This window comes from Jatropha curcas, chromosome 11, assembly GCF_041381405.1.
Source record: "Jatropha curcas cultivar XTBG-Jc1 chromosome 11, XTBG_Jcur_1.0, whole genome shotgun sequence".
Lineage (NCBI taxonomy): Eukaryota > Viridiplantae > Streptophyta > Magnoliopsida > Malpighiales > Euphorbiaceae > Jatropha > Jatropha curcas.
Window position 1 is genome coordinate 8,721,503 of NC_143161.1, and position 144,179 is coordinate 8,865,681.

General features: G+C 32.4%; 11 protein-coding genes, 2 long non-coding RNA genes and 2 pseudogenes across 16 annotated transcripts; 7 read left to right on the forward strand and 8 right to left on the reverse strand.

Moving 5' to 3' along the window:
- The first annotated feature begins 7,185 nt into the window (after positions 1 to 7,185).
- LOC105642335 (nucleolar-like protein) lies at positions 7,186 to 15,386 on the forward strand. 2 transcript variants are annotated; one of them, XM_012227147.4, is made up of 14 exons: positions 7,186 to 7,545; positions 7,635 to 7,769; positions 8,223 to 8,376; positions 9,212 to 9,285; positions 9,476 to 9,535; positions 9,638 to 9,850; positions 10,192 to 10,320; positions 10,504 to 11,214; positions 11,970 to 12,162; positions 12,276 to 12,469; positions 12,796 to 12,900; positions 13,577 to 13,716; positions 14,480 to 14,758; positions 14,866 to 15,386. In XM_012227147.4, the coding sequence occupies exons 1-14, from the start codon at positions 7,318 to 7,320 to the stop codon at positions 15,128 to 15,130; spliced, it is 2,880 nt and encodes a 959-aa protein (XP_012082537.1). In that variant the 5' UTR covers positions 7,186 to 7,317; the 3' UTR covers positions 15,131 to 15,386. The 2 variants fall into 2 exon arrangements, with proteins under 2 accessions (XP_012082537.1, XP_012082545.1); XM_012227155.4 differs by having other exon boundaries at positions 8,223 to 8,367.
- Positions 15,387 to 23,918: 8,532 nt separating this feature from the next.
- On the forward strand, positions 23,919 to 26,384 carry LOC105642349 (Leucine-rich repeat protein kinase family protein). The gene has a single exon (XM_012227168.4). The coding sequence runs from the start codon at positions 24,332 to 24,334 to the stop codon at positions 26,126 to 26,128; it is 1,797 nt and encodes a 598-aa protein (XP_012082558.1). The 5' UTR covers positions 23,919 to 24,331; the 3' UTR covers positions 26,129 to 26,384.
- A 3,830-nt stretch (positions 26,385 to 30,214) lies between these two features.
- On the reverse strand, positions 30,215 to 32,807 carry LOC149492503 (uncharacterized). The gene is made up of 3 exons (XR_016318726.1): positions 32,169 to 32,807; positions 31,302 to 31,367; positions 30,215 to 30,498 (listed from the first exon to the last, which is right to left on the reverse strand). It is a non-coding gene; the product is annotated as an uncharacterized LOC149492503 (long non-coding RNA).
- Positions 32,808 to 35,232: 2,425 nt separating this feature from the next.
- PDS1 (4-hydroxyphenylpyruvate dioxygenase) lies at positions 35,233 to 37,952 on the forward strand. The gene is made up of 2 exons (XM_012227180.4): positions 35,233 to 36,527; positions 37,436 to 37,952. Exons 1-2 carry the CDS (start codon positions 35,380 to 35,382, stop codon positions 37,614 to 37,616), a joined length of 1,329 nt encoding a protein of 442 aa, XP_012082570.1. The 5' UTR covers positions 35,233 to 35,379; the 3' UTR covers positions 37,617 to 37,952.
- A 5,280-nt stretch (positions 37,953 to 43,232) lies between these two features.
- Positions 43,233 to 49,452, reverse strand: CLE25 (CLAVATA3/ESR-RELATED 25). The gene is made up of 2 exons (XM_037641910.2): positions 44,812 to 49,452; positions 43,233 to 43,874 (listed from the first exon to the last, which is right to left on the reverse strand). The coding sequence occupies exons 1-2, from the start codon at positions 45,060 to 45,062 to the stop codon at positions 43,835 to 43,837; spliced, it is 291 nt and encodes a 96-aa protein (XP_037497838.1). The 5' UTR covers positions 45,063 to 49,452; the 3' UTR covers positions 43,233 to 43,834.
- Positions 49,453 to 49,597: 145 nt separating this feature from the next.
- On the reverse strand, positions 49,598 to 55,154 carry LOC105642381 (methyltransferase). 2 transcript variants are annotated; one of them, XM_012227202.4, is made up of 9 exons: positions 54,882 to 55,153; positions 54,691 to 54,785; positions 54,320 to 54,415; positions 53,587 to 53,691; positions 53,342 to 53,446; positions 53,034 to 53,172; positions 50,618 to 50,733; positions 50,483 to 50,539; positions 49,598 to 50,095 (listed from the first exon to the last, which is right to left on the reverse strand). In XM_012227202.4, exons 1-9 carry the CDS (start codon positions 55,024 to 55,026, stop codon positions 49,958 to 49,960), a joined length of 996 nt encoding a protein of 331 aa, XP_012082592.1. In that variant the 5' UTR covers positions 55,027 to 55,153; the 3' UTR covers positions 49,598 to 49,957. The 2 variants fall into 2 exon arrangements, 1 of the variants encoding a protein (XP_012082592.1); XR_016318824.1 differs by having other exon boundaries at positions 50,038 to 50,095; positions 50,483 to 50,551; positions 54,882 to 55,154.
- An 8,831-nt stretch (positions 55,155 to 63,985) lies between these two features.
- Positions 63,986 to 66,516, forward strand: LOC149492504 (uncharacterized). Its single transcript, XR_016318727.1, has 2 exons — positions 63,986 to 64,545; positions 66,237 to 66,516. It is a non-coding gene; the product is annotated as an uncharacterized LOC149492504 (long non-coding RNA).
- A 3,772-nt stretch (positions 66,517 to 70,288) lies between these two features.
- Positions 70,289 to 74,829, forward strand: LOC149492505 (uncharacterized). Its single transcript, XM_089716308.1, has 9 exons — positions 70,289 to 70,644; positions 70,727 to 70,807; positions 70,901 to 71,260; positions 71,734 to 71,869; positions 72,351 to 72,513; positions 72,809 to 72,937; positions 73,032 to 73,226; positions 74,150 to 74,272; positions 74,373 to 74,829. Exons 1-9 carry the CDS (start codon positions 70,455 to 70,457, stop codon positions 74,463 to 74,465), a joined length of 1,470 nt encoding a protein of 489 aa, XP_089572434.1. The 5' UTR covers positions 70,289 to 70,454; the 3' UTR covers positions 74,466 to 74,829.
- A 2,276-nt stretch (positions 74,830 to 77,105) lies between these two features.
- Positions 77,106 to 79,103, reverse strand: TDF1 (Duplicated homeodomain-like superfamily protein). The gene is made up of 3 exons (XM_089716309.1): positions 78,875 to 79,103; positions 78,484 to 78,613; positions 77,106 to 77,989 (listed from the first exon to the last, which is right to left on the reverse strand). Exons 1-3 carry the CDS (start codon positions 79,005 to 79,007, stop codon positions 77,275 to 77,277), a joined length of 978 nt encoding a protein of 325 aa, XP_089572435.1. The 5' UTR covers positions 79,008 to 79,103; the 3' UTR covers positions 77,106 to 77,274.
- A 1,438-nt stretch (positions 79,104 to 80,541) lies between these two features.
- Positions 80,542 to 85,359, reverse strand: LOC149492507 (putative prolyl 4-hydroxylase 7). The gene is made up of 8 exons (XM_089716624.1): positions 84,971 to 85,359; positions 84,791 to 84,877; positions 84,638 to 84,695; positions 84,370 to 84,474; positions 82,104 to 82,161; positions 81,850 to 82,025; positions 81,694 to 81,754; positions 80,542 to 81,004 (listed from the first exon to the last, which is right to left on the reverse strand). The coding sequence occupies exons 1-8, from the start codon at positions 85,066 to 85,068 to the stop codon at positions 80,700 to 80,702; spliced, it is 948 nt and encodes a 315-aa protein (XP_089572750.1). The 5' UTR covers positions 85,069 to 85,359; the 3' UTR covers positions 80,542 to 80,699.
- Positions 85,360 to 98,310: 12,951 nt separating this feature from the next.
- Positions 98,311 to 102,995, reverse strand: LOC149492508 (putative prolyl 4-hydroxylase 7; annotated as a pseudogene). Its single transcript, XR_016318983.1, has 8 exons — positions 102,721 to 102,995; positions 102,169 to 102,255; positions 102,022 to 102,079; positions 101,751 to 101,855; positions 101,408 to 101,465; positions 101,150 to 101,324; positions 98,862 to 98,922; positions 98,311 to 98,689 (listed from the first exon to the last, which is right to left on the reverse strand). The product of XR_016318983.1 is annotated as a putative prolyl 4-hydroxylase 7 (transcript).
- LOC149492509 (uncharacterized) lies at positions 100,279 to 100,974 on the forward strand (annotated as a pseudogene).
- A 2,700-nt stretch (positions 102,996 to 105,695) lies between the features above and the next one.
- LOC149492510 (glycerol-3-phosphate acyltransferase RAM2-like) lies at positions 105,696 to 107,286 on the reverse strand. The gene is made up of 2 exons (XM_089716744.1): positions 106,645 to 107,286; positions 105,696 to 106,568 (listed from the first exon to the last, which is right to left on the reverse strand). Exons 1-2 carry the CDS (start codon positions 107,284 to 107,286, stop codon positions 105,696 to 105,698), a joined length of 1,515 nt encoding a protein of 504 aa, XP_089572870.1.
- Positions 107,287 to 123,831: 16,545 nt separating this feature from the next.
- Positions 123,832 to 126,389, reverse strand: LOC149492511 (Protein kinase superfamily protein). The gene is made up of 2 exons (XM_089716668.1): positions 125,413 to 126,389; positions 123,832 to 124,816 (listed from the first exon to the last, which is right to left on the reverse strand). Exons 1-2 carry the CDS (start codon positions 126,045 to 126,047, stop codon positions 123,940 to 123,942), a joined length of 1,512 nt encoding a protein of 503 aa, XP_089572794.1. The 5' UTR covers positions 126,048 to 126,389; the 3' UTR covers positions 123,832 to 123,939.
- A 14,705-nt stretch (positions 126,390 to 141,094) lies between these two features.
- On the forward strand, positions 141,095 to 143,110 carry LOC105642437 (Pathogenesis-related thaumatin superfamily protein). Its single transcript, XM_012227265.4, has 2 exons — positions 141,095 to 141,253; positions 142,298 to 143,110. Exons 1-2 carry the CDS (start codon positions 141,109 to 141,111, stop codon positions 143,014 to 143,016), a joined length of 864 nt encoding a protein of 287 aa, XP_012082655.2. The 5' UTR covers positions 141,095 to 141,108; the 3' UTR covers positions 143,017 to 143,110.
- The last annotated feature ends 1,069 nt before the right edge of the window (positions 143,111 to 144,179 follow it).

Below are 144,179 nucleotides of genomic sequence, written 5' to 3' on the forward strand. Positions count from 1 at the left end.
TTAGCGCTCTTATGGAAGTCTGTTTTATCAGTTCGTCAGCTTAATATTTCTTTACGATGCATTGATGTTGAGGTAGTGGTTGATCAGGTGGGTGAGTGGAGCCTTACTGGCTTTTATGGGCAACCTGATCGTAATCGTCATTCTGAATCATGGAATTTGCTTAGGAATTTGGCTGAATGTAGTGAGCTGCCATGGGTTTGTTTGGGTGACTTTAATGATATTCTTCACCAACATGAAAAGAAAGGGGGGCGTCGGCAGCCTCAGAGTTTGATTAATGGTTTTCGTGATTCTATCTTAGATGCTGGTCTTACTGATTTTCCTATGGGTGGTTACCCATTTACTTGGGAACATGGTCGAGAGTCTAATGTTCTTATTGAGGAGAAACTTGATCGCGTTCTTGCTTCGGCTAATTGGGTTGGTTTGTTTCCTTTGGCACGTGCTCATGTTCTTGATACCTCTTCGTCTGATCATCTACCGTTATTTTTGGAAGTTCGAACTTTTATGACCCGTCAAGTGGCTAGACGTTTTAAGTTTGAAAATTCATGGGTTAGGCATCCAGCTTGTCGTCAATTGGTTCATGATAGCTGGGTTGCTTCGCAAGATATGGACTTGTTAGACAGATTGGCTTTTTGTAGTTCAGCATTGGACCGGTGGGGTGTGGAGCAACGTAATTTTGATAGAAATTTGTTGGCAGATTATAGACGGATTATGAATGTGCTTCGGGGTTCTAGAGTTCCTGCAGATATTCAAAGTTTTATTGCGGCTAAAAAAAATTTTCATGATTTATTGAATGATCGTGAAATTCGTTGGAAGCAGAGGTCTAAGACGTTTTGGCTTAAGGAGGGAGACAAGAATACCCCTTTTTTCCATATGGCTGCATCTATACGTTTTAAAAAGAATCAATTTTCTAAATTAAAGAATGCTGAGGGTGTTTGGGTGGAGGATGATTCGGGTTTGGATAAGCTAATCACGGGGTATTTTTCTGATATATTTACTGCTAATGTAGGTGATGTTGGTCCGGTTGTGGATCATGTTCCTGTATGTGTGACGCCGGATATGAATGCTGATCTTTTGGCTCCGTATACTGCGGATGAGATTAAAGTGGCGGTATTTAGTACGAAGCCTGATAAAGCTCCTGGAATGGATGGCTTTAATCCAGCGTTTTATCAAAATTATTGGGATATTGTTGGTCCTTCAATTTCACAGGTTTGCATCCAGTATTTGAGTCAGGGTGTTTTTCCTAGTGAACTAAATAATACTCTCCTTGTGCTTATTCCAAAGAAGGATATCCCTGAAAGTATGGGTGACTTACGGCCAATAGCTTTATGCAATGTTGTGTATAAGATTATGAGCAAAGTTATTGCTAATAGGCTTCGGCGGATTTTGTCTAACATTATTTCTCCATCGCAATGTGCTTTTATTCCTAACCGTTCTATACAGGATAATAGCATTATTGCTTTTGAGTTGATGCATTTTTTTCTTAATAAGAGGAGTGGTAAGGATGGGTATGCGGCATTGAAGATGGATATTTCAAAAGCCTATGATAGGTTAGAGTGGAGTTATATTACTGCCGTTTTGGATAAGATGGGGTTTAACCATCAGTGGATTAGCCATGGTAGGTAAGCAAGCTTGGCGGATTTTCATGAATCCGACTTCTGTCATGGCTTCTTTGTTGAAAGCTAAGTATTTTCCTCTCACTAATTTTCTTGAGTCGAGTTTGGGTAACAGACCTAGTTTTTTATGGCGCAGTCTTTGGGAAAGCCAGCGAGTTGTTTGTGCAGGTGCTTGTTTGCGGGTAGGTTCCGGTTCTACTATTTCCATTTGGCAGGATGCTTGGTTGCCGTCAGTATCTTCAATGAAAATTGTGACGCCTAGGCCAATTGCTACTGGTTTACTGTGGGTTTCAGATCTTATTGAGAATCACCGCTGGAATATGGAGGTTATTTCTAATAATTTTGTGCCTCAAGATGCTGCTGAAATTATTTCTATTCCTTTGAGTAGGCATGGTGGTGATGATGTGTGGTTTTGGAGGTTTGATAAAAAAGGTGTGTATTCAGTTAAAAGTGCTTATCGTCATCTTACTTTTATTGAGCCAACAGAACAGCAGTTATTGCAGGTGGGTCTTTGGAAGAGAATTTGGGGTTTGCATATTCCTCCTAAGTGTATTAATTTTATTTGGAGGCTATTGAATAATGCTGTTCCTTGTATTAAAGTGTTGCAGGGACGAAATCTGCATGTTGATGGTCTTTGTGCATTTTGTCAGTATTGTGAGGAAGATGTGTTTCATGTGTTTGTGCAATGTGATTTTGCCAGAGAATGTTGGCAGTCTTCCTCAATTGGATTTCGATTTGGTCATTGTTTGTCCTTTTGGGATTGGTTTAAGAGCATGGCTACTGCCCTTGGTGAGTTTGAGTTTGAAGTGCAGATAATGATTTTGTGGGCTATATGGGAGGCAAGAAATGATTTATTATGGAGGGATAAGAGGTTGTCATCATTTTAGGTTGTGAGGAGAGCAAATAATTTATTAAGTTGTTGGACCCAAGCTAATGGTGTTGATGGTGATGTGGGTAGGATGGTAGCGTGTGCTTCTTGGTCTAAACCAAGTCAAGGAATTCTTAAATTGAATGTTGATGGTGCTTTGTTTAATGGCGATTATGCTGGTATAGGTGAAGTTATTAGAGATTCGAATGGGGCCTTTGTCCGAGCTTTGCAAATGTCCATCCCTGGTAATTTTGAATCATGTACTGTTGAGGCAATGGCTATTAGAGAGGTTTTGAGTTGGGTTAAGGAAGTGGGGTGGTCTTCTGTGGTTGTGGAGTCAGATGCTCAAACTTGTGTACGGGCTATTACTGATCCCAACTATAGTGATGGCTCTGCTTTTGGATTAGTTATTTCAGACTGTAGATCTCTTCTCGATGAGTTGAGGGATGTGAGATTAGTCTTTGTTCGTAGGTCTGCGAATGGTGCTGCTCATATGCTTGCTAGAGCCGTTACCATCTCGACAGGCAAGGTGGTTTGGTCTGATCGACCACCTGTTTGTATTTTTGATATTTTAAGGCTTGAAGGTTAATAATATCCTACATTATTTTCGTCAAAAAAAAAAAAGGGTGGGAAAGAATAAATTTTAGAAAATCAAGCTTACGGGCTACAAAAACAGCACAAGCATCAGAGATATGAGGCTCCACAATAATCAAAATATCAAGTCTATGCAATTTATGAAACTCCTTAACCTGAATTCTAAAACCTCTCTTAGCTGCACCACCAAAATTCACATAATAACTTTTAAATCCATAAAAAAATGAATTAAAAAAAGAACACAAGAAAAGCACCTTGTAATAGGCATGATAGAATTGATGTAATCAAAATTATTTTTAATATAGACACTAAATTAGAAATGTTTTAATTACATTATATCAAATTGTATTACATAAGACTGCATAAAACTTGTTATAATCCAACTTAACCAAACAAGTTTAAAAATATAACATGTTCAAATTGGGTTAGTTGTATTTATAGCTCAGTGCTCGGATTGAATCACAAACAATATTTGATATAAAAATCTATATATATTCGACTCAATTAGTAAATAATACTCTTTTCATTCCAAAATTATAATCTCAATTTTCTTTTTAGGCTCTAAAATAATACTAGTTCCATTTATAATTTTAGAAATATCATTTCATAATACCCTTTTATAATAATCCGTGTGAATAATTAGTATTGGTTGAAATTGCTAAATAATGAAAATAGTCTTAAATTGATTTTAAAATTATAATACTAACTATTCATCATATTTTGAGTCTCAAAGAATCATTAATGTATCATGTTTAAAATCTTTTAAGGATATATATGTAAGAAAAAAATAGTCAAACTAATTTAACTAATTATTCTCGTAAACTATGTAAAAAAGAAATAGAACTATAATTTTGAGACGGATGGAGTAATGAAGCATGTACAATATTTATATTACTAATTCTATGTGATTATAAAATTTATAAATTAATTTATCTATTTTGTAATTTTGAAATGAATTCTTAGTTTTTTATAGAGATTTCAAGTGTGTGTGTGTATATATTTATTTATTTATTTATTTATTTGGTGGCAAAAGAAGAGCAGAATAAAAAGCAGAAATCTATCTCAAAAAGACAATGCTACAAGCAGCAGCCCAAATAATCAAAGACAAGGAACTAGGACTAGCTTTCTAAATGAATAAAGAAGAAGGAATGACATGCCCTAACTTGGCCAAATGATCAGCCACAGAATTAGTTTCACGAAACACATGATGGATAGAACACTTCCAATCACAAGTCATCGAGCTCTAAATATCCAAAATAAGAACAACCAAAGGATGAGCAATAGATAACCCTAAGCTCACCAGCGTAACAGCCTCTAAACAATCAGACTCAATAATAATCTTATGAAAACCACGGTCCCAAGCAAGAATAACTCCTGTCTGAATAGAGGACAACTCACCAACTAAAATAATAGAGTGACCAATATTAAGAGAATAGCCTCCAAGCCACCTCCCCCAGCAATCACGGAACACACTACCACCACTAGTCAACTTCGGATTAGTAAGACTACTACCATCACAATTTAACTTCACTTAACCCCCTTGAGGCTTAACCGAAGCCACAGAAAACTGCCTACTAACTCTAGCCGAAGCAACATCAGGAGTAGAAGAATTCACAATATCCAAAACTACTTTAAAAACACAATGATTTAAAGCAGAAACAATAACAAGTTCATTCTGAAAAACATACAAGTTCCTCGCTTTCCAAACCCACCAAATAGTAGCTAAAAACCAATGATGCTAGGAGATACCAAAGGGACCAGACATGTGCAAGGATAAATTTAAACACAACCACAACACCACATCATCCAACCAAAAAAAAATTAGGAGGCAAACTCCACTGCTGCCACCATGCCCGCACCACAACATAATCACGAAAAAGATGCAACACAGCCTCTTCCTCCATAGAATATAAACTACATAGACTAGAACGAGTCATGCCCCTCTGAAACCGAAAAGAATTAGTCGGCAAAGGGCTATGCAGAGCCAACCAAAGGAAATGTCTCAATTTAGGCAAACCATCAACAGACCAAATCTATGAGAAAGAAATAAAATCAATACCGACATGCACTTCCTCCAATAATGAAGATAAATAGGCTACTTTAACAAAAAAACTCACTATTAGAAGAAAAATTTCACAAAAATGAAATCCTGAACATGTTTTATTTGTTAATGAAAATAAAGAGCTTTAATTTATTTTTAGTTTAATTTTTTATCTTTTTTTAGAAAAATTATTTTATATTTGCATATTTTATATTTTTAATTATATTTTAAAATATCATAAATAAAAATTTGATTGAACAATATTTGATCCGGTTGAACTTTCCGATTCAGTGAACCCTGTCTTCACCGGTTCAACGACTGGTCCGGTTATCAAAATATTGAGTTTTACAGACTAAGTCATCCATTAACAAGTATTAGTAGTATAAAATATTCAATGAGACTAGGGTAACTAATAGAAATATTATTTATTATTAGGGCGGATTCAAAAAATCTAATTAGTGGGGGCAACACATGAAAATAATATTTCAGTGAGGGCAAAAGGTAAGAATTTAGTGGAGTAAATATAAATTAACATAATTATATATATTAAAATGCAAAAAATCATAAATTAAACTGTAAAAACTCAGCGGGGCAAGTGCCCCCATTGTAGATTTTGCCCCTGTTTGTTATGGGAATGGGGTAGTTCAGTGGTACAGAGCATTAGCGGGATCGATCATCATGGTTTAGATTATGGGTTCGATTCTCCGCAATGCAAACTTTCTTGGCTAGCCCCTTTGTCTTTAAGGGCGATTATAAATTAATCAGCTTTACTGTAGACCATTAAAACAAACATGTGCATGGATTCATTACCATGAAAACGATGTGGGTTTAAATTCCTTCGATTTATAGGTGACACCGTTTATGTTTGTGTGGAGTTTGGATGTGACGTAGATTCATTAAGATTATTTGAGAGTCTATTTTTTTTATTTTAAGAAAAAAAATGACATTCTCTTAATATTTTTTAAAGTTTTTTTTTTTTGACATTTTGGCTTCTTCGTTTCTGAAAAATAATTTACTTAAAAAAAAAATTTCAAATGGTTTATTTTCCGTTGTTTGGTTGCAATGTTGAAAATTAGTTCAAACTATTAAAATTTTTAACTCATAAGACCATAATAATAATATAAATTTCATTTTTTTAAAATTTTATTGTTAAATATGAGAATAATGCAAAAAAATAGTAAATTATGAAAGTCGTCGGTGATCGATGGTGGTAAACGGTAAGTGGTAGCAGTGGCTATTAATGATTAATAAATTAAAAAATATGGATTTATAAGGTTATAATAAGTTGGTCAAAATCTGGAAAATATTTTATGTTCTTGAAAATAGAAAGTCATTTTCCTTAAAATGACTTAATTTTCTTTTGACTAGAAAAATATTTTCCATTGACTTATTTTTCTAAACACCCCCAAATATATTTTCCTAAAGGTTATTTTATGGAAACCAACCAAGCTTGGAGTAATATTAAAATTTAAATTTAGGCTCTGTTTATTTTCGTAAAATAACTTGCTGAATAATATTTTCATAGAAAACATTTTCCTTGAAAAATATTTTTCAAATAACTTATTTTCTATTGTTTGGTTGAAATAATGAAAATTAGTTAAAAATATTAAAGTCTTTATCTTATACAACCATAAAAAATATTAATAATAATAAAAATTTTATAATTTAAAAATTTTATTGTTAAATATGAAAAGAATGCAAAAAAAATATAAATTATGAAAGCCGCCGAGTGGTCGGTGGTAAATGGTAACTGGTGGTAGTAATTATGATGATTACTAAATTAAAAAATATGAATTTATAAAATTTACCAATATTCAGAAAATATTTTAGTCACTCAAAAATGAAAAGTTATTTTTTTAAACAAATGACTTAATTTTTCTTTAACCTGAAAAATATTTTCTATTAATTTATTTTTCTAAATATTTTAAATAATAAAAAATTATGAAAAATATTTTATTATAAATCATTTTACGGAAAAGAAGGGAGGCTTTGCGACGTTTATTCAGTTCCCCAAAACATTAAAACCATGATAGCAAAAGCAGTCCATAGGTTCCTACGGCCCATATTACATTTAGCTCATAGACCACATTGCCTTCATAGTCATTCATCAACAACTTATCTGAGCAAAAACGGAAAAAACTACTCAAAACCCTAAACCCTCAGCAAAACACTCTCCGTCGCGCTCTATCGGCATAGTCCCAATGGCGAAGACAACGAAAAGTACCGGCGGTGACACCAAAACGAAGAAGAAGAACAAGAAAAACAAAAAGTCAGGTCCAAACGCCGTGGCCATGAAGGTCAAGACCACTCCAAAAGATAATCCTTTTGAGACCATCTGGTCGCGCCGCAAATTCGATATTCTTGGCAAGAAAAAAGGCAAAGGTGAAGAGCGTCGCATAGGTCTTGCCCGCTCTCTCGCCATAGACAAGGCACCTCTTTCCCTCTATCTGTAAATTCCTAAAAAATTCTATATATGAAGTAAATGTGAATGTAAAATGTTAATGTTTGGTAACCGCAGAGAAAGAAAACGCTGCTGAAAGAGTACGAGCAAAGTGGGAAGGCTTCAGTGTTTATCGATAAACGAATTGGGGAGAAGAATGATGAGCTCGGAGAGTTTGATAAGGCTATTATGCGGTCACAGCGCGAGCATCAGGTTTGCTTTGTGTTTCCATGTTTAATTCAAGAATTGTTTAATTTATTTTCAATCATCTTAAATTATTATTACAATTTTGCGCTCAAACGACTTGGAGAGAGGACATAATAAGAGAAACCATTTCTATGGTAAAAAGTAAATTTCATTGTATGAACGGTTTTGGTGCTTTTAACAAAATGCATAAATTTTTGTAGTTTACAACTTTTTTCGATCTCCTTATTTCTTGGATTATTCAGAATACATAGTATTGCATTTATTGTTGTATCCTTTTTCTTCTCTGGGCTTGATGACAGTAGAAGTTTAATTTTAGAAAACATTGTAGTTTTTGTCTTTCTGATCAATCATCAATAGGAGTGAAAACAATTCAATAGAAAAGGGTGAGATTTTTGTTACTGATTTAACTGTAGAACTAGAATTTCAATTTTTTTGTTGATTTGTTCCATTCGTACATAGCTGAAAATAGGCAAGAAGAGCAAGTATAACTTATCAGATGGAGAAGAAGAAGATTTTGATATTCAGGGTCTTGGTCCACTTTCTGGGCGGGATGATTTTGAGGATGAAATGCTATCTGATGATGATAAAGATGATGCTGAAGCAGGTAAAATGAGTATGTATCCACTTGATGTTTTTTATGCCAATTTGGGCTTTGTTTATCTAATAATGCCAATGGAAATCCAACTTTAGTTTAGCTTTTGCTTGTAATTGCTGCAAATCCGTATTTTCTAAAAAGTATGCTGGTTTGCTGTCAAATTCATATAAATTGCAACTTCAGTTAGTTTTTCTTTTTTCGTTCTTCATATCTTCCTTACTGGTCTTGAGCTAATTCAGCACCTTGTTTAAGGTTGCATCCTAAAATTTTGTGTGCTGTCACAGTGTTGTAAATTATTTTATTTTCATATTTTTGCACCTCTATAGATGCAAAGTTCAACATTCATCTTCTGTTCTTCACCTCTAGACATCCAAAGGCCACAGCAGAATGTTCCGAAACTGTTGTAACAATTGAAAAGCAATTGAAATATGTTGGCTGACTCTAGTTTTCTCTCTGTAAATGCCCTTTTTTACAATATATTTAAATTGAATATATCTTGGCAAAAGTAGTCTCTCTAAGTTAAGTCTGTCTCTTATTGTTTCACTGCATTCTATACAAATCTTAATTTCTTAATTTTTTGTTTGTTAAAATATAGTTTCCTGGGCACTAATTTTGTCCAGTTGACATTCAATTTTCAATAGACATGGTACAGGTGCTGCAATTTGTTTATGTGATGGAATAGATGCTTATCGGTCTAGTTGCTCTTGACATGTGGTTTAGACTTCATCCTGCATTCCCAATTTCTATAACTCATTGTTATGTTGTAATCGAAATGTGTTATTATTTCATTCTTGTTTCTTTAGGATTTATTGACTTCAAACTTTTTCTTTCTTTTTATTTACGGGGATGTCAGACACCTTAAAACAACTTAATTCTTATGAGGTGCATAACCAAGAGGAGCAGGGTATGGTGGAAGGAGGAGAAAAGGTGAGAAAATATGAGAGACTGCTGATTATTCTCATTACTAATTTTTTGACTTCAGAATTGAACAAGTGAGATATTTTTTGCAAATTTGTTAAATCTAGTCTACAATTCTGCTTTGTTCAATTAAAGTTTTGATGGATGCCAAATGATGTCTTTGCCTGTTGTAATTTAAAGTATGACTTTCTAATTGCAGATACACAAAACAAAGAAGGAAGTAATGGAGGAGGTTATCTTGAAAAGCAAGTTTTTCAAGGTGCTTAGCTGAACCCTGTCTGATTGAAGCTGCTCCGCAGATGAAGCTATATCTTTGTTCTGATTATTGTACTTTTTTTTTTTTTTTTGGCTTATTGATCAGGCTCAAAAGGCAAAAGATAAGGAAGAAAATGAACAGTTAATGGAAGAATTAGATAAAAGCTTCACATCCTTAGTCCAGTCTCAAGTCTTGTTTTCTTTGACTGAACCTGGCAAGATGAATGCCCTGAAAGCTCTTGTGAATAAGAGCATTCCCAATGAGCATGTGAAGAATGATGACATGTTAGGTGCTCAAAAACCAGAAGCTTTTAGGCAGGTACAGTTTGATAGTTCTGGGTTCCGTCAGCCTTTTCTTAAGCAATTAAACTTAATGATTCCTGAGTTTGCTATTTTTGCTGGAGCCTATTTCTGTAGAAGTCTTCCATTTTTTTGTTCCATTATTTTATATGCCATGTTTATGATATCCCACATTCTCCTGAAATTAGAGATGTATTATCCTGTGAAGACCTATATACCCCAATTTACATTGTCCCCCAGAAATTTTGTTTGTTTGTTCAGTCTATGGGTGATCTGAAGCTCTAACCTTCACAAAGCCATTAACAACTAGCTTTGTTGTTCTTGGCATGAGGATTTGATATTGTTTGCCATCTCTTGCAGGAACAACCTGATTCTTACGATAAACTTGTCAAAGCTATGGCATTGGATATTCGCGCTCATCCATCAGACAGGACAAAGACACCAGAAGAGATTGCCCAGGAAGAGAGGGAACGACTAGAGCGGTTAGAGGTATGGCTCTGCTATTTGAAGCTTAACTTGTGTGTCAGACCAATTGATATAAACTTTATCCATATCACTGAACTAAAATATTCCTTACTTTTATTGATTCTACCTGTAAATCTATCTTATTAGCTACTGTTTTCTGAAGATTTAGATCTCACTTGCCAACTTACCGGTGCTTAACAATTTCAGGAGGAGCGTCAGAAAAGGATGTTTTCAACTAATGATTCTAGTGATGAAGAGAATGATGATATTGAGAAGCCATCAACCCAAAGGCCAAGATCAGTATCTGGAGATGATCTGGGTGATTCCTTTTCTCTTCAGGAAGAGCCTAAGCCTACAAAGGGCTGGGTTGATGAGATTCTTGAAAGAAGAGATGCGGATGAGTCTGAAAGTGAAGATGATAATTCTTCTGAAAATTCAGGAAGTGCTGAAGATGAAGGTGATAATGAAGGATCTGATGAAGATGCTGGTGACAATGAAGGATCTGATGGAGATGATAGTGACAAAGAAAACGATGAATCCAAGAATATTCTGTCTTTGAAGGATTGGGAGCAGAGTGATGATGATAAGCTTGGCACAGATTTGCAAGATGAAGAAGATGAATACAATGAAAATCTTGATGATGACACTGAAGAAGCAGATGTTAGAGGGCACAAGAAGTCAAAGAAAAATGATGATGTTGAGACTAGGGAAAGAGATACAGAATCTTTGGTTGCAAAGAAGATAAAACAGCGTTCAACTGAACCAGACATTCCCTTTTTAATTGAAGCTCCAAAGAGCTTTCAAGAACTGTGTGCATTATTGGAGAATTGTTCTAATTCTAATGTTATTACTGTAATCAATCGGATTCGGGCGAGCAATGCTATAAAGCTTGCTGCAGAAAATCGGAAGAAAATGCAAGTATGGGAATTTTTCTTCATCTGTTTGTTATTTGTTTTATTTATTTATATATTTATTTTTATTATTACTGCAGGTTTTTTTTGTTCCTTGTTGGGTTGTTTTCTCTTTTTTCTTTCTTTCTTTTTTTTTTTTTTTTTTTTTTTGTTTGGGTTGGGGGGGGGGGGGGGGGGTTTCATTAATCTAATGTCTGCCTTTTGTTTTCTTTATAATCTATATTTATTGAGGGAGACGACAATATGCAGATCTTCATGAACCAAATGCTTCCATATATGAAGACATTTAACTAAATATTTTTGAACACCAGTTCTCAAGTTCATAAACTACTGTGAAAACTCATCACTTCTGTATCTAAGTTACAGTAGGGTGGTGGCGTAGCTTTGAGTGCTGTGGTTATTGATATTTTATAATCTGATAATCAGGCAAGAAAAGCAAACAAAGTTGTACCACAGAAAGTGGTATTTTGATTCTGTTACGTTGATTTTTAATGCTCCTGAAGTAGTCAGTATATATATATATATTAACCATTGCTGTATTTTCTCAAATAAAAAGGTGATTTTGGTTAATATGTTTATCAGATTTTATTCAATGTTGCTTTTTCCTTCCTCTTTCTTTATTGCATGCCTCAAGAATTGAATATATTGTTAACAGTGATTCAGGGTCTTGGATATCACACATGATATGGTTAAGCTATTGAAGTGTTCATTATGGCTTGGTTGCTGTTTTGCTTTTGTAAATGAAATTATTCCGTTCTGCAGGTCTTCTACGGTTTATTATTGCAGTATTTTGCTGTCTTAGCAAATAAAAAGCCCTTGAATTTTGAGTTGTTGAATTTGCTGGTCAAGCCACTGATAGAGATGAGCATGGAGATTCCTTACTTCTCTGCAATATGTGCTCGCCAAAGGATTTTGCGAACTCGAGCGCAGTTTTGTGAATCTATTAAGACTGCAGGTTAGTCCTAATATGATGGGAAAGTTAATGATTTTTCCAACTCTTTCAGAAGCTTTTTAATTCTGCAGCTCTCCAACTTATTCGTCTTCTTCCTCTTTTTTTTCCCCTGGCAGAGAATGGGTGTTGGCCTTCCATGAAAACATTGTCCCTGTTGAGGTTGTGGTCCATGATTTTTCCATGCTCTGACTTTCGCCATGCTGTTATGACGCCAGCAATATTATTGATGTGTGAATATCTGATGCGTTGCCCCATCAAGTTGGGTCGTGATATTGCAGTTGGTTCTTTCTTATGCTCCATGGTTCTCTCTGTACGTACACTGATACATTATTTTCTTTACCAGTTCTTATACAAAACTGAATGCAACGTGCTTCAATTTTTTGGCAGCATAATCTTCTGTAGCTCTTCTTTATGCTACAGCTTTTCATCTTGTACTTGGTGGTGTGCTCACATGTTGGGGATGCTTATAGACGTTACTTTCTTATTCATGTCCTACATTTTATCTCAATGTTCTTTCTTGTATGAACCTGTTGGCTTGTCATGTTGAGAATGGCATTGTCAAAATTGTTTGCTAGTACCCTTATTTCCCCAACTCTTGCACTTTCTCTCTATTAATGTGATCCATTTGTTTTGCAGATAACTAAACAATCTAAGAAGTTCTGTCCTGAAGCCATAGTGTTTTTGCAGAATCTTTTAATGGCAGCCACTGAAAGAAAAAAAGCATCATATCAGGAATCTGAGGTATATGGCCCTGTGATGGTTGTGTTTTGTGATGTGGCTTCCATTGTACCGCAGTTTTCATTGCCTCGTATTCATGTTTTTCATTCAACAGATGATTGGCTTCTGATTCCAATTCATAGTAAATAAACAAAGGGCTAACACCCTCATATCTTGAACTTTGGATATATCTCAAGCTCATCTAATTGTTTAGTTTTGCATCAATTTTTTCTTAGACATTATAATTTGTAGCAATTGTATGCAGAGTGGAAATCACAACAATGCATGTGTTTACCCTGAGGTAGCTTTGAAGTTCCTGGCCACCAAAACCTCTATTTTATCCAATCCTCTTGTTTCATAGTGTTTTAGAGGTTTAGACAGCTTGAGATGGACTCCAGTCAAATGATTTAAATATAACTTAACCCCCTATGCCCAACGTTTTCAGCTTGCAGATTCAATACCAGCTTAAGATAGATACATCTCATTTTGTGATTGCTACACCTCGATACACTTGCTACCAATGATCTAGCATGAGAAAAGTTGACAGAATTGTATAAAATTAAAATTCCGACAAAATTGAGGATTTATGATTGTAGTTTTATTTTTTCATGATGCACTTTCTTTTCAAGTGTACCTGATGAAGGTCGCACTACATGCAGCAGGTTGAAGTAATGACTGTTGATTATTCTTATTCTGGCAGTTCTATCGTCAAATGGAACTAAAAGAGCTCGGGCCACTTTTGTGCATGCACCACTGTGTAAATGAGATTAGTCCTCTGAATTTTTTCATGATAATGGACATGCCAGAGGATTCTGCCTTTTTTAGCTCAGATAATTTCAGGTCAGTAAATATTTTGTTTCTAGGTAGTTTATGCTACAGCAGGCTATACTTTGTGTCGATGCTTCCATCCTTTTGACAACTTTGAAAGGTTAAATATTTATGTTCAAATGCGTGATACCCGAGGGTATACCTTGAGATAAAAATAAGTTGAGAAATGAAGGCTTTTTAGAAAAAATATCATTTGCTATAAACAAGGGCTTTGTGAACCACAGAGGGAGGGGGTTGGCACGAGTAAGTCAGTTTTGGGGACCGAAGGCAGTTCTCCTTGTCTTTGTATGCAGCCTTTCTGCATTATTTTTACTCAAATCTCAAAGAAGCAATACCACTAGAAATCTTAGAAAATAGGTCTCTAATTGATCAATAATTGGAACACAGTACATGGATGCATTTGGAGGTTTCTATAATTGTTAATGCAACTTGGACTTGGATTCTTAAATTGAACAATCAACAACTTGTGATCCGCAAGTAATTTCCCGATAAAGAAATCATCACCCAAAACATAAGTTAAGATCCAAAATGCTACAACCCCAGCCATTGTGACCCTGAAATTACTATCTTAGTTCTGAACCAATGGAAAGCATATACATATTGAAATTTTACTTGGCAGCATATGGTAGGTCTTCATGCCACTATGAACTATTTGACTATTGATGTGGTATTATGTTGTGGCTATTTGACAGTAGTTGGAATTCATTTTGGTACTGTTATCAATGTCGTTATTTCGCTGTTATTTCTGATTGCTGAAAATTAATTTGGTGTGCAGGGCTAGTGTGCTGGTTACTGTTATAGAAACAATACGAGGATATGTTGATACTTATCAGGAGCTGAATTCTTTTCCTGAAATATTTTCGCTGCTTTCAGAATTGTTGCTAGATGTGGCAAAACAAGAAAAGATACCAGCAGCATTGCAAGATAAATTTAAAGACGTTGCTGAAGTTATTCGAAAGAAAACAGATGAACATTATATGCTGCGACGACCACTTCAAATGCGGAAGCAGAAGCCAGTGCCTATCAAACTACTTAATCCTAAATTTGAGGAGAAGTATATAACCATTTCATGTCACTTCTCTTTATTTTTGTCATTTTGCATTCTGTTGCTAACAACTAAGAGCTAAAAACATTTTAATGAACTGCCTTGTTATTTTGCAGCTATGTCAAGGGTAGAGATTATGATCCAGATCGTGAACGTGTTGAAACAAGAAAGTTAAAGAAACTTATAAAACGAGAAGCTAAAGGGGCAGCTCGTGAACTGCGCAAGGATAATTATTTCTTATTTGAGGTGAAGGAGAAAGACAAGGCATTGTTGGAAGAGGAAAGAGCGGAGAAATACGGAAGGGCAAAAGCTTTCCTCCAAGAACAGGAACACGCTTTCATATCTGGACAGCTAGGAAAAGGAAGGAAGAGAAGAAGATGAAACTGATCGAGCTGATAATCTGTTTGTGCGACTTTCTTCATTTTCTTATTTGTCAAGGTAACAAGTTTCTATGATTTTTTTCTTTCTAAAATAGTGCTGCTGACATATATATAGTAGTTTATTTACAGAAAACTGTATAATTTGGCGGGGGGGCTGTTTTGCTGTGTATTATCCTTTTTGTTTTTGGGTGCAAAGCAGCAAGCTCGAGTCATGTAAAATTTTCCATCTGCAATATTTATTTAGTTTCTATTGAAAATTGATTCTAATTTGTTGCATGGATCGGATTGTTGAGTTGGACTTGACAGATCGGATTGTATCATCAACCCCGATTTCTCACTTTTGTTATAATTTCACCCCAAACATTAAGCAAAACGCAAATTTTATGGTATTTTAATGGTTTACTGCGTTGTTTTCAAAAAAAAAAAAAAAAAAAAAAAAAAAAAAAAAGGGAATTATCTAAAATCATATAGGTTGAATTTAAAAATTAAGCAAACCTTTTTATAGGTTGAGAATGCAAGCCCACCAATCTAGACCAGACCAGATTATCACATCAAAATGAAATGTCATCTGACGCTGACAACAAAATTATATAACTTCACAAATAGAACCTGGAAAATGGGATAGAATGGCCGATATTATTACATGATCCCATTCCCACGATGAAATGGTTGGTTAAATTAGTTATGATCACAATTTTAGAATCACTTATTCTAAATTTTAAAACCAGCTGATTTGAGTGATATAAAAATAAACTAGAATCGAACCGTCTTTAGGTTGGAACCAAAGTAAATAATCTTTTTTGAGCTTTTTATTTATTTATTTTTGGTTTGTAGCTTAAACAAATAATATTAATAAATAATTCTATTGAAAAAACTAAACTATATAAACGTTTTTAAATTTTATTTTAAAAAATTACAATAACAATATAAATTAGGAGTTTTTTTTTATTTTTTTTTCATCATTTGAAACTGAAATCCTCGATTTTGATCTTAATTGGAATTGAACTATAACCGCGTGATTTCAATTTATCATTCAAAAGTTTGATATCGATTTGATTTTTGTTCTTATCCAATTTGAAATCAAACTTTGATCATGTTTACCAATTTTCAAATAGTTAAATCAAACTTTGATTTATCCTCGATTTAATTTCGCTTACCATTATGTAGGATTCTGGCATATATATATATATATATATATATATAAATGAGGAAAAAATAATTTTAAAATTAAGGAATCTAACCTCCACTCCTTGCCCACCTAATTGACATCTTATGGGTAATTTGTTTATGGATGCAAATATGGAAAAATAATTTTAGATCTAAGAAATCTAACGTTTAATAACAAGTCAACCGTACTCAATATAAAAAGTTAAATACATCTACTAAAAGAAAAGAATTAAATATACTTAACTAATTGGATATAAAAAAAAATTAAGAATAAGGAAAACAAATTCTAAAAATAAGGAATCTGAACCTCTATAGGTTTTAAAAATAGTTTGATAAAAAAATAAAAAGTGGCAGCCTCTTTTACGAGAATTTTTATTGGTCAAAATTTAAAAATTATATATTTTTTATTTTTTAAATTTTCAAAAATTTATTATTTACATCCTAATTAATAAATTAAACTTGGCCTATATAATTTCTTTTTCATAGTGGAAAAATCACAAAGACCAAACAATGAAATCCATTGGTCTCTATAAGTTTAAAACCAGACCAAGCAAATAGCATATAATGTTGTTAGGTCAAGCTCCACAATAATAGTGTTAAGCACTAAAATTAAAAATGAAGGTCTTATGTTATTTTTTTGGCAGGTGATCCATTGTAGTAAGGACAGCTGGCTCTTCTTAAAAGCGTCAATTAATTTCCATTAATTAATCTTTCTTAAGCTTAAAGTTGTTTGACCACACCAACCCTATCCACCATTCAAATCAACCTCTTTTCTTTTTCTTTTTCTTTTTCTTTTTCTTTTTCTTTTTTTCCCCTTAACTTGAATATTGGGGAAAGGATTTTGAAAATGTATATATTAGTTTTGTCATCTTTAACTGAATTAGTTATTCTTTTATTTCACATTTAAAATATTTTATATAATAATTAAGAAAATAATTAAATTTTAAATAAAGCTCAATTTAATTCAATTATCTTTGTTCCACCTAACTCATTCAATTTCAATAATTTTCTTTCTATTAATCATTAAATTAGAAAGAGAACATTTAATAAGTTGAGTTTTAAAAAATTGTACAAAATAGTTATTGTATTTGGTAGAAATAATGGTAAAATTAAAAAAAATAATAATACAACCTCCATCCACAAATATAAGTTATTTTAGAATGGTAGTTTTATCATAAATGTTTGTCACTTTGAGAAATTTTTTCCAAATTTATGCTTTTATATATATATATATATATATATATATATATATATATATTAATTACTTTTATAATTTTGAAAACTATTTTAATCAAATTAATGATGTAAGGTAAATGATAATTTTATTAAATTAATGAAGATTTAATTACTTCATCGATCGTGAAAAACCTTAAAGGATACCTTTGTTCCTCACAAATGTCTAACTTTCAATTTTTTCATATAAAATAAAAAAAATACTAGTTTATCTTATTCTATAAAATTTTCATGTTAAATTGCTTTAATACCATTTTTACCTTTTCTTTGGTGTTAGTGATATTCACTAAATAAGAATAGAAAATTAAAAATGCAATAATTCCTTTTTAAATTCTATAAAATGATACTTGCGCTCCGTCTAGTATAATAAATTTAAAACATAAAATTTATTTATCAACTTATAAATTATTAATCAATCCAATTTGAGAAAGAAAAAGATTAAAATTCAATTAAGTCCCTGACTTTAATTGCAGACAGTCAAGTTGAATTCGAAATGCGAAATCAATCATCATCAAGATCTGACCTTCTGAAAATCAAGTTGCTGTAAAACCCATCTGCTACCAACTTTTTTGGCGACATTAATTATCGAAGGGATGCTCAACTTTTTGTTTGGTAGTGGAAAATGGAACGAAAATATCTCTAATTGGGAAAAGGGTTGGTTGATCAAAGTGCAATAGAATCCTAACCGTCGGCTTTTTCGACTTCTGCCATGGTGGTGAATTAATAGTTAATACAATTCTAAAAATATCTAATAGTTATTTTTATTATTTTTAATTATAAACAAAATGATTACATAAAATTATATTAAAAAGTGATTTACTAATAATTACTACTTTTATAAGATTAATATATATTAAATTTAAATAGAATATATGTATTTAGTTGAGCAATTTATGGTTCATAACTAATTTGTATCTAATAGTTAGGTTGGATGTGTTCCGTAAGAATTTTAATCAACATCAGACAATTGATATAAATCAAAATTAGCTTTATTTTAGAGTTTTTTGGCTATCATCTATTATTCGATTTGTTTGTACTTATATTGTACAACTTCTGATTCCATTTGTTGGGTGTGTTCAGCAAAATTAATTATTTTGGTAGTTATTAATTATTTTAGTAGTATTTATCTGTTAGGTATTTTAGTAACTTTTTATGAAAAACTAAAAGCTAAATGCTATTTTTTAACCTCTAAAAACTAGTTTAAAATGCTATAATAGCATATTTGATAAGTTAAAATGCTAAAACTACTTAAAAAAAAAACTATTGCCGAGTACAACTATTGAGTGTTAATGTTTTCAACTTATTAAGTCAACTCAAGCTTTTTTTTTTTTTTTACTTCTCCCTTCTAAAGTTGGTTTTTGAATTGATTTGTTGAATGGTGTGAAAAAAAGGCCTGCATTAGAGCTCTGGCTACCAAGAGAACGCCAACTTGATGGTCACAGGTTAGCATGAATGTGCAAACGATGGGTCAAGTTTAAATCTTAATGATATCAAAGCGAATCAAATCAAATTGAACTTTTCGAGCGGAATTGACTAGAATGAAAACAGATTTCATAAACAAACCAACTCGAACCGAATTGGTTCACTTCTTTCTAGTTATTTAGTTTTTGCAGTATTTTCAGAGTCAATTAGGTGTTAAGCCTATTTTTTGAGCTTCATGAAATTGAGATTAAAAAAAAAAAAAGAATCTTGACTTGTCCATTAAATCGATAATCAAATTTCTTGTGAAAAAATCAATTAAACCAAACCAAGCTGGTTGAATTTGATCAATATAAATCGAATTATGCTTAATCTAGTGCTTAATATATGATTAAATTAATTGCATTAAACTATTTGTATTAAAGAAATCCTCCGAGGATGGATGAGTTCGAGGGAAGAGAAATAATCCAGCTAATTTTAAAATTTTTAATATTTAATATTGCCACATGTTATAAATTTGATATTTAGCAGTAAAGTCATTTTTATATTGTACAAATTAAAATTGGATTATTTTTAAGCTATAAATTAAAATTCAGGCACGAGAAAATGCATAAGAACTGAGATTATTTTCTACTCTTGAGCTTGATTACTAAAACTATTTATGATCCTTGACTTCAATTTGCAGCCATTAGATATAAATAGATGGAAAATTTACATGATTTGAATGACCAGATGGACCACTCAACTATCATATCTGTTTGTTTTGGTAAGGGTGAGGTACCCAAGAGATGACCTCTCTCCGACATTCTCATTGTAATTTGCAGCATCTGCCCTTATGAGTTGGGCTGCTCTTAATAAACTTTAATATAATTTGTATTTAAAAATGTACCCTGTAAGTCTGTTTAAATTGCGGTACTGCTTGATTATTGCAGTTGAAGATAGCTCTTGTACACGGTAACTTCAAAGTTCGAAAGCTTTATTTTGGGTAGGAGTATTGTAATTATAAATCCGAATTTAATCACGCATCTGAAATTTAAATTTTGAGATATTTATAAATTTTTTATTTTTTTTTTAAATCATATATAAAATTTTTAATAATTTGGGCTACTTATAGTGAATTATCTATATAAATTATAATTGTACTTTTAATTTAATGTAGTGTAAAATAATTTCACTCTAGTTTTCTTATATTAATTTGAATTGGTCAAATTTTTAAAATTTTAGATTAAATTTAAAATTTAATTTCTAATATTGATTTAAAATTCAATTTCAAATAATGGAGAAAAATCATAATGATAATAGTAATTTGGAGAGTTCATATAATAATATTCAAATAGTACATTGAACCAGATGCCATTTCACTTCTTGCTGTTGTTGACTCTGAACAGACGTTACCGCTCATACAGCTCCTAGCCAGCAAGCAGTTAGCCTTCCTAGCTGTATACAGATATGAGATACATATCAATATATTTCTATATTTTTGTATAGGAAGTCTAATAATAAACCACTTATACAAAGAATAAAAAACATAATTTTGATTTGAAGTATCTGATCCAGTTGACAGAGCATAATATTTGTGCCATCGGCAATCGCTTGCTCCACTTGGTAGCTATTCATGGCCACTGTTCAACTCATGGTCTTTCAACAAGTCCGATTTGGTTACCTTCAAATTTTTTCTGAAGATATGCACTTATTTCTGCATAACTATCTAAATAACAAAAGACGCTAGATAAAATCACCATAATGGTGACAACAATAACTCAGAATTAGATCTGAGAATAAAATTTTAATATATGGGCGACAACAAATCTCAATAATTAGGAAACAATAACTTAGATCTATATATTATTTGCAAAAAACTAAATAAAAAAAGATAAGAAAAAGAAAAAAGGGAGACCACTGGTGCAAGCTCACCGGTGGGCACCCGTGAAAGAAGAAAAAAGGGCTTCAGATTTTAGGTTGAGAGAGAAAAAGAGAGCGGCTAGATTAAGATAGGTTTTTTTTTTTTTTTTTTTTTTTTTTGCACACGAAATATAATTATTCATATATTCTTTATTAATTGATTTTATTATAACTACATTTGGAGAGTATGCTACCATTACATTTGAGTGAAGTTATATAAGAAGAACAACTTTTGAATTAAAATTTTAACTTGTCATTGTTCGAACATTTATTTATGTATTAAATTATTTTCATATTTTTTATGTATTATGTAAATCATTTGGATAAATATTTTAAATTTTTTTAGTTCAATATAATGTAATTTTTAAACAATATGAATCATTGAACAAATGAGTATCCGTGGTAATGGGTATCTAGTGGGTTTCCATAGAAAATGGGTACCTGTGGGTATACCAAACCCATTGAATTTGGGGATGGATATAACATCTCTACCCGATAGGATATTGGGTCGAATATGAGAATTGTCATTTGGATTGGGTTTGGGTATGAGTGTTACACTACCCGACCCAAACCCTATCCATTGCCATTCCTAGGGCGATAGGGCGCTTGTTTCCAAACATTTTAAAATTGAAAAACCAAATTAAGCTTGGATATTTTTAGGTATTGGTAGTATCTATAAATTCATTTAAAGCTGATTTTTTTTTAAATTTATATATTATTAATAAATATCAAGAAAAACTTAGCATAGAGATCCAAATTAGTCCAAATCAATAGGTCTACCTCATACACCAAACCTAGGATGTAAATGCTAAGTGAAAAAATCTGGTAAAACAACATCAGAAATTAAAATATCATAAAGGAAATGAGGATCTCTCCAAATAGTAGGACAAGCAAAATAAATAGCAACTCGAGCTAATGAATGGGCCACCATATTAGCTTGCTGGCAAATCCACTTAATTTAAAAACCAATGTCTTCGGTCAAAGAACCTGACACTCACGAATAATATTATCAAACTCATTATTTGAAATGGAATTAGAAGAAACACTTTGCCAAACCCCCTTGCAATCCATCTCCAAATCAATATTAGAGAAATGTTCTGCTTAAGCCAGCTAAGGGCCTCGCGAACAACAATAGCCTCAACAACGTTAGGAGAGCAATACCCAAAGGTCCATGAAGAATAACCGCGAAAAAACTGACCAATGAGTTGCGAACAACAACACCCACGCTACCTTCCCTTCTGAAGCAAGAACAGCTCTATCAACCATACACCAAAACATGACCCTCCACCGACCGAATCCATCCACGGGCGTCAAAAGCTGAAAATTTTTAATTGTTAATGAAAATGAGTTTTTTTAAAAAAGGAAAAATAAACTTACATTAACATAAATCGCTAAAAATAGCTATGGAAATAGATCATGACGGACAAGACCTGCTCCTTCAAGCCATAAAACGAACACGTCTAAATTGCTAACAAGTGAACAATTATGTTTGCTGATCATCTATAAAGAAAAGGGAATAATGAGAAATCTCATTGAATACAAATTTACAATCCATAATAATGCTAATTAGATAACCATAACCGCTTTATTACGAAAATTTTGAGCTAAAATCTGATAATTGGATTCAAAACAGACATTTTGATAACCTTTATGCTTAACCCAAGTAAGAGCTTCCCAGAAAGATATTGCTTTAACCACAAGAGAATATGAAATTTGAATCCATGACCTTTAAAAGATTTTTTATTACTAATTTTATCCATAATGGATGAAATACGAATATTTTTGGATAGTGATAAAATAATATTTACAAATACTTATGAAATTTAAGTAATTATGCAGTTCATTATTTATAAATAATTAGTTGTTAATTATATAGTGACTTATCCAAGAATAAAACTTTTTATAGATGAAAATATATAATATGAATTTTAGACCTATAAATATATTTTCATGTAATATGTATTATGAATACGTATTCAGCTATTTTATATGAATTAATTGTGTATAAAATTATAATTAAATACAAAAATCTGTGGCATTTTTATTTTCGATCCTCTCAAAATTTCTAGTTTGATCACCAGTTCTAGAAGGGAAATATCAAGGCACTGTTGCTCACGAATACCTAAGAGTATTTCCAATGCAACCGTAGATTGTGCTGATGTGTTTTAATAAATAAAAATTATGGATGGTGATGTGGCTGAATGCGTATTTATAGATGTTAGATTTTAGAAATTGTTCTCTAACGCATGAAGAAGAAATCAGTTTCAGCGCAAGAAGTTTGAGTGAAAATAAAGGAGAAGACATAAAGGAAAATAAAAAAAAATATGAATAAATAGGAAAAAAAAAGAATAAAAAGCTGAGTCATGCTGTCTAACAGACCTTCTATAAAAATAAGGAGCATGATAGACAATTTCTCTTTTTCTTTTTGGCACATCAGACTCACAGACTAAACAAACAATAACAGTAAAGAAGGTTTTTGTTTTTAACTTTTAATATTTCAGACATGACAAATAAATTAACGCAATCAACTGTTGCATTAGAGATGCTCTAAATGAGCCTTGACTATATGCATCTTTCAATTTAGAATTCAAGACCAAAATACATTTATCATATTTTATTTTATTGTATTTTTCTAAAAAGTAAAAAATTAATTTTTTAATAATATGAACAATATATTTTTTCTTTTAGCATATTATTTTTTAAAAATGTGAATTTATTATTTATATTATTAAGAAAATAATTTTTGTATAACGAGTACAATAGAAATAAAATGAAGTGCATTTTGGTCTTTTACAAAAAAAAAAAAAATAGCGGGTAAAAATAAAAATTTGAACAGAATGACTTCTAAATCCAATCGGAGCAAGTACAAGGACGCAATAAAGATACAGATTTTAAACAGTTAATTTTATCAAATTAGAGGGTCTAAATTGTAATTTACCCTTTTAAAAAATTGAAAATTAAAGAAGCATCAATCGGCGCAGTGTCCAATTATATAGCTTGTTGGTGGACCTGACAATTGCACCTTTTGGTCAAAAAAAATCTTTAATTAATTAGCTAAAGCTCTAAGCCGCACCTTTGGTCAAAGAAGCTGTACTCATCATTGACAAACTCATCTATGAAAAATTCTCTTAAAAACTTGGAAAAGAAAATCTCTCGCTAACCCAAAACCCAAGCCTAAAAAGAAAAAGGAATAACTCATATCAACCAGAATAATCAACCAAATCTCTTACGATTCAGTATATTATATACTAAATTTCTTCCACAAACAAAATTATAGCATATACACAAAGTCAATGTCTGCTTCTGTAGTCTCCATTTCTTTTAGACCATTCTAAACGTTGAACCTGCAAAAATACTTCCATTCTTTACCCATCAACAAAAAAATCTCTCTTTCTTTTTCTATAATCAAAACCATGTCCTTGAATTTCTTATGAAATAAAGAATTACTATAGATTTTGATCTTTGATCTTGTTTTACTGTGATGGGTCCATTTAATAATCTTCTAAAGATTGCTTCTTTAATCACAGTGTTGCTGTTTTCTTTAGCAATTGGAGAAGACGATGTGAGATGCCTTCGAGGAGTTCACAGCTCGCTCAGTGACCCACAAGGGAAGCTCAGTTCTTGGAATTTCGCTAACACATCAAATGGGTTTCTCTGCAACTTTGTCGGTGTTACTTGTTGGAATGATCAAGAAAATAGGATCATTGGTCTTGAATTAAGAGATATGAAGCTATCTGGACAATTTCCTGAGTCTTTAAAGGAGTGTAAGAGCCTGCAAAATTTGGATCTTTCGTCAAATGCTTTATCTGGTACTATTCCTACTCAAATTTGTACTTGGTTGCCCTTTTTAGTTACTCTTGATCTATCAAATAATGAAATTTCGGGGTCTATACCTCCTGATCTTGGGAACTGTACTTTTTTGAATAATTTGATTTTGTCTAATAATAGTCTAACTGGGCCTATTCCTTATCAATTCTCTAGTTTGGGTAGGTTAAAGAAGTTTTCTGTGGCAGATAATGATCTTACTGGGACGATTCCTTCTTTTTTTAGTAATTTTGATTCTGGGGATTTTGACGGGAATGATGGGCTTTGTGGGAAACCATTAGGATCTTGTGGTGGGTTAAGCAAAAAGAATCTTGCAATTATAGTCGCTGCTGGGATCTTTGGCGCTGCAGCATCTTTGTTGTTGGGTTTTGGGGTTTGGTGGTGGTATCATTTGAGGTATTCTAGGAGGAGAAAAAGAGGGTATGGTATTGGAAGAGGTGATGATAGTAGTTGGTCTGAGAAATTGAGGGCTTATAAGCTTGTTCAAGTTTCATTGTTTCAAAAACCTCTTGTTAAGGTCAAATTGGCTGATTTGATGGCAGCTACTAACAATTTTACTCCTGAAAATATCATAATTTCGACTGGGACTGGTGTTACCTATAAGGCTGTTCTTCCTGATGGATCTGCACTTGCAATTAAGAGGCTTAGTACTTGTAAGGTTGGTGAGAAGCAGTTTCGATCTGAGATGAGTCGATTAGGTGAGCTTAGACATCCAAATTTGACACCCCTTTTGGGATTTTGTGTTGTGGAGGATGAAAAGCTTTTGGTTTATAAGCACATGTCTAATGGGACTTTGTATGCTTTGCTTCATGGAACTGGTACTTTACTAGATTGGCCAACAAGATTTCGAATCGGTTTGGGTGCTGCTAGGGGTTTAGCATGGCTTCATCATGGATGCCATCCTCCATTCTTGCATCAAAGTATATGCTCCAATGTGATTCTCGTTGATGAAGATTTTGATGCTAGGATAATGGATTTTGGATTAGCAAGGCTCATGACTTCCTCGGATTCTAATGAGAGTAGTTATGTTAATGGGGATTTAGGCGAATTTGGTTATGTAGCACCAGAGTACTCGAGCACTATGGTTGCTTCACTTAAAGGGGATGTGTATGGATTTGGAGTTGTGCTATTGGAGCTAGTGACAGGTCAAAAACCACTTGACATTAGTACTGCTGAAGAAGGATTCAAGGGTAACTTGGTGGATTGGGTGAATTATCTCTCAAGTTCTGGTAGAATCAAAGATGCAATCGATAAGACTCTTTGCGGTAAGGGAAATGATGAGGAAATCTTACAATTCTTGAAAATTGCTTTGAATTGTGTGGTTGCTCGACCCAAGGACCGATGGTCTATGTACCGAGTTTATCAATCCTTAAAAGGCACCGGCAATGACCTCGGTTTCCCAGAGCAAGATGATGAATTTCCATTGATTTTTGGCAAGCAAGACGACGAATGAACAAAGTGTAGCTTTGAAGCGAAGATGGGAGAAGAACAAACAAAATTGTAAACACTCCTGTCGTATGGAATTTATACATTTTCCTGTAAGTTCTTAAACCCCTTGAATGTAAATGGTGTGATCTCCATTTTCAGCTTTCTTTTCCAATTTGTTATGTATAAGTATAGAAATAGATCTGTATGATAAAATAAAACTTTTGTTTAGCTCAGGTTCTTGAATCTCAAGGAATTTCCGTTGTTTGATTATTGTTCTATAACATTTCCCAATTGTCTTTTTGTAGTATTATTTTATTTGGACCTCTTTTATGAAATTGAGAAAAATTAAAAAAAAAAAAAAGAATTCAGTTACTATTTTGTTAATTAACATAAAATTTGACGTAATTAGCAAAATAGAGATTCACACTGTCAGGACTTTCACTTTGAAATTAATTTTGAAAGCTTATGTAGAGGTTGAGAATTAGGAGAGAGATTTAAATGGAATTGGGTCCATATGAAAAACAGAACTGTGTTTGGTAAGCTAACGAGCCAATCTGTTTGAGCGGTAATGTTTTCGGAGACTAAGGTGACGTTTGGTTGAGGGAAAGTTGAATAGGGAAGTGCAATTTTCACGGAGTGGATAAAATATTTGTATTTGGTCTGTATTATCATCCAATTTTTTTTACACAAGAGAAGTAAGTTCTTTAGATATGGATAGAGAAGTTGCACTTTTCTAATTTAGTGTAATGCATTTATTAATTTATCTTGTTATTTAAATTTACTCAAATTTATATTATGGATAATTTATAATTTATAGTTTAAGAATAATTTAATTTCTGTGAAGTTGATTTGCATACCAAACACACACACAATGACAATCATGTAGTAATGTTTGGAATTGTTTGATTTAGTTACTTTTTAATTATTAGATTTACTTAGGTGAGGAGTGATCATTCGATTGGAAAGTGATATTCTATTAATAAATAACAAAATAATAAAAAATATTATATTAATTAAAGTCATATTTTACACTAATAAAATTAAAATAGAATTAGCTAGGTTTAAGTTTATTTATATATATTTTTTATGATAATTGAATCCATAACTGAATGGTATAATATCAAACCAAATGGTTTTTTTATGTCCAAATTGATTGATAACCGAATTTCTAAAATAATTATCCAAATCTCAAAATAAATTGATTTGATTCGATTTGCGGTTAGTAACAAGTCCTTCACATGCTAACTTCAGTATAATATATTTTGAAATATATTAAATTAAAATAACATATTTTCGACTATAACAAATCTTTAGATATTAAATTAAAATATTATTATAACATTTTTTAAGAGAAAATTATTAGATTTATTTTATTTATAATCTATATTTATATACTTATATAAAAATGGAGATGAGGCGAAATAATGAAATTGCCGATATTGTCCTTCTAAAGTTTGAGATATTCCGAAAACAATTTTAGTTTTAACGAATTAAAAAATTTTAACTTAAAAATATATAAAATATTTCAATAATTTGATTGGATGTTTTTTTGACTTTTTTTAATAGATAAATAAATATAGATAATTAAGCATATCAAAATTTTAAATATTTACTATTATTATCTTATTTTATCTAATTATATTTTATTTCAGTATATTATTATATAAATTATTAATAATAATTTAATAATTTTTAATAATTTATTATTATTATTATTATTATTATTTATAATTTAACTTCAACATTATTATTTTAAATAATATATGTAAATGAGGCATTTGAAAATTTTTACATTTTTTTTTTTTGAATTTATTTGAAATAAATACATCTATATGATTCAGATTTGATTTAAAAAGGGTATGGTTAAATTTCTTTAATTATAAATTGCACTCTAATTTGGTTAGCCAAAAAATAAAATAAAAAATTATTATTTTTAAATATATCAAATTTAATTGGTTATATTGATATCTTTTATAATTCAACTCCTATTTCTATTAAAGAATATAATTTTATTAATAACTTTTTGAAATGCTTTCATTTTGATTGGCTGAAAAAATAAAAATAAAAATATATTATATTTATAAATATTTAATTTGATTTATTAGATTGTTTTCTTATTCTATTGTTAACGGATATTTATTTACTACAAGAGATTACAGTGAAAATTATTAACAAAACATGTAAATTAATTATAAAATGTATAATAGAGGCTATAAGATGATTTTTATAAATCAATTTGGTCTTTCCTTAAAAGATAAAATAAAAGCAACTAACGTATAATAAAAACTGTATGAATTAGTACATTGACATAGAACCAAAAAAAATTTACCATATATATAAAGTGTAATATAATTTAATCACTCAATCTAAATAAGAATTTATACTTTAACATTATATAAATAAAAAAAACGAGTATAAAGAATGAACATATAACGAGCATAGTCAACGTGCAACACATATCATAAAGAAGACTAGTATATATAAAAGTACGAATGAATGGAGAAATATTAAGTTCCTAAAACACCCCTGTTAAGTTTATGAATTGACAAAAATATCATTACTAATCGTATTCTAATTATAATATCAATTTATTATTTTTATTATATTAATATTATAAATATAATCTCATTCTAATTAGAAATTTGTCCTATCATACCACTATGTATATGATTAGTTTTAATTGCTTTTCACTATCAAAATTTTATTGCTTTTGACTATCAAGAATTGTTACATCAAGTTTTTGCTAATTTGAAATTATTGAATTTGCAATCATATTTTCTTTTTTCGGTAAACGCAACTTTAACTCTCTCTCTCTATATTTACAAATTAATAGAATAGTTTTTATTTATAGTTCCTATAATTAGATTTATAGATTTATAGATTAACTGTAATTATTTAGTAATCGTGAATAATTATAAGTTTATAAGTTTTCCCTCCTCAATAGCATTATCATAAAATATCTTAAATAGATGAATCCTCTAATTAAAAAAATTTTAATTTTATTTATCGATTAAAATTGTATAATAATTTTAAATTAGATTGATTATATTATTTTTCTTAATCATATTATTTTTAGTAACTAACAAATCTTGTTTCATTATTTTTCCGTTGATAAGGGTTCTACAAAAATTTTTTTTTCCCGTTTCTAAAGTTATAACCTACATTTATTTTTCCTCCTGCCGAGAGTCGGTTCTACAAACGAGTTAGTAACGGAATTTTATCGTTGCTAAAGTTATAACCAAAATTCGCCTCCTATTTTCACCTCTTTTCCGCCTTGTCCTTTCGTGTGCTTACACTTTCTTTTCTCTTTTCTTCGTCTTTTGATACGCTTGCACTTCCTTTTTTTGTTCTTCCTCTCTTTTATTTTTTATTTTATTAATAATATCATTAAAAATAATTTACTCCTATTCTAATTAGGAAATTTTTGGAATTCCTGCATACATAAAAATATTATAATTTAATATCTTATAATTTAAATATATTATAATATAAGATATAAAATTTATTAATCTCGTATTGGTAGCTCTTTTGTATTAATATTATAAATTTAATTTTATTCTAATTAGAAATTTTACTTTAATCCTGTTCTAATTATGATATCAATTTATTATTTTTATTATATTAATATTATAAATTTAATCCCACTCTAATTAAAAATTTTGTCCTTTAATATTATTCTAATTAGGATTTTGTTCTATCATACCACTATAGATATGTTTGGTTTTAATTGTTTTTGAGTTTTGATTATTAAGAATTTGTTACTCTTATCTATCACGAATTTGTTGGTTTTGACTATCAAGAATTATTCCATCAAGCTTTGCTAATTTGGAATTATTGTGGTAAGTATAATCTTAAATTTCTCTATTTATTAATTAATAGAATAATTTATATTCATATTTATGAAGTATGTTCTAGCAATTATAGTGTCACGACCCATTTCCGTGGGCCGGACCGGCACTAGGGCCTAGGTAAGCTTAAGGCCCCCGAGGCCCGTAGTAAGCCTAAACCACTCAACTCAAGCATAGCACATCATTCAATAGGAACAGTAGCCCGTGCAAGATAGGATATAATTTTTACATAATGCGGTCCAATTTTAATTTTCTCAAACAAGTTTAGTTTGGGCCTAATCATAATCAATCACATTCATAATATGGCATACTGGTTCACCTGCACCTAATAACATAACAAACCATACATATAAGGTAACACATACGGCAGGCCCAACTGAAAATACACGACCCTACAACTGCGGAGTTCAACAATAATTGAAACTAAAGTAGTGTATGTAATTAATAATACAAATCTCAAATTATAATAACAAAAGTTATAAGTTTACTTTTGTAGCTCCGCGAGGAAAATGACAGAGCTTCAGTTGGATCAGCGACTTCCTACTACCTGAGAGGTTTGGAGAGAAAGGGGGGTGAGTTTTGCAACTCAGTGAATAATAATAAATAATACACACCACACACATTCACGCAAAATGCATCCTAATATTCTAAAATGAGCATGCTGCAGTCATTCATATGGCACAACACTAGCACCCACAAGTAATGTCACCTTCAAGTAATCAAGTAAGTGGAAATTAGTCAGTGGCACCACCTGAAACCCCAACGAGCCGTCCTCACACATGGCTCGCCCTCTCGTACATGTGCACCAGGGAGCCGATCCCCCATACGGCCAACTGGTCTAAACCTCACTGACCAGTCCTCTCATTGTTTTTCCATTCTCTCTTTCCTTTTCCATATCAACAGGAGGCAACTCGGTGGTCTCCATCCAATCTAGATCGTCAAGTGCTCAACAGGAGGCCACCCTGCGAACTACAATCAAACCTAGATTGTCAGGTGCGCATCAACAAGAAGCCATCCTGTGAATTTCCATATAATCTAAATCATCAGGTGCACAAGGGGGCGCCGATCTCCCATTTTCCCGGCCGACGGTCAAGTATCATATCATAACCGGATCCATATCACAGACCGTCCTCACAAACCCCTAGTGGTCCACTTCATCCCAATTCCACACAAACAAGGCAACGTATAGCACAACACAAGTAATCAAACAATGCTTTCAAGTAATGCACCAATACATCCAAATGTACAATCACAAATATAATTATGTAGTAATAATGACATAATATATATATTTAGTAAATAATTACTATGCAAATGCAATGTTGATATGCATTATTTATTATTACTCACTGTGATGGAGAGCGAAGCTCTAGCCTTGATTCTGTCCTGGAGGAGCACTAGATGGACCCGGGCGATCTAAGAAGTAAGAATGACACAAAAGAAATAATTCTATCAGACAAAACACCTCATTACCTTTCTAAGAATTTTATTTTATATTCTAAATTTTCTACGTAATTAAATCTCGATATTTAAATTCTTTTCTGCACTAACACTTTATCTTTCTATCTAACTCTATTTAATTTGTTTTCGTTTGAATTATATTTTATCTCTTATTTTATTTTCTATAAAAAATTTATTTTATTTTCTACCGGAATTTCGGCAGCATCTCCCCTAAAAATTGGACTATCTACCTGTTAAAATGTCAACAATATATCTAATATTTCCAAATCACACAGCCCATCCATCGGGCAATCAATCAATCAAATTTCCATCCTCCATCAATCTCAACATCACCACACAATCCAAATCATATATTACAATAACATTATATTTAATTTATCTTTATTAAATCAACACTAAAATTATAAAACTATTAACTACTCAAATTAACCAAATTAAATTAATCACGTTAATTCACTACAAAATAATAAGTTTAATTTAACTAGCTAACATTAACTTAACTAACTTAACTAAACTCATTAATTACAAATAATAAAATTAAATTCATTAACTAATATTACTACATTAATTAACTGCAATTAATAAACTTAATTTAATTAACTATTATTATTAACCTTAACTAACTCAACTAACAGTATTAAATTTAAACTAACTAAATTTAATTAACTCTCATCATTAGTATTAAATTAATTAACTAAAATATACTTAAATTAATTGTCTAAAATTACTAAAATTAATTATCTAATTTAATTATACCTAAAAAAAAATGGATGCTGGAATTACTTGTCCGGAGATGGAGGCTACACGTGCCGGAGTGAAGAGCAGGTGGAGGCTGATGGCCGGAGGTGCCCTGGAGCAGCGGCAGTAGTGGCAGTGGCAATGGCGTGAGGAGCTGGGTGAGGCGCTGCACGATCGAGGGCAGAAGGAGCTGGCGCTGCACAATCTGGCAGCGAGTGGAGCTGCTGGCAGTGGCGCGCGGAGGAGCAGCGAGGCGACGGAGGTGATGCGACTGCCGGCGTGGAGTGGCGGCGAGGCTGGGTGGCGCGCAGCGAACCTGCTGTCTCTCGCTAGTCACACGAAGACAGACGCAGGGAAGAAGGAAGGAAAAGGAAAGAAAGAAAGAAAAGAAAGAAGAAGAAGAAGAAAAAGAAAAGAGAAGAGAGGGAGGAGGGTGGTGGCTGGGGAGGCTGTGGGTCACCGGTGACTGACTGGAAGTGTGTGAGAGGTGAGGGGTGAGCGTTGAATATAGAGAGGAGAAGAGCTTTCTAGATGGTTTGGGTCGAACCGGTTCGATTCGGTCCGATTCGGCCCAAATCTTTGGTTTTCAATGGTTTTCGACTTTCTCATTCGGTTTTCGGTTTGGTTTCTCACAGTATTCGCACTAAAATATTAATATTGATTTTCAGGCTGTCGGTACATTAAATTTAATTGGAAAAGTTTTTGAAAATATAATTTCGGTTCGTTTCATATAGGAAGTTTAATCTAATTCTAAATAAAAATTATTAAATATTTTAATTTTATTGGTTGAAAAATAAAGCTAATTTAATTATTAAAGATTTTAATTTTCTATTTAAATATATATTTTATTGAATAAAATAATAAATTATATTATATATTATATAAGATATATATGGTAAGAATATAAAATTTAAGGATTTTAATTTTATTGGTTGAAAAATAAAGCTAATTTAATTATTAAGGATGTAAATTTTCTATTTAAATATAAATTTTATCAGATAAAAATAATAAATTATATTATATATTATATAAAATATATATGGTAACAATATAAAACTTTAAGAATTTTAATTTTATTGGTTGAAAAAATAAAGATAATTTACTTTTGAATAAATAAATTAAAAAAAAGAAGGGAATAAACATCATTGACTTTTGTGAATATAGTTTGTACTAGTTAATTGAAATTTTGTATTCTCTTGACAATTAATACATGCAAAATGTTAGTTAATTTTAAATAATATTTAAAGTAATACAAAATGTAATAAAGTAATCAAACATATAAGATTCCTAATAATAATAAATTAATTAAATAAATTACATATATATATGTTTTATTAATATTAAATGAAATATTTTATTAGAGACCGTAACTGGAAAATTTTATCTAATCTTAATTAGGAATAAAATTAATATTGTAAAATTTTTGCTTGAATCTAATATTAAATCAATTATATTTATAATTTTATTACAAAAAGACTTAACTATTTTATATTAAAAATTTTTATAAATTAAATTTATAAATTATAAATTGGAATTCTTTCATTTTCCTCGTATTTCTTTTTGTTTGCTTTGTTAATATTGTTAGCTACTTTTTGCTTTATTATTCTCTTGAAGGTATTAATTATTTTATCCTTAATCTGCTAAGTAAATTTCTAGATCAATTTTCAATTAGTATAAATTTGTTAATTTTTTTAAACAAATTATTTAAACTATGATTGTAATTTTTTTAACATTTAACGCTTCTTTTTTAAAAATTGTTGCCTATTTTTAGTTTAAAAATTTGTTCTACTTTGATTTTAATATTACATCTATTATTATGATAATAAAGGACCAATATTTAAATTATAACTCAATTGAAAATTTAATCTATTAAATAATTATATTTTCTTTGGCTACTATTAAAGATTTGTTTTTACTTTTACTATCAATAATTCATTGAAAACTCTCCACTATCAAGTGTTTCTTTGCTATTGCTATGTCGAAAGTTTTTCACTTTATTATTATTAATGGCTGAGGTATTAATTTTAACTTTTGATTTTTTTTTATTTTGGTATACTATCACAAAAAAATTTTGAATTCGATTACCAATAATTTATATATGCATTTATTTTTTTATATATGGCGAGATCTTGGATCAAATAATTATTTATTTTCAAGTTTGTAACTATTCCATTTTGTCAAAAAATCTATTGTAAAATAATTAAATTTTTCATCAAATACTAGATATTTATTATAGTGGTTTGCACCTATTTTTATACATATAATAATTATAACTAAAAATAGTGAATTTTTATATTGTCTTTATAAAAATTAATAAAAAATAAATTAATAAATAATCATTCTAATGAGTATGTTCAACGAGTAACAACGTGCATCCCACGTTCATGAACATTATTAATAATAAATTCATGAATTATGACAAGCATATCATAAAACTAGAGTCGTGTTGGGCAACAGCTTTTAAGTAGCTTTTCATTGGTCAAAATATCAAATGCATACACTTTATCTGTCCCAAAATATAAGTCATTTAAGATTTTTACATAAAGATTTAAGGAACAATTAATTCTCATAGATTATAACAAAGCCAAAGGTAAGTTGATTAAATTATTCTTTATCTCAAAACCAATAGTTATTTGTAAAAGTATTTATTGTATCTAATATAAATAAAGGTAATATTGGAAAAACATCTTTTATTACTTTTTAAAATACTCGAAACGACTTATATTTTTTGGAACAAAATAATTAAAAAAAACGGCTTATATTTTGAAATAAAGAGAGTAACATTACATTTAACTAATTTTTAGAAATTAAGATAACGTGTGTTATGAAAAGATACTTAAACAACTAACATAAATAACTAATTTTAATAAAACTTAGATTTGGTTTACGATATTAATTTCATATCTCGCATAAGCAACAGAGCCATAAATTTTGAATAGAGTTAATAAAAATATAAAATTTCTAATCTGAATATAACAACAGATGCATTATATGCTATGATTGGCATTTATCATTTCTTTCTTCTTATAATAGAACAACCGATAAACTTGACAAGTCAGCAAAATTATGGCAGTTGCATTACGTATCTATCCATTCTTCCAATGAAGGATGATGTCTCTGCATATAAGCGGACAAATCCATCTAACCGTTTCAACAAGAAGAATAGATTCCAGCTCCTCCATTTCCTCCATAAAAAATCCACAGCCAAATAGATAAGGAAAATCCAACAATGGGCAAACAAGACGATACCGTTGCATCGGCTGCCGCGGAAGGATTCCAACTAGTAGGATTCTCCAACTTTGTGAGAACCAATCCCCGATCCGACCGATTTAAGGTCAAGCGCTTTCATCATGTGGAGTTCTGGTGTACAGATGCTACTAATACGGCACGCCGTTTTTCTTGGGGATTGGGAATGCCAATCGTGGTTAAATCTGATATCTCCACCGGCAACGTTACCCACGCTTCCTATCTACTGCGCTCCGGCGACCTCAACTTCTTGTTTACTGCTCCCTACTCTCCGTCAATTGCTGCCATGGAGAATTTATCAAACACTGCCACGGCATCAATCCCCACCTTCAATCACGAAGATTGCCGCAATTTCACCGCCAAGCATGGGCTTGCAGTCCGAGCCATCGCATTAGAAGTGGAAGACGCTGTAATTGCATTCAACACTAGTGTGGCTCACGGTGCCCAACCCTCGGCAGAACCTATAGCACTGGATAATCGTGCTGTTGTTGCAGAAGTTCATTTATACGGCGATGTCGTTTTGAGATACATTAGTTATTACAACTCAAACCCTAATGATGATCATGATTGGTTTCTGCCAAAATTTGAAGCAATGGATGAATCGTCATCATTTTCGTTGGATTACGGTATTCGGCGATTAGACCATGCCGTCGGGAACGTACCGGAATTAGCCCCCGCTGTTTCTTATGTGAAAGCGTTCACCGGTTTCCATGAATTTGCTGAGTTCACGGCGGAGGATGTAGGGACTAATGAAAGCGGATTGAACTCGGTGGTGTTGGCGAATAACGAGGAGACGGTATTGCTACCGCTGAATGAGCCTGTGTTTGGCACCAAGAGGAAGAGTCAGATACAGACATACTTAGAGCATAACGAAGGTGCAGGAGTACAACATTTGGCGCTTGCCAGTGAAAATATATTCAGAACCTTGAGAGAAATGAGGAAGAGGAGCTGTATTGGAGGCTTTGAGTTTATGCCATCTCCACCTCCAACATATTATAAGAATTTAAAGAACAGGGTAGGAGATGTTTTGACTGATGATCAGATTAAGGAGTGTGAGGAATTGGGGATTTTGGTGGATAGGGATGATCATGGGACCTTGCTCCAGATTTTCACTAAGCCTCTGGGTGATAGGTATGTATTGATTATCTTTTATTTGATACATATTTTGTTCAATATAATTACTTATTTTTTGGATATTTGTCTCGTAAAAAGGTGAATTTCTTACTGATTAGAACAACTAAATTGTAGTACCCATGATTGTGAAATCTAAATAAAAATACAAGGATGTTAAACACGGAAACATTTCCTATGTTCACTAACTGAAATAATATGTAAAACTAATATAGAAGAGAATTGAGTTCGGAAACAATTGGAAAAGAAGATTCCTGATTAGGCAAATTTAGCCAAATTAAGAATTCTACCCATTCAGCCTGATGAGTGACATGCTCGCTATTTTCACGTTAACACCGATTAGTTACTCATCATAGGATGTTGAAATGGGTGCATCGGGCCCGGATGCAATTTATTAGCTATTTTGTGGCAATTCCAGGAGTGGATTATTTGTAGTTGTGGACTGTGAGGTAAGGGTTGATAGTTCGGAAGAGGATGGCTGTGAAGGTAAGGGGTGATAGTTTGGAAGAGGATGGGTTTCTTATCGGAATCCACAAAGAAATGATCCAATTGATCAAGATGCATCACGAAGATTGTATCCATACAATTTTACACTTCGATTGCATCAGACCCAATGCAGGCGATTTGTACAATCCTAGCTCTACCATGTAAAACATATCCACTAAAATCATGAAAGCCAATAGTTATTTTCTAAAGGGTCACCTCTCATATCATGAAACTTGCAATAAAAAAGGAACCAAAATCATTTGAATGAATCCTTGTACATGGGTTATTCCAAAATGGGTTCTTGAGTTACCTGATTGAAAGAGTTGAATTCTTGTATATGAGTTGTTCCTAGGAAATTTCCCTGTTATCGTTGTTGCTCTTATTGGATGAATTGGTAGTTTTACCCTTCATCTCTTTTGCAGGCCAACCATCTTTATAGAGATAATTCAGAGAGTAGGGTGCATGCTCAAGGATGAGGCAGGGAAAGAATATCAGAAGGGTGGATGTGGGGGATTTGGGAAGGGAAACTTTTCGGAGCTATTCAAGTCCATTGAGGAGTACGAGAAGACACTTGAAGCCAAGCGGATTGCAGAAGCAGCTTAAGCATGGGTGTTTCACGGCATCTCTGAAAGTGGTTCGATGTACTTTTACCTTATCTCTGAAACTCCTTAGATATACTAATTTGAATAGTTAGTGAAACTGAATTGTAGAACAAGCCAACAGTTCTTCTGGGTGTTATCAGTTTAAACAGAAAAATCATATGTATTAGCTTTGATGATCTAGTTAAAAGCTACAACTAAGTAGGGAATGATGTATTTCAAAAAAATAAAAAAATAAAAATAAAAACAAAAAAAAGGGGATGGTGTGGTTCGAATATAATGTAAAAATTGAACTAATTGTATTTAAACTCTTCTAATAATCTTATTATAAATTGTCTCAGGATTGTTTTTGAATTATTGAACGTGAATAATCAAATTTACCTCCGATTTTGGATAATCATCAATAATCAATTTTAGCAAATGGGCATAGTTAGAACTAGTTCACAAGGTAGAATAATACTTGCTTATGTCCTCGTTTTGGAGTAATTTTTGTTATCTACAAACATCTATGGCTTTGAGAATATTAAGCAGTAACTAATGTGTTTTTTTTTTTTTCAATTTGACCCTTATTTATATTAAATATAATAACTATTTCAACAGTTTTCTAGAACCATTTTTAATCAAATTAATTATGTAAAATAAAGAGTAATTTAATTAAATTAATGAATTTTTGTTACTCCATCCGTTCGAAAAAAATAGTTCATCTTTCTTTTTTGACTTGTCTCAAAATATAGTCCACTTTTCCTTTTTGTGCATTATAGTTAATCTTTAAATTATCTATTATACTCTTATTAAATTTTATCTTATTTTCAATAACCATCGTTAATTCTTACTTATTATTTCAATGTAACAGTTGCTTATATGTTATTTAAGATGGGCATAATAGAAAAGTTATATGAATAAAACTGTCCTTTAGCCATAATAATTGCTACGTTTTTAATCTGTATAAAAATAGAGAGTGAATTATCTTTTTGAGACGGAGGGAGTATAACTTAGGAGAATTAATTGTGTCTTTAATCACCGCGGATATTTACGGAGTGAGGGAATAATATTTTGATAGATAAGATAAAATTGCAATCTCATAGAGTAAATTCTAATTTTCTAATTAATCTATTATTAATTAGAGTAGTACTGAAAGGTTCCAGAAATAGAATTGAAGAGTATTCGACAGTTTAAAGTTATAACTGATTGTCAATTTAGTTTCAAGCTTCAAGTTGATGCTTATTTAACAAGACAAAATGAAGATGCAGCAAGGAAAATTTGGTGAATGATTGGGTGAGAAATTAGGATCTATCAAGGAAGATCGAGTAATTTGCTAATCCAACATTTTTTTCAATAATAATGTTAATTAGTACATATTTACCGCAATTAATTTGCTCCTCTCAATGTTCATTCTCCTCTGGATAGTGGTAGTATATATATAAATATATAAAATACAACTTAATAATTATATATTCAAATTCAATTTCCCCCCTAATACTAAAAAACACATTTTTTTGGATGGAAAGACCATTTGATGAGACCGAACTAAAACTTGAGGATTAAATACTTAATATATAAAAATATAAGGACGAGATAATTAATTTTGTAAAACCTCAGAAACGAAATAATTATTTTTCCTTTTTTAATGTACATACTGCAACTTGATTATATAGAAATATGCTAATAGAATTTTACTGCATATTTTCTCAGTTCTAAACTTGATTATATATACATATCCAATAAATTTTGACCTTCCTAATCTTTACTTACCCTAAATTAATTAAAAGTCATTGTCTTTGTGTTTATAAGAAACACACATTTTCTGTTGAGGATTTTTCTTTTATCAATATTTGCATGACTTTTCATATAAAATCCTAGTAATTATATGAGAAATATATTATAAATCTTATTTATCTTAGTAATAGTTATAATCACTTATCAATAAGAAAAAAAAAATGTTATATTTGATGCATACGTAAAACATAAACATCAATAGAACCATTTACTAGAATGTAATTGAACTGCACAAACTTTTTATCTTAATGCTTTGTTCAGAATCAATATTTTCAAAATTGGATCGAACTAACTGGTTCAATCAGTTAAATTGTGAATCAGTAGCTGATCTGATTTAGATTAACATTAAAATTTGGTGGGTAAAAAATCGGATTGGACCGAAAAAAACCCGGATAGACCCGAAAACTGGCAATATCGGAAAGAACCGGGTTCCAAACTCTTGGACACAGTTTCGATGACATGTTGTTGCATTCTTAATTCCTTTTGTGTTGTAGAGATTGCGCACTAGTTCATACCTATTCTTATTATTATTTTTCTCTATCTTCTTCTTCTTGTTTGAGTTTTGATGAACTTTTTTTGAGTAGTACATATTGGAAGAGAGAAAGAAACAAAGATACTATATTTTCTTTAGGGTTTATTTTTGTTTCCATATAAAATGTGTGCTTATGAGCATTTATGTGATTATATATGTAGATGTGGGCTTTTGGAATGGTATGTATGGGTTTTGGGTTTAGGATTAAAATATTGTATGATTTTTTTTCCATTTTCTTTTTTAATGAAAAATATAATAAAGTAAGTGAATAAAATTATATAAAACAAACTTTAAAATATATTAAGTAAATAAAAATTGAATAAAATCACAAAATGAAAATCAAATGTAAGAATAATTGTAACTTTAAAAAAGAAAAACACAAATAATTATTAAAAAAAAAACCCGGTTGAATCGAATTGACCTGGTTCAACTGCGATTTAATTATTAAGCCGATTTGATATCCAATTCGATTTTAAGAACATTGTTCAGAATGCTTTTGATTGATAAAAAAAAACGCTGAGGAGATCGAAATTTATGTACATACACATAAACCATTCAACCAGCGTAGAAGAATCATGTCTTGGAAAATCTGTAAGTGTAATGTTTATAAATTTTTGATTGTTCAAAAAACTAGCCTTATAAATTTACATTTTTACCCCCAACAATCACTCCTCAATTTTTTTTCTCATACTGTTTTGGATTTAATTGACTTGAAAACCTTTGGACCATAAGCCTATGATGTACATTGCAGTTACATAATTTTGGAGCATTTCTTATGACTAATTTTTTCTAGGGGTATACTTATCTTTTTTTTTTAACAAGCAAAGACAATTGGAAAATTCTTAATGATACCAATATAGTGATATTCTTCTTTTGTTTATTGAAAATTTGAGTTTCTCAAATTTAAAGGGTAATTTAGTAAATATATATCAGTCACTTTTATATTAATAAAATAAATAAAATAATTATTTAATTTAAATATGTTCATAAAACTATTTACTTTTAACCCTTAAATTTAATATAATTCTTTTTTAGGAGATATGTGGTAAAGGGATGAAAATTATAATTACAAGTTAAACTCATAAATTAAAATTTAGACCCCAAAAAAGAGAGACTTATGGCTATGTTTAATAGAAAGTGAAGAATGAAATAGAGAATGGAATGAGTATAGAATTCTTATTTCGTTGTTTAGTTGATAGGAATAATGAAAGGAATAGAATGCAGAATTAACAAAAAGACCAAAATATCATATTAATAAATTAATTTATTCAATCTATAATTTTAATTATGGCCAAATTCATAAATTTACCCATGTGGCATCCTAAATTTTGTGAACGGACTTATTATGCATTTAAAGTTATGAATTTTGATAATATTATACCTCATTCCATATTAACAATAACAATCTTTCGGTTTCTTGGGCATTTATATACAAAATATTCAATTGATGTGTGGTTAGTAATCTCTATAATAATAATTATTTTATTTTTCAACTATTTAATATGTGTTTAATCAATCTAATTTTACAAGTTCGAGAGTTCAATAGATAATTTTTTGCAAGTTAAAGTATTTAGTAAATATAATTTTATAAGTTTTAAGTGTTCAATAGGTCAAAATAAAAATTAAGAGTGCCATAAATTTTTTTACACAAAATACACGAGTGAATTTATACATTCAACTTTTATTACTAATAAACCTTCTCAATAATTTTCATTACTAATAAATTTTAAAAAAATATTATATGCATGCGAGTGAAAATTTCAATGACGGCGTTACAAGATAACTCCCTAAAAGTTTCAATATGTCTTGCATATTTATACTTCATGTTATTAATAAGTATTTACAAAGCCAAAACGAAAAAAAAGAAGTAAAAAAAAAAAAAATATATATATATATATTAAAAATAAATAGAGAGAAGAACATAATGGTATATAAGGTATTTTATAAAAATCTAACCATATGTAATAGAGGTTTGCAGGAGAAGTTTAAAATTCAAATTTGTTTAACTTATTCTAAATACCAATTCCAAGTCTTAAATGCTGCTAAATAAAGGAATGGACAATAGAAATTTCATTCTAAATCCATTCGGCACGCTAAACATGCTTTAGAGACGAGAAGTAGAGATTTCGAAGTTCAAAATTGTCTATAACATCAGCATTATTTATTATGCGAAAGCATCATTTAGTATAATACATAGTTTAAAATATGAAAATAGTTAATTGAGGATAATCATAAGAACAATAACAAAACAAATGTTGAAAAGAAATAAAAGAAAAACAGATTGAAATTGAATGGTAAAATGTTGCTTTGAAGTTGTAAATTAAAAAGAAGTGCACGAGATGGGAATCTTTGAACCGAGTCTTTGCTTCTCGAACCATTCAAAATCATCCCGGAAAAGAAGCAACCAAAGTGACAATAAAAAGAAAAAGCACTCAACAGGAATAAGCTTCTTGCTTTTTGTTCTCACTTTGCATTGGAAAGATTATTATAAAACAAACATCTTTCACTGAAATTGGCCTTACCATTATTCGGACATCAAAGCTCCAACACCAAAGGTAGTTTTTCATGTTGATATTACTAGCGACACAGTATTGACTTTTTAATTAATTTAGTTTCATCCAATCATAGATCATAATTTAAATTAAACTAGAGATTTTTAAGTGTTTAGCTTCAATTTGGTATAATTTGATATAACTAAAAAAAATGTTTTTGAGCTAATAATTCTATAATAAACATGTATTCCTTATTAACACACAGTTAGATAAGAAAAAATAGATTGCAGCAACACATAATCTAAACTTATAAGATCCCAAGCTTGAAAACACTACTTCATTTATAAGATTCTAAGAGTGAAAAATTCTCAAAAGCCGTATATTATAAATTTAGAAGAACCCGTATCTCAAAAGCCAGAGATGGAGCTTGAAGAATCTAAGTTGATATTATAAAATGCAGACTGAAATCTCATACTTCCAATGTAAATCGTACAACTACAAGCTTGATATGTTAATAGTCAAGAGAGAGTTTTTAGACCCTTAATTTTAGGTCATCTTTAATTAATGTGGGAGACAAGAAATTTAATAAATTGCTTATTGGACCGAATTGATTTTTTGTTGGACTTAGAAGTATCAATCATGCATGATTCAAGCAATTATTGTTTACAATTTAGATTACCATAGCACAATTCAAGGAAATACATAAAAAAAAAATTGAATAAAAGAAGGAAAAAAACAAAAATGTTTCGATTAAAGAGCAACTTTAGCTAATGGGCAAATACTTTAGTTGGAGCACAAAGCAAAAGGAGATCAGAAAAACTAATCCAACAAACAAAAAAGACAGCTGAATAGTAATAATAATAATATACATTAACCCAATGTTACACTACAAAACCTATTAATCACGTACGGAGATTAATGCCTTTCTTGGACTCTGTTCTAATTTTTCTTTCTCTTTCTTTTTTGATTTTCTGTTCTGGAAAGTAAGACCCTATCCATGATCCTGTGTCTTTTACAAAATGATTAAAATAAGGCACACGCATATACTCCAAAAAAGGTCCAATCTTTCTCAAAGTTCTTGTAATGAGTCTCTATAATCCTTCAAAACTAATCAATCCTTCATAGTCTGATAAAGAGTAGACAATAATTCATATGAGATAGTGTGTGCTCGGTCGAGAGATTATGCGATGATAATCAAAACTTTATACAAAAATAATTAATCACTCCACAAACTTCAAAGAACTAAGCATGAAAGTTGCAGAAAATCAAAATATAAAGATATAGAATTATCTGTGCATATGAGACTTTTGATGGCATTTTAGCAGAACTCGTTTCTGCTAAGAATCTGCACCTGGTTGGTTGATGTAGCATCAAAATTCAACAAACATGCCAATATAATGCCTTCCTGTAAACTCATGGGCGTCAGGATCGACCTGGTGGTTGCCTAGCTTCGGATGCTCTCCTGACATACATTATGAAATATGAGAGACAGCAAAATCACGGTAAATTCTGAATATTTTAGTTAATTAAAATGGCAGACAGACCTATTTATATATTGCAAATTGATCTCCTTAATCCCTGCCATGTTACATAAAAATGTTCATTGGGCATTGTGACAAGGCATTTTATTCAATATTAAAACTTAGAATAGAGGTGAGTCCTACTAGAGCTAAAAGGTTGGCAAAATATACTGAAGTTTATTGAGGGAAGAAAAAGGGATGTGCATATTCTTTCCACAAATAAAAAGAGGTAGTTCTTCTCCCACTGTCTTTATTATTTGTTCCTCATAAAAATAAGAGAAAGAGTGATAAAAAATAAGAGAAAGAGTGATATAAAAAGAAGCTTTTGTGAAAGAGCTAGCAACAGTATCATCAGCTTCTGTGCATTTCAAACATGAGTTTATGGTATAATTAGAAAGGATAAATAAATATATTTCTTCTTTTAGGCTTAGCCTGAATAGCTTTTTTATACCTTTCAAAGGTGAGGGACTGGGGGAACTCCATTTTGAGTTCCGCCATCCAACAATATATGGGCTTTTTTTTTTTTTCCCAGCATGATGAAAATTATATCCCTATTTAGCCTCCATATATCCAAAATATATGCATATATTTCTTCCTTTTAACTAGCGGCACACTGTACTATAAACTCCCTCACGAACAAAAGAAGGGGAAAAATCCTAAATTTATGTTTATAACTGATGGAGAATTACAAATGTAACCATGACATGAACCAAGGGTAATATAGGGATGAATTGTATTAATAGTACAAAATAGTCATTAGCCAATTATTACAAACACAAGTTTATGTATATTTTGCAGATCATGCTTGTTCAAATTGACTTCCATAACAAGTATAATTAGATAAATTACCATTAATATCATGTGAAAGAATATAGGTACCTGTTGTGAATGGGATCAGGTCCGTTAGGAACTCTTCTCTTGCTCACATAATTAAGATCCAAATCCTGATGAATATGATGTTTTCCTCTTCCAGTTAGCTTCCAATGCTCAAAAGGTCCAGTTGATACAACTGCTGTTCTTGTCATTTTCGTTGCTTGGTTTGCTAAAATTCCAACACAGAGAAGCCAAATAACCCCCAAAAGAACACCAGCTCCAAATATAGCTCTCAAAACTCTATTGCCACTCCCCATGCTTTTATCCCCTCCAAGCACGCACTACTTTTCAACACAGAAGAACTGCTCGCCATTCAAAATGTCAACTACTAAAGAAATCAAGAAAACCATACCTGGGTTTGGGGGGAAGAATGGAACTCTTGAGAGGTAGGCAGAAAAAAAAAGGGAAGGGCGGGTAGAGCAGGGCAAGGCAAGTAATTTAGTTGCTTTTAACTTGGCGGGTAACGGGCAAGCAATTCTATTTAAAGCAGAAGACTGAAGCAAGACTGTGCAAGTGTGTATGTGCATGGGAGAGAGAAAGAGAGCAATAAAATAGACTATCTACAAATTTTTCTTTATTTTGAATGGGTCCATGAGAGCTTCCCCTCTTTGATTTGGCTTGTGCATCTTTTCATGCAGCGACCAAATGGGACCTCACTCTCTCCTAACTCTATGTTTCCTTAGCTCGTAAAAGATATAGGTGACTGTGCCCCTCCAAATCAATGAGGATGAACAACTAATATAATTGTTCCAATCTAAGGCAAGATCTTAATTACTCGACAAATGGCTAATACCTCTTTCTCTCAAGATGACTTATCATTATAACAACAAATAAAGTTAACCAATAAATTACCAGATGCAGAAAAAGCATCTTGTCAAAAGATACATACTCATGATATCATAATATGTATGCGAGTGAGTGAGAGACATATTGTTGAGAAAGTGATAAAGAAGAGTCCATAAGTGAATTCCTCTCTCTCACCTCCTCTAGAAAAATGAAGAGACTCAAAAGAAAAGCCTATAAATATTGCTTTTTTCAGGGCCTTGATTTTCTTACTAAAGAAGAATCTCCATCCAACCTTTCATTTGAACTATGCATAAAGCACTAATATGGCACTCAGTTCTCAATTTCCAATCAATTTATAATGCATTTACCAAGTACAAAAAGAAACAGAAATAGAATGATTCAACAGTAACAGCAATTGAAACTCTAATAAATTCACCTTTGCTAATAGAATTCTCTGAATTTTAAAGTTGTGTCATCTACTAACTTCCAACCTCATGAGAAATAGACAACACATCAAAAAAGCACATGCTATGTATATTCTTTAGAAAAGACAACCTTATCCAGAACGAGTTTCAATCATACACAATTAATCTAGAAAAACTTTCAAAGCTTTTTGTGGAGTACAAAGATTAACTGGATTTTATCAAATCAATCTTCTGATTTGCAGTAGAATAGAACGGAGAGAATGAATCTCACAAGAAAACAAACGAACTAATTAATAACATGATCTGACAACTCTCACATCCTTCAGTACAGCATATAACATAATGGAGAGGAAGTCTAGAGCATTTCTAATTAATAACAAAAGAAAAAATCTGACTATTACCCATTCCATAATTGGCAATAGAACCTTAATTCCTGTGAGGGAACAAAATAAGAAGGAAACGAAACAACTCCTGTAAGTTCCTAGAGGCGGAGCAAAGCCATTAGACGCAAAAGAATAATGTGCATGCACCATCAGATGCAAAAAAAAATAATGTGCATGCAAAAATTATCTGGATAAATTTTAATAAAAAAAGAAAACTTGATGCAGTAAGAATATCTATTCAGCAAGGTTAACGAAATAGAAATAGTAATGTTTTGGCATCTACTACAAAATCTACCTGCCATAAAAAAAAATTTAAAATCATATGCACATATATGGCCATTAATGAAAATTTCCTTCAATTTATAATTGATGAATAAATCCAAAGCAATGCCATCATCAATTTATTTTTTGTTTCCTCAAGAATGTCTTGTCAACTTTCAGAACCTGATTTCCAAAATGTCTCATTGTCACAGTATCCAAAGGGACAGCATCAAACATTATCATTCTCAAAGTACAGATTTTTTTTTTTTTTTTTTTTTTTTCTGATGTCCAAAAGATGATCTTTGATTGGGATTCCATTTTAAAGAATTTTGGTTCAATGATTCTAGTGGGGCAACTCTTTCAATCATGAGAATGTAAGGTCCACTAAAGGTTGCAACTCATTCTTCACAAACTGGTTTCTTGAGTTCTTATATATTATATCCCAAAAATGAGTTTATTTCTCTAGTCCTTCAATAAATTGGTATATACAGCTTCAATTGAACAAATACACAGTGATATAAAGTTAGAAAGGTTGCCAAGGACGATATGGAGAGATAAAGAAAAAGGTAGAAAAATCTCAACATGAAAGGTTAATGATAAAGAGGCTTCAAAGCATGTCTAATAATAGTGAGGCAAAACCACAGCACAAATACGTGTCAATAGCATTTAAAAAGAAGTTTTGGATTAGGATGCTTAATAACTCATCCTCATCCAAAACAAAGTTAAAAGAAAACAATGCAACAACACTTAATACCAAAATATTTTGGAAACATAACCATAAACCTAACCTCAAATAACAAGTTCCAATGCTGCCACAACACAGACTATCTTAAATTTGAGACGGTGAGTAGGTCATCAGTAATCATAACTGTATCTCAATGATATACAAACACAATTTCATTAGTTTTCCTTCTTTGATAATTAATGAAACCTAAAAAAGGAGTAGAATCTTTAGCATGCAATTATGGATGCAGTACATAAGAGGAGCCGTTAAGAAGAAGGCTAAGACGAGATCAGGGACAAAGATAACTAAAGCCAAAAATCTACTGCAGAACAAATTCCAAAAGTGCCTGAAGAAAGAGAAAGAAGCAGAAAACTACTCAAATTGCCAGTTTAATCTCAGATTGAGTGCTCTACACTGGAAAATGATAAACTATTTCTCTCCCATGAACTACGCATCACACAAGGAGGGAGCATGCTCCACCTCATCTAACTGAAAAGATATAGTATAGCAAACATATACATCACATATAAACTATCATAATTAATCTAAATTGAACCCGGAATCAATGTACTTTACCATCCAAATAAGCATTCCGAGCTGTAATACATGTCTTGATGCCAGTTGTATGGCTGAATCCTTCTTGATCTTCCTGTTCATCAGCAGTACTTTTTGTCTTCTACAAGAATATGGAAATAGAAGGCTTCTCCTCTAAACTTCATATGGTTCATGGACATGGATACAAGACAAAAGATAACACGACATGAGACAGGTACTTTTTTTTTTGGTAGAGTTAACTCTTTCCCTTCTTCTCTTTGCATTTGTTACTCTGCTTCTATGATTGAATTGAACTTTAAAAACAAACTTGACGGAGCATTTTCTTCATTTTACTATATGCATGAAAAAGAAATTATTTTAGAAGACAAACTCATGAACTTTCCAATGAATGTTCAATATGTATAGGAGGTATGTTGGGAACACATGTTCCACTTTTTTCTTTTTTCTCCTTTCAATTTTTGCTTGGGGACAGTTTATTGTGTCAGGAATTCATGTCTAATGAGCATCCAACACTGCATACCCTAGTAGAGGCATGTCAGCAGATCATAAACTGAAGGTATCACTTCAGATGCCTTTCTTATCTGGGAAAAAAAAAGAGATTCTCTTATTTTTACAGCATTCATAGTTTGGACAACGTAAATGTGTTCCTTTCCAATTAAATGATAAGGTATACATTGTTCTCCAGGCACTGGTCTGTTTTATGCTACAGAAAGAAGGTGCAGGCTACCTATCATCAGAAGATACAACCAGCCTTTGACCTCCTTTCTACTATCAAATATCATCTGACATAGAAAAATAAAGTGGTCATGTCATGCTCCAACCATCAATTAAGAGAAAATGAGTTCAGGATCTTTTCTGAAAGAAACTAGGAATCAGTATTCCGAAGGTTGACAGATATGTCAAGTGCTTGAAAAGCAAAGCTTCTGATCCGGCTGCAATGTTGGCTCTCTTTTCAAGGTTTCATATGAGAATATCCTCAATCAATGCCAACATCTAAATAGCGAGAGTTTTCTCTTGAAAAATCTTAACTCTTAATATACTTTCCTATAAACTCAAAATGGGTATATATTATTGTTTTTAAGCAGAAGCAATATTTTCAGAACCACCCAATCATCTAACTAGAGAAGGAAGAGAAGAATCAGGGGTTCAACCAAGATCGAACTTGAACAGAACAGAATAAATATATTAAATATTTTACACAACAAACAAACAAACAAAAAAAAAAAAAAAAGAGGTGTACAACTAATAATATAAGAACTTTAGAGCTGGCTGGAGGACTTGATAAGACATATGCCAGTTCTAGAGCCAACCAATTTCTACTGCAAAACTAGGCACTTATATTTAACAGGGTTTAGTAATTCAAAATCAAACTGCTCGCTTAGCCAGACTTTGAATCCATTTTTCCCATTCCCAGTTCTCAGTAAAAAACCAAAACCAGTAATCTAATTCCAAACTAATCCTCTTAACCAGCCTGCTATTTTGTTTGACAATAAACAAGAATTTGGGAATTTAACTGAGACAACTTTGAAGAGTAAAACACAAATAAATTGAGATATACATCATGAACAAGTTAAAAATAAAAATCACCAATAGGTATACTGCATTTATTAGCAAAAATTAGCAACAGAAACAAATAGCAATGAATAAAAATATTCATATTTGACAAACTGGTAATAAATTAGTGATAAAATATAATTGTAAACATCCATCTAGTAAATACAGAATTAGTTTAGGTCCTTACAATTATCAAAATGAGCCTGATACACTGGGCTTTCTCTCAATATTATCAAGAATATTAGGCACCCAGGAAATATTGAGAAACAAAAGAAAACATGAAACTTGTCGAATATAACAGACTGCAACTTTTAAAGGAGCAACAAAATAAGTCAAAATTATGCCATACTACAGGAAATTACCTAAATATCCACTACGGCTACTTTCATGTGGTCTGATAGCGACAAGGATGAAAACAGCAACATGTAGAGGTGTATGCAAAACCATTTTGAGCTTGGATTCTGCTACTGTTCACCTTCAGCTTGTAGACTTTTGGTCAAACTTCTGCTGCTGTTCAAAGTGGCTTTTCTGACTCTCTTCTTTTGAGCCCACTTGGGTCCATAAATCGCTAAATGAGTCCTACCGAATCTTCGATCAGCAATCTGCTCTTTCATCATAATCATAGTTAACAAAATCCATAAGAAGTGTTAGTATTAGACCATACAAATAAATGCAGAATCAAAACTTTCCGTCCTAATCAGATTAACAACTAATAGAAAATTTTGCTCACTTGAGAAAAAAAAACCTAAAGGTGCGCTAAGTAAATCTAATGTGATGCTTAGTATCTTGAATTTAGATGTAAAATTCATTCCAAATATTTGACAGTAATATGCTTATAAAGCTTGGACTAATAGCACTTGAAAGGGACAAGACATTATGCCTGGTAAGAAGAAGATATTTAAGGGGAGGGCAGGATTTGAAGGGTTCACACTTAATATAAAAGTACTTATCAAGTTTATTCCATGAAGATGTACAGTTGTAACACATACCTTTATAAGGCAACCGCATGAATCCATCATGTTAGTTCTTAGAGGATACTCCACCACCTAAGCCATGAACTTTCAGAAAATTGAAAATTAATCAAGTAATAAGAGCAAGCAAGAAAGGAAGTTGTGGCAACTTACAATAAATGTATTTTCTCCAACTAACGCCGATTTTGAAATTTGATCCATAAGTATCCCATAGTCAACTTCCATATATGGAGGTGTGACACTAATGAAATCAAATGTTCTGTGCCTTCCTACAAAAAGCAATTCTTTATTCATAAATGCTACAAAAGTGAGGTCATCAAAGCTTATAGTCTAGATTAACAGATAATTGTCAACTTTGAGGAACATGGAGGTCAAAGTCAATCAATTTTCATCAGTCTTCCGTTTATTTGCTTGAAAGACATGCATAAAGTGAGGCATGCAGTCCCTTTTTAAACAACAAGTTCTTAATTCTTATCTATTATTTATTTATAGTTATTGTACATGCTACAATTAGAAGTAGCACCGATGCACTGAAGTAAGATCAATGACTTTTTTGGTTTTACTATTGACAACATGATGGCTGACTCTTGCTTGGTCAGAAGGGAATATCCAATTTGGAGATGTGGTTGAAAACCATAAACTGTTACTATCCTAGTTGCAAGACAAGATATGAACTTAATTTGGATCACATATTGGAAGTATGGGATTTCAATAAAGAGTTTCTATAAGCTTCGGGCACTCCAACCTCATGAGCTAGCTTCTGGGTGTGGTTCTCCAAGATTCATATAATTCAATATTAGAGCCAACCATGGTTTCTCCCAATTGCAATCAAGTGGCAAGGGTGTTGATGTGGCATTGAATTGTTCACCTGGGGTAGTAATTGCAGTATTCACTGGAAAAAAAAAAAAACCTAGCGCACAACCATCTTAACAAAAGTTAACCCTTCGTGGACAATTCACCTGATCCTCTTCATTCCGTGAAGGCCTTTCCCACTCTCGCCGAACCTTGACACTGGCAGTGCTACTTCTGTATTAAGAGAAAGCGCTGCGCCGTGGAACTGTGGTAGGATCTCTCGATCCTAGTTGCAAGAAATGGTATGAGACTTAACTTGGATCCCACATTTAAAGTATGAGAGTTCAATATGGGGTTTATATGGACTTCTCCAACCTAATAAGTGGTTCTTCCAAGGTTCACATCATAAACCCTATGTCAAAATCAAAGGCATTTTTTATTAAAAGCAAATATTATGAATTAGAGAATTTTCTTACTTGGGCTTTATCTATCAGTTCATCCTACTTAGTATTTGATTACCAAGTTGCCAGTTTAAGGCAACTAAATAGAAATCCAAATAGTATAACGTATCATCGTTGGATCTTCTTTACTTACATAACCTGGTTTATTCCTCAGGATTTTTTTATTAGTGAAATATCTGTTAATTATGAGTATTTTACTTCTAAAGACCAATGAATAATGAAATATGAATGTTGTTTTAGGCACACGCGATAAGTGTATGATTTATCCTCTCCAAAACATGTTCTTATGAAAGAAAAACGCAATATATTTTAGTTCACCAGGTGCACTGAATAAATATCTTCTAAACCCTGATCAGATTCTAAATCCTAATTATACTTTCTATCTTAACTAGAACCCCTAAAAGTATCAACCATTCCAGTTGGGCTCACTAAAAAAATGCACAAGTAGGAGCACAGTACACATAAAAGTGCACGTGATCTACATGAGTAATTGGATTATAAGCAATTGCAAAACACGCAATAAATACATATGTCAAAGTATAACCTTGTTTTCCATGTTATGCATAGAATAGAATGGAGACAAAAAATTCATATATCCGACTCCAACTGGTCTAGGCATGAAGGTGTTTCTGTTAGTTTTATGCTTGCTTATTGCTTAATAAAGTAAATGATTTTAACAATTTTCAAAATTTTTATGAAAATTATTTTCTTTTCAAAATCCTTTGTTTCCTAGTTTATGATTTGCTTATTTCTTTCCATTATTGAACAGAGGGAAATGGTAATGAATGGTTCATATAGCCGACTGCAACTATTTTGGTACTAAGCCTTAGTTATTGTTGTTGTTGTTGTACTCCAAAGAAGTACTATATACCATAAATACCCTATAATAGGCCAAAAACCAAAACATTCTCCTTTTCTGAATGAATTGTCCCACTTGAATTAAATATACATATGGATGTGGTGTGCTTCTCATACTGAATTTGAAGGGTAAGCCATTTCCTGTTTTATTAAGAAAATACCACTCCTTCAATTTTGTCCTTTTTAAAATTGATTAAAAGTATTAAGAAGTGAGCTTTTATTAATTCAATAAAACAATAAATCTATAGTAATATTACTGCTAGCATGAAGTCCATGCATCATCAGAAGTCATTATTCAAATTGACACTGCTTGTTGAATTTTGTAGCAAATTTAAAAATGAAAGTAAATAACCTAGATAACTCCTGAGGAGGCTTTATAATCTTTCATGATAATCATATGCAACTATGTGTGTGCAACTGTGTATGTGTAGTGTTTGAGAGAGAGAGATGGCACACACCTACAAATTGCTCTGCTTGTTCAAGAAAATTTTCCACGCTAGCTGTATGAATCACCGAAACATCTAGAAACCCAGTTGACTCCAAATTTGGTTGTAAAACATTTGAAACAACCCAGGGATCCATCTCAACAAAATGAACCTGGGAATTGAACATAGATAAACTAGTAACATAATGAACTATATAGAACAAAATGCAAGGATATCAACAGAAACAATTGAAAATCTTATCAGAAATTAAATATGAACCCTAACCAATTATTTCATAGCTCACAATATATCAAGAGAGATATGAAAAGTTAGTATGATACCTCAGAACAACCCCGACTGATAGCTTCAATGCCAACAGATCCCGTGCCGCTATACAAGTCCAACCAGCAACCTGGCCTTAAAGATGCAGGACAGCCACCAGCGGCCTATGGAAAGCCAAGTAAATCACTGTTCAGGATCAACTAGTTAATATAAAAGAAAGAGAGGATTCTGAGAGAGTAAAACTTCCACAGCTGGTTGACAACCAATATTACACAGAAAACCAACAATTAGGCAGAACTACCACCTGCAAGATATCAAAGGCAGATCCTTTTACGACTTCCATCATTGGTCGCACATCCATGCCCTTTGGTGACAGCAACTTTTTTCTTTTAGCCTTTCCTCCAAGCACCTACAATTGCCAGCATTTGTGGTCTGTGTTAATTATGTATTTAATTTTTGATACAAAGAAAAACCACATTATTTAATTGCGGAAAAAACGATAAAGCATATTGCACAGGAAAGTGATCACCCTATCATGGTTTTAAGATGCGATAACATCCTCAATGAGTCCATCACTATGTACAGCAATTGTTATAGAAGAAAATGAAAAACTAAAACTTTTTTGTTTCATCAAAATACCACATAAAATATAAATTTGATAATTAACAATGATGAAAAATGTAACTATAAATGCTACTTAAGGTGCAAAGAATTCAGTTTCATCAGGCTTCCAAACATGCTTCAAACAACCAGTAATTAGTCGTGTATGCTTCAATCAGATTCAAAAGCTTTTCTACATAATAAAAAACAGATTTCCTGTTCTACTTTATAACATTTATCTTCAATTATTCTCCTGAGATATGCACAAACTTAAGGAATCCTGAGAAAGTCGCCTAACATTTTTTTCAATTGTCATTGGAGACAAAACAAGTGCCAAACAATTTTTAATTTCCTTTCCCTAAAAAGATTAATTGTCTTCCAAGTCCAAATCAAGACCAAAATGATAAAGCCAAACAGACCTCAAGCGAAATGCATACCTGTAGCAACCTATGTGTCATCCTAGGTGGCTTAGCCTCCTCTTCAGGGACTCGTTTCTCTCTTCCCGTCTGTTTAACTTCCTTTTTCCTCCTTGACTATAAGAAGACCAATTTAAAACAAACAAATTCAAAACCAATCTCAAATTAAAACTTTCAATTAAAAATGGAGCCAAAATCAAATTAAACCATATCAATCCTTTGTTTCATAATTCTCAGTTCCTAATGAATTTCTCATTTCTCAAGCATCAAAAGCAACATTAAGAAAATTTTTAATATATATATATATATATATTCCTTCATTTCCTCAATTTTCTCATAAAACAAACACAAAATTGGAGAAAAATAGAAAAGAGAGAGAAAGGAAAAAAAACCTTAGGAGAGGTTTCTGATAAGAACTGTTTAGGATCGAGACCGTATCTTTCAAATAACGCTTGCTTATCTTCACTTGTCAATCCACCTCCTGATTCTGTTGACACCATGAAAATTAACGCTTCAGCTAAAATATGCACATTTTAATAATAAAAATTGAAATTTTGGTGACAGTGAAGAATTGAGAACTGACTCTGGGAGCAGATGATAATGTTTGATTGACGAATGATGGACTTGGAGGAGACGTTGAATAGAGGAAGAACAGGAGAAGAAGAAGAAATGCGAGAGTTGACGTTGATATGTAGTGAAGAGGAAATTGGAGACGCTGAAATTGCCATTTTTAGAGCTTGAGTTCTTAGTTCAGTACTTCAGTTGTAGCTGGAGACGGAGAGTGAGCCGTCGACACTAGGCTGTTCAGTGAAAGCCTAAAAGGAGTTTGGGATAATAAAAGTTAGCAGCGTGCATATAATTCAGTTAACGACTTCGTGAGGATATTTTTTTTTAGTGCCAAATGATAAAAAAATACCGTTATTACAAGTTTGACCCATCTTTTTTAATTACTTCCAGCTAATTTAGTCATCCATTAGTGGATTTTTCACTGTATAGAACTTCAACATTAAAAAAAAATTCTGAACCTTGATATTTTTACAATTGTAATCAACTCTCTTTAATTTTATAAATTAATACCTTAATTTTTTTTTTAATAATTAATAACTTCCATCACTTTACCGTTGAATTCAAAGTGATGTAACTCTTAGATTAAGTTTGTGAATCCCATGTTTAGACATATCGTGTTGAAGAGAGTAGTAATCAAAGAAACACAACTTTCTCTCTCTTCGATGATTGATTCAACTAAATAAAAAAATTTCAAAAAAAAGATTAATGGTCTAAAAAATCTTAGATTTTTACTCTTTTTTTTTTCAATCTATTCGTTTTATTTTATTAATTAACGTTTTGAATTAATTTTATCAATCGTGCTGCTCCACCTCTTACTAATTTAACGCTCACAGGTCTTCCATGTCATTTAAAATAAAAAGGTCCATTGACCATGAAAAGCTTAAATTTTAAAGCATCTCCGATGCAATTTTGGATTGCTCTAATTTATTTGTCATGTCGAAAAAATTAAAAGTTATTTTCCAATGCAACTGTATTTTTAGTTCGTGGGTCTGATGTGTCAAAAAGAAAAATAGACATTGTCCGTCATGCTATCTATTTCCAGAAAGCCTGTTAGACATCATGACTCAGATATTCATTCTTTTAATACTATTTATTCATTTTTTCTTGTTTGTTATTTTTAAACTGTGACATCCTATTAAATCGAGTCGTTGCATAGAGTCGAGTCAAGTCGGGCCGAACCAAAACCAGGTTCGATCCATTAGAATCCAGAATGGGGTAGAATGGGATTGAAATTAAATACTTAAAAGAATTAGACTTAATTGAATGAAACATAAAGATAAAAGTATAAGGATTAGAACCTAATTGAAATAAAGTATAAAGTTTAGATATTAAATTGTAAAATATTAAAAATTTAGGTACTATTTGATAATTTTTAACATAAATCAGAGATATATTTAGAGGTTACCCGAAAATTCCATTCACTTTACCTTCTCCATCTTCTCCTTTGTCTTCTTCCTTCACTTTACCTACTCCATCTTCTCCTAGATCTTCCTCCATTCTCTACCTTAATATTAAACCTTTCAAGCATTAAATTCAACCTATAACTCTATCCAAGTAAGTTGAATTTCTTGAATTTCATAATTTAGTGATATTTTGGATGATTAATAAAAGGTTATTATGTATAAGAGAGGTGAACTCAAAGTTAGAAGAGAAAGGAAGCTAAGAAGAAGGTTTAAAGCTTTTTGGTTGAAGTTTTGATATCTCTTTTAGTTTAACAAATTTTCTTGCACGAGAATATGTGTAGTGTGATGATAGTGATAAGATATGTTGCTAAATGTTGAGTATTAGTCTAAGCATGTTGATAAAACAGGGGATGCATTGAATAAATGAATTGGATATTGATTCATGCTGAAACAGGTTTGTTAGAAAACTGACCCGTAACTTCAACCTAAATTTGAACCTGTTTACTGATGGAATTAGGAAGTGGTATAGAAGAGTTATTTGTTCCTTTATGTTTTAACTGTCCATGAGCTTGGGAATCACCTAAATTGGACTTATAAATTGAAAAATATGACCAAAATAGTACAAACTGTGCAGGCTGGAAACCAAAAATATGGGTGTACTGGAAGTTGCTACTTTAGCTCAATATTTGACTACTTTACAAACATATTTACGAGATGTGATAGAAGACATATTTCGACCCTAATGTGTTAGCTAACCATATAATTTAGAATTACCTAAATTGGACTTATAAATTGAAAGATATGACCAAAATGGTACGTATTGTGCAGACTAGAAACCAAAAGCTAGGTAGACTAGCAGTTGCTACTTTAGCTCAATATTTGACTACTTTACCAACATATTTAAGAGATGTGATAAAGACATATTTGTACCCTAATGTGTTAGCTAACCATAGAATTTCGAATTACCTAAATTGGACTTATGTAGAAAGAATTATGCTAGAATTTGTGAAACATATACAGGCTGCCCTGGCAGATTTCAAGGCTACATTAGAAATGATGTTGGGATGCATATCTAGATTCATTCAGCATAATATTTTTACTGAATTTAACCTTCTGAGTTAACTTAAATTAAAATCAAGAATTTCCTTAATCTGAATGATTTCCATGCAAGTTCCTTTATAAGTTATCAATTGTTTGTATTATTACTCATTAGAGATTACTTGTAGTTGTCTATGAAATCCTCTTAAAGCATGAAAACAGGTTAGCAACGTACAGAATGAGACAGCATACAGGTAAACATTATGGTTTATGCATTTTATGAATAATGTAATATGTTTATTGTATTATTGAAATACAAATAATATGCTCCACTGAGGTTAGGTAGAAATCACGTAAATAAGACTATGTAGCGACATAGGATATTAGATCTGTACCCCATACAGTGTGGTACTCTGACTACAGGCCGTTGAGTGGTTATGATTATATACGGATCATAGTAGCCTAGTCATACAGTATTCATCCAGTTTCATATAGTTCTTCTTATCACTTAGATTTCATTATGACCTTATAGAGCCATACAGTTATGAGATATTAGTATTTATAAATTATACGATGTTTTAATTAAAGTTGCATAATTCATACAACATAATGAACAGCAGGTAAGATCATGAAAGTGTAATGATATGTGTGATTACATGTTTATTTATTTGGTTCTTATTAAGTTTACATATCCACTGAGCTTTATTTGCTCAGCGAGTTACCTGTTTTAACTCGCAGAGATTGGGTCTGGACCGTAGAGAGTCATCTTTACAATTGCTGCAGTTCATCTTTTAAAGACCCAGTCTTCAGGGTAGCTACTCATTCTGATATTTTGGTTCTGTGGCATGTACAAGGCACATAGTTGAGTCCATTTCATTTTGGAAAATAGGGTAATGTCTTACAACTATGAAGTAAAGATCTGTATATAAATGATGTATAAAGCAACAACATGACATATTATTTAACATACAGAATGATATCAGCATGACAAGACATAGGTTCAACCAGATTGTAGCGTCTCGGCTCGGTTCATTCGGATTAGCAGGTGGACCGGGAAGGGATGTTACATAAGCCTTCTCTTTATTCGCGCTTAAACTTCTTGTTGTGTTAAAACTGATTTCTTCTTCGCTCTCAAATGGAAAATATGGAGGTGTTCTTCTTCGTGTTCAGGCGAAAAAATATAGAATTATGGTTGGTTGTCAATCTAACAAATTATCAAGACTGGAGGTGCAAGGTACGAAATAAAGTGCAAAAGAAAAGCGTAGCAATTGGATCAAGGTAATATTTTTTTCTTCATTTTAATTCTTTTATTAGTCTTTTGTTTTAGTTTGATTACCCTTGCATGATTAGTATTTATAATCAAATAGCTTTAGAATTAACCTAAAAAATTAAGGTAAAACTAGCTCTCAACTGTCTTCATAGTTCCTACATTTTTTTTTTTTATTTTTGCCACTTCTTAAAAACTCGTCTAAAATTCATATCTCTCTTCTCTTCCACCCCTCCTATTGTCCTAGTGATTTAAACAAATAATAGAAAGTATGAAACACACAAAAATGGAATTCCAGCATTGTTTCTCTTGACTTGTTAAGAAACTTGTCTTTTTATCTTACTTTGGGCTAGATTTCATATTGTTCAGTTTCTGCCGAACATGGTTTCATATAAAACATATGAAGTTAACATTGCAAAATTATCGTTGTTCTTTGTTGTATTTAGTTGAGTTGATTGTCGTTTGTTATGCATCTCTACAACAGTTTATTTTTAGTTTACTATATTTTTATATGTTTAATTTTAATTACATATGATTTTAAAAGATAAAATCCACATCATCGGAAAGCTTTAAAATAATCAGAAAGCATTTGAGAGCTATTTTTAAAATCTAACATCTGCAATACATATTCAGCCATATCATCACTTATAATTTCTATTTATTAAGACATATCAGCCACATTTCATGGTTGGATTAAAGATTCTCCGAGCCTTACTTTCTATTTTGGCCAATGTTTTTAATTTTATGGATTGATATTTTAAATAATTATCTTGCATTGTTCCTTTAAAAAGAATTATTATTATTTTGCATCATTATAGTCTCCCTCCGATTATCATTAAAAAAAATGATGACGTGACCATTAGTGGGGCTCACCCCATGCTGAGACATCATTGACTGATTTGTCACATCCATTTAAAAATTGGAAAGCCCAATTATTAGCCATAATGAAGTCATTTATAATTTCATCGTATATGAAATTTTGACCATTTGATTGACTTTTTTTGTTATTTTTGTTAAAATTAAGGGAAAAAAAAATACTATTTAATTCCTTTAATTTTGTCAAATTCACTATTTCATCTCTTTATTACAGAGAACCACTTAAAGAGGTCCCCATATTTTGATTCTATCCAATCATAAGATATCTATGTCTAAAACGAGTCCTTTTGCTCGTCAACTGTATGTGAAAAGGTGAAGATACCTTCCTTTTCATTGCATGACGTCGTTCTGTGAGAAAGGAAAGCTGAGCGTGTTGTTTGAATCAAGAGGTTCTCTATAATAAGCAATAAATTAGAGTCTCTATTTCCATTGATGAATCGTCAATCGACAATACCTCCATCATCTCTCCCCATCTAGAAAGATGGGCAAGCTTCAAAATTTCAATAGAGATATGATATTGATCAAAGAAAATAAGAGAAAGAACACAATTTGCATTGTAGTATCTAGTGAAACTTGCAACAAGTTAAAGATCGGAATGAATAAAGTAGTTCGATCAAAAGGTTAAGCTTAGTAATATTGTTTCAATCCATCTTTGCCTAAATGTTAAATACGGGGAAAGAGAAGGACTTTTTGGTAATCTATTCGAGAGCCTCATTTACTCATTTAGCCTTATTTTTTCAAAACATATAGTCAATGAAGAAAGGTGATCTTTTCTAAGTAAGAGAAGTTTGATTCCACTCTCTTTAGTGAGCAACTTATCATAAAAGATTTAGAAGGGATGCTCGTATAAATGAGGATTGAAGAGCTTCCGTGGTGACGATGGTGGTTTGGGCAGGTGATGTGGAGGGAAGAAGAAGAGAGTTAGGCAATAATAGTATTTTGAAAATCATTTTTCTTTCTCTTTCTTTTGAATTAACTTTTTTCAGGAGACTCACGAAAAACGACTATTTTTAGACAAAAGGAGCTTTAGGTTGGACGGAACTAAAATATGAGAATCTTTTAAACGGTCCTCTGAAACAGGGGATGAAATAGTGAATTGACAAAATTAAAGGGATAAAATAGTACTTTTCTAAAATTAATTAAGTAATATATCATTCAAATTATTGAATTTTAGGAAATAAATATTTATAATTTCTCAATTGAAATTCCATGTGTTCAAAAATAAATATTTGGTGAAACAATGTCATTGGTTAAGCTCTAATGATACACCATTCTGAAGTTTGGAGTACCTATGCTAGGGTTCTAGCATGAAACAATAACTCCATTCATTTATGACTGTCGGATCCAGAGGTTCAATCCATTTTAAAACTATCACGTGTTAGAGAAACTCTCCAACTTTGATGGAGAGTAGATTCTAAAACGTGTTTGTTTATGCTAAAGGATATTGAACTTAAAGAACTGGTGCGAGCTTTCATCCAAGCAAACGACTATTTGTGCTATGTCGAGGCCTAAAGGTCTTGGGAAGATGAAAATGGTTAAAACCCACATGAAGAATAGAAATTATACCCAGATGAAAGCTGAGACAACTATTATGTAGCAATTGAATTCGTGCAAAGAGCCCAAGTGTTGATCTAAATATTAGATAAAGAAGTTGGGGAAGGGGTCAGGCATTTAAACTCATCTGGCTATATTATCGTCATCCACTTTGTTGATATATTTGATTTTAATTTTTAGATGTAATTCCTAATTGAAATCATTTTTGAAAATATTTTAATTTTGAAAATAAAAAATATTTTTTCATGTTAACATAGGAATATATCATCCAACGTAAATCTACTCATATCAAATAAATAAACGAAGTTCATAACAATTAATGACGATATAATCAATCAGGTGCGATCGATTTGGTTGATCTTTCTCATATTAAAGATGTAGAGTAGAAGTCTTGAGTTCGAGTTCCTTGCATCATAGAAATTTTCACTAATTTGGTGAATGTAATTCAAAAGGAATTTCACTAATTTGGTGAATGTAATTCAAAAGGGAGGCAAAGAAAGGAGAAATGATTATAAGTCCCACAATATTTTAAAATGAAATTTAATATAATTAATTAAACAGATGAAGTTAAAATGGAAAAAAAAAAAAGTACCTTAAAATAGGCATGGCCACCGGTTCGGTTCTAACCGGAACCGAACCGAAACCGAACCGTACTGTAGACGAACCGAAACCGGACCGAAACCGGCGGTTCATAATTTTGAACCGGAATCGGCGGTTCAAGGGCCAGTTAAGGTTCATGTGGATGTTAAAATATGAACCGGAACCGGCCCGGAACCGGCGGTGAACCGGCGGTTCCGGTCCGGTTCGAACCGGATACACAAAAAATTATAGCTTAAAATTTTTATAAAAAAATTTATATCAATTGATTTTATTGTAGTTGATTTGATTTATGGTGAAGAGAAGTAAAATGGTATATAAGTTATAAAAAGTTGTGAAAAAAATACACATTTTTTTACTTAATTTATATAAAAAATGGTACATGAATAGTTGATTTATATAAAAAAAATACTTTCAAGTGTACAAAAAAAGAGTGTAACGGATAGTTTTTGATATGATAGGTGTTATTTATTTATTTTTTGGTAAATAAATTTTATTCATTTTAATCATTTATTTATTTATTTACTGTAATTTACTAAATTATATAAGGGACAATTTGGAAAACTAATAAATGAGACACATGTATACATATGATGAGTTGATGATTTTTTATTTCATAATCAATTATATCCTAACTCTTCTCTTATTCTCAATTAAAATTTTCACAAATTTCCATAGTTCATTATTTTTTCTATTGCTTTATTTTCCTTAATGTTGGAATTATCTATTGTTTATTTTTTATTTTTTTACATCCAATTCCAAATTCTTTCTCTAATATCAAATTTTTCCATTCATAAATTTACTTCATTTGATTTTTTAAATAATTTTCTTAGTATTTGAAAATAATAATTTCCAACTCATTCCATTAATTTTATATTCCATTTATAGTTTTTTATTTTAGTAAATTAGCAAAATTTGAAAATTTAATGTAATAATAGTTCTAAGTTAGTTAATAGATGTTTTTCTTTTAAAATTTATAATAATTCATTTAGTTAATAAAATTTAAACATTTTAAATTTATTATTTATTCATGAATTCGGAATCAAAATTTTATTATTTTTTTAAAAATTTGCGTAATGCCGGAACCGAATCGGAACCGTAATTTGAACCGTCGGTTCACCGGAACCGTGCTGAACCATGCCGGAACCGGAACCGGACCGGAACCGGAGGTTCAAGGGTCGGTTCCGGTTCAAAATTTTAAACATCTCGAACCGGCGGTTCAGTGAACCGGAACCGGCGGTTCACTGAACCGGCCATGCCTACCTTAAAACGTGCAAAACAATTTGCCAGTTCATTATATCAAAAAATGATAATAACTAGGAAAATAGTGAAGCAATAAATAAAAGGTTAATGGACAAAAAAAAGCCTAAACTTAGGGTGTTTTTATAATTTTAGTCAATTTTTTTTAATTTGAATTACACTCTAAATTTAAATTTTATCTTATTTTAATAGAAAAAATTTTAGATTATTAAAGAATAAATAATCAAGAAGAGATAAGTTCGAATAAAGCAAATTATGCAAATATACAATCATAATTAAACTCTAAATTCAAAATTTCATCTCATTTTAACGTGCAAGCAAAACCTTGGATTACTTGAGAAAACATGGTGCATTCCAAAAACAACCTTAAATCTCCAAACACCCCAAATACAAATTATGGAAAAATTATTGAATAAAAAAAAAAGAAATTACGACGTCTGCATGTTAAGTTAATTTAAACCAAAGGGTTGGTTAAGCAAAATGATGTATTTCATGAACCTCTTCTATGAAGCCATTGCGACATGTTTCATTTTATTACGAACTTATCTCATTTTGACTACTTCTTTTCTAGTAATTTTGAGACACCCCGAATTTTTATTTTTGAAAACTTTCGAATTTTTAATAAATCAAAAATCTCGATTTTCAACTAATGGGCTATATATATACCAAACAATCTCAATTCGAGCCCAAAATTTTACGAGTCAGGCCCAAGCCCAAATAAAATATCGAAAAGAAATTTTGAATCGTAAACGGTTAAAATTTTTGAGAATAATACGAAACCCCGTAATTTAATCTATTATGAATATATATAAAATCATTATCCTAAAATCAAATATTGTTACTATAAATAATTTTATAATTATTGAGTAAATGGAGAAAATATTATGAAACCGAATTAAACGGTTAAAATAAATTGAATCAGGCCCGAAAATCAGTTTAATTTGTCGAGAACCACCCAAATAATCCGAGAACCGAGGGAAAAACTTGAAAATCAAGCGAAATGAGACCAAACCACTAAATCGGACCAAACCGGTTTGAATCGAACCGGAATGGCCTAGAGTTTGCTAGAAACCGCCTTACTTTTTTTTTCCTTTCTTTTCTTTCTCCTCTCCTTCTGCAGGCGCGCGACAGCCTCCCTCCACCCTCTCCCTCCGTTTCCGGCCACCGCTCGACGAGAGCGAGATGGCGATCGTCTCCGCTAGAGCTCCTGGTCCGTTTTCCGACCTCCTTCCACACTGGCAGAGTCTCCAGTGACGCGAAGCGGGACTGTCTCCATCGACAATTCTCCTTCTTCGATCTCCGACGAGATCGAGCAATTCCGGCAACGTCAACACGAAAGGCAGGCGTCGATCGAGTCACCTCCACCTTGTGAGTGTTTCTCCTCCATTAATTCCGGCTACAAAGCTTGAAATGGCGAAATCACCATTAATGGCGGCACCAAGCTACTGTCGGACTAATTCAGCCAAATGGAGGGCCAACCTCGCACAACCGACATCAAAAACGGACTCCTCGATGAAATTTGAGTGGGGTGGCGTGAAGAAGGGTCAATTCTGGGTGGCCCCAACTTTTCCGGCCACCGTGGACGGCGGCGGCGGCGGCGGTCCGGCGAGTCTCCGGCGAGGCACCAGGGACAGAATGTTCCTCTCTTCGCAAGGATCGTGGAATCGTCGCTTGAATTTCAATTGGTATGCTCTAAGACCAATTTCCTATTTTGGTATAAATTCTAAACTTAGTGATCATTAGTCAATTAAATTGAAAATTTGAATGAATTGATTCATATATCATATACGAGCTAGGTTGAGAATGACCTATTTTGATGAACAACAACTAATTTGAATAATTGAGAACATTTAGATAAACTAGTTATAAGAATTGATATATATATATATATTAGTATATATATAAGGGCGAGTCGAGCTACTTATAATTAATTATAATTATATATATAATTAATTGGATAAAAAAAAACTAATTGAATTATAATTAATTGAAGCATTTGTTCTTATTGGCTAGTATAAAATTTAACCAAGGTATAAAAAAAAATGTGACGTATTAGCTTTAAGCAAGAACGAAGAAATGAAAGTAATTGAAATTAACTTACTGATATAAGTTTTATTTGATTATGTATGTATTAAAGCTTTCATTTGTTTGGTAATTAGCTATACTAGCTAGTTATAATTATATGATGTAAATAATGATTGTCATTATCATTGAAACATAATTGTTGTGAACTAATGGTTGAGCGTTGATATCGTGGTTTTGGGAGGAGGATGGGGTCTTAAATTGATTGATTGCCCGATGGATGGGCTGTGTGTACTGATTGATAAATATATAATAATACTGTGTTATCTAAACAGGTGGATAGTCCAAATTATAGGGGAGGTGCTGCCGAAATTTCGTTAGAACTTGAACTAGTTTTAATTAATAACATAATTAAAAAGTTTATTTAGATTAATTCTATAACCTAATGCATAATAAACAGAGTGCTCTAATTATTTATTTATTTTCCTTATTATTCATTTAATTATTTAAGTATTTAATTATTTTCATTGTTACTGTTTATTCTTATCATTGATTTTATTGTTGTTGTTTGTTGTTAATGGTAATTATTTAGCTATTTAATTGCATTTGAGAATGAATGTCCAACTGATCAATATGTCTGCATTTGATTGCAATGTTTGATTAATTGTGTTGTGAAAATGCTGTGCTTTGTTTGTGTGGAATTGGGATGAAGTGGACCACCATGGGTTTGTGAGGACGGTCTGTGATATGGATCCTGAATACGATATGATACTTGACCGTCGGCCGGGAAAATGGGAGATCGGCGCCCCCTTGTGCACCTGATGATATAGATTATATGGGGATTTACAGGATGGCTACTTGTTGTTGCGCACCTGATAATCTAGATTTGATTGTAGCCCGCAGGGTGGCCTCCTGTTGTGAGCACTTGATGATCTAGATTGGATGGAGACCACCGGGTTGCCTCCTGTTGATATGGAAAAGAAACGAGAGAGTAGAAAAACAATGAGAGGACTGGTCAGTGAGGATTAGACCAGTTGGCCGTATGGGGGATCGGCTCCCTGGTGCACATGTACGAGAGGGCGAGCCATGTGTGAGGACGGCTCGTTGGGGTTTCAGGTGGTGCCACTGACTAATTACCACTTGCTTGATTACTTGAAGGTGACATTACGTGTGAGTGCTGGTATGTGCCATTTGTGTGACTGGCTGCGTGAGCATATAACTAGTCGAATGACTAGATTGAAATGTTTACATATTTGTGTGACTGCGTGTGTTGTGCAATAATTATTACTCCTTAGAAAACTCACATGTCTTATTTGAATTTTCAGGAAGTAAGTTTTTCTTTAATCCGATTTAGGCTATGTGTCTTCGGCGCAGGGCAATAGAGAAATTTTTATAGTGCCATAATTATTTTACTATGTAATTATGTGTATAAAAAAGCCATGTATACCAAACAGTTAGTGACTCCGCAGTTGTAAAAATTTACATATATTTAGTTGTGTATTAACATAGACAAATTAATCCTGTAAGTCCATATTAGAATGTGATGTATTGTAAATTGGGCCCGAACTTTAGAATGCTATAGGAGATAAACTTGGGCCGAGAAATAATAAAATATTGAGGTTTATTGTTCATAATCATATGGGCTGAATGTTGAAATTTATACCGAGATATTGGATTCTAGTGTTTCAGGCTGACTACGGGCCTCGGGGGCCTTAAGCTTACCTGGGCCCTAGTGCCGGTCCGGCCCATGGAATCGGGTCGTGACAAATTTAGAGTTTCCTTATTAAAATAGGATTTTTTTTGAGAAGAAATCAAACTAAAAATTTCATTAAGTGGAAACTATATACATATATAAGATATAGATCAATATGTTTCTATATTTTTATATTAGAAGTATAATAATAAACCGCTTTTAAAAAGAATAAAAACAACACAATCTTAATTTGAAATATTTGATTGAGTTGACAACGTATAATATTTGTGTCATAAGCATTACTTGCTCCACTTGGTAGCTATTCATGACTGTTGTTTGATTTTATGTTCTTTCTACAAATTTGATTTAATTACCTTTAAATTTCTTCCTTCTATTTGAGATGAGATCTACTCTTTTTTTTGCATAACTATTCAAATAATAAAATACGTTAGACAAAATCACCATAATAGTGATAACAATAACTTAGAACTAGATCAGAGAACAAAATTCCAAGACATTGATAACAATAAATCCTAATATTTTAGCGAAAATAATTCAGATCTATATACATATATGAGAATTATTTGCAAAAAAACAAACAAAAAAAAGAAAATGGGTGACTACCAATGAGAACTCACCAATAACCACGCGTGGAGGAAGGAAAGAGAGGTTTTATGCTTTGTTTGGATGGATGGAAAATATGAATGGGGTAAAATAGGCAGTGAAAATACATTGGAATTTTCAAATTAGCTTGTTTGGTTTGCGTGAAAATATTAAAAAATGTGTAAAATAAATTTATTTTACTTTGTACAATTTTCCTCCCGAAACGGAGCGAAAAGTTACTATTCTTATATAATATAAAAATAAAATTATTTTACATCTTTATTTTACTCCAGTCCAAACAATGAGTGTAAAATAAGGAAGTAAAATGAATAATATCATTTTACACACTTATTTCACTTCCTCCCATATTTTACTTTCTCCCTTTTTCCAAACATAAAATTAGGTTTTAGATTTTGGAAGAAAAATAAAATAAAATAAAGTTTGAATTTAGAGTGAAATTGTAGTTTGAATGTTACCCTTAATTTAAAGGTAAAATCATTACAACATATTTGTCATAATTTAAATTTGAGGTGAAGTTATGATAAAAAGTTAAAATTAAAATAATTTTAATGTTTTTAAAATCGGACCGGACCGTTCCAACTGTGAACTGAAAATCGGTCCGGTCCAATTTGACATATAAACCTAGCAGTTGTAAAATCTAGTAAAACCGGTTTGAACCAAAAAACTGGAAAACCATATTGAACTAGTCAAACCCAGTTTTTGACTTTTTTACCTTTTAAATTTTTTTTTACCCAAGTTGTCTCCATCTATAATAATTACAATCACATGCATATGTATAAAGTTACTTATGGACTTGTACAAATAATTTAAAATAGTAGAGTTTCTTAGAAAAACTTAAAAATGGATAAAAAGATACATACTAAATTTAAAAAAAAAAATAATAAACTCATTTATGGCTTCAATAAATACAATAGATTTTTTACAATAGTTATCATATTAGTTAATTGATAAATTTTTAATTTTTTTAAATATCAATTACATTAATATTTATGAAAAGTAAACTATTTTATTTTTAAATTTATTTTTCTATTTATTCAATAAAAAAATAGTAATTACTTTGAAAAATGATAATAGAAATTTTAATATTAAATTAACATATCATAATTAAGAATATTATTTTTGAAATATATATAATAATGATTGTAAAAATAATTTTACAATTTAATTATACTATTATTATTATTATTATTATTATTATTATTATTATTATTATAAGATTGTCCATCAATATACTTCTTAATTTTATTGATAATAATCATTAAAATAAAAATAAAAAATATCTATTTATTTTTTAGTTTTAAAGTTTATGAATTGTGGTATAAAATTATAAGCCAACATACAATTTTTGTATTTGAGAAATTTTATTTGAGTATTGCTAAATAATTATAAACTCAAAATAAAGAATCCTCAAAAATCCGGTTTAATTGAGTCGGTCCGGTCCAACTACGACCTAATAATGACACCGGTTCAGTCTCCGGTCCGATTTTAAAAACATTGGACAATTCATAACATTTTTATAATTTCAGATTGAACAGTGAAATTTTCTAGAAGGAGAATAACATTTAAACTTCTTCATTCTTTATTTTCCACTCTATTCCCAAATAGGTGAAAATTACTATCCTTCTATATTTTTTCTTTCTCCCCTTAAAATCCAGTCTTTCAAACAGAGGATAAATGTAAAGTTGGAGCACTGTGTTTCCTAATAGAGAAAGGAAAAACTTAAAAAGGGGTGTCCATAAAAATTACACGTGCTTCCAAATAGAAGCAGGAAAATATCGGACACGCGTACTGGATGCCGACACACGCACCACGGACACAAACATCAAAATCCCATACGAAACAAATATAAGCTCATCCTACGTTACACGTGGGTACAGGTACGATCACTGGTTTGTAGTAAATTGTAGGTAACAAATGAGTAAAAGATTAACACGTAATCATCGAATAGTGGGGTAATGTACAGGTACTTAAAGGTACCTAAGTGGGACCCCGATAGTCCAAGCCAATACTATAATACTCTGCCGTGGCACCAACTCCCATTTATCACGCGCTTTAACTGTTAATCCAACGGTAAATTCAAGGCGCATTATTCATGTACCAACAACAAAATGAATCGTGAGATTAAATCTCTGAATAGGAGCGCGTGGCACCAACCTGGACCTACTTGCAATGATTTTGTACCCTACGGAACTGTTCTGATTTCTGAAATCTTATTTTATTTTATTTATTTACATTCAACAACGCAAAATACGCAATGTCGATTTGGCACGTTATCATTTCTATAAAATATGTTTAGATTAATTAATTTGCTAATAATATTCAATTTGTCCTTTTAATCCATTTTATTAGGAATTTTTAATTAGAAATTTTATTTTGGCTTATTTTTTAGCTAATTAACACTCATGAGAGAGGATAATAAAATATTTATTAATTTGATTTTCTATTAGTTCAAATATATTATTAAGGATAGCATTTGATTTATTATTAAAATAAATTAAAATAACATCAATTGAGATAATCAAATGCTAAAAATATAATGACCAAATAAAATCGAATGACGTATACTCCCAAGTCCCAAATGAAATAATCGATCGATTGTTGAAAGTAAAATAACAAGATGAATAATGAAATTAAATTAGCTGAAAAATCAAATGAAATTTTATTATAATAATTGGTGATTTTAGTCTATTCAACTTTTTAAAGAGAATTAAAATTGAAGAATTGATTTTTTTTAAATAAATCAAAAATGATTTTGCCAGATAATATAATTGAATCTTGTGTCTGTGTATGGTTTAACTTTCCGATTAGAATTAAAAAGGTTATTTTTAAATATTATTCTTTTTCACTTAGTGATGTAGTTATGTTTAAATCAAAAATTCTAATTAATATTTTTGATAGAAAATTTTCATTAACATTGGTCTGTAAATTTAATTTTTTAATAAAACATACATTTTCGTAGTTAAATTGAATATTATTCTATTAATTTATTATATTCATACAGTACTATTTTTTTAATTCCTAATAAAAAAAATAACTACAGCCCTCCTTGCACAAAATCATTAATAATTACTGGATTCACTATTCAAAGCATCACAGAGAGGACTCGGCCCCGCGTCTGTTTTAGAATCCAAGTAGACGAGTAAAGCAAGAGAATTAGATTTTTCTTCATTTTTTTAGTTTCACTTTCACACCGGATAGTATTTCTTTTTTCTATTTGATTATTGAAGAAGCTCTGATAATTTTCTAGGCAGGGAAATGGGAGCTTGTGTTTCGAGACCAAAGGGTAAGAAGGGATGTATTTGTTTACCATCAAAGAAGAATACGAAGAATGAGAATACTAGAAGAAGGAGAAGAATAGTTAAAAGGCGGGTCTCTTTTCGTAAAGTTGATAAGGCTGATTTTGTTAACCTATCAGATCGTTTTCACACCAATCTTGCTATTCAGGGTACATTTTTGTTTTTTTTGTTTTTTCCTTTTTTAATTTGAAATCCAGTAATGGGTTCTGATTTGGTGGTTTTGTTGAACAGGAAGCATCGATGCTGCTGGGTCTGATGCTGTTTCAGTTGTTGGATCTGAAAAGGAAGATGAGTTTTATAGTGTTCATGAAGGTTTGTGATTTTACTGCAGAAATTGCTGCAAAAATTTATTGTTTTTGAATTGATTAAGATAAAAATTTTATGTTTTTATGGGTTAAATTTCAGATGGGTTTTCAGTAATTGGGACTGAAAGTGTATTGAGCATTTCATCTCCAAGAGATTTTAATCACAAAGACCATTTTGAGGTTGCTAACGAGGGAAATTCTCAATCAAAGGACGCAGAGGAGGTGAAGGGTACAGTTAGAAATGGTGGGGTTGGAGGGGATGTAATGGAGGAGGGTAATCATTGTGGGATTCTTCAAAATACTTGCTTGCCTTGCCTTGCTTCAACTGTACCCTCTTCGGCTTCCCTTGACAAGAAAAGATCATTGAGTCCTGGAGGCACACCCATCTCTAGAAGAAAACCTTCTCTTAAACTTTCCTTTAAATGGAGAGAAGGACAAGGACTTGCTACTCCGACGTTAAGTGAGTTTCTTGATACCTTTCTATGTTTATACTTTTATATTGATTTGAATTTTAAGTACTCTAAGTGCGCATAATGTAACATCGCCCTTTTAACAATTTTTTACTGATTGCACATTTGTGTTAAAAGTGGAGAAGGTTTAGCTTTACAATGTTCAAGCAGGTTTGTGCCTCTTTAGCTGTCGACGAGCATGCCGAGAACAAAGCAATGTAGTCAGTGGAAACTTGTAAAGTAATTTTAGTCTTATATTTGAGCGCCAAGGAGCCTGTTTCTGTTTCCAGAGGATTAATGTGACCAAAAAAATAGAATGTAATTGAGATAGTAGCAAAATAATGTAATTTTTATGTTTTATTTTTATTTTTCAACACTCTGATGCAATGCTGTGTGCTTTAGGGTGGTTGCTCTTAAAAATATTTATTGATTGGTATGTGATAATTTAAATGACATCTCATGGGCTGTCCTTTTTCTGTTTCAGTTTCACCCAAGGCACTTCGACAAAAACCAATTGCTGGTTCTTCACTTCCATACTGCCCTATAGATAAGAAGATGCCTAATTGTTGGTCACCTATTGAGCCAAGTACTTTCAAAGTACGAGGACAGAACTATTTCAGGTGAGAGCAATCATTATTTAAGGTATTTAAATCATATCTATACCATAATATGAAGCTGACTCCCTTCATTGTTGTATCCTTCCTACTTCACTTCTATATGTCATAAATACCTTCTTCTTATCTTAATTTGTAACCGTTCTCAACTTCGTCCATAACATTTATTTATGGACAGCACCCTAATTAATATTCAATTTCGCAATTGGATAATATTAGTAGTCTTGTTCTGAATCTCCTGTAAGAATCTTTCTTGGAACCACATTTGTATTGCATTATTATTTTTAATCTGAAATTTGGATGTGAGTTAAAAGAACCACAGATAGGAAAAAATGCCTACCTATATGTGAAGTATAGGGCCAATGTTGCCTTATTGATAGCATAATATCATGTAGATGGCATCCACAATTATTTTAGTTTTTAACTTTCACTATCTTATTTTTATGGAGCTGAATTTAATATCGTTTTCCTTCTAATTGTTTGATAGGGATAAGAAGAAAGTTCATGCTCCAAGCAGTGCTGCATTTTATCCATTTGGAGCTGATATTTTCCTTTCCCCAAGGAAAATTCACCATGTTGCTCGATTTGTGGAGCTTCCTGTAATGAGTGCATCTGAGGAAGTCCCTTCTATCCTTGTTGTAAATGTTCAGGTAATTTTGAAAGTCATTTTTTTGCCTGAGTTTACTACTTCTACATCCCATCAGTATTTGATAACCAAAAAAAAAAAAAAAAAGAGAGAGAGAGAGAGAGAGAGAGAGAAATGCACTTTCCTGATATAGTGCATTACATTATACCCATTGCTAATGCAGAGACGCTGTAAATAAGTGTGGTTCTTGTTAAAGCACTAAACCTAAAATGTTCTTTGCCCATTAGGAATGCCAAGGTGTTTTTCGTGTCAAGTATTTTAAAGCATCTTCAATATGACATGAATTATTTTCCCTACAGGTGCCTTTGTATCCGGCTGCAATTTTTCAAAGTGAAAATGATGGAGATGGAATGAACTTGGTTATGTATTTTAAGGTTTCTGAAAGTTACTCAAAAGAGCTTCCCTCTCATTTCCGAGAGAATATCAGTGTAAGAATTGTGTCTCCACTTTTGTGCATGCTTATTGTTCATTATTATAGAAGTTTATTAAGGAGCTTTTGTCCTGTGTTTCTTTCCTTTACAGAGGTTAATTAATGATGAAGTGGAGAGGGTTAGAGGTTTCCCAGTTGATACAATTGCACCATTTAGGGAAAGATTAAAAATTTTGGGTCGACTGGCAAATGCAGAGGATCTTCAATTAAGTGCTGCTGAAAAGAAGCTTATAAATGCTTACAATGAAAAACCTGTTCTGTCACGTCCTCAACATGAATTTTATTTGGTAAATTTCCAATATCTTCAGAATTATTTTTCTGATGTTTTGTTGAACTACTTTTGACTAATTAGCCTTAGCTAAAAGAATATGTGGGATCAGTAGGAATTATTAAGTGGTTTACAATCTTCTTGAACAGCGTGATGCATGCCTTTTTAGCTACCTTTTACTTATAGGAAAAAAAAAACTATTAGGAACTATAGTTTATTTTTTTATGAACAAAAAAAAAAAAATTAGAACCATGTGTTTTATTTGGATAGAATCCAGTGAGAATGTATCTCATTCTTATGTTCACTGTATATGCTGGGCTGGACAGATGCAACATGTACATACGTAGAGTGTTTTACGTGCCAAGCATCCTGGCCTGATTTAGCGCATTATTTCCGAACTAGTAATAGCATATTAGATGGTCATATGGATTTTAGTATTTCTCAAGCATCATCTATTTCTTTATTATTTCCGTGTTTATGAATTATGAGACTTCTAGCAGATTCGTGATTGGATTAAATTTACTGAATTGAGCATAAGTTTTCTACCTAATCTCCATGGGGTCCCCTTCATATGAAGAAACCTAGGAATGCTTAATAACCAAAAATTTTGCTAATGTAACCAATGATACTAATGGAACCTATAAATGTAACTGCAGCAAAATTTATCACATCAATACTGGAAGAAATCTTGAAAAAAGAATATCATTATTGTTTTCTGAGGAAACTGCTCTTTCTCTAGGGCTAATTGTATAGTTGACTGTTGGCAGAATTATTACAAATTTTCTAGCATTGAAGTCCTGCATGACTTGAAGGACAAGATAAAGTACAGTTTTTATATTAATTCCATGGCATTGAAGTCCATGCAATTTTTATTAAGAGGGTAAAGTAATATAAGAAGGTAAAATAATTCTTACTTGTGTTATATTTTTAATATTCTTGCAGGGAGAAAACTACTTTGAGATTGATTTGGATATGCATAGATTTAGCTACATTTCTAGAAAAGGTTTCGAAGCATTCCTTGACAGATTGAAGCTTTGCATCTTGGATTTTGGCCTGACAATTCAGGTACATATTTTTATCAAAAGATTGCAAGCAAGGCGAAGTTATTGTTGTTTGAACTTCAATTTTATGCATGCCCTGATTTTATCTTATAATTTTTAAACAGGGATACAAAGCTGAGGACTTGCCAGAGCATATGTTATGTTGCGTGCGTCTGCAAGAAACTGACCACCGTAAATACCAGCAATTGGGGTGCTGAAAAGCCCTTTTGCAATCTAGCAAGGGCCTTTATACTGAAAGGTTTCTTGATCAACAAAAACCTATGTGAGACACAAATTCTTTCGTTTTCCCATATTTCATAACCTACTCCTGGTGCATTTGCCAGTTGAAAGGTATATCTTGTGGCCTCTATTTTTAATTTGAGTGCCTTCATTTGTTTGTATAGATACTAACTTGAGTGTATAGTTGCGTCCAAGAGTAATGGAAATCAAAGACAGGAAATATTTACTATTGTGCGTCAACAATTCAGACTTGTGTTATTTTATGATTCCGATAATAATTGCTGTACTCATTTTTTCTCAATCTAGTATGATGCAATTAAACGTTCTATGGTTTTAAGGACATATAGCCGGCTCCAACTAGTTTGGAATGTTGTTTGTTTTAAGGATATCTGCTTTCTGCAACATGTTCTTTAAGACATGGGATATTACGGATGTTAGCTTTATGTTATCTTGCAATTTGTTTATTTTTCTTAGAACAGTGACCCTGTAAGGAATATCAATAGCAACATTTCTCAAAAAAAAAAAAAAAAAAAAAAAAAAAAAAAAAAAAAAAAAAAAAAAAAAAGACGTTTCTACTAAAGCAAAAAACAATAACAATGTAATTAAAATTGCTGATAAGAAGAATTCAATAGTGCTAGTTGAAATCTCTGGAAAAAAAAAAAAAAAAAAAAAAAAGAAGGCATACAAGAATTATAAGATGGATAAACAGTGCATCTTATAATTATTATTATTTATATTCAAAATTAAAGAACTAAATTAGATTAACTCAAATAATTTATAAATACACAAATCAAAATTGGCGGTTTACCTAGGAAGTCCGTAATTAACTTAACCATGAATAAAGACAATTCGTCCAACTCAATCCATTACGTTTGTCTGGTAAGCATATGATATGCCTGCAGAATTTATGTATGTAACTGCTAAAAACTCCATTTTAAATTTATGTGTTGTTAATTTATAAAATCATCCTTACTTAATATCCATTTTGCTGAATAGTTTTCATTTTTTGTAATATGGAAAAGAGAACAGTAGGAAAAATTGAATAGATTTTCTAAGAATGTCCTTAAAAAAATGGTGCAGAATGGTAAATGAGTCACCAAGAATATAATTTCATGGATCAATGGCAAAAAATAACAAGTTTCATGTAAAGAGACGACTGAACTCAAGAGGCAAATGAAAATATCCAAAAAAATGCATGCTGCTGGAGAATTTACAAAATTTATGGCGGCAAAAATGAAAAAATTGCAAAAATTAATAGGAAAAAAAAAAAAACACTAGGTTGCAGAAGACCCTACACAGCGCCTAAAAATTCCTAAGACATTGCACCTTTGATCCTTATTTTCATGTTTAGAAGGCGAAATCCGAGCCAAGGCGGAGGATGAAGATGAAGAACTGGAACTGCTAATCTCCCTAATGCTTCTTTCATGACATGCTTCCTCTTTCAAGAGTAAATCTTGGCTTGGACCTGGCGGTGTGCCTAAATATCCAGACGGCGGCCCACTGGTTTTCCGATCAATTTGAAGGTTGTCCCAGACGCGTCCAGAGGAGCCCTGCCGTCTGAAAGAAACCGATGACCTCTGCAATGTACTGCTACTCATATTGTTTTTATTTGTTGGGTTATTCTCTATTTGCTTATCCTTTTTTCCCCCCTTTCTTTTAACTAACATAACCGTTTTTTGTTTTGGAGTCAAAATTAGTTATATAGTTTGGAAGAAAGAGAGAGAAAAAGGATAATTCTCAACCACTTTATTAATCCTACATTAAAAAAAAAAAAAAAAGATTAGAAGTTTTGTATATAACTAGAAAAGTTCCAAGACTCTAACTAGTGGATTAGCAGATAATTAATTAATAAATGGGTAGATAATTTTTGTTTAACACATAATGATAATAGAATTGTGATTGACCACACATTTTTAATGTTGCTAGTACTATATTTAGGTATTAACAGAACTATTAATCACTTGATTTCACTGTATAATTTCATAATTTCTTATTTTTTCCCCTGGTCTTAGAGCTATCTTTTAGGTAATTGACCATCTATTTGTTTGTGGTATCACTTTACTTCAGAAATAAAAGGAGGAAGGAAAGAAAATGGAGAGCAAGGAATTTTTTTTTTTTTTAAATTTGTGTTCTTTACTTGTGCTTGGTGTACATTGGGATATTGTTACAATTTTTTCTATTTTTCTTCAATTTGAACAAAAAATTTTGGAAGAAAAGTAATAGTTTTATTTTTTTCCTCTTTCCAAATAAGGGAGTTAAAATTCTTTATTTTCCTCTCTTCATTTTTTTCCTTTTCACTAAATATACAAAAAAGGAAAAAAAATGATTTTATCCCTACGTTTTGCATAATTAGCTATTTTATTTTTGCATTTTCAAAAAAAAAAAACTATATTATTTTTACATATTAAAAATTATACTGTTTTATCTTTGTAGTTTATATTAAGCGAAGTTATACTTCCATTATCTGAAATTTAAATCGTTAATGGATTCAAACTACACTGATAAATAATATGATTTTAAAATACAAGAACAAAGTAATTAATTTTGTAAAAATATAAGGACAAAAATAAAATTTTTATTATATAATATATCTATCAATAATATTAAGAGATGGGTCATATATCTCTGCACTTACCCGGAATAAACACAAACATATAGATTAATATTAAAATAAATATAAATTCATATAAAAAGTCTGCAAATTATTAAGAATTAATCTATCAAAAGTCTTCTAAACTACTATTTTATAAAAACAATATCTTCTCTTACTTTTCTTAAAAAAATTTTTTAATAATCAAAAGAAGAATCTAAAAGCTGAGGAAATTGTGAACCCAATTCTCTATCCTTATCCAAGATACCATCCACAAATGAAGTTGCAGCAGAAGATGAAGAAGCAGCCTCACCACAATTATTTCCTTGATAATTACTATTAATTACTCCATATCCATTTCCATTAAAAAACTGATCATCATCATTATTTCCACTTCCATTACATGTATCCTGTTCTTGCTGCTGAAATTCTGCAGATATTACTGGATCGCTTAGCAGAAACTCGCTCCATAAACAGGGAGAAGGAGTTACTACTGCAAGTTGCGGATATGGAGAAGAAGATGATGAACAAGAAGAGCTTACTTCATTGTAAAAATGAGGTTGCATAATAAAACTGTCTCGAAGTTCATCATTTTTCATTAGGTTAGAGCTTGATGAGTATCCAGTAGTAGTTAAGACAGAAGAAGAAGAGGAAGGTTCTGGTTTGGAAATCATAATCACATCATTAGAACTGTTGTTTAAGGCATTATTAGTGAAAGAACCAACTTGGTTTCCTGTAGTGTTTGAAGAAATTCCACTAATTTTACCATAATCAGATAAAATTTGTGAGAAGGGTTTATGGGTTACAGGATCAATTCCCATTTTGGTAAGTTTCTTTCTAAGTTTAGTATTCCAATAGTTTTTGACATCATTGTCCGTTCTTCCTGGAAGTTGCTTTGCAATTAAGGACCACCTGTTTTGTCATTAAACTTGCATTAGTAACAGAAAATTGATGACTTCAATGAGTTGTTAGTTAAGACAGTTGTATGTCTATTGTCTAGTTGGTAGTTAGGTTTGTTATGATTTTTATAGGTGATTTTTTACACACTTTTTCTAAAGTCTTTAAATTAAGAGCATCTACATCCGGTCATCAATCCAGGTAAGTGGAGTTATAGACCCGGTTTAGGTAAATTTTTTTCTCATCTAATAATAGTATATAGAGAAAAAAGCTGGTACAAATATATAGAAAAAGATATTCACAAGACAAAACAAATTAATGAAAGTAAATTGGAAAAGTTCACAAGAAACTGGAAGAAAAAAGGTGAATTGAATGATGTTCAGACAAAAAAATTGTTTCTTGCTTGGAAAAATGGAGATCTAAACAAATAAGTAAAAACGGAAAAATAAAATAAAGGAAAAATGGAAATGAAAGGCAATAAAAAAGAAATGAAGTGCAGGAAACAAAACCTGGTACCAATAGCTTTATGAAGATTAATAATAAGCTCTTCTTCCTGAGGAGTGAAGTTGTCATGCTTGAGGTCAGGCCTCAGGTAATTTGTCCACCTAAGCCTACAGCTTTTCCCACATCTATTCAGCCCTGAACTCAAAAATTCAACCACATATATAATTAATAAATGTATTATACTGTGAAATTTCCAAGGAAAACTAAAAAAAAAAAAAAAAAGGAAAAAGAAAACTAACCCCCCAAAAATAATGAAGTCCTTAAATCTTAGGGTTACTTTTAGTTCACTTCAGAATTTTAAGTTCAAGATTCTAGTCCGGTCTAGGCTAAATCAAACATCCCCTTAGTTCTGCTGAAAGAAAAGAAAAGAAAAGAAAAGAAAAGAAAGGAAAAGACCTGCTTTCTTAGGCACCAAAGTCCAGTTGCCAATGCCATGGTTAGATACATAAGCAAGAATCTTAGCATCTTCTTCTGCAGTCCAAAGGCCTCTCTTCACATTGGATTTATCACAGCAAGGAGGTCTTCCCATTTGAGCAAAAATGGTGAAAAAGAAGAAGAAAGAGAATGATTATTAGTTATGTAATGGTGATGCAATTCCAAGCTTTTTGTATCTATAGCAGTTTTAAGTACATGTATAGCGTAATGTAATTAATAAAAGTTAAAGAAGAAAAAAAAAAAAAGATTGAAAGCCAACGTTTAACTAGTGAAGAGGCATGAAAAGCATGCAATTGCCTCCAAATTAGCAGCAATTGCATGATTATTTTCATCTTTCTCTTGGAAAAAACATAATTTTGACATGACTTTCACTCCACATGTGCTTGGATTTTCATTTACAAGTTCGTTTTGAGTGAGTTAATTAGTTATGATAATATATAGTTTTTTCTTCTTTTTTTTAATTATTTGTTGTCTGTGTCACAAACAAATGTACTTTCACACCATAATAATATATCAGCATCATCTCAGGATGTTATTTCCAGTGAGATTTGTTATTTTTGAATCTTTGTGGGTTAGGTTCATAATAGGTGTCTACTCTAGCAGAATCTTGTTTTTTTCTTTTCTAAAAATAATGAAGATTGCTAATCAGGTGGTGGTTTGGTTAGTCTTCTCACTTACATGAGGAGTGAGAGATTTTGAGTTTGAGACCTCTCGATCATAATTGTTTTCACTGATTTGGTGAACCAAGGTAAGGGCTACTCCCACTGTTGTGTAGCCCGCAGTGTTATTTTGGCCCATAAAAAGCCAGAATTGAATTTAAAAAAAAAAAAGAAGGTTAATTGCTAAAAGTTCCTTGACATTCTTCGTAATGTATATTTGGCCCTTAATAATGCTAGATTAGCAATTTTATTCCTTGCAAGAAATACAGCAAAGAGGAAGTACAAGATTTTAAAGGAGTTTGCAGGATTAAAATGTCGAAATTTAATAATTTCGAGACTAAAATGCAATTGATTAATATATTTAACATTTTGAGAATTAATCATACAATGTTCTTGCTCCATTTTTAAATATTTGTCATATTTTGAGGAAGTACTATGTTCCCAAATATCTGTCACATTTGCGGATTTTATATATAATAAATTACTTTTTTCATTTTTACTCTTTGTATATTATACAAAGACCAATAGTGATTGCTTCACTTTTTCGATAATTTATTATAATTTGTACAAATTCAAGGTATTATGAACAATTCACTCAACAATTTATTGTTAACTCTGACGACAATTTATTGTTAACTCTGACGAGTTGAATGATTTTCTCAAGGGACATAGAAAACTCAAATGTTACAAATATTTAGAAATGGAGGGAGTAATTAAAAATTTTATAATAACTAAGTACCGAGTCAATAATAAATCTCAGGGCTAAAATTGCCAATTTTAGAACATTAAGGACTATAATGCATACTGAGGCGAACCTCGGGAATTTTTTTTTTCAAGTAACACGAAAAATTAATTTTGAAAGAATTTATTAGATTCACCAAATATGCAGGACTATTGCATGATAGAAAAGTTGCAAACAACACAAGAACATTCATGCTTCTGATGACAGAAGATAAAAATAGGAAGAAATTATTTAAATTTGACACTTTCATTAATGAAATTTTTCGTATAAGATGTGTCTCAACTACTATGCAATGACAGAACAACCATTTAGTATCTACAGCTTTAATGTATGGATCCTGTCTGTGTAAAAGAACCAAAAAACTAATAACTGGGTAGAGAACTTCCTAGGAAGCGGATATGCACTCATTGCAGCTTTTCCGGCAGTAGCCGTTCTGCCCAACCATATAGAGAGGGTTCTTCTTGCATTCACCTGCCTTCATCCACATAGGACAGTTCGGATTCCTATCAACACAGTCATCCTGTCCGTGCTGCTTCAGAGATTTCTCGAAGGACCTGACGTGAATCCATTTGGTTGCAGACCACTTTTCACCCTTAATAACCGGACAGCTCCCATGCAAGCTGTTTTGGTCAGTAGTTGCATCAGGATGCAGACTGAAGAACAGCAAAGCATCGCCTTTATAGGGTTTTACTGTAAGGACATATATAGTTGACTTTATAAGGAACTGTACAAAGGGGATCAAAAAGCTAACAGTTATAGCATGACAAACTAAAAAATATAGCATAACTGAATCACATCTATTAAGTCTATAGAAAGGCTTTGGAAATGCATCGTAACCATCCACCAGATTCCTTGATTGGAGAAATTAATGCCACAATGGCAGTGTTTTGAAATCAGAGCTCCAATCCTTTTTATTTTATAAAGGAATCTTCCAAACTCTACTAAATGCAACTTGCAAAAAAGTTTTGAGTGAGTTTAGTCACAACAATAATAGTTGACACCTCAAATAATATGGAATTGAGTTGCAACAGATGAAGGCAGAAGGTGAGAAAAAGGCACAAGAAAATTTTTAGATCAGACAAACCATGATCAACCGATCAAATAATCTTCACCTAAAAAATTCTAACACAGATAGGCAATTTGCTATTTGACTGCTGAAGATGATAAATGAGGAAACAGAACGACTCTCTACCAAGGGGAAAACAAAAGCTTGAAGGTAACAGAATCCAAAGTGGATCTAAAATTAATTCATGCATCTGCCAGGTGAAAAGATTGTGTATGTATAACTATGTGACTCAATCCACATTAACTACAGCACATTCGAGGTTAAACATTATAACTAAATATTCAGAATTGAGACTACATCTCAAAAATCGTACCTGAATAGCCATTTTTAGCACACTCAGACAAGCTACTATCGTTTGGCTGAGAATTTTTCACCTGTAGAAGACATGCAATTTATAGTTGGTTTGAGATAGAACAGAAAGGATAAAGAAACACGAAAATCAGAAAATTATACTCCAGAGAAGTTGTACCTCTGCATTGGGGAACACTGTTTCTCCACCTGTCTCAACATCAGACAAATACATCAGTACAGTTGCAATCCGGTGGCCACCCAGCTCTTGATTAGCCTTGTCATGAAAAAAATCAAAATGGGGTTCATACTTCTGACCATGCTCATAGTGCAGTATTTGCATGGACTCTCCATTCTCTGATCAGAAAAGTAAAATATGAAGCAAAAATCCTTGCTCATATAAGTCACAAACAGTGAAAATCACATGAAAAATACCTTCTGGGAGGAAAGCCCATGCAGCAATCCTAGCCTCAATATCAGCAACAATTTCATCCTTCAAAATAAAAAACACCATTTAAGCCTCAGAAATTCAAGGGGTTACCATAGAGTACTTCAGAAATTACAAGTTATTTCTTTATACAGTCACATTTATCATCCAATGTTTGTAAAAATGATAAGAATGAATATGTACAGAGTTCTCATAGTGAAGGAAAGGCTCATGAGATATATGGTGCTGATATTTGATAAGTAGCATATAACCAGCTAAGATATTAGAAGAATAATATGGGGTGTTGCTAATGAAGGTGAAATTGTCAAGAGCTTGTTAGTAATATTTCAAAGTATTAGATGTGTAACACAGACTATATGGTTTTTCTGATCTTATCAGACAATGCTACCAACAAATAACCTAAATGGACATGGATAGCAAGAAAGCCTAACAAAAACTAGAACTAGTCTCTGATGTTCCAAATTATTTAGGTAATCATACAAGTTACTTCAGTTCATGAAAGAAAAATTATAGAAAATACTTGGAAATGGTTAATTAAATAAGAAGGCCATTCATTAGTTACAAATTACAACTACAAGCAAGAAAAGTTGGGCCATGCTTTGTCCCAATTCAAGTTTGATTTGGTGAAACTTATCATGCTTATTTTTAAAGCAAACTAAACTGATTATTCACTTGCAGGTTTAAAGCCTAGTGGAGTAAGAGTTCAAGAGATCCTCACCAAGTCAATTACATAAACTTAGCCAACACCAAAAGGTTAGAACAATTGCAATCGAAGGTTTATAGTTTCAGATCATATATTCTCATATGCATTCATGCAGAACTTTTATAAGACATGGGAAAAGAAACTTCTGTCTTCAAAGGCAAATATCCTCCATGTTTTAAATTTCATTTTATGTGAGACAATGGCGTTAACTCAATCTATATCAACAATAAATTAAACTCACAAATGAGCCTAGTAACAAATGCATTCATGACATCGTTTTGAAGTACATTACGAGTCTAAACAAGTCCAACAAGTTTAAAAATTAATCTATTGATAATGTTAATGAACAAACACAAAGAAGTCATTGGCATGCTGACCTCCAAACAATTCACAGATCCCTTGAACCAAGAAGAATTACATGAGATTTTACGGGGATAACATGTCAATTTCCAACTTACACATCACGAATAAAATTTCTTTAAGAAGGAAGAACCATCAATTAAAAATTTGAATGTTTTCGACAAAAATTTCCTGACAAGCAATTACTGAAAAACACGATTGATTCAGTTGAAGTCATTTAATGAAGGCTTGGTGGGTTGGGAACTGATTTAAAAGAAAATCTTCTCCAAAATGTGTCTCATCATGAATAAAACTTCTCAATTTGTCATGTCCTTCTACAAAAATCGAAGACATATTGCTTTAGACTTTGCAGAGAGAAGGCAAGACCTCAATCCTGTTGGACTCTTAACAGTTGATTTTGTAGGATGTAGTAGAAAACGAAGGGAATGTCTCCAGTGAATGACTTACTCGTCTGTATAAACTTATCATTTTCTACCATCCTATGCTAGATACCCTCACCTCCCACCTCCAGCGCCCAAATGCTGTAAGAGACAGTCTTACCATATCAAATGCAAATACAGCACCAAAACTTTCGTATCAGGAAGAACATCACAGAATTAAAGGGAATGTATGAAACTAGTTAATCCTCCACAAGACAAGTGCCATAAAAGTACTGACATTGGATTATTTGCCAATGAAATTGCAGCCATCAAGAATAGTTAGCACATCCAGCCCAGTCAATTTCAGTTGACAGATACAAAAGAGTATATGATACAATCCAAATCTCATTAAAAACTTTATGAGGTCAAACATCAGCCACAGGATTATTGCTGCCTTTGCTATAAAAGTCTATTAAGAATGAGGATGGATATCAACGTAATCTGCACATGACATTTAAGTATGAAGTTTCACAAAAGAGTTTTTTCTGTCCATGTTCAGCTGTTCCAATTCAATAAACACTAACTGAATCATGTGTTCCCAGTTGAATATACTCTAAACATTACTATATTCTTCAGATTCTTAAAATCATATCAAATTTCTTTGTTCTATATCTTTTAACTCCCAATAAATCCTTATTTACAATCACTGTAGCACTCTGACTCCCAAATATTGCAAAATAATATGCAGACATCAATTAATCAATTTCGCAGTCAATATTACACCAATAATGACCCACCACTGATCAAGAAAGAGAACCAATTTCCACATACCTGAGCTTTACTGAGAAACATGCCAGAGCTTGTTCTCACTTCACTCTCTATACTCTTTCCAGATTCATTATCAGCAACCATTGATTTCTCAAGCTTATCCTTAGCCTACTCACCCAAAAATCAACACAAATCAAGAAATATTAAATTACATCCAATTACCTCCAAATTCAATCACAAACTCAGCTTAATCTTTAAATCATCTGCAAATCAGAAATGTCAAAATTAAAAATCCGAAACTGATTTACGCAACAAAAAATTGAATGCTAACCAGATTAATGAGATGATCACACTCATCATGAGATAAAAACCCCTTGTAAACGAAAGCCCTATTAAGATCAAAATTCAAAATAACAACAAATAAGTTAAAATACAAATCCCCTCCATACAGCGTCAAATTATAAACACATGGCAATACAGATACCTGGGACGCCATGAGAGTTGAGTAACTCGAGAGGGATCAAAAGCATTAGAAAATACACCTTTCTTCAATCGTAAAACCGATCCACGCCTAAAAACCACAACAAACGGAAATAGTATGCATACATAACAAGACACAAAAAAAACTTTTATTTGCAGATGCATAAAAAATAGAGAGACTTACATTTTGTTTTCTCCGAGCCATCCAGGGATTTTAATGGACAAACAAGGGAAAATTAGGAGGAAACAAAGAGAAAGCGCGAGAAAATTACGAGACTCCATAAAACAAAATTATAGCTTTGCTTCAATTTTTTGCAATCTCAGCAATTGAGGAATTAAACTGTTTGGCAAGGAAGAAAAAGAAGGAAAAGGCGGATCAAAAGAGAGAAAACGAGTTCAACGCTAACAAGTTTTAGACATTTAAAGGTCTGCGCAGAGTTGAATTAAGACAGATTTATTGGGCGCCCACTGAATTGGTCGCAGTTTGTTGCTCAGTATAAATGTCAACATGACGGAGAAAAGTGCAATGTGGTGTATGTACTTTCTGTAAGTTTCTCGCGTGGGGAACGGATTGATCAATAGTTTTATTTTGGAAGAAACAGAAAAAATTAGAATCACTGATTTAGGATATAATTTTGACTTTTATATGAAATAAAGTTAATTACGATCTTTATATTTTTATAATGACTCGTATTTGATATGACGTGAGTTGTACGTTGACTATATTCGTTATATATTTATTTTTTATTTATATAATATTAAAGTATAAGTTTATTTATATTAAAATAAATATAAGTAGTTAATTTGAATTATATTTTATTGTACAAATTACTTGCTATATTACTTCTTATGTACTTAATTCTATTTTTATATAATGAAGTGGTCTCAAAAAATAGTTCAACATATTTCTTAGACCTAATCCTTTAGTCCCTAAATCAAATCATCATTCAATCTTCAACCCTTGCCTCTCAACCTCAAATCAATATCTATATACAATTATAATGAAAAATAATTATAACTTATTTTATACTGCTAGATAAAAGAAAATAAACGAGAAGATGATATGAATTGATAATGGAAATTCCTTTGGTTACAGTCGCAGTATTACTTATCTAGTGTATCAGAAAAAGTAATATATGCACATGCACACAAATTTTTGAAATCCGAAAAGTGACCAGAACAGAAATATATAGTTCTAATTTTTTTCTAGTTTTCTAAATATTTTTTTTAAGTCAAACAGATTTAGGATAGAAAAGAAAAAATAACAAGAAAACTAAAAATGCTTAATCATCAATATGTTTGTTGCAAGAGAGATATAAATCTGTTATTAAATTAAAATGATAGTAGTTACAAATTATTTAGTAACGAAAAAGGAAATAAAAAATTATTATCGAGAATAAAACTCTTTCAAAACTCACTTAACAAAAAAATGTTTCAATATATATGTCACGACCCATTTCCATGGACCGGACCGGCACTAGGACCTGGGTGGGCTTAAGGCCCCCGAAGCCCGTAGTAAGCCTATATTATGCAAATCTCATTTACTATTCATAACTGTGGATACAGGCCCAATAATCTATTTCAATTATGTATCACTAGTACAGTTCATCTACAACCCACTAGAATACAATTGCGGAACTCTACCTGTACATTTACATCATCATTTATTTATCGTTTACAGTCTTCTATACTTATGTCTCAACTCCATAGGATTTTTCTTTCTTCTATTACCTGGAAAAAAAAATAGGCAGGCAGGAGTGAGCGCCAAACTCAATGAGTAGGGTTAGATAACCCTCTCACCCCACACAATCATACAGATGCTAAAATATTTTTATTTGTTTATCGATTAAATTTATGATCATGCAGTGTCACACAAATGACAATACAACAGCAACCACAATTATTATCACCTTCATATAATCACATCACGTGGAAATTAGTCAGTGGCACCACCTGAAACCCCAACGAGCCGTCCTCACACATGGCTCGCCCTCTCATACATGTGCACCAGGGAGCCGATCCCCCATACGGCCAACTGGTCTAATCCTCACTGACCAGTCCTCTCATTGTTTTTCCATTCTCTCTTTTCTTTTCCATACCAACAGGAGGCAACCCGGTGGTCTCCATCCAATCTAGATCATCAAGTGCTCACAACAGGAGGCCACCCTGCGGGCTACAATCAAATCTAGATTATCAGGTGCGCAACAACAAGATGCCATCCTGTGGTTTTCCATACAATCCATATCATCAGGTGCACACGGGGGCGCCGATCTCCCATTTTCCCGGCCGACGGTCAACTATCACATCATATTCAGGATCCATATCACAAACCGTCCTCACAAACCCATGGTGGTCCACTTCATCCCAATTCCACACAAACAAGGCACAACTGACACGTTGAGGCGCTGCTCCTGCCGACGGTGCTCGCCTGGACAGAGGCTAAGAAGAACGGCGAGCGACAGTGAGGAGCGGCAGTGGCGCGCGATGGCTCCGCTTGAACTGGTGGAGGCGCGATCTGCTTCTGCCAGCAACGGAGTCGCAGGCGCAGGAAAGAAAAAGAAAGAAAGAAGAAAAAGAAGAAGAAGAGAGGAGGAGGAGGAGGTCGCGCGATCCAAGGGAAGGAGAAGAGAAAAGAAAAAAAAAGAAGGCGTTTCTAGAGGGTTCTGGGCCATTCCGGTTCGATTCGAATCGGTTTGGTTCAACTCAATGATTTAGCTCTATTTTTGTTTGACTATCTGGTTTTTCTCTTGGTTTCAAGAAACTTTAAGCCAATTTACGGTTCCTGTTTATCAACAATTAATTATTTACTGAATAACCCCATTTTAGTCTCTTTAATTTGATTTATTTAATTAATTTAATTAAATTTAGGATTACTAATCGGTAAATCTAATTTTTATTATTATTTTAAGTGTTCCAATATCGATTCTAAAAAGTTTAAATTATTTTCAACTAGAAGTTCCGATAACTTGTTTTGGGCTTGAGCCCAACTCGCAATTTAGGCCCAGATTAAAATTACTCGGCACTGAAGCCCATACAGTCGCAAATTCAGATTTTTGATTTATTAAAAATTCAAAAGTTTTGAAAATAAAAATTCAGGCTATTACAATCTCCCCCCCTTAAGACAATTCGTCCTCGAATTGAATATAATACGTAAGAATGAGAATGAACGCATGGGGAATTTTAAAGTCACAAGAAATTGCTTACCAAGGAGACAGCTCAAAAGCGAAAACACAGATCGAGGAAAGGCAGTGACTGGGGTATTTTGAGTGTACTTCTACCGCCAATTATCATATTTAGAACAAAATTTCATTCAATCTATATAGTACCACCTATCTGAAGCTTATAAGAAACTTTATTACCGAAATCGCCATTACTATCATCGAACAGTTACTGAAATCTTTAGAAAATCGTTCTTTAAATAAATAGCTTTCATCTAACCGAGTTTAGCAATAAATGTATAATAGTAATAATAATTTGATTTGAAAAATTAACTTTTATTACGCATTCATTTATGAAAACCAAAGATAATATTTACAAAAGCAAAGTCATGTGAAATTCAATTTATTTATAATGAGAATTGACTCATTTAATTTACATATGTTATGGCCAAATTGTTTACTAATCAAGGTTGAAAAATTGTTATTTTAATCCAAAATTTTAAGAAAATTCTCTTGTAATTTTTCGTTGTCCACACTTTCTATTTAATCGTCGTCCTTACGTCTACTACTTTTTACCATTTATCATTTAACATTTATCTTAACAAATCTCTTAAGTCTCGACTTTAGCAAATCTCTAATTAGCATCATAATACGTAAACTAATTGTTTCACTTTTCATCAAAGTTTTAGAATATAATATCAACTTATCTATCTCACCTGTCTTTAGTTCATCAGTCTTTCTCTTATTTAAGTCTAGCAAGGTATTTATAACTTCCTTAGATTTATTCATTTAACCTTATCGACTCTAGTTTCTCAGGTTAGCACAAGGCCACCTGGTGCTATTATCTCAACCTCAACTAATATCAACTAATAACTGTACATTTCACTAATTTAATAACTATTTTCGAACTTTCCTCTTGAAGTTTAATTGTTTAATACATTTATGGGTTGTTTACATCTACTACTGTTATCATTTTCAGATAGCCCCCTAATCAATTTAAGTCAAAGCATTGTCTCACAGAAGGGTCAACTTCGAATATTCTTTTTCTTTACCGACAACCATCCTGCCAAGATTTAAATTAATTAATTTTAATATTTATCGAAGAGCCCGGAGAAATCAATTGTTACATGTGTAAATTGTATGTTATTAACATATATATATATATATATATATATATATTTTTTTTTTTAACTCTAAAACGTCCCATAAAGTTGAATAATTTTCTTATGATCTGGTAAACTACCTGAAAGTTTAAATTTAAACATCAAGTATCTCTAGTTCTGATTTGTCACAATTCATTACAGTCCATAAGGCATAGTACTAAAAATTTCAGTTCTTAACGTATCTATCTTTAAGTTTTATTGATTTCTATTTCTTATTCTTGAGAAAATTTCTGCCTCGTCAGATTTATTTGTACTAATAGTCTACAATACTAGCTATCTCATGTGAATTTCATCGAATGTGTCTACTAACTAAGGATTTTGAGTAATTTAAGAATCCTCATTTATTAATACTTCCACTGTACATTGTTTCACCATTAGATTAATTGCTGATTCAAAATTCGACTAATGAGTTGGCAACTATATTCTAGGTTGACCATTCTATGGGTAACTGACTGTATATATTAAAAACAATTTAAAATTTTTTTTTTTTTTTTTTTTTTTTTTTTTTTGTTCATTTTAATCTTTCTTTTATCCTTCATATCTTCTTAGTGTACCCAATCTCATTTAAGTCTTATCGTAAAAGAGCTTAATTATGGGTACATGAATCGTAAAACTAGCATTCTACACGAAATGGAATTCCATCCTAAGGTCATTACTTCTTAAATGTCCTTAGTCTAATTCTTCAATCTCTACTTCAGCATGAGTTATCTTTAACCTTTATCCCTTTCCAAATGTTATTAAATCTTTATTTCATTCTATTTAGCACCTCGATCTAATTTTCGTACTTAATTCTTTAAAGTAGATTTTATATAAGTTTTCTTATAAGTAACTTAGATTAATAAATGATATTAGTCCTTTCTACAGAACTCTCTACCTAGATACATCCAATTACCTTAATTTGTTAAGTTTGTTTTCCTATAGCATGCATGTTTCTTTCCATTTGAATTTTATTTATTTATTCATTTATTATTATTGTTATATATATATATATATACTCTGATTAATTCATTCCCTATTTACGATTTAAAGTTATTCATCATCTTCTACATTCATTTTATTATAATAGATTCATGAACTTAGTCTAGCCCATTAAGTATCCCATATGTGCTAGGATCTTAATTATATAATGTCTAATAAATTTATTACAAACTGAACTTTCACCTTATTAATTTTTTGATTATACCAACTATCCCTTCATACTAATTTCTACAAAGGAAGTTTTACCTGCTTCTTTATCTTATTCAGTTAGTCTGCCTCACCTCAGTATTACCTATCCCGTTAAAATTATTTTCTTCACCTGTAATCACATAATTAATTTACCTTCTTTTATTTTGCTTTAATTACTCCATTTAAATTTTGTATAGCGAGATTTGCCCAATCAAGTACCTTTTATTGTACTTAGACACAAATTATTGTTTCCATGTCTAACTCTATTTAATTTTTCCAATAAGTCTCTATTCTCCTTAAGGTTATACTTAAGTAATTTACAAATTTTCTCTTTTTACATCCTTAAGTTTCGCCTTGGTTAGTTGAGGATTTCTTGTCTAGTATGATTATTTGTCCTAAATCCTCCTTTACTAACCCTTAATTTAATGTAAATTACAATTTCCACTTTGTAATCCCTAACCGTAACATTTCTAAAATTTGATTTCTATATTAATTGAAATTATCATTCAAATTCATATTCCATGCCATTAATTATTAATTTATCATTATTGATTCTGTAAGCCTAATTTAGTCCTCGGGATAGACAATATGATAAAAATAAATCAAACATGCAATCATTGTGAGTAATTTAAAATTCTAAAATCAAATAAATTTGTGACATGCCGACAGAACAATAAAACCAAAAAAATTAATTGCAACTTCAAAACAATTTCTAATAAGCAAATAATAAAACATTTTTCTCAAATCATAGTTCAAATAAATTCACTTTCGTATTGTCTTTAAAACTTCGAATTCTTTTCTAAATTATTTCAAATAATTTTCGAAGCAGTGTCTCTTGTCGAATCATGGTGTACTGGGTGATCAGGCCATTACACCAATTTTCAACTGATCTTCTGCTTCAAAATTGGATGGAGGGGACTTAGCAAAACTCAAAGTATTTATTTTATAAACGTCAGTTACCCAAACATTTTTATAATTTACTATTATTTATGTATCTTTAGTTCTCATCCTAAGTTTCATATAGATTTCCTTCCATCCTCGTGCACGATGCGTCCACCGGCACTAAAATGGAATTCAATCCAGACTACACCTCCTTTGTTGGTTACGGCCGATCCCAACATAGGAGCTCTATATTTAATTTCCTATGTTCCGCAATTGATTCCTAAGGCCCAACTTATGCTCTGATACCAACTTTGTCACGACCCATTTCCATGGACCGGACCGGCACTAGGACCTGGGTGGGCTTAAGGCCCCCGAAGCCCGTAGTAAGCCTATATTATGCAAATCTCATTTACTATTCATAACTGTGGATACAGGCCCAATAATCTATTTCAATTATGTATCACTAGTACAGTTCATCTACAACCCACTAGAATACAATTGCGGAACTCTACCTGTACATTTACATCATCATTTATTTATCGTTTACAGTCTTCTATACTTATGTCTCAACTCCATAGGATTTTTCTTTCTTCTATTACCTGGAAAAAAAAATAGGCAGGCAGGAGTGAGCGCCAAACTCAATGAGTAGGGTTAGATAACCCTCTCACCCCACACAATCATACAGATGCTAAAATATTTTTATTTGTTTATCGATTAAATTTATGATCATGCAGTGTCACACAAATGACAATACAACAGCAACCACAATTATTATCACCTTCATATAATCACATCACGTGGAAATTAGTCAGTGGCACCACCTGAAACCCCAACGAGCCGTCCTCACACATGGCTCGCCCTCTCATACATGTGCACCAGGGAGCCGATCCCCCATACGGCCAACTGGTCTAATCCTCACTGACCAGTCCTCTCATTGTTTTTCCATTCTCTCTTTTCTTTTCCATACCAACAGGAGGCAACCCGGTGGTCTCCATCCAATCTAGATCATCAAGTGCTCACAACAGGAGGCCACCCTGCGGGCTACAATCAAATCTAGATTATCAGGTGCGCAACAACAAGATGCCATCCTGTGGTTTTCCATACAATCCATATCATCAGGTGCACACGGGGGCGCCGATCTCCCATTTTCCCGGCCGACGGTCAACTATCACATCATATTCAGGATCCATATCACAAACCGTCCTCACAAACCCATGGTGGTCCACTTCATCCCAATTCCACACAAACAAGGCACAACTGACACGTTGAGGCGCTGCTCCTGCCGACGGTGCTCGCCTGGACAGAGGCTAAGAAGAACGGCGAGCGACAGTGAGGAGCGGCAGTGGCGCGCGATGGCTCCGCTTGAACTGGTGGAGGCGCGATCTGCTTCTGCCAGCAACGGAGTCGCAGGCGCAGGAAAGAAAAAGAAAGAAAGAAGAAAAAGAAGAAGAAGAGAGGAGGAGGAGGAGGTCGCGCGATCCAAGGGAAGGAGAAGAGAAAAGAAAAAAAAAGAAGGCGTTTCTAGAGGGTTCTGGGCCATTCCGGTTCGATTCGAATCGGTTTGGTTCAACTCAATGATTTAGCTCTATTTTTGTTTGACTATCTGGTTTTTCTCTTGGTTTCAAGAAACTTTAAGCCAATTTACGGTTCCTGTTTATCAACAATTAATTATTTACTGAATAACCCCATTTTAGTCTCTTTAATTTGATTTATTTAATTAATTTAATTAAATTTAGGATTACTAATCGGTAAATCTAATTTTTATTATTATTTTAAGTGTTCCAATATCGATTCTAAAAAGTTTAAATTATTTTCAACTAGAAGTTCCGATAACTTGTTTTGGGCTTGAGCCCAACTCGCAATTTAGGCCCAGATTAAAATTACTCGGCACTGAAGCCCATACAGTCGCAAATTCAGATTTTTGATTTATTAAAAATTCAAAAGTTTTGAAAATAAAAATTCAGGCTATTACAATATATATATAAAATATTACATATTTTTTTAAATTAAAATTTTCAACTGTTTATTATCTCAGGTTTAATTATGTAAATTTTATTTCAAAAATTACTTTATAAAAATATAACTAATCAAATCTTACAAACATAAAAACAAATATTGATAAAAATAATATACATTTTCTTTTTTTTTTTTATCTCTCTCCTAAATAAATATTATATATTCTATTTCAAAATTTAGTTTTTTGAAAAATATATTCAATTAAATCATATAAATAAAAAAGAATATTAATAAAAAGAATATATATTTTTATTTATATCCTAAAAGAATAAAATATTTAATAAATAAAATATAAAATAATTTTAATTTAGTAATGATAAAATTAAAATTTTGAAATGCTTAATTGTTTATATGTATTTATTTAAAAAATGAATTTTTTTTTCATTAGGAGGGTTGATGGGCTAAAATAATACTGCAGGCTACACAACAAGGAATAACCTTCCACTCACCAAATTGGTGAAAATACTTGTGGCCGAGAGGATTCAAACTCGAGACATTTCACTTCTCACATAAGCAAGAAGACAATCAAATTACATATAATTGATTTAAAAAATAATTTTTATAAATATATCCAATCAACTAATAAAATGTAATATTCTAATTGGCTATGACTAAAGTTATTTTAGGATATCTTAAATTTCATCAAGGGCACTATCAAAAATCTCATTATTCCTTCTATTCCCACGTTTATATATAGTATAGATTGGCTAGTTGTTATTTTCATAATTACTAAAATTTTTATCGAGATTATTCTTACCGTTAAACTAATAAATTTATTAGATGTATGTTATAAATATGTTAAAGAATTTATATCATATATCATTTAAAACATATAATGTCCGATCAAAATTTGCATTTAACGACTCGAAATGCTCGCACGAAGGTCCGAAATACTTATTCGGTCATGTAACGTCATGTCTCTTACTAAGATTCAGATAACTACAACATCATTCTCCCATAAATACTTGTACTAACACTCATGTAAGGATACAAGTATTAAATACAACACATTCTTATTTATTTTAAAAAATAATAATAATGGGAAAAAAAAAAAAAAGAAGAGAGGGAAAGTATTACATTTTTTAGCAAAAAGGTTAACATAAATTCCTTGAAGAAGCACATCCTCCTCTATATGATCATAATAATTATAATTTTGAATAAGTACACAAAAGCTAAACAATTCTTTACTCGCAACACTAGCCAGAACATAAGCATTAACACCAAAGGTAGCTTTGATATAAGCTAAGGTATCTGGCGTTTTGAGATATGCACATAACCTTGTGAAGGCTTTACTCGAGCTCTAATTGAACCTTGCTCTTCCAAAGTCTCAACAATTCCAACATCAATTTGATCAACCAAAATTGGCTCGACCATTAGACTTTCAATGTTTACTATCAAGATTTCCTATTGAGCTCCAGAATACTCTTGAATCTCTGTATGACCTTCAAGAGTAAGAGACTTTTGGATAGAAGGATTCGGTCGAGCTACTGGGCTTGTCAGTTCATCTTCATCGATCAAGAGAATTTCTTCCCACCCTTTCCCCTTGGTCTTGCAAAACGATCTTATTTTTTGCTTTCCTCTTTCTCTCCTTGTCAAGTTTCTTCAGCAAGTCCTTTGAAGTCATATCTACAAAAAAAATGTTAACAAAGGTTGGTTAAACTCTACCATAAATCACTCGGACAAAATATAATACCTTTCTTTGCTTTTTTCTTATAAGTGTGAGTTTCCAAGTGAATAATGGGATATTTGGCATCAATAAGTTCCTAAATATGCAAAGGATTTCCTGTGTGAATCAATAAAGCTTCAACAAATTTCTTCTCTTATTCAGTTAAACTCCCCTATCTCCTATAATTTTGGATGTATCTGTGGATCAGCATGTACTAACCCCAAATTCATTTGGATTCTTAACAATAAGGAACTTTCTTTTCCATATATCCTTTATAGAGTTTTGTTTTCTATAAAAAATATTGCATCTTGGTTTAGTAGATAAGTGAGGATGATCCTCACTCTCAGTAGCAGTGAGAGTGTATAAAGCATTCACCCCAAAAGGAGTCAGCTCAAACTAGCTCCACGAGCAAGAATACTCAATCCGATCGAGATTCTTAAACTATTTGAAGTCATTTGAGAAACATCCCAAATTGATTCAAATAATTACAAAGCTCTTTTTGAATAGGAAGACATACTTTTGCCCTTAAATCTTCCTCATAAAGAATAAAAAAAAGGAGGCGCTCTGATCAAATTGGCTCACACAAAATTTGCTACTCTCCTTAATTCAAATATATCATGAATAAAATATTTCTTTTTTTGTAAAGTATTTTTCTTAACAAGAGATGGAGAATGAGATTTTAACCGAGTAGTAACATTCGACCAAAAGGTGGAACATTTGTATCCTAATTCACAATTCTAGTTGCCCTAACCCGATACGAAGAAATAGTAGAGGTGGCCCTAACTTGCCCAAAAGAAAAACTTCCAAATTTAGTAATTTCAAAACTTGAAGAGCTTGATTTTGTAGCAATTGGAGATTTTCCTTTTTCTACAATTCGCTCGAAAAGCTCTGAACTCATGATTTGGAAAAAATAAAGAAAGAGAAAAATTTATAATTAAAAATTACCTTGAAAGAGAAAGATGATTGAGGAAGATCAATCCTATGTTTGGGAAGATTGAGGATGTAAAATAAGGGTGAAAGTAAAATAATGGTGTCAAATTACGTTATTCATTTTTCTCCTAAAATAGAGTGAAAATTTAGCTAAAATGGGTATAAAATAAATTTATTTTACATCTTCTTTGACATTTTCACCCAAACCAAATAACGAATTTTAATAATCCTAATAAATTTTCACCCAAAACCAAATAAGGCTAATCTTTAAAAAATGACGAGAAGAGAGTAAAAAGCAAATGAAGCAAATAAATAGAATAGAATAGAAGAACCTAAATATAGCATGTGAAGAGAAATCAAGAGTTAGCACATCACATCTATATAATATATAAAAGCAAGGAAGTGTACCCTAGATGACAACCAAGTGTAAATATCTGTAATTACCACGTGTAATGAGAGTTAGGACAATTATAAGAAGATAAGACACGATTGTAAGAAGATAAGTTGTTTTATGCTTTTAGATAATGTGTTTATCAAAATAATATCTATAAAAAAGATTATTTTCAGCATTAATATATTAATATAATTTTTTTTATTACAAAATGATTAATAAGTAATCTACACTCTTAAAAGTGTGAATAAACAATATATAAATAATTTAAAAAATATAAATTGAAAAATACGGATACGATAATTTTTAAAAAGTAGGATATTCACACACTTAGAACACAATACACTGTAAGTGATACATTAATATTTCAAATAAATAAACAATCATTTGTAATAAATTATAAACATAAAATAAAAAAAAACTTAATATGACATAAAAACAAATTTTGAAAAAATATTTCATTTTTTATTGGTAATTAAAAAAAACCTTGGTTGATTGGCTTGGTGACGAAGTAGTCTCATATACTAGAAGCTAATAGATTGCATGGACATTGGACATGACATAGGGAATGTACATGATACGATAATTTTTAAACAAATAGAACATCTACATGTTTAGGACACACTACACTAAATAAGTAATACATTAATATTTTAAATAAATAAATAATCATTTATATTAAATCATAAACACAAAAATAAAAAATACTTAATTTCTTATTTCAATATAATTAGTTAAATTTTTGAAATTATTATCACTATTTAAACATACATTAATAGTGTGTATGAATTTTTTGATATAGGGCATACCATACATGACTTTTGTTATTGTTAGTAAAACGCTTCACATGATACTTAATAAAGCATATTTTAATTAGGGATGACAATTTTATTCGATCTGGCGGGTACTTGATTGGATCCTATTTGATTTTGGCGGATTTGGGGAGCGAATAAACGAGTTTGGGACAAGTTCAAATAGTATTTATACTATCCGTATCGGATTTGGGTCGGGTTCAAGGATTCGGGTATCGGCTAATAATTATTTTTCTAAAGCAAATTATATATGTATATACCTTTTTAATTATAATTAATGGTATAATTATATTTAACATTTATATCATATTTTTTATTAAATCAAAATAATAATTTATAAATTTTTTACTTATTTTAAAAAATAAAAAAAATATTTTTAATGTAAATAGGTGTTTAAACAGATAATTATAATCAGGTTTAGGACGGATTCAGTTATTAAAGGTGAATTTCTAAACAGGTATGGATACCTAATTTCTAATCAAATATTTAAACAAGTTCATATATTTACAATGTATTTCATAATCTTTTTATTATTTTTAAATATATTATAAAATATTATTTTATCTTTTAATACGGTTGCGCGCTTCGTGGGCGATAACACGAGTCCATTTGATGCAGCACTTAAAAATTGACGATCCTCCAAAAGTTGTCAGCTATACTGCCCTAATAAGTAGGCCACACTTTATTCTAAATGGGCTTGTTTAATTGAATTTGTTTCATGGGCTTAATAGCTTCTGTTAAGAAAGCCCAATCTTGAACATGAAATGTCCAAAACTTGCCGGTAAAGGATGAGGGGGCACTTTTTGATATAGACTAAATGTACTAGGGATATATCTATAAATATGGTAAAAAAAAGTCCATCTTTCTTTCCTTAAATAAAAAAACAATTTTAAAAGAAATTTTTTTTCTTGTAATTTGACATTTTTTCTTATTAATATTGATTTTACAAAATCTAGATAAATTTCAAGTAATACACACACATAACATATAGTTTTCAAAAGTTTAGAGAAATTGAAAATGTATTCATTTTTCATATATTAAATTATATAATATACCCTCTCCGTCCCATTTTGCATGGTTTGACAAAACACATATATTAAAAATTTAGTCAACAAAAGTTATTTTGACTTTTTTCACTCTTGACTCATTGAAGATATTAATAAAAGTCTCTCATTTAATGAAAAATTATAAGATATTATCTTGGAAAAAATAATTATTCACATGTCTAAATTTAGAAATCTTACAAACATTTTGGAACATAAAAAAAAAAAACAAACAAACAAAATGGAACGAAGGAAGTATTAGAGAAGTAGATGAAAGAAAAATGAGAGAAGATAACAATTGGAGCATATTATTAAAATTTTGATACTTTCATTTAAGGAATTTTTTGTATCTCTTAATAACTATGCAATGACAACACAACCTATTAATATCTATAGCTTTAATGTATGAATCCTGTCTGTATAAAGAAGCAAGAAGATAAAAACTGGATAGAGAACATCCTAGGAAATAGATAGGACAATGCTTATTCCTATCAATACAGTCATGCTGTCCATGTTACTTCTGAGATTTTTCAAAGGACCTAACATGAATCCATTTGGTTGCAGACCATTTCTGACCCTCAATAACTGGGCAGCTCCCATGTAAGCTGTTTCCATCAATAGTTGCATTAAGATGCAGATTGAAGAACAACAATGCATCCCCTTTATGGGGTTTCACTGCAACCACATATATTGTATACCTTTATAAGATTTGATTATTAATACTAAATGTGACTTGCAAAAGAAAAATTAATGTTAAGTGATTTGATTAATTATGGATCCAAAACTAATTCATGAATCGACCAAGTGCAAAGATTGTGACTGCAACTATTCGACTCAATTGACATACCTGCATAGCCAGTTCTAGCACAATCAGACAAGCTGTCATCCTTTATCTGAGGATTTTTCTCCTGTACGAAGAAGACATGCAATTGATAGTTGGTTTGACATAGGTTGTTTTGGACAACAACTTTTTAAATAGCTTCTTGTCAAAACACTAAATATTATTTTTATAGGCCTCATTTGGTTGGGGGTAACTTTGCTCGGGAAACTTGAAATTCTCAAGAAGTGAGAAATATCATCTTATTTGATTCTCAAAAATATAGAAATTTTTTGGAACTTGAAACTCTTACTTCCTTGACCGTATGGGAAGTAAGTTACCCCTCAACCCAAGAAAGTGCACTTCCTCAGTTCTCGAAATCAGAAAACTCTATTTTGCACTTGCTTCATAGGTATTTTCAGTGATTACTCAATTAATATACTCAAGTTCATGGTAGGGTGTAATCAATATCTCATATATAAAATTTTATTAACACAATTTTACTTCTGGGAAAGTCAATACATCAACCAAACATAAGCACACTGTACTTCCTATGAAGTAGCTTCCTTAGAACTTTATGTCATGGAAATTGAACTTCCCAGGAAGTAGGTGAACTTGAACTAAACTGAACCACAATATTCACTAATATAGTGTTTGAACTAACTATCAGAGATTAAAATAATATTTTATAAAATGTTAACGTAACTTTTAACTTTTAGTGTTATATGAAAAACTACTCAAATAGCTAAATAGTACTAAATAATTGATAGCTACCAAAATAACTAATTTTGGTGAACAGACCCATAGAATAGAGATAACAAATCACCAAAGAAAATTAAAAAAAAAAAAGGGAAATTTATTATTTAGTTCCTCAGGTTTTACATAATTAACCAACTAATTCCAAGTTTTGCGCAAATATCTAACTAGTCCATCAGGTTTAACTCCGTCTAATTAAAAAGTTCTTTCGTAAAAAAAGTTGATATTTTTCCGTTAATTAAAGACTAAAAGTCTAAAGCACCCCTCCCTCGCTTACATTTCATTATAAGCCGTAATAAAATGTCTAAAAATTGATTTGACCAGCATCTCAGCCGCATAAAAACAGGCCAGTTCAAGTTTTAAGATAACAAAACCTTAAGAAGAATAGGTGAATAATCAAAGGGTTATCCATCTCTAACAATCCTTTTGTCAAAGAACTGTTCTAACCCAAACACAATAAGCAACTGAAAAAAAAAAAAAAAATCAAAATTGAAAAAAAAAAAATCAAAGAATCAAACAATAAGTTGTTGGAAATTCGTAAGGCTCAATAGAATTCTAATTGGCAAGGCAACAACACAACACATACAATGCTAATCATAACAGAAGGAACTGGTATCGATCTTAACAACTTGGTCATCTTCAAGTGTCTCCTCTGTCTTTGCAATACCATTGTCAAGCGAGGCAAGAACAGATGCTGAAACAACAGTGTCCTTCTATTTGGGGCAAACAGCAAGTGAATGAGGAAGAGAATGAGGAGGATGATGATAATCAAGGTTACTATATGGAAAATCACAGGAATGGAAATACAATTATGAATACAAGGAGCATTCATAAGCTTTACCGTAATGGAATTGGGGGAAGTACTCCCAGTAATGTGAGCGGAAGTGGTTCTGGTGGGAGTGCTGGCAGTGGTTTTAGAATTAGAATAACTACCGGAGTGAGTATAGCTCAACCAGGACCCAAGTTTTATGCCAAAGTTGATTAGAAGTACACTGGAAACTCTAATTTGAGTTCTAACTCGAATTCTAAGCCTAATTTTGGAGTTGGGACTGGGTCTGGATCCGGGTTGGGGAGTAGTAGGGTTTTGAGGGGTTCAGATGAAATTGGGAAGAAGAGGGAGAGAGAACCGATGGAGGAGATGGTGGCGGCAGTCAAGGTGTTAGGAGATGGTTTTGTGAGAATGGAGCAGATGAAGATGGAAATGGCAAGGGAGATAGAGACCATGAGAATGGAGATGGAGATGAAACGCAGGGAGATGATTCTGGAGTCGCAACAGCGTATTGTAGAGGCTTTTGCAAAGGCTTTCTCGGAGAAGAAGAAGAAGCCCAAGAGAAAAAATCTGGTCCAGTCAGCTAGGGAGGGGGTATTTTAGTCTTTTAGTCTTCAATTAACGGAAAAAAATCAACTTTTCGGATGGAATGACCTTTTAATTAGACGGAGTTAAACCTGAGGGACTAGTTAGATATTTGCGCAAAACTTGGGATTAGTTGATTAATTATGTAAAACCTGAGGGACTAAATAATAAATTTTCCAAAAAAAACAATACAGTCTATAAATTGTACCTTTGGATTGGGGAACACAGTTTCTCCACCCCTCTCAACGCCAGACAAATACATAAGTACAGTTGCAATTCGTTGGCCAATCCTCTCTGGATAAGCCTTATCAGGAAGAAAATCAAATGGGGTTCATACTTCTGGCCATGCTCATAGTGCAGTATTTGCAAGGACTCTCCATTCTCTAATTAATAAGTGAAATATGAAACAAAATTCTTTGCTTGAGTTAATAAGTTCCTCAAACAGTGAAAAGGAAGTGAAGAATACCTTCTGGGAAGAAAGTCCATTTAGCAATCCTAGCTTCAATGTTAGCAACAATTTCATCCTTCAAAGTCAAAATAAAAGAGGAAAAAAAAAAAAATGAAGAGCATCTAACTACCATAGAGTACTTCAGAATATAACAAGTTAATGCTTTTATGTAGTCACATTCATCATCCATGTTTAAAAAAAAATGATGTCCAAGAATATCAACAATTTATAAAGTTCTCAGAGAGAAGGAAAGGCTAGCCAGTTACATGAAGCCAGCAAAGTGCGCTTTTCAGGAATCGAACTTCGCAAAGAGAAGACAAAAGAATAGATGGTACGATAAAGAGAACCAATTTTCACATACCTGAGCTTTGAAGAGAAACATGCCATAGCTTGTTCTCTCTTCACTCTCTACACTTTTCCCAGATTCATCATCAGCAACCATCGATTTCTGGAGCTTACCTCTAGCCTACTCACCCAAAATCAACACAAACGAAGGAAAAAAAGTACATAAATAGTTAAATTACAAACAATTACCTCCAAATTCAGTCACAAACTGAGCATAATCAAATCAAAAATGCCAAAAATAAAAACCCCAAACTCATTTACAAAACAAAAATTAGTTAAATGCTAACCAGATTAATGAGATGATCACACTCATCATCCGACAAAAATCCCTTGTAAATGAAAGCCCTGTCAAGTTTTCAAAATTCATAATATATAACAACTAATAAGTTATACTACAAATCACTACGTACATAAAAATACACAGAGACACATACCTGGGACGCCAAGAGAGTTGAGTGACTCGAGAGGGATCAAAAGCATCAGAAAATGCACCTCTTTGCAATTTTAAAACCGATCCATTTCTGCAAAAAACAAAAAATCGAAATATTATAGACACATATATAAAGAAACAAAATTTAATTAGCCTAATACATAGAAATACCCTAAATTTTATCATTTAGTATAATTGCATCCTAAATTGATTTCCAGGCATGCTGAACTTATTTCTAAAGAAGACTAAGGTTAGGATTTTAATTTGAATAATATAAAAGTGGAGTTCATAACTGAACTTGGTTAACCTAATCTTAATAATGAGTTTGAGGAAAACAAAGAGATTTATTTTTTATATGTTTGTGATTAGTTATGGGATATATTTCTATTGTTTTAATCAAAATTATAGCCTTAATTTTCTTAATTAGGATGTAATTATAACTAATACGATATGTTTCGAGTAATGAAAGTGCAAAGATGGATTTAGAATATAATTGAAAATAGATTTGTAAGTTTCAAATTTTACTTATAGATGCTTAAGAAATAGGGAGAGTTACATTTTGTTTTCAGCCAGGCATTGGGGGATTTGAATGGACAAACAAGGAAAAATTAGAACGAGACAAAGAGAAAACGCGAGAAAATTACGAGACTCCATGGAGGACTTGCTTCTATTTTTGCAGTTGAGGGAATTAAACTGTTTGACAAGGAAGAAAAAGAAGGAAAAGTGGATCAAAAAAAGAAAATGAATTGAATGTTCCTGAGCTGGTCTGTATATTTAAATGTGTATGGAGGATTGAATTAAGACAGATTTATTTGTAAACTACAGTGTATTTCCAGGTTGCTTAGTCTAAATGTCAAAATGATAAGAGAAGAAAAGGCAATGTAATGTGTATTGTCTAAAAGATTGACATGAGAGGAATATATTAGAATTTAATTTAGAATCACTAATTTGGGATATGGTTTTGACTTTACATGGAAATTAAATTAATTAGGGAGTAGGTGAGTTTTTTCCTATTTTCATAATTACTGATATTTTAATTAACAAAATTATCTTTAAAGTTAAAAATTTTCAAATAATTATTAATATTTTTAGATATTAAATATATACTTTTCGTTTTACATCCACTATGATATATTGATATATATAAAATTGTTGGATAATAAAATCAGAGCAATTTAAACTTTTCAATATGAAAATTATAACGTTTTGTTTAGTATCAATGAATTTAAAAAGAGGAATTTTATTTACAAATTAATTATAGAATGAGTTTTTCACGTTAACACAAAATTTAAAATTTATTTACTTTTATTTCCTAAGGTACCCTTTGGATAATAATCTTAGAAGAATAAAAGGACGGATAGTTTTGTTATAAAATTTCGGGTTATTTAAGTTTGTGAAATTCATTTGAATTTTATCTTTTTTTAGTAGAATTTTTGATTTAATTATATTCAAATTTATAGAATTTAAATTTTCATTTTCTTTTCATACCTAACACAAATATATAATTTATAAATGAATTCCACTGAATTTTCTAAAATTCACTTTATTCCAAAAAAGGAGTAAAAGAAAAAAAATTTAAGAGATTGTTCGAAAAACAAATAAAAATAAATAAATAATATAGTAGATATTAGAAATGCTAGAGTTTATATCTTGAAAAAAAATAAGTTGATACCTAAATTATAGTCAAATAAATATATAAGAACCTTTGTTTTTCAAAAACTGTAAGATCCCTAGTTTATGATTCAATTAATATTTTGGTCATTTCATCTCAAATACAGGGTTAAAGTGTTAACAGAATTATAAGTTAAAATTCTCATAATTAGTTTAACTATAATTAGGGACTAATTTTTTAATTAGTTAATTTGACATTGAAAATAGGCTATTTTGGACTTAACCACCAAGTGTTTACAGAAGGACCAAAGTGTTAAAAAATTATGATTAACTGATGGACCTTAAAGTTATTTTTTGAAAACAAAGATCCTCATGAATTAATTTAGCTATAATTCACATACCAATTTTAATTTTTCCCTCATCTCTTTTATGTATTTTATGTAAAGATCTTTAACTTTTACATTAATCTATTGAATACTTTAATTTATAAAATTATATCCTTTTTAATATTTCAATTTATAAATTTATTCTATTGAATACTCAAACTTATCAAATTAGATCGATTAAACACTTATGTTTTAAAAATTATATTAACAACACATCAATTGAACATTTTGCACAAAAAGACCAACTCAAAAAACTTTTATTGCTAGTATGAAGAGTGTACAATGTTATGAAAATTAGTAACTTTAAGGTTAAAATAAGTCCCTACAAAATTTGGGAAGCCACAACATCTCTGCATAAAATACAGAGATGAATTTATACATTTAATCTATGAAAAATTATATAATATTATCAAAATTTATAAATTTAAATACGTGATTTACAAAGTTTAGAGTATACCATAGGATTAAAGTTCCCCCAACATCTCTTTATCTAGATTATTTAATCATATATTTATCATAAGTATTATTAAATTTTGTTTCTCACAAATATTTAAAAAATTCCTAACACGCAATTGAGTATATAACAAACACATATCATAAATGAACTAACATTTTTTTCATGTATGAAATGCAAACTTGGGATCAATCATCAAAAGACATGAATGATTCAGCTGGGTGCTTACTTACGAATTTAGAACAAGCAACAATGATTGAGATTAGTGAAAGTCTTCTATTACTCCCTCTATCTCAAAATATAAATCGTTTAAGGTTTCTACATAGAAATTAAGAAAGCAATTAATTTGCCTAAATTATAATAAAATAAAAAATAATTTGACCAAATTACCTTTTATCTCACATCATTACTCCTATCTCAATTCTTTTTCCAATAATAAACCACTATAATTACATGATTAATTAAAAGAGAGTCTCTCTCTTCTCCAAAAAAAAAAAAAAAAACTAAAAGATATAAATTTTATTCCGCCAAAATTTTAGATTTGATTCCCTCAAAAATTTCAACAGTAAAACACTAAGAGTCCTAGAAATTCATAAGACAGGAAACAAAATGGCTACAACACAAAATTTGAAATGAATCTTCAATCTCCGTTGAAACTTTCGTGATTTTCTTCTCGAATGAATCTTCAAACTCCATTAATGCCAATAAGAAGTTGGATATGGTTCATATATTTGTTGATGCATATGTTTATTCTCAAAAGATGCACTTACTTTATATTTGATTCACTCGTTACTTATAAAATATAATAGTAACCTTAAATTCATAATATAAATTGGATTCTAAAAAATTATTATAAAACCATCCTAGTTAATTCCTTCTAATTAATTTCCACTTCAACAAGGTTGAGAAGGTGATGTGGATTCAAAATATTTTTCCCATCAATACACAATCATAATGTTGATCATAAAGCTATGGTGTACAAGCAATTACCAAATGTAGCCATGTCTAGCAATTTGATTTTCTTGATCTCTACATTACAAAACAAACAAGCACTAGATCAATATCTAACAACCCATGACCTTATTTAGGTTTCTCTCCAACAATTCCATCATTTCCTGCAAGTGCTCGATATTTATCCTTTCTTGTAAAGCTAGTGCATTCGTAAGATAAACTTGCGGCGATCATTCTTTGTATGTAGTTAGCAACTTCATGGCTTGATTTCCCCGCTTTACATGTCAATTCATATGGCAATTTATTCAAAAACGTTACTTCATATGTAGGACTAGGGTTCATGAAGAAATAAAAAGGGTCCATTCCTTTCCACCCTCTAGCTGTTGTTCCATAAAACATACTCATCTTGTTAGCCATGGCGACTGGAACAAGTTCATCGGTTAACTCTGCGAATAATGCTGAAAACCTTAGCAAAAATGGTTCTCTACACGTTGTCCCTTCTGGGCAAATCACTAAGTCACCTTCTTCTAAAAGTTTCTTTATCATGTTAGCGTCAGTGACACGGTCTCGAGTTAATCGAACAGTCTTGATAGGAGAAATGACCTCTGAGAGCCGCGAAAGAGAGTATGTCACAGCTGGGATTGGGCGGCCTAATGCGGTGGAGAGGAAAATGGGGTCAAGTAGTGTTCTGTGTGAACATATAAACAGAACTCCAGTTTGACCTGTGGATTTTTTGGCTGGTGGTGGTGGGATCCCTCTGATGTAGACGCGAACTCCGAGAGCCCAAAAGGCATAGTAGACTAATGGCATCGGAAGTAGAGCTCCAGCAGCTATTCGGAGGCAGGCAAGAAGAAAGCCTACCGGAATCCAAAGAATGGTGATGAGTGCAATAAAGGGTGTTGGTTTTTGGACAAGGCGACCGTCATGGAAGACTATAGGTTTTGATAATTTTTGACGGCTTACTGGTTCTACTTGTGATTTGGATTGAACAATGTAACCTTCCTGTATTGAGAAGGAAAAAGAAATTATAACACAAATAAGCAGAGAGATTATAATTAAAAAGGCTAAAGTTGCGAACCTTGCACAATTTCATGAAAGGATAATCAGTTTTCCGATCACCGAGCCCAATATCTGGCATCGGACAATCATTGAATGCCTTTTCTAAAGCATCAGCCTTGTTTTTCCCTACAAGAATTCCAGGACTTCTCACTAAACCAGTAGCTCTTCCTTTATAAATATCAATTTCAGTCCCAATAACCATATCCACATCAATAAAATCCTTCAAGAATGCTTCCACCATAATTCTAGGGTTCGCAGTGAGTACACACCTCTTTCCACAAGAAGATAACACCCGCCAAGTCTCCGGATGCAAGTCACTCGAGTAAAATTTTGGTAAAACAGCTCGTGCCACCGACTCTATATCAGTCACTCTCATGCCTACAAATGTTACAAATATAAGAACCCTAATACCGGTTGATTCAGAAATGAAGTAATAGAGAATTCCAGCTATCGGAGACGATAAGAGCAAAACAAGAAGTCTTAGAACTCCACCAGCTTCAAATGCCACAAGTGCAAAGTAAGGAAATGAACTACGTCCACAGAGTAGGGTTCCGTCCATGTCGGTTACTACGGTGTCGTTTTCTCGACCGATGGAGGTGCATTTTTCGATTGATGGAAAGGTAGTACGAGGAGTAGAAGAAACTTCATTGGGGTTTTCCATTCCTTAAGTTCTTAATTGTTATAGTGAATTTAGGATACTTGTTTCGTCGTTATATATAGGGAATTGGAAAGTGAAGTTGCTAAACAAGGACAAATTAAAACTTAATTATGATTATATAAAAATTGTTAAAAAAGGACAAATTAAAACTTAATTTTGATTATATCAATGCATGTTAAAGTTGAAATTGATAGGTCTTTGGAATCACCGCTGGGCTTTTGTGTCAAATACATAACAATTACTTAGTTAATAAAGAGAGCTCCAATCACCATCACCAATGTATAAAAATACTCTATTATTGTATCATACTATTATAATAATTAATACTCCCTTTTTCTTGTAGCCTTTGTCATTGTTGGATTTATCATACAGATTAATAAAATTTAGTTAATATGATTAAACTATAATTTTTATTTATTTTTCCTAATATATCATTATATTAGCTAGCCCTCCATTAAAATTAAATATTTCATATTAAATTTTCATTGAAATCAATCAAACTATACTTTTTATCATCAAGACAATCGGGTTAATGTATAAGTAGAAGATTAAATGTTAATATTTTAATTTTATTTATATCAAGATTTAATTAATGGTAATGCAGTAGTTTGAATAATATATTCATTGAGTAACATAGATATTCAATAAAGATAAAATGATAAATTTCAAATATAATTCACTTTAAAATAAGAAATAAGACAACACTTTGAGATGGACGAAAAAAAGATAAACCCATGCATCAAAATATGCTATTTTATATCCTATAATACCTATGTAGTAATTTTTTTACTGAATCGCTGTAACATCCCTTCCCGGTCCACCCGTAAACCCGAATAAACCGAGTCGAGACGCTACAAACTGGATGACTGTATGTCCTATCATGCTGACATCATACTGTATATAGAAAATACTAGCATGCTGATGCTGATGACATTAATAATGTATATACTATTTACAAGACATGATACTGTTTACAAAATGGATTGGGCCCAACTGTGTGCCCTGTACATGCCATAAAAAGGATAACAAAATGAGTATTTACCTTGAAGACCGAGTCTTCAACAGATGAACGGCAGCAGTTGTAAACGGACCCTCTACGGACCAGTCTCAAAACCTGCGAGTTAAACAGGTAACTCGCTGAGCAAATAAAGCTCAGTGGATATCTCAACAAGGAAAGAAACAATAAAGCACATACATGTATATAAGAACCATGTAGGCACATAAGGCATATATATCATGATATCTTTCATTTATCTGTATGAGATATGCAATGTTATGTCCAGATATCTGTATGGCTCCATAAGGTTATAGCGAAACCGAGGTGATAAGAAAAACTGTATAAACTGGATGAATACTGTATACTTGGCTGCTATGGCCCATATAATCATATCCACTCAACGGCCTGTAGCCGGAGTAACAAACTATATGAGGCGCAGATCTGCTATCCTATGTCGCGACATGGCCTTATCGACATGGTTTCTACCTAACCTCAATGGAGCATAATGTTGGTATGTCAAGAATATAACACAACATCATAGTAATAGTTCATCACTTCATAAATTATAATGTTCATATGATTTCACATCATTTGCATGCTTGCATGTTGTTTTAATACATGTTCTCATGATATATTTTGATGCTAAAATGATCGGAGGCATATATGGTAAGCAAAGGAATACAATTGCATTGAAATTGAAGTCCAAAAGTGCATGAAAATCAAAGTCGCGAGCGCGCCTTGTGAAGTCGCGAGCGCGTACAGTGCCATATGAGAGACAGTGTATTATCGGGTGAAAGTCGCGAGCGCGCACATGGAGGTCGCGATCGCGTAATGTGCAAGTGGAGAGTCAGTGAGTTTCATGCCAACTACGCGAGCGCGCAAGGCAAGTCGCGAGCGCTTCCAGGCCAAGGGCCAACTTCGCGAGCGCATCTTTCAAGGTCGCGAGCGCGTAATGCATCAATTGAGAGTTAGAGAGTTTGAAGCACAAGTCGCGAGCGCGCAGTGCAAAGTCGCGAGCGCGCGACGTGCTTCCAGCCTACGCAGTGCAAGGTCGCGACGCGATTCCAGCCTGCGCAGTCTGCACTCTTTTGGTCATATCTCTCAATATACAACTCCAATTTGGGTGATTCAAAAACCCATGCAAAACTAACACATAGAGGAACAAATAACTCTTCTATGACACTTCCTAATTCCCTCATTAACGGGGGTCAAAATCAAGATGAAGTCCTCCCCTGTTTTCAACATAAACTCAATAACACCCCTGTTTTCTCACCACTACCATTCTCCAACATGAAGCAATATATTGTCTCAATAGCAACACACCACACAAATTCTCATACAAAGAAAAAGATAAAAACCAAGAGATATCAAACCTTGACTCCAATAAGCTTGAGCTCTGTTCTAGCTTCTCTTCTCTACACTCTTTGAACTCCCTTCTCCTATACACATCAAAATTCTTACAACTTATCTACAATATCACTCAAGTGAAGACTGAATAACATAAAGCTGCAAGTAATTCTACTTACTTGGAGAAAATTTGAGGTTGCCTAATTGAATGGAGAAATAAAGGAAATGAAGAAGATGAAGATAAAGAGGAACAATGGGAAAGTGAATGGGATGAGTACGGGTAAGTCATCACAAAATCAAGATAAATGATGGAAACTTACTAAATGAGACCTCAATTGTCAAAAGGATATAACTTAACACCCAAGCTTAATCTTTTAGTGCAAGTAAATCCTATTCCTTATACTTTGCTCTTTTTCTCTCATTCAAGTAAGTCCTCTAATAATCCCATTCTACCCCAACCGGGTTTGGTTCAACTCAACTCAACTCGACTCGACTCGACTCTATGCAAAGACTCGACTCAGTAGGATGTCACAGTTCTCCCCTCCTAAATATAAACTTCGTCCCGAAGTTTACCTGTTGTGAACAACTGCGGATACTGTTGTCGCATGGTTTCTTCAGATTCCTAAGTTGCTTCTTCTGTCTTATGATTCCTCCAAAGAACTTTTACCAATGCTATTTTCTTGTTCCGCAATTCTTTCATTTCTCTTGCTAGGATCTGAACTGGTTCTTCTTCATAAGTGAGATCCGGCTGAATTTCAATCTCTTCTGCTGATAACACATGTGATGGGTCTGATCTGTATCTCCTTAACATGGATACGTGAAAAACATTATGAATTCGATCTAAGGTTGACGGTAATGCTAGGCGATAGGCTAATGGTCCGACACGTTCAACAATCTCGTATGGACCAATGAACCTAGGGCTAAGCTTACCCTTTCGTCCAAACCTTAGGATTTTCTTCCATGGTGAAACTTTCAGAAATACTTGATCACCGACCGAATACTCAATATCCTTTCTCTTTAAATCAGCATAAGACTTCTGTCGATCACTTGCTTCTTTCAGCCGTTTTCTGATGATTTCCACTTTCTCTTCCGTTTCTCTAACCAAATCTGGACCCAAAATCTTCTTCTCACTAAGTTCTGTCCAACACACAGGTGTCCTGCATTGTCTACCATACAATGCTTCATATGGTGCCATTTTAATGCTCGATTGATAGCTGTTGTTGTAGGCAAATTCCATGAGAGGTACATATCTGTCCCAACTGCCTTCAAATTCTATAACACATGATCTCATCATGTCTTCCAGGATCTGAATGACTCTCTCTGATTGGCCATCTGTTTGAGGATGAAATGCAGTGCTGAAATGCAATTTCGTTCCTAATGCTTCCTGCAGTTTACCCCAAAACTTCGATGTAAACCTTGGATCACGGTCCGATATAATGGATGATGGAACTCCATGGAGGCGAACTATTTCTCTAACATAAATCTCTGCTAACTTGTCTAGAGAATAGTCCATCCTAACTGGTAAAAAGTGTGCGGACTTAGTTAATCTGTCCACAATCACCCATACTGCATCATGCTTCCGCTGCGTCTGAGGTAATCCAGTCACAAAATCCATCGTGATCTGATCCCATTTCCATGTTGGTACTGTTATTGGATGAAGCAACCCAGATGGCAATTGATGTTCTGCTTTTACTTGTTGACATGTTAAACATCGTGTTACAACATTTCCGATATCTTTCTTCATACCCGGCCACCAATAGCCTTTCTTCAAATCTTGATACATCTTGGTACTACTGGGATGCATGGTATATGGACTGTTATGAGCTTCATGCAGAATCTTTTGTCTAAGCTCCCCTATCTGTGGTACAACAACTCTGTCGTCATAGAATAAGACTCCACTGTTATCCAATCTGAATTTCCCACCATGATCTTCCTATACTTGTTTCACCCATAGTGTTGTTTGTGCATCTTTCTTCTGTGCTTCTGCAACTTCCTGAACCCAAGATGGCTGTACTTGCATCTGTGCTAGAATAATTCCCTGCTGTTGCAACTCCATGCTAATTCTCATTGCTTTCAAAGCAAACAATGATTTCCGGCTAAGGGCATCAGCTACCACATTAGCTTTGCCCGAATGGTAATTAATAACATAATCATAATTAGCCAGAATCTGCATCCACTTCCGTTGTCTTGAATTCAAATCTTTCTGTGTCGGTAAATACTTTAAACTCTGATGATCTGTGTAAATGTAACACTTTTCACCGTACAGATAATGCCGCCATACTTTAAATGCTAGAACAATGGCTGCCAATTCTAAATCATGGGTTGGATAATTCAATTCATGTGGCTTTAATTGTCTGGAGACATAAGCTACCACTTTCCTGTCTTGCATGAGTACACATCCTAACCCAATATGAGAGGCATCACTGTAAATCTCAAAGTCTTTATCTGACACTGGCTGAGTCAACACTGGTGCTTCAGTCAACTTTTTCTTCAAAGTCTCAAAACTCTGCTGACATCTATCATCCCATCGGAATACAACTGCTTTCTTCAATAATCTTGTTAAAGGTGATGAAATGATAGAGAATCCCTTTACGAACCTTCTGTAATAACCGGCTAAACCCAGAAAACTTCGAACTTCTGTGACATTTCTGGGTGGTCTCCAATCAACAATAGCTTCAATCTTCTTGGGATCCACTCTGATACCCTCAGATGACACCACATGTCCTAAGAAAGAAACTTCTTCCAGCCAAAACTCACACTTACTGAGCTTGGCATACAGCTGTTTATCCCTCAATGTCTGTAGTACAATCCGCAAATGTTTATCATGTTCAACCCTGTCTCTGGAATAGACCAAAATGTCATCTAGAAACACCACCACAAACTGATCTAAATATGAATGAAACACGCGGTTCATGAGATCCATGAAAACCGCTGGTGCATTTGTGAGCCCGAATGGCATGACTAAAAATTCATAGTGACCATATCGAGTCCTGAATGTAGTCTTAGCGATATCTTCTTCCTTTATCCGTAACTGATGGTATCCTGACCTGAGGTCGATTTTAGAAAACATACCTGCACCCTTTAGTTGATCAAATAAATCATCGATGCGAGGCAATGGATACTTATTCTTGATTGTCAGTTTGTTCAGTTGTCTGTCGTCAGTGCACAATCTGAATGATCCATCTTTCTTCTTTACAAATAATACCGGTGCTCCCCAAGGTGATACACTAGGTCTGATAAAGCCTTTATCCAATAACTCCTGTAGCTGAATCTTTAACTCTTTTAGCTCGGATGGTGCCATTCTGTAAGGTGCAATTGATACTGGTGCTGCTCCAGGATAGACATCTATGGTAAACTCCACTTCCCTCCTTGGTGGTAACCCTGGTAACTCTTCTGGAAATACATCTGGATAATCACACACTGTTGGTATATCTTGCACTTTTGACTGTTCTTTCTCTGCTTGTAATGCACATATCAAATATGCTTCACAACCCTTCTGAATTAATCTCTTTGCTGCCATGGCTGATATCACATTACCCAGAAAATCTCGCCGCTTCCCAACTACTATAATCTCTTCCCCTGTTGCTGTATATAATGTCACCCTTTTCTTTGCACAATCAACTATAGCCTGATGTCTGGACAGCCAATCCATACCCAGAATCACATCAAATTCTCTAAATGGCAACTCCATCAGATCTCCTGGAAACTCTTTTCCATGAATAACAATTGGGCATCCTTCGATCCCTGTATGGGTTTTTACTACATCACCTAGTGGATTAGTAACTACCATACCCTGACTCACATATGCAACTTCTAACCCTTTAACCCAAGGTTTAGGTATGCTAATGTATGAATGAGATGATCCAGGATCAATTAAAGCATAAACTGTATGATCACATAGAGAAAACTCACCAACTATGACATCTGGAGCTTCCTCCTCTTCCCTGGTCCGCATGGCATAGACCCTGGCTGGACCTCTAGTATCAGGTCTGTCAACAGTCTCTGATTGCTGTCTTTGCCCTCCGGAGCTCTCACCTCTACCTCTGCCTGTTATGAATTGTGTAGGAACTCTTGCCCTCTTAGGACAGTCCTTCTTCTGATGGTCTGATGCTCTGCATATCCAACATTTACCAGTCACCAACCAACAATCTCCACCATGCCGTCTGCCACAATGCTCACAAGGCGGAAAAGGATAACCGGCTGACTCTGCACCTCTACTGGTGCCTCTACCAGTTCCTCTGCCTGAACCTCGGCTACCACCAGCAGAACTAGCCACAACTGATACCGCTAGCATGTTAGCACCCCTAGCTGCGCCTTGGCTAAAGGAAGATCTAGCACTAGCTGAACTACTAGCACCTCTGAATCTCTTACTTTCTGACTGATAGGTACTAGGTGCACTCTGAGTTTGGTCTCTCCTCTGCTGAGTCCGCTGGCGTCTGGTACGCTGACTGGCCTGAATTCGCTCTATCTCCTGAGCTGCCTCTACCAAAGCTGAGAACTCTCTGAATCTGGAAGCTACCACTCCCATCTGAATCTTATCATTCAGGCCTTCCTGAAACTTTTTACACCTTTCGGTTTCTGTAGCCACTATCCGCTCACCATACCGGCTAAGCCTCGTAAATTCTCGTTCATATTCTGACACTGACATTCTGTTCTGTCGAAGGTATAAGAAGTCCTTCCTTCTCGCATCTAGGTATGCCTCTGTGATAAACTTCTTCTTGAATTCATCCAAGAAGAATTGCCAAGTACGCTGCTCTGTTGATACTCGCTGCTGAACAGTAGTCCACCATGTATATGCTTCATCTATTAATAATGATGTGGCACAAATCAACTTGTCCTCTAGTGTACACTGTAGTTGTTCCAGAACTCTCGATGTCCCATCTAACCAATACTCAGCTATTTCTGGACTATCATCCTTACTGGCACTGAATTCCTTCGCACCATATTTTCGAAGCTTCTCCAATGGGGGGCTTTCTTTCTCTTTCTACTACTATTGGTGCTTGAGGCATCACCCCTGCAATCTGTCGAAAAGTATCTGCGAGTTGCTTTAACAACACCTCTTGACCTGGTGCTGCTGGAGCCTCACCCTCCACTGCCCTGGAGGCGTGTGACTCGCTCTGACCTTCTTGTGACATCCTCCTAAAAGAACCACAACTGCTTAGTTCATCAGGGTAGACATGGCATGTACACTATACTGACTTATGAATGCAAGCCCGGGGAAACTGAACCTAGGGCTCTGATACCAAAATTTGTAACATCCCTTCCCGGTCCACCCGTAAACCCGAATAAACCGAGTTGAGACGCTACAAACTGGATGACTGTATGTCCTATCATGCTGACATCATACTGTATATAGAAAATACTAGCATGCTGATGCTGATGACATTAATAATGTATATACTATTTACAAGACATGATACTGTTTACAAAATGGATTGGGCCCAACTGTGTGCCCTGTACATGCCATAAAAAGGATAACAAAATGAGTATCTACCCTGAAGACCGAGTCTTCAACAGATGAACGGCAGCAGTTGTAAACGGACCCTCTACGGACCAGTCTCAAAACCTGCGAGTTAAACAGGTAACTCGCTGAGCAAATAAAGCTCAGTGGATATCTCAACAAGGAAAGAAACAATAAAGCACATACATGTATATAAGAACCATGTAGGCACATAAGGCATATATATCATGATATCTTTCATTTATCTGTATGAGATATGCAATGTTATGTCCAGATATCTGTATGGCTCCATAAGGTTATAGCGAAACCGAGGTGATAAGAAAAACTGTATAAACTGGATGAATACTGTATACTTGGCTGCTATGGCCCATATAATCATATCCACTCAACGGCCTGTAGCCGGAGTAACAAACTGTATGAGGCGCAGATCTGCTATCCTATGTCGCGACATGGCCTTATCGACATGGTTTCTACCTAACCTCAATGGAGCATAATGTTGGTATGTCAAGAATATAACACAACATCATAGTAATAGTTCATCACTTCATAAATTATAATGTACATATGATTTCACATCATTTGCATGCTTGCATGTTGTTTTAATACATGTTCTCATGATATATTTTGATGCTAAAATGATTGGAGGCATATATGGTAAGCAAAGGAATACAATTGCATTGAAATTGAAGTCCAAAAGTGCATGAAAATCAAAGTCGCGAGCGCGCCTTGTGAAGTCGCGAGCGCGTACAGTGCCATATGAGAGACAGTGTATTATTGGGTGAAAGTCGCGAGCGCGCACATGGAGGTCGCGATCGCGTAATGTGCAAGTGGAGAGTCAGTGAGTTTCATGCCAACTACGCGAGCGCGCAAGGCAAGTCGCGAGCGCTTCCAGGCCAAGGGCCAACTTCGCGAGCGCATCTTTCAAGGTCGCGAGCGCGTAATGCGTCAATTGAGAGTCAGAGAGTTTGAAGCACAAGTCGCGAGCGTGCAGTGCAAAGTCGCGAGCACGCGACGTGCTTCCAGCCTACGCAGTGCAAGGTCGCGACGCGATTCCAGCCTGCGCAGTCTGCTCTCTTTTGGTCATATCTCTCAATATACAACTCCAATTTGGGTGATTCAAAAACCCATGCAAAACTAACACATAGAGGAACAAATAACTCTTCTATGACACTTCCTAATTCCCTCATTAACTGGGGTCAAAATCAAGATGAAGTCCTCCCCTGTTTTCAACATAAACTCAATAACACCCCTGTTTTCTCACCACTACCATTCTCCAACATGAAGCAATATATTGTCTCAATAGCAACACACCACACAAATTCTCATACAAAGAAAAAGATAAAAACCAAGAGATATCAAACCTTGACTCCAATAAGCTTGAGCTCTGTTCTAGCTTCTCTTCTCTACACTCTTTGAACTCCCTTCTCCTATACACATCAAAATTCTTACAACTTATCTACAATATCACTCAAGTGAAGACTGAATAACATAAAGCTGCAAGTAATTCTACTTACTTGGAGAAAATTTGAGGTTGCTTAATTGAATGGAGAAATAAAGGAAATGAAGAAGATGAAGATAAAGAGGAACAATGGGAAAGTGAATGGGATGAGTACGGGTAAGTCATCACAAAATCAAGATAAATGATGGAAACTTACTAAATGAGACCTCAATTGTCAAAAGGATATAACTTAATACCCAAGCTTAATCTTTTAGTGCAAGTAAATCCTATTCCTTATACTTTGCTCTTTTTCTCTCATTCAAGTAAGTCCTCTAATAATCCCATTCTACCCCAACCGGATTTGGTTCAACTCAACTCAACTCGATTCGACTCGACTCTATGCAAAGACTCGACTCAGTAGGATGTCACAATCGCACCACAATTATTTTTATTATTTCATTACATTTTTTTTTCTCAAAAAAAAAAAAATGTAGTAACAAAAAAATTTAAATGTTTTATGTATTTAAAATGGTGCTGGATTCCAAAAAATATTATGTTTTAAATTTAAATATTTAATTATTTCATTGATAAAAGTTTCCTTAAGTAACTTATGCCTTTTCTTTTTTTTTCTTGTAAATTTCCTATATAAAAAAAGTATCAGTGAGATCTCTTGATTCTAGTTGGGAAGTAAAATTTTCCCATGCTTTCCGTGAAGTAAATTTTCATTGAGCCTCTAATCCTATGGTGGCTATCTACTTATCCACTATTCTAGATTAGTTTATTTTGGATTTTTGCTCTCTATTTATAGCAAAAAAACAATTTCAAATGCAAATGAGTTTTATTTTTTAGAGGGTATTTCGTTTAGTTTAACAACAAAAATCCTACATTAATCTTTGATAATCACGCAAGATTTGTTTCTTTCTTGTTATTTATGTCCCTCAACCCTACGCTTTTTGTTATTCTCAATATTTCTTTGCTTTTCTTTTTTCATTAGAGACCCAAGTACGTAGGAGAAATCGAAAAAAGAATAACGTATTAATAAACTCAGGGTCTATTAGAAAATGGTTTTCTATTTTCTAATAAAATAATTTTTTTAGATACTGAAAACTAAAAAACAGAAAAATAGATAATACGGTCACTTTTTTTTTTAAAAAAAAAATGTAATTCTTTAATAATAAAATTAAGAATTAAAAAAATATACAGACCAAACATATAACTTAATTGAGTTCGTTGATATTTTAACAAAATAAAAAAATTCTTATCCTTTTAAATAATGCAATTAAAACTAAAAAAGTATATATATATATATATATATATTAGATCTTTCCATTTGACAAAAGATATAAATTTTCATAGTAGCAATTAGTCTATTAATTGATTTGGACATTAAAATAATAACTCTTCTGTATCTTTTATAATTGAATTTTTTTTTCAATAAGTTGCAACATATGACGAATCCAGATGAGTTTCCACTGTTATGCGTTAATAGCATCAATGAAGGAACATGTTATCCTACCAGACTCCATCGATCGAAAGTTTACATCTACAAGTCAAGATCTAAAGTCTCTAATCAAATAAAATCAAATATTATAGTTTCATTTAGTAATAAACTCTCACAAAGAAAGGACAGAAAAAACTCTAAATATGGAGACAACCAACAATAACAAAATAAAAAAGACAGATTTATTATAGGACAAATAAATCTGAATTTATTAAAGCAAAAAAGAAAAGATTAAAAGCAAAAGATTGTGAAAATATGTTCACTTGATAACAATAAAAAATCATGACCCGTTTATTTTAGGGTAAAGAGATAATTTTAGTGTCAAATATAAATATTTCAACTAAAAATATATTTAAACTTCATTTTTATACTAATTTTTTCTTATTTTAGTTATGAATCTTGGAGAATCTATACGTTTTGTGTATAAAAATTTATTTTTAAATATGATTTGAGTTAAATAGATTAAAACTTAAAGATATCATAATTAAGTTAATTGGGTCATATATAGGTCAACGTGACCCACTTAACCTACTTATGATATTAGGAGGGTTACAAGTGTCATGTTCGTGTCACTTGCTTAATTTTTTTGTTGTATTTATATTGACAAATTTGACACGATTATTAAATATGTTACGTTCGTATTGACTCTAATCATGATACGTGTTAGGTGAATCCATATCAAACCTCATACATGAATTCATTTGACACCTTTACTCAGTAATAAATACTAGTATAACTTTCAAATTTTTTAATTTAAATTTTTTTTTAAAAAAAATTATTTATAATATAATTAATAACTAATATATATATATTTCGTTTATTACGCTATTTCTTTTTTGATTGGCTAAAAATGAATGAAAGTTAAAATTCAATTCATCATTAGTTGCTTGTTTTTTATCAAATACACCTTTTAATAAAATTTTATAGATGATAATTAAGTCTAATTTTATAATTAATAATATAATTTTTATTTTTTCTTCTATAATTATTTATAAAATATATTTAACATTTAATACCGTTCTATCATATAAACATTAGTTTAATAAAAATATTATTCACTTATAATATGAATATTATCTAAATGTGGATGAATTTTAATATAAAATTGTTACACGTGAATCATGCTTTAACATTATAAAAAAATTAGAAAATATAAGAGGAAAATTATAATTATACTTAATATTATATAAAAAAAATTAATAGATACAAATAACGAATAAATAATTAATAATGACAACATACAGTGCACGTATAAAAAAACTTGTAAATATTAAAATTGCAAGAGCTACTAGTCGCATTCCCTTCTGAATAGTATTCGTCTAATTTTTGATAATTTTTATGGGAGATAATTGGAACTCGAGACCTCTCACTTAACTACATCTAGTCGGTTTTGATGGTTTTTTTTTTTTTTTTAAAGTTTATGATGAATACAATTATGATATAAATTGAATATTGCATCCGGATTCCTTTAAATATCATCTAAATTACTGTAACTTTTTGAAAGGAAACATTCCAGATTTATTATCTGTGAAAAATAATAATTTGACAAAAACTCAGGAACTGAATCCTAAATATGAAAACGACCACACTGAATCGAGGCTCGAGCTGTAAGATGAGCCCCCATATTCATTTACTGTCTATTTTTATTATTATTTAACTCTAATCAGGTATAAACAAATTTAATCTAATAGTGTACAATTGGGTGAAGTATAAACTTCCACTAAAAGTATAAACTTCCACTAAAAGTTTCTCTTAAGTATGAGAGAAACTGAACGAAATTTTTTTAAAAGATGAAATTTTCTGTACCAAACATAATTTCTTCCCACCATTAGATTTAAACTAATTAAATATAAATCGTTAGATATAAAATTGATCAAATGACTTATTACTAGTAAAATAGGTTACCAAAAATTAGGATGTTTTTTTTATTAAATATATAAGTTACTATTTAATAGTGTAAATTGAAAAAAAAAAAAAAAAAAAAACTCTTTTCAACACAACTATACAAAAATAAAAATTTTGAAATTAAATAATAATTGATAAATAAACTATTTAAAATTAGAAAACAATATTAAATTTTTAACTTATCTTATTGTTAACACATTTATCATGTATTTATGTAATTGAAATTATATTATATATACATGACATCTCATACTCTTTTAAAAATAATTTTAAATTAAGGAAAATTATATAAATCAATTGTTATACTGTTTACTCATAATTTTTTTAAATAAAATTTATTTGGTTTTAGAGTTTGTATAACATAAAAAATTCATATGGCATGAACTTTACAACCTTTAATTTGTAAACTAGAATTTATATTTTGTACTTAATATATTTTTACAAGTTTTCATAATAAATCTTATATTATTTATGCCCATAATGTTTTTTTTTTTTTTTGTCTAATTTATAAACTTTGAGATTCTAATTAAGTTACTTATAATTAAAATTTTACTTGAAAATAATATATATTATATATTTTTGTCCTTCATATAAATCGATATCACAAAATAATTTATTATCAATAAACTGTGTGTGCATATGTAACTTACCATAACTAATGTACGTTTATATTAAAAATATTTTATATTTTTTTATAATATATATATATATATATATATATTGAATGATATTTCTTTTTTATAATATGTTCGAGGATAGAAGATAAATAAGATAAATGAAAAAATAAAGTTTAAAAATATATAGATAAAAATAGTAACAAGTTAAGTAACATATTACAATAAGTTTCTATAGACACGTGTCAATTATAGAGTATTTGTACCAATACGAAATTATTGCAACCTGTATACTGGTAAACACCTTTCTTAAATGAAAAGATCAATTACAAACTCATAATGCAAATTCAATTTATTTTTATTTTATATATGTATAATACATATCACTCCAAAAATAAATAATTAATAAAGATGTAAAATAACAAAATTAATAAATTTTAATATAAGCTGGTAAAATTACATCTTTAAAATTATTTTTTTTGTTAATAGAAATATACATAACTTATTAGCAAATTGATTATTTTGATAAGTTTATTACAAATGAAATCAATTTTTGAATAATTATTAGGATACTAATTTTAGGGGTGGCTACGGTTCCGGTTTCAAAAAAATCTAGTATCAGAACCGAACCGAAAACTGACGGTTCTAGGTACAATTTGAAACTGAACGGTTACAGTTGCCATTCTTTAACGGTTTCAAAATCGACAGTCTCGGTTGGTTCTCCAATTTATTTTTCGGCGAATCGTATAATTATAAAATAAAAAATTAGAGAACATTTTTTGTGAAAATTTAAAATTTAAATATTTATGAAATAATTTTTAGAAATAACTTAAAGAAAAATTAAAAAAAAAAAGCTTAACTTAATTCATTTGTTTTAAAAAAAGGCTCGAATTTTTTTTTTAAGAAAAAGGGCTTGAATTTAATTTATTTTTTTAAATGAAAAAAAGGTATTTATAGTAAACTCAAAAAATCAATTTTCTACAAAATACCCTTAAAACTAACGGTTATATAATTATTAAGAGGATTAATTTGGAGATTTCACAAAAATATTTTAAAAAAAATTATTGGAACTAGGTGAAACCGCTAATTCAAATCGTTAGAATCACCGATTCTAATCGGTTAGAAAAACCTCTGGTTCTAACCGATTCCGGTTGGTTTTTGTAACCACCGATTCACGGTTCTTTAAAAATTGAAACCGAACTGGATCGTAGATCCTCAGCTACAGTTCAGACCAGTTCCGGCTCCACACGGTTCAGTTTCAGTTCCAAAAACCATGAAATGGCGACCCCTAACTAATTTATTGATTCGTCTACCTTATTTTCCCAAATTTTATTTTAAAATTTTCTAAGGTTTTGGATTTTAGTGAAATAAAAGTTTTATAAAAAGAATGCAATAAATATAAAATAATAATAATAATAATATAATAATAATGTTATAACTTATATATATACTCCCACTTGAACTTTTGCAAATAGTACAAAAAATAAGAATAAACTTGCTTTGTAATAGAGGAACGAAACTCGAAGAAGTCTATTCCAAAGGTGATTTTAATAATTAAAAATAAATGAAAAGTGATGCAATAGAACTCCATCAACCATAGATTTTAGCTCAAGTTTTTTGTTGGTGTTCAAAAAGACAATTTACTGTTCAAAAAACCATAATTTATGCATATGGTTGAACAAACAAAAAGCCATTAGAGTTTAAATTTCTAATTTTTTAAACCATGTTTTGATAAGCAATAATGATTCAATTAAACTTATTATTAATCTAGTTAGTTTAGGAAAGACTTATCTTTATTCTATGGCTAACAATATTATTAGCCTCTCAATAAATAAATAAAAATGAATTTTATTATTTTGGTACGGTCTCCTGAACCCATTAGACTAGAACTAAATTCTGCTCGCACCGGATCAATTCTTTAAAAAATCAAACCCTCGACCCCATTTAAGAGAAATTAAAACTAAATTCTGCTCGCACTGAATCGCCTATTAAAAAAATTAAACCCTCAACCTCACTTAAGGGAAATGAACGTCGAACCACTTATCTTAACAATCATTGATAGATGATTTCTTAATAATATATATTACATATTAAGAGTCATATTGTAGTTTAAGAGGTTGGGTCCGGGACTTGGAGTTCTATAATTTTAGCGGCTATGAATAAATAAATAAATAAATAAAACCGGAATCAGAACTGGTTCCCAGGAAATTCGAAACCAGGACCAAACTTTGGGTTGGATTGGAGGGTTTAGTTCCAATTAGCAACTCGTCAAAATTAAAGAGATTTGTCTCGAAAACCGGCTGGCAGAACCAGCTGAATTTTGGTGGAACGCCATTTGGTACCATGGCTAGGTCTACATAAAATAGCGATTAATTAATAGGAAAAATTTACCCAGGCCAGGCCCATTACTTTATTTATGGATCAAATCAAAGACATTCTGTATTCTTATTGAAACGAGAGTATTTTCAATCATACATTTGAAAAAAAATAAAATTTGAACACTTTTTAGAAAATCCTTAATCTCATTTATTTGGTGCATAAATGAGTTCATTTACCTGGTTTAAGTAAGTTTTTCCTTAATTGATAATTATATGTCTTGTAAGTTACAACCCAAAAGGTTTAAGGGATTGAGGATTCAAAGTTGAAACCTTTAACAGCTTCTTGTTTTTTCATTAAGCATGATCTATCAAAAGAAAGGAATCAATGGCCAAAAAAGAAGACTATGATTAAAGCAAGAAGGTACATTTAAAGAAAAGCCTGTTGACTGCAAAAGAATAAAGCACCACACTTTTTTTGTCCTTCTAAAAGGAGAAGAGCTTCATATGGAAGAGCAAAGCAACACGGGGCAGTGGACACTAAGCAACAATTCAAGGAAACTAGAATATAATAAACAGTTAAAAGCACATGCAAAATTGCCAGATACATCCACAGTTCCTCAGAAATGTAAAAGCTTTTATAGGACTTGTCCAATTTCAATCTCTTTACCAAAAGTTTCTCTTTAGATGAAGTCTTAGAGAATAACAGGGTCAATGCAGTTTTTAGACAGGCAGTGGTTATGCAGAAAAAGGGAGCATGAAAAGGGCTTGAGACCCACTATTTTAGGACCACCTTCAAAATCTCATGCCAAAGTTTACAACAAGACGGGCAAGAAATGACAAATTTACAACAAAAGTTGTTTAATTTTTGCCCTCCTTTTAAGTATTTGAATGGAGAAAAAAAAAAAAAAAAAAAACAGAGTAGCAAGCAAATTTATTAATCCTATTGCAAAACCTGAAATGGGAACAGTTTTGTGGAAAATATAATATTTCATTGAGACCATGAATACACAATACAATCTAAACTAACCACCTCAAGAAAAAATCAAGTCAACTATAGTTTTCTAACAAAATTTCATTAGAAAAATTCAAAATCTAAATACGGACCTGATGATGACCTATCCAATTCTGTAGCTCCCCTGTCATTTGGAGCCAAGAATGACTTGAATGTCTGATTCAAAGATGAAAGATCAACTGGTTTTGGAATTTCTGGAGGATGAGTACTGCGAATGAGAGCCCAATTAATATTTTCAAAGAAAGGATGTTGTTTGATCTCTGTTGCACCTCTTTTGAATCCTAATCTCTTTTGTGGGTCCTTTACAAGCAGACCACGGATTAAATCCTTAGCAGAAAAACTTGCAGAGGATCCCTCTGGAAATTTTAGTGGCTGACCTACCACATTAAATAATGTCTCTCGGTTTCCAGATCCTTTAAATGGTGTCCTACCAAGTAGTAACTCATACAAGAAGATACCAAATGTCCACCAATCAACAGCACTCCCATGCCCGTCCCCTCTTATTATCTCAGGAGCTAAATATTCATGGGTACCCACAAATGACATGGAACGAGCACTAGTTGGTTCTGCAATAAGCACAGGAAGTGAATCTGTATTTAAAAATTTTGGCTTTTCAGTTTTCAATTTAGCTGTTTTGGGGTTGAAGAAACGAGGTTTAAAGCAAGATGGCTGCAAGCAAGAAGGCTCTACACAAACTGGTAATTTGCAAGATGGATCAATACATGATGGCTGGATACAGTATGAACTTATCTTACAAGATGGCTCAGTACTGGACTGAACAAGGGTAGGACTCACAAAGCATCTCAATGACAAATCAAAGTCTGAGAGCATAATATGCCCATCCTCTCTAACCAATACATTTTCAGGCTTCAAGTCTCTATAAATAACGCCCATCATGTGTAAATACTCGAGAGCAAGCAGCACTTCTGAAGCATAAAACCTAAAAAGGCAGAGAGGATTGTTACTACGAGGGTCAAGACTTTGTGAATACGAGGGTCGACCCAAAGAAAAATATTGTAAATCATCTAAAAGCATTAATATGATTGTCAAAGATAAACCCAACTTATTATTTAGGTGATTCTTGAAGAGCTCCATTTGAATAGTCAATTAAGTGGGCATTTACATGGATGCCTATCTATATCTTATGTGGAGCAGAATGCAAGAAATTATAAATGAGACTGCAATTTAATATACTTATCTTGTACTAACAGAACAGAACCAGTTATGATCAAGTACATATCAATTCAATTTTTGAAAAAACCAAATTAATTTTTGACTTATTACTCATCCTCATTTTACAACAACCAGCTAAAATTTTTATTAGTTATTGAAGTTAAGCCACAAACTTGCAACAAAATGCATTAGTCAAGAAACAAATAAAATTTTCATTCCATTATAAGGACCTTTCTTTCTGTCATCTTCTCTGGACAGTGCCATTATATTAATTATCAGCAAACAACAAAAAGACCTAATTGAATGACATTGTAAAACCAGAACTCTATAGAAAACATGCTTATCTCATAATTAGGAACTTACCTTGCAGCCTGCTCAGTAAAATGCCTGCCTGGCCGCCTCTGACGTAGGGTATGAAGATCCCCACCATTGCAAAACTCCATCAACAAGCAAGAAAACTTCTCAGTCTCAAAATGGGAATAAAGGGTAGGCAAAAAGGGATGATCCAACAAACCCAAAATCTCCCTTTCAGTTTGAGCTCTCAACAATTTTTTTCTTCCAGCTAACATTCCTTTATCCATCACTTTCATTGCAAACAAACAACCCATCCCTCTCAACTCAGCCAAATATACACTCCCTATATCCCCACAACCCAGTTTCTTCAACAACCTAAAATGGCCTAAACCCAACCCCAAGTCCCCATCTTTAGCTTTAACATGCTGTATTGCATCCCATTTAATGTCATTTCCTTTATGGGGTTTTGAAGGGCAAAAAGTCCTGAAACTAGCCTCATTTGTATCCAAACCCAAACTAATCTTTTCAATATCACTCTCTTTAGCTTCACTACCATCATTGCTTATATTGCTACTAATACTATTATCAGATGCAGAAATAGCACTACTGGAACTACACAAGCTAATAGTAACACTGAGATCTTGATAGCTGCCAGTGACAGATTCAGAGTCATCATTTTCAAGCTTTTTAGGTTGTTTATTCATAGTTGAAGGGAATGCAGGAAAACTAGTTGATAAAATGCGTGAAAGAAGAGGTTGGGTTGGTTAAAAATGGAGGTGACAGTCAAAATTGGAAATGGGGGAGTGACCGAGGTAGTCAAAGAGAGGGAGAGTAAGACGCGGGCTTAACACAAGCAGAAAGAGTTCAAATTTGAAACGTGATGAGAGAGTGAGATACCCAATGACTGTGAATTGGGGTTTGAGTCTCTCTCTATCTTTCTTCTTGTAGTTTTTTTTATGGTCTGTAAGCTATAACATTTCTTAGTAACAGGAGGAGGGAGTGTGTCCCAGTTCACGAGGGAGACAGAACCCTTTCAGATTATATACGTATATAAAATAAAATAGAGTATTAAATAAATAAATAGCCTTAACATAAGCCAATACCGTTAGTCTTGTTTTTACGACTGTGCATGCCGACAGGTAGATTAATTGTGACGTAGTCTTGTAGGTGTCAGCTAAAAATCAAAGCCGTTGATTAATTTCTTTTTTTGGCTCAAGGGAAATAGATTTTTTAATCTATAACTAATATATATATATATATATATATATATATATATATATATATATATATATATATATATATATATATTCTAGTTTTAGAACTCATGCAATGCGCGAAGCAAAATTAAAAGATGAAATAATATTTTGAGGCAACAATATAAATTTTTATAGTTGCAACTGGTTCTTTAATTGATTTGTATAATAAAATAACTTTTCCAGATCTTCTATGCTTGTATTGCTTTTTCAAAAACTTATTGCATATGATGTATACGGATGAGTTCATGAAGCATAAGAGAAAAGAAGGAAAAAGGCGGATTTTCTACTTTGAAGAAAAGAAGGGGATTTTCAAGGGGAGTGGTCGTAGCCTCGGCAAGATAAGAGGAGTGGAACTATGATTTGAGAAGACTTGATATCATCAGAGATTCTTATCTCATTCCATTCCAGTGGCTCAACCAGTAACCAATGGCGTCACGACATGGCATGGGGGGCTCGGAAAAATAACAACTAGGCCAGCAGTGGTTGAAGCAAAGTCAAGAGATTCGGCTGGGTCGCCTATTAGCGATTATAGTCTTCAATCTGCAAGTAGTGATAATTCTTCTGCTGTCGTAAACACTAGATCTTCCTTCCCTATATATTTCCTCTTTGCTTGCGTACCTGTCAAAATACTTGCCACCATACATTAACAGCATCAATGGGGGAACATGTTGCACTATCAGACTCCATTGATCAACGATATACATTAATAAAACAAGATCTAAATTTTTCAATCAAATAAAATCAAATATCATACTTTTTAGTAACAAACCTTCACAAATAAGGAACTAGACCCTCACTAAGAAGGGACAAAAGAACTCTAACTTGACACATTAAATACCCTAACTTGTAAAATAAATATATTAAAAACACTTATTGAATAATTGAAAAACATAAAATTGTAGTTACAAAAGTTATATTACTTGCATATCAGATTATAATTTTTAAATATATATAAAAAGCTAAACGTGTGTTTAGTTATAGAAAATAGTTTTTTTTTCTAGGAAAATAAATTTCTTAAAAAAATAAAAAAAATAGAAAATGAAAAACACCTTCACTTGTTTATAATAAAAATAAAAAAATACTTACTCGTCCTATTTTGTTTGCTTTTTATTTTTTTTTTTAGATGACTAAAATGTTTGCAAGGTTTCTAAATTTGTATATATAAATAATTATTTTTTTTCATAATAACCTTTATGATTGTTCATTAAACGAAGAGCTTTTAGTATCTTAATGAGTTATTAATAGTAAAGAAGGGTAAAATAACTTTTGTTGATTAAATTCTAAATATAAATATTTTGTCAAACCATGCAAACAAAATGAGATGGAGAAAATATATTTCAAATCAAAATTAAAAAACATTATCATAACTTTCATAATTTAAAGGAATAAAAGATTATAAAATAAATTTATTTAAAAATTTTAAATACTTACTATTAATTTATTTATAAAAATAATACCAATTTTATTAATATTATTGTAAATATATTTTTATGTACTAATAAAATTAACTACATATTAAAGCACAATATAATATTAAAAAATAAAATCATTTATTTAAGTTATTTAAATATTTTATATTATTTTATTAATAAAAATACTTTTAAAAAATTATAAACATTATAAATTTAATTAATCAATATGTATAAATTTATCTATGCACTTTATGAAGAAAACCTTATGGCACCGCAAACTTTGCGAAGGACTTGTTATGACTTGAAGTTATGAATTGGGATAACATAGTAGACCCTTCACATTAGCAATAATAATTTTTTAGTATTTTTGACATTTATATGCAAAATATTCACTTTACTTGTTGTTGTTATAATCTTTGGAATAATAACTTTCACATTTTTCGAATATTAAATAAGTGTTTAATCGATATAATTTTACAAGTTCTAGTGTTTAATAGAATAATTTTTGTTAATTGAAGTATTTAATGGTATAATTTTATAAATTGAAATATTCAATATGTCAAAATAAAAGTTAAGGGTGTATAAAGTTTTCTACATGTTTCAGTTTAAAAAATGAAGAACTAGCTAGAACTAAACCTTAAATGTACGGTTTCAGTTACTGTTCAGAACCAAATTGGCTACAGGTGCTGGTTTTAACTGATTTAATTTTGATTCGATTTTAATTTAAAATCAAACTGTAATCATCCCTAATTCGCAATGATGCATTTGGATAGACTTGACCGGTTCATTTTATTAGCAGTTTCAAACCTATTCATTGTCGGTTTTGGCGTGGTTCTAGGAGTGGCTAGGCTTTGCCTTTTCAGCCATTTTTAGTGTTATTTTTCTTTCATTGAATCATGACCTTCGAACGGATTTTAATAGTAAAAAGAATATGAACTGAAATTAAACCCAATTAAGTTTAAATCCAATTTAAAATCAAAACTTTTAGATTGATTGCAATTTTAATCCAACAGGTGACTACGCCAATACATAAATTTTTTTATCAGCAAATTAATTTATAAAAAACTTAATATTTATAGACAACTAAACACGAGCCATCAGGGTTCCTATACATCCAAACCTAACTTGAAAATGTTAAATAAAAAATTCTGAAAAACCAAAACAGATCAAAATAGAACAAATAAAAATTACTCCTTTTCTTGAGTTAGGAAAAGAGAATACGTAAACAAAATTTAAAATCAAAACTTTTAGATTGATTCCAATTTGAATCGGACCGGTGACAACCCCAATAGAGGTGACAATTTCCATTGAATTATGCTATATATGGTAAATTAAAAAGAAAATACAAAGGAATATTTGATTCCAGTGAATATTCTCAGCATATACAAATTATGTGGTGAGTGATTGAGAGTGAAGATGTGCACCTTTATAAATTATGATATGAGATGATGATGACAGAAAAAGAGAAGCAGATATTTATGAATATTTGAACACTCACTGTTTAGAGCTGTGGATGCAATTAATTTATTAATGAGTTGCTTCCATTTATTTATTGTACATAATAAAATAAGGATTATAAAAATGGAAAGTTGTAAATATATTAAACGGAGGCTAAATTATTAAAAAAACTCTAATTTTGCAGATAATTTTAATCTTACCATAAATTCAACTTTTTTTTTCGAGTACCCTGAATTTTAATTTTAGTTATAATAGTACCCTAATTTCAAATTGTACCCAATTAGTTATAATTTTTTTTTTAAAAAAAAATTCATAATAGCCAAGTAAAACAATAAATTCTAGTTAGTTATAAACATAGAATATTAGTTTAGGTTTTTATTTTGTCATTTTCTACACATGGAATTTAGTTAGGATTTATTGAAATTATACTTAAGTTAAATCTCTTTAAAAAATAGGTTTTATTCATTACGATATAATTTTATTTTTAGGGAATCATTACTTGTTGTCAATATTATATAAATAAATAAATAAATAAATTGTATTTTATTTTTAACATGAAAATATTATTTTTTATTTTAATATTGGGTATAATTTGAAAATAGTGTACTATTGTAACTAAAATTGAAATTCAGAGTACTAGAAGAAGAAAGTTGGATTTACGATCCAATTAAAATTATCCTTAAAATTTGAGGTTTTTTTTAATGATTTAGCCTTAAAATAACATCAAACAATAAAAATTCTACATCTTTGAAAGTTTATAAATAATCAAAACACATCTACAAGCCTCTCAACTATACAACTTTTAGCTATTGAATCCTTAAAGTTTTATTTTTTGTGAAGCCTTTATATTGTTATCGTTAGATAAGTTCTTAGTGTCACTAAAAATAATAGTACAAGGGCTTCATACGAACAAATAAAACTTTAAGGGCTTAATAAGTTAAAAGTTACAAAATTGAAGAGCTTTTAAATATGTTTGTCTCGTAAAGGTTAAAATATTAAAAAAACAAAAAACTTTGTAGGTGGTTTTAATTGTACCCTAAATCTAATTAACTTTCTTTATCCTAATATCTAGAAATTCAACTTTAATTACAATGACACCCTAAATTTTCCAGTTTTTAGCATATTATCACACCCATCGCCACTCTACCATTACCATTATATCATTATTAATACAAAAGAAATGTTTGAACTAAATTAATATGAAATAGGAAGTGAAATAGAATAAAATAGGAAATGAAATATGTAACATCCTCTTGAGTTGAGTCGGGTTGAACCAAACCTGGTTGGGGTAGAATGGATGATACGTGGACTTATGTGCAAATAAAGGTTAGGACTTGTTTGCATTAAAATATACAGCTTGGGTATTAAGTTGTAGCCTTTGTACACTTGAGGTACCAATTAGAGAGTTTACACAGCCAAATCACTTCTTCTAGAGACTACCCGTTCTTATCAACTCACTTTCCCATTTTCCCGTTTCTCCTTCTCTTCTTACTTGTCCCGCCCATTTTCTTTCCATTGTCAACATAGTTAAGCAGTAAGTCAACTTCAAGTAAGTAGAATTCCTTGAAGTGTGATGTTATTTCCTATTTCATTTAGTTATATTGGAGATGAGTTATGAGAATTCTTGTGTATAGGAGAAGAAAGTTCAAAAGTTGCAGAAAAGAGAAGCTGAAACAGAGTTCAAGCTTTTGACGTCAAGGTTTGATATCTCATGTTGTTTACTAGTTTCTTTGCATGTAAATTGTGTGGTGTGTTGCTAGTGAGATGATATGTTGCTTATTGTTGAGTGAGAAGATTGGATATGATGTGAAAACAGGGGATGAATATATGAAGTGGAAACAGAGTTTGCTGGAAATTTTACCAACAACTTCATCTTGATTTTGAACCCATTTAATGATGGAACTAGGAATTGTCATAGAAGAGTTATTTGTTCCTCTATGTGTTATCTTTACGTGGGCTTTTGAATCACTCAATTTGAAGTTGTATATTGAGAGTTATGGCCAAAAGAACACAGACTGCACAATCTGGAAACACGTCGCGCGCTCGCGCGGTCTGGAAAGCAAGTCGCGCTCGCGACTTTCACATGCGCGGTCGCGACTTTGGCCAAAAACTCTCTGACTCTCAAATGGCACATTTCGCGCTCGCGAACTCCACAAGTGCGCTCGCGACTTCATCTCGCGCTCGCGACTTGTGCTGCGCGGTCGCGACTTGAGCCAGAAACCTCTCTGACTCTCGATTGCACTTCTCGCGCTCGCGAGGTTTGAAGACGCGCTCGCGACTTCTCCCTGGGAAGCATCTCGCGCTCGCGACTTTTCCCTGCGCGCTCGCGACTTGTGTTTTCATGCATTTTGGACTTCATTTTCTATACAATTACATTCCTTTGCTCAACATGCATGCATCCAATCATTGTAAAACAAAAATATAATATAAGAACATGGATTAAAACAACATGTAAGCATTTATATGGTGTGAAATCAAATCAATATGATGAACTATGACGTTGTGAAACCATTTATGTGCTATTGTGTTACATTGTTGACATGCTAATCTTAAGCTCCATTGAGGTTAGGTAGAAACCATGTAGATAAGGCTATGTCGCGACATAGAATAGCAGATCTGCGCCCCATACAGTTTGGAACTCCGGCTACAGGCCGTTGAGTGGATATGATTAAACCGTGCGGTGCAAATCCGGTTAGGGGCACCAAAACGGACAATATTGGCATAGGCGAATCCGGTTCGGGGCCTATAGCATACAGTTTCATCCCGTTTCATACAGTTTATCTTATCACTTCGGTTTCGCTATAACCTTATGGAGCCATACAGATATTTTGACTTAATCATACAGTATAATAAAGAGAAAGAAAGACCATCAAAGTAAACTGAACATGTCATGATTTGTGTGCTTATCTGTGCTATATGTGTTTACATGGTTCTTTGACATATGTATTTGTTTATTTGTTTATTTTATATTGAGATATCCACTGAGCTTTATTAGCTCAGCGAGTTACCTGTTTAACTCGCAGGTTTTGAGACTGGTTCATAGAGAGTCGGATTACAACTGCTGAAGTTCATCTGTAGAAGACACGGTCTTCAGGGTAGCTAGTCATTTTACTGTATATCTTTTATCTATCCTTTTGATGGCATGTACAGGGCACACAGTTGGGCCCAAATCACTTTGTAAACAGTATCATGTCTTGTAAATATTATATACATTATTAATGTTATCAGCATCAACATGCTAGTATTTTCTATATACAGTATGAAGTCAGCATGATAGGACATACAGTCATCCAGTTTGTAGCGTCTCGACTCGGTTCATTCGGGTTTTCGGGTGGACCGGGAAGGGGTGTTACAAATTTTGGTATCAGAGCCCTAGGTTTAATTTCCTCGGGCTTGCATGCATAAGTCAGTATATGTACATGCCATGACTACCCTGATGAACTAAGCAGTTGTTGTTCTTTTAGGAGGATGTCACAAGAAGGGGAGAGTGAGTCACACGCCTCCAGAGCAGTGGAGGGTGAGGCTCCAGCAGCACCAGGTCAAGAGGTGTTGTTAAAGCAACTTGCAGACACTTTTCGACAGATTGCAGGGGTGATGCCTCAAGCACCCGTAATAGTAGAAAGAGAGAGAAAACCCCCATTGGAGAAGCTTAGAAAATATGGTGCAAAGGAATTCAAAGCGAGCAAAGATGATAGTCCCGAAGTAGCTGAGTATTGGCTAGATGGGACATCGAGAGTCCTAGAACAATTGCAGTGTACAGCCGAAGACAAGTTGATTTGTGCCACTTCATTGCTGATAGAGGAGGCATATACATGGTGGACCACTGTGCAACAGAGAGTAACAGCAGATCAGCGTACTTGGCAATTCTTCTTGGATGAATTCAGGAAGAAGTTCATTACCGAGGCTTACCTAGATGCGCGAAGGAAAGAATTCTTATACCTGCGACAGAACAGAATGTCTGTAGCTGAATACGAAAGAGAATTTACTAGACTCAGCAGGTATGGTAAGCAGATAGTGGCTACAGAAGCCGAAAGGTGTAAGAAGTTTCAAGAAGGCTTGAATGATGAGATTCAGATGGGAGTGGTAGCTTCCAGATTCAGAGAATTCTCAGCCTTGGTAGAGGCAGCTCAAGAGATAGAGCGAATACAGGCCAATCAGCGTTCTAGACGCCAGCGGTCTCAGCAGAGAAGAGACCAGACTCAGAGTGCACCCAGTACACATCAGCCGGAGAGCAAGAAATTCAGAGGTGCAAGTAGTTCATCTGGTTCTAGGCCTCCTTTTAGTCAAGGCTTAGTCAGGGGCACTAATATGCCAGCAGCATCAGTGGTGGCTAGTTCTACCAGTGGGAGTCGAGGTTCAGGCAGAGGTTCTGGTAGAGGCACTGGTAGAGGTGCAGAGTCAGCTGGTTATACTTCGTCACCTTGTGAGCATTGTGGCAGACGACATGGTGGAGATTGTTGGTTGGTGACTGGTAAATGTTGGACATGCGGAGCCTCAGACCATCAGAAGAAGGATTGTCCTAAAAGGGCAAGAGTTCCTACACCGTTCATAGCAGGCCGAGGTCGAGGCGAGACCTCCGGAGTGCAGAGATAGCAGTCAGAGACTGTGGACAGGCCTGAGACCAGGGGTCCAGCCAGGGTTTATGCCATGCGAGCCAGAGAAGATGAGGAAGCTCCAGATGTCATAGTTGGTGAGTTTTCTTTACGTGATCATGGAGTTTATGCTTTAATTGATCCTGGCTCATCTCATTCATACATTAGTGTGCCTACACCCTGGGTTAAAGGGTTAGCGGTTGCACATGTGGGTCAGGGTATGTTGGTTACCAATCCATTAGGAGATGTAGTAACAACTCATACGGTGATCAAAGACTGTCCAATTGTTATTCATGGAAAGGAATATCCAGGAGATCTTATGGAGTTGCCATTTAGGGAATTTGATGTTATTTTGGGCATGGATTGGCTATCTCGACATAATGCTCTAGTTGATTGTGCAAAGAAAAGGGTGACATTATCTACACCAGCAGGGGAAGAGATTACAGTAGTCGGGAAGCGGCGAGATTTTCTGGGTAATGTGATATCAGCCATAGCAGCAAAGAGATTCATACAGAAGGGTTGTGAAGCATACTTGGTATGTGCATTAACCGCAGAGAAAGAAAAGTCAAAAGTGCAAGACATACCAACAGTATGTGATTATCCAGACGTATTTCCAGATGAGTTACCAGGGTTACCACCAAGGAGGGAAGTGGAGTTTACCATAGATGTCTATCCTGGAGCAGCACCAGTATCTATTGCACCTTACAGAATGGCACCAGCAGAGTTAAAAGAGTTAAAGATTCACCTGCAGGAGTTATTGGATAAAGGCTTTATCAGACCCAGTGTATCACCTTGGGGAGCACCGGTATTATTTGTTAAGAAGAAAGATGGATCATTCAGATTGTGCATTGATTACAGACAGCTGAATAAACTGACAATCAAGAATAAGTATCCATTGCCTCGAATCGACGATTTGTTTGATCAGTTAAAAGGTGCAGGTATGTTTTCTAAGATCGACCTCAGGTCGGGATATCATCAGTTGCGTATAAAGGAAGAAGATATCGCTAAGACTGCATTCAGGACCTGATATGGTCACTTTGAATTTTTAGTAATGCCATTCGGTCTCACAAATGCACCGGTGGTTTTCATGGATCTCATGAACCGCATATTTCATTCATACCTGGATCAGTTTGTGGTGGTGTTTATAGATGACATTTTGGTCTACTCCAGAGACAGGGCAGAACATGATAAGCATTTACGGATTGTACTTCAGACATTGAGAGATAAACAACTGTATGCTAAACTCAGTAAGTGTGAGTTTTGGCTAGAAGAAGTCTCTTTCTTAGGACATGTGGTATCATCAGAGGGTATCAGAGTGGATCCTAAGAAGATTGAAGCTATTGTTGATTGGAGACCACCCAGAAATGTCACAGAAGTTCGAAGTTTTCTGGGTTTAGCCGGTTATTACAGAAGGTTTGTAAAAGGATTCTCCATCATTGCATCACCTTTAACAAGACTATTGAAAAAAGAGGTTGTATTTCAATGGGATGCTAGCTGTCAACAGAGTTTTGACACTTTAAAGAGAAAGTTGACTGAAGCACCAGTGTTAACTCAGCCAGTGTCAGGTAAAGACTTTGAGATTTACAGTGATGCCTCTCATACTGGGTTGGGATGTGTACTCATGCAAGATAAGAAAGTGGTCGCCTATGTCTCCAGACAATTGAAACCACATGAGTTGACTTATCCAACCCATGATCTAGAACTGGCAGCCATTGTTCTAGCATTCAAAGTATGGCGGCATTATTTGTATGGTGAAAAGTGTTACATTTACACAGACCATCAGAGTTTAAAGTACTTACCAACACAGAAGGACTTGAATTCAAGACAACGGAAGTGGATGCAGATTCTGGCTAATTATGATTATGTCATTAATTATCATCCGGGCAAGGCTAATGTGGTAGCGGATGCCCTTAGCCGGAAATCCTTGTATGCTTTGAGCTTAATGAGAATTAGTATGGAGTTACAACATCAAGGAGCTATTCTCGCACAGATGCAAGTACAACCATCTTGGCTTCAGGAAGTTGCAGAAGCACAGAAGAAAGATGCACAAATAGCCCTATGGGTTAAACAAGTCCAGGCAGATCATGGTGGGAAATTTAGATTGGATAGCAATGGAGTTTTGTTTTATGCAGATAGAATTGTTGTACCACAGACAGGGGAGGTCAGACAAAAGATTCTGCATGAAGCTCATAACAGTCCATATACAATGCATCCAGGTAGCACCAAGATGTATCAAGATTTGAAGAAAGGCTACTGGTGGCCAGGCATGAAGAGAGACATCGGAGATGTTGTAACAAGATGTTTAACATGTCAACAAGTAGAAGCAGAACATCAACTGCCATCCGGGTTACTTCATCCAATAACAGTGCCAACATGGAAATGGGATCAGATCACGATGGACTTTGTTACTGGCTTACCTCAGACACAGCGGAAGCATGATGCAGTATGGGTAATTGTGGACAGATTAACCAAGTCTGCTCATTTCCTACCAGTTAAGACGGACTATTCTCTGGACAAGTTAGCAGAAATTTATGTTAGTGAGATAGTTCGACTACATGGAGTTCCATTATCCATTATTTCTGATCGTGATCCAAGGTTTACATCGAAGTTCTGGGGTAAACTTCAAGAAGCATTAGGAACGAAACTGCATTTCAGCACTGCATTTCATCCGCAGACAGATGGCCAGTCAGAAAGAGTAATTCAAATATTGGAAGACATGATGAGATCATGTGTTATCGAATTTAAAGGCAGTTGGGACAGATATGTATCTCTCATGGAATTCGCTTATAACAACAGTTACCAATCAAGCATCAAGATGGCACCATATGAAGCATTGTATGGTAGAAGATGCAGGACACCTATATGTTGGACAGAACTTAGTGAGAAGAAGATTTTGGGTCCAGATTTGGTTAGAGACACAGAAGAGAAAGTGGACATCATAAGAAAACGGCTGAAAGAAGCAAGTGATCGACAAAAGTCCTATGCTGATTTAAAAAGAAAGGATATTGAGTATTCGGTTGGGGATAAAGTATTTTTGAAGGTTTCACCATGGAAGAAGATCCTAAGGTTTGGACAAAAGGGTAAGCTAAGTCCTAGGTTCATTGGTCCATACGAGATTGTTGAACGCGTAGGACCATTAGCCTATCGCCTAGCATTACCTCCGACCTTAGATCGAATTCATAATGTCATTCATGTATCAATGTTAAGGAGATACAGATCAGATCCCTCACATGTGTTATCAGCGGAAGAGATTGATATTCAGCCGGATCTCACGTATGAAGAAGAACCAGTTCAGATCCTAGCCAAAGAAACTAAAGAATTGCGGAACAAGAAAATAGCATTGGTGAAAGTTCTTTGGAGGAATCATAAGACAGAAGAAGCAACTTGGGAATCAGAAGAAACCATGCGACAACAATATCCGCATTTGTTCACAACAGGTAAACTTCGGGACGAAGTTTTTATTTAGAAGGGGAGAACTGTAACATCCTCTTGAGTTGAGTCGGGTTGAACCAAACCTGGTTGGGGTAGAATGGATGATACGTGGACTTATGTGCAAATAAAGGTTAGGACTTGTTTGCATTAAAATATACAGCTTGGGTATTAAGTTGTAGCCTTTGTACACTTGAGGTACCAATTAGAGAGTTTACACAGCCAAATCACTTCTTCTAGAGACTACCCGTTCTTATCAACTCACTTTCCCATTTTCCCGTTTCTCCTTCTCTTCTTACTTGTCCCGCCCATTTTCTTTCCATTGTCAACATAGTTAAGCAGTAAGTCAACTTCAAGTAAGTAGAATTCCTTGAAGTGTGATGTTATTTCCTATTTCATTTAGTTATATTGGAGATGAGTTATGAGAATTCTTGTGTATAGGAGAAGAAAGTTCAAAAGTTGCAGAAAAGAGAAGCTGAAACAGAGTTCAAGCTTTTGACGTCAAGGTTTGATATCTCATGTTGTTTACTAGTTTCTTTGCATGTAAATTGTTTGGTGTGTTGCTAGTGAGATGATATGTTGCTTATTGTTGAGTGAGAAGATTGGATATGATGTGAAAACAGGGGATGAATATATGAAGTGGAAACAGAGTTTGCTGGAAATTTTACCAACAACTTCATCTTGATTTTGAACCCATTTAATGATGGAACTAGGAATTGTCATAGAAGAGTTATTTGTTCCTCTATGTGTTATCTTTACGTGGGCTTTTGAATCACTCAATTTGAAGTTGTATATTGAGAGTTATGGCCAAAAGAACACAGACTGCACAATCTGGAAACACGTCGCGCGCTCGCGCGGTCTGGAAAGCAAGTCGCGCTCGCGACTTTCACATGCGCGGTCGCGACTTTGGCCAAAAACTCTCTGACTCTCAAATGGCACATTTCGCGCTCGCGAACTTCACAAGCGCGCTCGCGACTTCATCTCGCGCTCGCGACTTGTGCTGCGCGGTCGCGACTTGAGCCAGAAACCTCTCTGACTCTCGATTGCACTTCTCGCGCTCGCGAGGTTTGAAGACGCGCTCGCGACTTCTCCCTGGGAAGCATCTCGCGCTCGCGACTTTTCCCTGCGCGCTCGCGACTTGTGTTTTCATGCATTTTGGACTTCATTTTCTATACAATTACATTCCTTTGCTCAACATGCATGCATCCAATCATTGTAAAACAAAAATATAATATAAGAACATGGATTAAAACAACATGTAAGCATTTATATGGTGTGAAATCAAATCAATATGATGAACTATGACGTTGTGAAACCATTTATGTGCTATTGTGTTACATTGTTGACATGCTAATCTTAAGCTCCATTGAGGTTAGGTAGAAACCATGTAGATAAGGCTATGTCGCGACATAGAATAGCAGATCTGCGCCCCATACAGTTTGGAACTCCGGCTACAGGCCGTTGAGTGGATATGATTAAACCGTGCGGTGCAAATCCGGTTAGGGGCACCAAAACGGACAATATTGGCATAGGCGAATCCGGTTCGGGGCCTATAGCATACAGTTTCATCCCGTTTCATACAGTTTATCTTATCACTTCGGTTTCGCTATAACCTTATGGAGCCATACAGATATTTTGACTTAATCATACAGTATAATAAAGAGAAAGAAAGACCATCAAAGTAAACTGAACATGTCATGATTTGTGTGCTTATCTGTGCTATATGTGTTTACATGGTTCTTTGACATATGTATTTGTTTATTTGTTTATTTTATATTGAGATATCCTTTGAGCTTTATTAGCTCAGCGAGTTACCTGTTTAACTCGCAGGTTTTGAGATTGGTTCATAGAGAGTCGGATTACAACTGCTGAAGTTCATCTGTAGAAGACACGGTCTTCAGGGTAGCTAGTCATTTTACTGTATATCTTTTATCTATCCTTTTGATGGCATGTACAGGGCACACAGTTGGGCCCAAATCACTTTGTAAACAGTATCATGTCTTGTAAATATTATATACATTATTAATGTTATCAGCATCAACATGCTAGTATTTTCTATATACAGTATGAAGTCAGCATGATAGGACATACAGTCATCCAGTTTGTAGCGTCTCGACTCGGTTCATTCGGGTTTTCGGGTGGATCGGGAAGGGGTGTTACAAAATAAATAATAGAATGAAAAAAGGAATATGAATTCTTATTTCTATATTTAGCATGTAACATCGAATAATTCTATTTTATTCTTTTCCGGAAGCAAACTACTATATTTTATTATAGGAATATGAATAATTTTTATTTTGTTATATTATATTTTTTTCAACTTTTTTTTTTTAATTTTTTAGTCCAAATAAATTTATAAATCTAAATAATTTGTAATAGCGTGATATAAATCTAAATTTTATAAATTTATTTGTTGGTCGTAGTGATTGAGGTGGTGGTGATTTTGGTAGTGGTGATAATAGAGTGGTGATTGTGGAGTGATGATGGTAGTAGTGATTGTGGTGATTGAGGTGGTGGTGGTTACGGTAGTGGTGATATTGGAGTGGTGATTGTGGTGGTAGTGATTGTAAACAATGGAATTCAAAATTTGGTTAGGGTTTAGCTTTTCAGAGATTATAATATAATGATCATTACAAAGATTTTTGGATGGAATGGCTATTTACATATGGCAATTGACTATGTAGGGTCTGTTCGGCAAAATTAACTATTTTGATAGTTGTTAACTGTTTTAATAGAATTTAAGCGTTAGCTGTTTGAATAACTTTTTATGAAACATTAAAAACTAAACGTTATATGAGTTAACTTTTTATAAAATGCTACCTTAAACTCTAAAAATTAGTTTAAATATTATTTTAACGAACACTGTAAAAAGTAGCATTTAGCATTTTGACCAGTCAAAATGCTAAAAGCTACTTGAAAAACTGTTACCGAACACAGCCGTAATATAATTTCTATCCATCTCCGCAGTCCCTGCAACTGAGAAAAGTGTGGTTAGCTTTGACACCAGTGGATATGATATTGGAAGAACCACACCTCAAAGGCTAGCCGGTGAAGTTGGAGAATTCAAGTTCATATGAACCACATATTAAAATCACATACTTTCCCAATCTTTCATACCTTGTTTTGGAAAGATAAGTTTCATAACTTGTTTTGCAGCTAGAATTCTAACAAATTTATTATATTCCATCAGCAAATTCCTAGGTATCTCAGTTTTCAGAAAAATAATTTATTTTTGAAAAATATTTTTTAAATAACTGATGCAGTGTTATTTACTTGGAAATTGAAAATTAATTAAAAATATTAAAATTTTAATCTATAAAACTATAAAAATATTTTACTACTACACTAAGTCATTGATTAATTTATTTTATATATTTTTATATTTTTATATTATGATGGCCATTAGTCATCATAATTTCCTTCCCTTAAAGCTAAATTGACGTCAAACAAACATTTTGCAAGTGTCAACTTATATAATATTTGTCACCTAATGTTGTTGCTTGATTTACTTTTAAGGAAGGATATGATAAAATAGCTAAAGAAAGATAATTATAAGTTAATCTCTTGTCTATAAAGTTTCCCTTTTTCAAAACCTTAAAGTGCAATGGAAGAGATGAAATGTCCCTTTTCAACATCTCTTCAACTATAAATAGGTTTCTACACTTTTTTTCTCTTTCATTCAAATTCCATTCAAAAATGAAGATTCTGAAGAGCACCGATGCTGTTTGTTTTCTCTTCTTGATACTGATTTCTTTGTTATCTGGTAAAATTACTATTGTTGTTTTGTTCTTTGTTAATTTAATTATATATTATTTTTTCGGTTACTATTGTGTTATGTTTTATTACCTATAATGGAATATAATGTAATATAATCAAAAATATTTTTAACGTAATATCTCTATTAAAAATATTTTTGATTACACTGTATTATGTTCCATTACAATTCACATTTTACTTATAAACTTATATTATTGTGAGATAATTCAACAATTAGATTAAGATTAGTTATGATGATCGCACATTTTACTTCCATTTCTTAAGTTTGTTGCAATTCTGTGTAAATTTTTGGAGCTTTTTTACTCTAAATAAACTTATGAACTTTTTTTTTAGATGAAAATAAACTTATAAACTTATTATGTTTATATATATATAATTTATTTTATAAAATTTGATTATATTTAACCAAATCTTATCAAATTTGTAAACAAAATAAAAAATAATAAAATTTGTAAACAAAAACAAAATTAGTAAAATTATATATTTGACTTGACTAAAATTACTTGACATTGTAATTTAAACTAGGGGTGAGCAAATTTTAGAAAAATCGAAAATCGAATCAAACTCAATTATTTCTGATTTTGGGTTTGATATTTGATTTCTGGTTTCGGCTTCGGTTTTCAATCTTTAAATGGGTTATTGCAAAGCAATTATGTATGAGTAAAATCGAACCATTTGACATAATTGATGTATCGAACCAAACTCACCGGTTTGATTCGGTATCCAAACTTACTTCAGTTTGGTTCAGTTTAAAAAAAAAAAAAAAAAACTACGTTTGATTTTTGCGATTCGGTTCGGAACCAAACCGCATTTGCATGCGCATAATTTAAACATCAATTATTTAATATTGGTATTTGCTACTAGCCTCTGAAACCAGGGGTAAATAAATTTCATAATTAATAATTAGGATATCCAACGTATAAGTTATTACAAATAAATTTTACTAGTGAAAAATTTTTTTTGAGGGAATTTACGAATGAAAATTCACTCGCAAATTAATTAAGTTTGACACTTAGATAAATTTTTGCAGGGTCCATATTAGCACATCAAGTTACATTTTTTGTGCACAACAAATGCCCATTTCCCATATGGCCAGCAACAGCTCCAAACACAGGCCACCCTGTAATAGCTGATGGTGGATTCTACCTTCCCTCAGGTAAATCTCAACAGATAATTGCTCCATGGGATTGGAACGGTCGAATTTGGGCTCGAACTGGTTGTAATTTCAGCTCTAATCGGCTTCCGGCTTGTCAGACAGGCGATTGTGATGGCCGATTAGCTTGTAATGGACTAATAGGCATACCTCCGGTTACGCTAGTACAAATCTCTCTCCAAGCAGATAAAAGTAAGCCGAATTTCTATGATGTGAGCTTAGTCGATGGGTATAACATTCCGATTTCAATTACAAGTAGACCATTATCGTCGAAATGTACAATTGGAGGCTGCTCGAAAAATTTAAATAGCTTATGCCCTCACGAGCTTCAAGTAATTAACAATAATGGAGAAATTATAGCGTGTAAAAGCGCTTGCTTGGCTTTTAATCTCGACTCATTTTGTTGTAGAAATGAGTTTGGGAGTCCAGAGAAATGCAAACCTAATGTTTACTCAAATGTATTTAAGAAGGCTTGCCCTAATTACTATAGCTATGCTTTTGATTCACCACCCCCATTGGTTAATTGTGCATCTAAAGAGTATGTTATTACCTTTTGTCCTTCATCTTGGGGTGATGGTGAGCTCAATTCCATGTAAATAGATTATATGCTGATTAATATAGGCTTGTAATATGATCAGCACTGAACTTTGCTTTGTCAAATAAAACAAAATTTTTAATTTGTGTTTAGCACATTAATATTCTGATTTATATTTCTGTCCTTGTAGCTTTGATTCAAAGTTAAACTTTGAAAATTTAAATGATGGGTTAGAAAGAAAGAAAGGGTTTTTTAAAGGGAAGGAAAGGGAGGGATGGAATGGAAAGAGAAAAAAAAAAATTTTAAAGGAAAAATTACAATACGATCCCTGTGTTTGTGAAATACAATTAGTTCGTCTTTGTCTTCTTTTAGAAAATAGACTAAAATATTCTTATAGTTTACTTCCGACAGATTATGAGGTCCTTTCGTCCAATTTTTGCACATTTTCCATTAATTACTTTATGAAATGATGCACTGTAATTAGTTTAAAAACTCATGAACAAATTAGTTGTATTTTTCAAATAATAGAAACTGCGCTGTAATTATTTTGCTATAATAGTTTAGTATCTCTTTTGACCCATGTGTTTTCTTGTTGATTTAGTGGAAAAGATGCAAAAATTGGATGGAAAGATCTAATAGTGTAACAAAAAAAAAAAAAAATACAGAAATAAATTAGTATATGTTAAAAAAGATAGGGATGAACTAATTGTATTTTACAAATCACAAGAATCGTATTATAATTTTTCATTTTTTTAAGTTTTCCATAAGTACCACGTGTCCTTTAGAGACCTCCCACTCCTCATGTGGATAAAAAAATTAATCAGACCGCACCTGATTAACTACCTATAAAGAAATATTAATATTTTCTTTATACATATATTTGTTTCTTTATCCATTTTAAAGAATATTTTGATTATCTTAATGCGTGACTATTTTGTTATCGAAAATAAATGTGATGAATTATTTAATATATTTAAAAAAAAGAGAGATATCCACTTATGAATTATGCAAAATAGTAAATTTAACTAATATAAAAAATTTTAATCCGTGAAGATCTTGGCATTGAATTGGGCATGGTTTGAGCCAGTTCTTGACAAACAAAGAAAGAAAAAAAAGTTGTACTAGCCCAACGAGTCATGATTAGTGGGCCTCCATATCGGCTTATTACAATATTCAACAGCCCATTATCATGAATGACAGTTCCTCTGCATGGGCCCATTAGAA

Excerpts from the sequence above, each read along its gene's own strand:
- LOC105642381 (XM_012227202.4), bottom strand. The coding sequence starts at position 55,026 with ATGGCAATTTCAGCGTCTCCAATTTCCTCTTCACTACATATCAACGTC. Across the intron at positions 54,786-54,881 it reads CATTATCATCTGCTCCCAGA|AATCAGGAGGTGGATTGACA; the intron begins GTCAGTTCTCAA and ends TGGTGTCAACAG. Across the intron at positions 53,173-53,341 it reads TCAGTCGGGGTTGTTCTGAG|GTTCATTTTGTTGAGATGGA; the intron begins GTATCATACTAA and ends TTCAATTCCCAG.
- LOC105642349 (XM_012227168.4), top strand. The coding sequence starts at position 24,332 with ATGGGTCCATTTAATAATCTTCTAAAGATTGCTTCTTTAATCACAGTG.
- CLE25 (XM_037641910.2), bottom strand. The coding sequence starts at position 45,062 with ATGGGGAGTGGCAATAGAGTTTTGAGAGCTATATTTGGAGCTGGTGTT. Across the intron at positions 43,875-44,811 it reads CCTGATCCCATTCACAACAG|GAGAGCATCCGAAGCTAGGC; the intron begins GTACCTATATTC and ends AATGTATGTCAG.
- LOC105642335 (XM_012227147.4), top strand. The coding sequence starts at position 7,318 with ATGGCGAAGACAACGAAAAGTACCGGCGGTGACACCAAAACGAAGAAG. Across the intron at positions 9,536-9,637 it reads TGAAAAGCAAGTTTTTCAAG|GCTCAAAAGGCAAAAGATAA; the intron begins GTGCTTAGCTGA and ends CTTATTGATCAG. Across the intron at positions 12,901-13,576 it reads CATCATATCAGGAATCTGAG|TTCTATCGTCAAATGGAACT; the intron begins GTATATGGCCCT and ends TTATTCTGGCAG.
- LOC149492505 (XM_089716308.1), top strand. The coding sequence starts at position 70,455 with ATGGGAGCTTGTGTTTCGAGACCAAAGGGTAAGAAGGGATGTATTTGT. Across the intron at positions 70,808-70,900 it reads GTTTTATAGTGTTCATGAAG|ATGGGTTTTCAGTAATTGGG; the intron begins GTTTGTGATTTT and ends GTTAAATTTCAG. Across the intron at positions 73,227-74,149 it reads CTCAACATGAATTTTATTTG|GGAGAAAACTACTTTGAGAT; the intron begins GTAAATTTCCAA and ends ATATTCTTGCAG.
- LOC105642437 (XM_012227265.4), top strand. The coding sequence starts at position 141,109 with ATGTCCCTTTTCAACATCTCTTCAACTATAAATAGGTTTCTACACTTT. Across the intron at positions 141,254-142,297 it reads ACTGATTTCTTTGTTATCTG|GGTCCATATTAGCACATCAA; the intron begins GTAAAATTACTA and ends AAATTTTTGCAG.
- TDF1 (XM_089716309.1), bottom strand. The coding sequence starts at position 79,007 with ATGGGAAGACCTCCTTGCTGTGATAAATCCAATGTGAAGAGAGGCCTT. Across the intron at positions 78,614-78,874 it reads TTTGGTGCCTAAGAAAGCAG|GGCTGAATAGATGTGGGAAA; the intron begins GTCTTTTCCTTT and ends TTTTGAGTTCAG. Across the intron at positions 77,990-78,483 it reads CATAAAGCTATTGGTACCAG|GTGGTCCTTAATTGCAAAGC; the intron begins GTTTTGTTTCCT and ends ATGACAAAACAG.
- LOC149492507 (XM_089716624.1), bottom strand. The coding sequence starts at position 85,068 with ATGGAGTCTCGTAATTTTCTCGCGCTTTCTCTTTGTTTCCTCCTAATT. Across the intron at positions 84,475-84,637 it reads GTGATCATCTCATTAATCTG|GCTAAGGATAAGCTTGAGAA; the intron begins GTTAGCATTCAA and ends TTGGGTGAGTAG. Across the intron at positions 81,005-81,693 it reads TGCTAAAAATGGCTATTCAG|TAAAACCCTATAAAGGCGAT; the intron begins GTACGATTTTTG and ends ATGTCCTTACAG.
- LOC149492511 (XM_089716668.1), bottom strand. The coding sequence starts at position 126,047 with ATGAATAAACAACCTAAAAAGCTTGAAAATGATGACTCTGAATCTGTC. Across the intron at positions 124,817-125,412 it reads TTTACTGAGCAGGCTGCAAG|GTTTTATGCTTCAGAAGTGC; the intron begins GTAAGTTCCTAA and ends CTGCCTTTTTAG.
- LOC149492510 (XM_089716744.1), bottom strand. The coding sequence starts at position 107,286 with ATGGAAAACCCCAATGAAGTTTCTTCTACTCCTCGTACTACCTTTCCA. Across the intron at positions 106,569-106,644 it reads CTTTCATGAAATTGTGCAAG|GAAGGTTACATTGTTCAATC; the intron begins GTTCGCAACTTT and ends TTCTCAATACAG.
- PDS1 (XM_012227180.4), top strand. The coding sequence starts at position 35,380 with ATGGGCAAACAAGACGATACCGTTGCATCGGCTGCCGCGGAAGGATTC. Across the intron at positions 36,528-37,435 it reads ACTAAGCCTCTGGGTGATAG|GCCAACCATCTTTATAGAGA; the intron begins GTATGTATTGAT and ends TCTCTTTTGCAG.